Source organism: Zingiber officinale, chromosome 2B (genome assembly GCF_018446385.1).
Source record: "Zingiber officinale cultivar Zhangliang chromosome 2B, Zo_v1.1, whole genome shotgun sequence".
In the NCBI taxonomy this organism is placed as follows: Eukaryota; Viridiplantae; Streptophyta; class Magnoliopsida; order Zingiberales; family Zingiberaceae; genus Zingiber; species Zingiber officinale.
In genome coordinates this window covers 3062597-3205763 of record NC_055989.1, presented here as the reverse complement: position 1 = coordinate 3205763, position 143167 = coordinate 3062597, and the positions used below count along the sequence as shown (strand labels likewise).

The 143167-nt window shown below is 38.6% G+C and overlaps 8 protein-coding genes and 3 long non-coding RNA genes across 21 annotated transcripts; 5 read left to right on the top strand and 6 right to left on the bottom strand.

The window, feature by feature from the left end:
• Positions 1–28579: 28579 nt before the first annotated feature.
• On the bottom strand, positions 28580–31358 carry LOC122045100. The gene is made up of 2 exons (XR_006129894.1): positions 28978–31358; positions 28580–28888 (listed from the first exon to the last, which is right to left on the bottom strand). It is a non-coding gene; the product is annotated as an uncharacterized LOC122045100 (long non-coding RNA).
• A 9474-nt stretch (positions 31359–40832) lies between these two features.
• On the top strand, positions 40833–55504 carry LOC122045098 (microtubule-associated protein futsch-like). Of its 2 annotated transcripts, XM_042605170.1 has the most exons (8): positions 40833–41056; positions 41198–41330; positions 42426–42529; positions 51558–51729; positions 51929–52069; positions 52158–52293; positions 52463–53788; positions 53936–55504. In XM_042605170.1, exons 1-8 carry the CDS (start codon positions 40998–41000, stop codon positions 55282–55284), a joined length of 3420 nt encoding a protein of 1139 aa, XP_042461104.1. In that variant the 5' UTR covers positions 40833–40997; the 3' UTR covers positions 55285–55504. The 2 variants fall into 2 exon arrangements, with proteins under 2 accessions (XP_042461104.1, XP_042461103.1); XM_042605169.1 differs by having other exon boundaries at positions 52463–55504.
• A 767-nt stretch (positions 55505–56271) lies between these two features.
• LOC122045097 (ras-related protein RIC1-like) lies at positions 56272–61189 on the bottom strand. 2 transcript variants are annotated; one of them, XM_042605167.1, is made up of 8 exons: positions 61019–61189; positions 58698–58770; positions 57645–57692; positions 57520–57567; positions 57385–57456; positions 57154–57309; positions 56935–57038; positions 56272–56773 (listed from the first exon to the last, which is right to left on the bottom strand). In XM_042605167.1, exons 1-8 carry the CDS (start codon positions 61030–61032, stop codon positions 56680–56682), a joined length of 609 nt encoding a protein of 202 aa, XP_042461101.1. In that variant the 5' UTR covers positions 61033–61189; the 3' UTR covers positions 56272–56679. The 2 variants fall into 2 exon arrangements, with proteins under 2 accessions (XP_042461101.1, XP_042461102.1); XM_042605168.1 differs by having other exon boundaries at positions 57556–57567.
• Positions 61190–64611: 3422 nt separating this feature from the next.
• LOC122048936 (40S ribosomal protein S30) lies at positions 64612–65281 on the bottom strand. The gene is made up of 3 exons (XM_042610444.1): positions 65127–65281; positions 64909–65046; positions 64612–64825 (listed from the first exon to the last, which is right to left on the bottom strand). The coding sequence occupies exons 1-3, from the start codon at positions 65128–65130 to the stop codon at positions 64779–64781; spliced, it is 189 nt and encodes a 62-aa protein (XP_042466378.1). The 5' UTR covers positions 65131–65281; the 3' UTR covers positions 64612–64778.
• An 8330-nt stretch (positions 65282–73611) lies between these two features.
• On the bottom strand, positions 73612–77097 carry LOC122045096 (protein HEADING DATE 3B-like). 2 transcript variants are annotated; one of them, XM_042605165.1, is made up of 4 exons: positions 76866–77097; positions 76139–76778; positions 74717–75201; positions 73612–74623 (listed from the first exon to the last, which is right to left on the bottom strand). In XM_042605165.1, exons 2-4 carry the CDS (start codon positions 76358–76360, stop codon positions 73861–73863), a joined length of 1470 nt encoding a protein of 489 aa, XP_042461099.1. In that variant the 5' UTR covers positions 76361–76778; positions 76866–77097; the 3' UTR covers positions 73612–73860. The 2 variants fall into 2 exon arrangements, with proteins under 2 accessions (XP_042461099.1, XP_042461100.1); XM_042605166.1 differs by lacking the exon at positions 76866–77097 and having other exon boundaries at positions 76143–76275.
• A 1103-nt stretch (positions 77098–78200) lies between these two features.
• LOC122045095 (protein SODIUM POTASSIUM ROOT DEFECTIVE 2-like) lies at positions 78201–81762 on the top strand. Of its 2 annotated transcripts, XM_042605163.1 has the most exons (5): positions 78201–78599; positions 80154–80352; positions 81008–81217; positions 81318–81393; positions 81456–81762. In XM_042605163.1, the coding sequence occupies exons 3-5, from the start codon at positions 81026–81028 to the stop codon at positions 81587–81589; spliced, it is 402 nt and encodes a 133-aa protein (XP_042461097.1). In that variant the 5' UTR covers positions 78201–78599; positions 80154–80352; positions 81008–81025; the 3' UTR covers positions 81590–81762. The 2 variants fall into 2 exon arrangements, with proteins under 2 accessions (XP_042461097.1, XP_042461098.1); XM_042605164.1 differs by lacking the exons at positions 78201–78599; positions 80154–80352 and having other exon boundaries at positions 80374–81217.
• Positions 81763–82371: 609 nt separating this feature from the next.
• Positions 82372–85867, top strand: LOC122045093 (serine/threonine protein phosphatase 2A 57 kDa regulatory subunit B' kappa isoform-like). The gene is made up of 4 exons (XM_042605159.1): positions 82372–82525; positions 82655–82714; positions 82824–84001; positions 85303–85867. The coding sequence occupies exons 3-4, from the start codon at positions 82862–82864 to the stop codon at positions 85669–85671; spliced, it is 1509 nt and encodes a 502-aa protein (XP_042461093.1). The 5' UTR covers positions 82372–82525; positions 82655–82714; positions 82824–82861; the 3' UTR covers positions 85672–85867.
• LOC122045091 (probable arabinosyltransferase ARAD1) lies at positions 85305–108621 on the top strand. Of its 6 annotated transcripts, XM_042605157.1 has the most exons (18): positions 85305–87238; positions 87365–87915; positions 88830–89003; positions 89524–89681; positions 89766–89913; positions 90032–90147; positions 90223–90361; positions 91371–91481; positions 91612–91680; positions 91778–91887; positions 96003–96072; positions 96147–96277; positions 96355–96648; positions 96738–96839; positions 105762–106255; positions 106513–106625; positions 107962–108221; positions 108340–108621. In XM_042605157.1, exons 1-11 carry the CDS (start codon positions 87154–87156, stop codon positions 96055–96057), a joined length of 1716 nt encoding a protein of 571 aa, XP_042461091.1. In that variant the 5' UTR covers positions 85305–87153; the 3' UTR covers positions 96058–96072; positions 96147–96277; positions 96355–96648; positions 96738–96839; positions 105762–106255; positions 106513–106625; positions 107962–108221; positions 108340–108621. The 6 variants fall into 6 exon arrangements, with proteins under 6 accessions (XP_042461091.1, XP_042461088.1, XP_042461089.1 ...); XM_042605154.1 differs by having other exon boundaries at positions 105762–105904; positions 105997–108221; XM_042605155.1 differs by having other exon boundaries at positions 106513–108221.
• LOC122045094 (co-chaperone protein p23-1-like) lies at positions 86097–87234 on the bottom strand. 2 transcript variants are annotated; one of them, XM_042605160.1, is made up of 4 exons: positions 87095–87234; positions 86730–86910; positions 86506–86659; positions 86097–86422 (listed from the first exon to the last, which is right to left on the bottom strand). In XM_042605160.1, the coding sequence occupies exons 1-4, from the start codon at positions 87097–87099 to the stop codon at positions 86250–86252; spliced, it is 513 nt and encodes a 170-aa protein (XP_042461094.1). In that variant the 5' UTR covers positions 87100–87234; the 3' UTR covers positions 86097–86249. The 2 variants fall into 2 exon arrangements, with proteins under 2 accessions (XP_042461094.1, XP_042461095.1); XM_042605161.1 differs by having other exon boundaries at positions 86097–86419.
• Positions 108622–113023: 4402 nt separating the features above from the next.
• Positions 113024–114155, top strand: LOC122048935. The gene is made up of 3 exons (XR_006130744.1): positions 113024–113517; positions 113606–113673; positions 114100–114155. It is a non-coding gene; the product is annotated as an uncharacterized LOC122048935 (long non-coding RNA).
• A 25148-nt stretch (positions 114156–139303) lies between these two features.
• Positions 139304–140287, bottom strand: LOC122048934. Its single transcript, XR_006130743.1, has 3 exons — positions 139773–140287; positions 139550–139680; positions 139304–139378 (listed from the first exon to the last, which is right to left on the bottom strand). It is a non-coding gene; the product is annotated as an uncharacterized LOC122048934 (long non-coding RNA).
• Positions 140288–143167: the final 2880 nt, after the last annotated feature.

The window sequence follows — 143167 nt, the reverse complement described above, 5'->3', positions numbered from 1 at the left end:
CGTTCTCTTCTTCCGAGACCAATTTTTGGTCGGGCTACGCTTTCCACCCCATAAGTTTTTCGTGCAAGTCTGTAATTACTTCCGCATCCCGCTCGGCCAGATAGTTCTGAATTCCATAAGGCTGCTGAGCGGGGTGATAATTCTATTCAAGCTGAACGACATTCCCCTAGACCCCAAAGTTTTCCACTACTTCTACTACCCCAAACAAGCCGAGTGGGGTACTTTTATTTTCCAATCTAGAATATGTTTCGTCCTTTTTGATAACATGCCGAGTTCCAACAAACATTGGAAGGAGCACTTTTTTTACTTTTGTTTCCCCGAGCCGCCGACCTTCCGTATCAAATGGCAGACGGCGATGCCAGCGCAACCAGAGCTCGGCAAATTTAGAGGCGATGCGGCCTATCTTCATGCAGCCGATCGGCTGGTCGGCCAGCGCTATCACATCGACAAGCTGCTCCTTTCGGGAGTAATGTATATATTCGGCTTGTCTTCTACCCCAGCCGATCTGCCCTGCAGCATGAGTAAGTTCCCTTATCTTCCCGTTTGTTTTGTTCTAACTGATTTATTTTTTGCTTATGCAGCTGAAGTCATGTGGCGCGCCAAAGCTACCGAGCGGCTGAAACTGCGAGCCGCCGAGATCGAGGCGGCAAAGAATAGGGAGGTCGCCGAGCGGGGCTCGGCTTCAGCTGAGCCTGCCGGCGAAGAAGATGAGGGGACTCAGGGTGTCCTCGAAGCCTTAGACGCTCCTGCCTCTCACGACGAGGTCGCGGGCGACATAGAACCCTCTGCTCAAGTCGAGGTAGAGGGTCGTTCGGCCGACGACGTTCCTCTGGCCACTCGGAAGCGCAAATAGCCTGAGGCAACCTCTCAACCAACTCCATCTGATGAACCGCAATCCGAGCGGGGCGATGAAGCTCCGGTGTTATCCGGGACGGTCTCTATAGAGAGTACCCCTACGCCACTCGGCTCTCCAAGGGCTACCTCTGAGGTGTCGCCCTCCAGTCCTCCCCGAACCCTGCGACGTCTCAAGCGATTGGGTGACCATCTTTCTTCCTCCACCGGTGAGCCGTCTGGTAAGGCCGCTGCTTCGAAGGGTGATCCGAGCGGCCCAAAACTGATAAAAACCATCCTGCGCCTCCCGTCTGAAGAATACATGGCGGCCGCTGATCCCCGAATAGCAAATCACACTCACGGGTCCCCTCGCCAAAGCTTGGGAGGATGCTCGTCTCCGAATCGCCATGATGACTCCTGGTCAGCTCGGCGATAGCAATCTGCAACAGGCGACCGGGGTATGTTGCTTTGCTTTGTTGGTTTTTTTTTTTTGGATCGAGCCTCTAACTTGCTCATATTCGTTCGCAGAACTGGGTGGAGCAGATTGTCATCAGCAATCGCCTAGCCGAACTGGAGGACGAGTTGAAGAAGCTCAAGGCCGCGGGGGACAGCAGACAATCGACGGCCGCTCTGGAGAAGGCCAAAAGGTTTTTGGAAGCCGAACGGGGTAAATCCTCTGGCTTGACGAGCGAAGTGGCCCGCCTAGAAGCCTTGATCAAACAGCGGGATAAGGAAGTAAAGACCGCGACCACCCGGAAGCTTAAAGCCATCGAGGACATGGACCGGATGAAGGTGGAGAATCAGGGACTAGAGCATCACTCAGCAGCCTTATGGAATTCGGAACTATCTGGCCGAGCGGGATGCGGAAGTAATTACAGACTTGCATGAAAAACTTATGGGGTGGAAAGCGTAGCCCGACCAAAAATTGGTCTCGGAAGAAGAGAACGGTGCCGGGCGGCGGTTCATGAGGCCGATCGACCGATGTGGCTAATACTATGTGGTGGTCGGAAGGGATGTCGTAAGTCCGAATGAGACGCAGCGCATCCTCCTTGTTAAACCGGCTCTCCATGGTCGTGTACCATAGACCAGGAGCGCCGCCGGTCGATTGCGAGGTGCTAGTCATGGTCGAAAGATAAGAATGCGGGACCAAAAGGGAAGGTTCGAACAAGGAATGAAGGGGGCCTGACTGAATGAAAGGATTAACAGAAAGAAGAAAACGTAGGGAGCGAGGAAAAGGGTCTTACGAGCAAAAGGGATGATCGACTGGGGCCTGGGGGTTGCCGAAGAGTTGAGGAGCGAGGTCGTCGGAGAAGAAAGAGAGCAGAAGGGTGCTGGAGGAGGATGAAGCAACAATGCGGCGAAAAAGGAATCGCGGGCTTTATATCGCCACCCGAGAGCAGCCTCCACCGCCCGATTCAGGTCGTAAAAAACGAGGCCATCATCCGACCGTTCGTTTCAAATGGCGGATGTCCCATCGGAGGTGACGCCACCGCCATACCCTGACAAAAGCAGGATCGCCACGTGTCAGCAGGATACGGGTCACATTTAATGAGCACCCCTTACCGTGCGCAGCGCACGTGATTGGTGTTGGTGCGGTTAGCACTAACGATTTAACCCAGGTTTTGATGAATGACAAATAGGTTAAGTTAGTTTTGTTGTTGTCTGACACTTTGATCGAGTGTGCAGGAGAAGTCCAGACAGGTCGACGGGCTGACCGGATGTCTGGCACGAAGTCCAGCTAGGTCGACGGGCTGACCGGATAGCTGGCGAGAAGTCCAAGCGGGCCGGACGCTGGCAGAAAGTCCAACAGGTCGACGGGCGACCGGATAGCTGGCGTCGAGACGGTCGACGGGCTGACCGGACGCCCGGCAGGTAAGTGAGGTAAGTCACCGAAGGAGAGTGAGGACGATTCCCGGAAGGGAACATTAGGCGTCGATCCGCTTAGATCCATTTCGGATATCTAAGTCGAGATTGTGACTAGATTCCGGTCCGGAAAGACGGAGTCTAAGTCATACTCTTTTTATTTATCTCGCTGAACTTTAACTGTCGACAACTGCTTTACGGATATACATTTGCCTCGGACTAACTTTGTTTTGTAGGAAAAGGAGTCGAACAGGTCCGGCGCCCGAGGGGATCCGGCGCCAAGGCGAATTCTATCCAGCCGAGTCGTCGCCACGTGGAGCATCATGGTTTGTGCAACTACGTCACATTCCAGGCGCCTGGAACAGATCGAACAAGATATAAAAGAAGCCCTAGACAGAGCTTCGGGATCAATCAATCGTCGAGAACTCTTCTCACCGGGTCTTGCCGCCGACGCTCGCGACGCCAACAAAGCTCCGACACTACGCCCGTTCTTTTCCTTTTGTCGGTATTTGTTTTCATTAGCATTCCCTGTACGGTTCTTTTGTAATCATCATTTCGAATTGCTAGTGATTGCCCAACGGAAGTGGTCAAGGACCACGGGCCTTCGAGTAGGAGTCGTCACAAGCTCCGAACGAAGTAAAACCATTGTGTCTATTTTACTTTTCCGCTGCGTTTATACTCGTTATTTTCGAATCGATATTCACCCCCCCCCCCCCTCTATCGAATCTAACGGTCCTACAAGTGGTATCAGAGCGAGGTTCCGCTCTGATTTGGTGCAACCACCAATCAGACAGGGGGTGAATTTTTTTTCAATTAATTCTAAAACTGGTGTATCGTTAACTTAAATTAGTGCAACACGAATCTAGATTTTTTTTTATTTTTCTCTTCCCGCACTACTAATCCAAGACCAAGTCTTGGGATAGTTTTTGGTTATTTACCTGTGCACAGAATGTCCCAACAAGAAGGATTCAGCACAGTGCGACCTCCACTCTTCAACGGGGACGACTTTCCATACTGGAAGAAGAGCATGGAGGTCTACCTCAAAACAGACTTCGATCAGTGGATGAGCATTACGAGACCCTACAAAATTCCAGTGGACAACTCCGGCAATCTAGTAGATCCTGAAGACTGGACAGCAGATCTGAAGAAAAAAGCATCAATAGAAAATAAGGCGATCAACACTCTACAGTGCGGATTGACAAGAGAAGAACTTAACAGAGTCGGTCCACACAAAAACGCTAAAGAGCTGTGGGACAAGTTGATCGAGCTGCACGAGGGAACGAACGACGCTAAGGTAACAAAACGAGACCTGCTTTTAAATAAAATTTTTAATATAAAAATGCAGGAAGGAGAAACAGTGAATCAACTCCACGCGAGGATCAAGGACATCCTCAACGGGCTTCATGCGATAGGCCACCAGATGGAGAACAGAGATTTAATAAGGTACGCATTAAACGCCTTTCCACGTAATAGTTTGTGGGCATCAATAGTGGATGCCTACAAAATTTCTAAGAATCTTTCTGAATTAAAATTAGACGAGCTTTTCTGTGAATTGGAATTACACGAACAAACTAATGCTGGAGCCAAGAAAGGTATAGCCTTATTTGCAGGTTCCTCCAAAGAGAAGAAGAGCAAGCCTGAACTTGAAGAAGACTCCGATCAAGATTCTGAAGACGAAGAACACCTAGTGAATTTGGTAAGAAAAATGTTCACCAGAGAAAAAGGGCCTGCAAAAAGGACCTTCAAAAGATCAGCTCTCCTCGTAACAAAAGAACGTGACTTGCTACGTTGCAACAAAAGGGACATTACAAGAACAAATGCCCAAAACTGAAGTTCGACAAACCAAAGCCAACCAAAAGAAGGCACTCAAAGCAACGTGGGACGACTGGACGAATCGGAGGAAGAAGAGCAAAACATCGAGTCACCTCGCACCGATGGCCCAAGCCGAAACGAAAATGAGTCAAGATGAAGACGGTCTCAACTCAAACAAGCCACGAGTCCGCATCAAGCTTCCAAGGCTCGAATGAGGTATATTTTAATTTAAACAAAAAATTTTTTAGAATTATTTCCTGTTTAAATAGTAAATTAACTAAAGTAGAAAATGAAAACAAGTCACTTCTTGAGGAAAATCAAAACCTCAAGGAACAATTAAAATATTCGAATCCAACTCAAGATCCAACACTTGAGGAAGAGAATTTATCATTAAAAAATAAAATAAACAATTTAAAGGAGATGTTAGAAAAATTCACAACAAGATCAAAAAATTTAGACTTAATCCTAAATAATCAAAAAGCATGTTATAATAAAACCGGACTAGGATATAAGTCGAATTCAAATAAAACCTTCAAATCATTAATAACCCAATACAAGTCAACCAATCTAGCTTGGGTTCCGAAAGCGTGTCTGACCACGCAAGTAGGACTTAATCAATATTATATACCTAAAGAAAAAATACATCATATAAAAGTGAATAAACCAAACCAAAATCCAAAATACAAACCTAAATCAAATTCAAAATCTAAACAGTTTAAAAATCAACAAAATTATCACCAAGTTAACTATAACTATAAAAAGAATCGACACAAGCCTAAAACCAAAATCTAAATTAATGGCCAATAATTCATGGGGAGGCTCCAGAATAGCTGGCACCTCCAAAACTAACCTACCCGACAGGGTAACCCAAAACAAACTAACCCGGCAGGGTAATTAGGACTAGTTAAAAAGAGACCAAGTTTAACTTGACTCATGGTCCTGGTGAAGTTTTTGGATGATAGTACGTTAGGGAAGCTTGGGCATCGCATGTCTAGAAAGATATGGCTTCGATCTGGTGCATTTGGCCAAGTGGAACTGACCGAAGCTACCCTTAAACTAATCCTAACCAGTTAGACCAAGATTTAGTACTAAGTTCTGTGGATAGGACTATTCAGAAAACCTCGAAAGGTTGGTTACTTCTAATGATGTCCATGTGACTCACCAAGCTTAGAAGTTTATCCGAAAAATGCCTATTTGTGGAAACCAAAGCTAAGTCTGAATCTAACACAAGTTAAACCAAAACTCTGTAATTAAACCAATTTCATCTCACAAAATTATAGGATTCCCTGATTGATAATATAGATCGGGTGAGATGAATAAGGCTTAAATTTAAACTTAAAAATTAATTTAAAATTTTAATTTTAAAATTAATTTTAAAATTTTAATTTTTAAACTTAAAAATTAATTTCATAATTTTAATTTTAAAACTTAAAAATTAATTTCAAATTTTAATTTTAAACTTAAAAATTAATTTCAAAATTTAAATTTTAAAACTTAAAAATTAATTTCAAAATTTTAATTTTAAACTTAAAAATTAATTTCAAAATTTTAATTTTAAACTTAAAAATTAATTTCAAATTTCAATTTTAAACTTAAAAATTAATTTCAAAATTTTAATTTTAAACTTAAAAATTAATTTCAAAATTTTAATTTTAAACTTAAAAATTAATTTTAATTAATCTCAAAATTTTAAACTTAAATAATGCATGCTCAAAAGACTAACTTTAAATCCTACTTACTGTAGGAAATCAAGTGGATTTTGGACAGTGGTTGTTCCAAACATATGACTGGAGATCACACCAAATTCACTCAACTCACTTACAAAAGCCTAGGAACAGTTACCTTTGGAAACAACGACAAACTCAAGGTAATTGGTATAGGTAATATTGAATTAAAATTAGACTTTATAATTACAAATGTTTTACTTGTTGAAAATTTTAAATATAATCTTCTAAGTAAAAGTCAATTATGTGATACTCGGTATAAGGTCAAATTTCTATCTACAGAGAGTTTAATCAAACATCTAGATAATCCTACCATAAGCCTAAAAGGCTTTAGAAAAGACAACATCTATGCCATCAACTTAACCATTTCTTCCATTAAGTGTTATTTAACACAAAAAGAAGAAACTTGGTTATGGCATAGAAGGATGTCTCACACCAACTTTAGAAATATAAGTAAACTAAATGGACTTGTAAAAGGCTTACCAAAGTTACCTAACTTAGATTCAACCATATGTAATGCTTGTCAACAAGGCAAACAAACTAAATCAACCCACAAACAAACAAATCAACCACAAACTAACTCAATCTTAGAACGTCTACATTTAGACCTTTTTTACTCCCATGGAGTCAAATCTATAAATGGAAACTTATATTGCTTAGTAATTATAGACGATTATTCTAGGTTCACTTGGGTCAAATTCTTAAAACATAAAGATGAAACTTTTGAAATTTTTTCAAATTTTTGCAAACAGATTGAAAACGAAAAAGATATTAAAATTAAAAGAATTAGGAGTGACAACGGGGGAGAATTTAAAAATAACCACTTTAACAGTTTTTGTCTAGAAAACGGTTACCATCATGAGTTCTCATGCCCTAAAATCCCCCAATAAAATGGAATTGTAGAAAGAAAAAATAGAACCTTACTTGAAGCTTCTAGAACAATGTTAAATGAGTATAACCTACCTAAATACTTTTGGGCAGAAGCCGTTAGTACAGCCTGCTATGTACAGAACAGAACAACAATAAATAAAACTCATAACAAAACGTTCTTCGAATTGTTTTATAATAAACAACCAAATATAAAATATTTTAAGGTATTTGGGTGCCCAGTTTTCATCTTAAATACAAGAGAACACTTAGGAAAATTCACCTCTAAAATTGAAAATAGAATTTTTGTAGGATATTCCCTAAATAGTAGAGGCTACAGAATTTACAATAAAGTTACCTTAAAAATTGAAGAAACTACTAATGTAAAGTTTGAAGAAACTAAACAAGACATAGGATCTACACAAACACCTGAGTTTGTTCCAGAAACCAACCAAACTCTAAGTCATGAAGAAGAGGAACAAAATCAAGAGAATCAACCTCCTAGAACAATAAGGGTTAACCCAAATCATCCAATTGATCAAATAATCGGTGACCCAGACTTAAGAGTTCAAACCAGATCATCCTTTAGAAACCTAAGTCAAATTTCATTAATTTCAAAAATTGAACCCAAAACTGTGGATGAATCCCTACTAGACCCAGATTGGATAATAGCTATGCAAGAAGAACTAGCCTAATTTGAGCGTAATGAGGTCTGGGACCTAGTTCCACCACCTAAGAATAAGAAAATAATAGAAACCAAATGGGTATTCAGAAACAAACTAAGTGAAACTGGGGAAATTACTAGAAATAAGGCTAGGCTGGTTGCCAAAGGATTTAGTCAAGTTGAAGGACTTGACTATGATGAAACATATGCCCCAGTAGCCAGATTAGAATCCATTAGAATGTTACTAAGTTATGCAGCCCATAAAGGGTTCAAACTATACCAAATGGATGTTAAGTCTGCCTTTCTTAATGGACTAATAAAAGAAGAAGTTTATGTAGGTCAACCTCCTGGGTTTGAAAGTCTAGAACACCCTGATTATGTATTTAAGTTAAAGAAAGCATTATATGGACTTAAACAAGCACCCAGGGCATGGTATGAAAGGCTAACATCCTACTTAACATCTAAAGGATTCAAACAAGGTCAAATTGACCCAACCTTGTTTGTTAAATCATTGAATTCAAACATATTTATTGCACAAATTTATGTAGATGATATAATATTTGGTTCAACAAATTCAGATTTTTTAGAGGAATTTATTAATCTAATGGAAAAAAAATTTGAAATGAGCCTAGTAGGAAAATTAACTTATTTCTTAGGATTACAAATCAAACAAACAAATGAGGGAAATTACATTTATCAACACAAATACACTAAAGAATTACTTAAAAAATTCGGAATGGAAAATACAAAAGAAATAAAAACACCTATGGCAGTGAACACAATCTTAGATAATGACCCAAATGGAAAATCAGTTGACCTAAAATATTATAGGATGCACTACTGTACTTAACTGCAAGCCGACCTGATATTTTATTTGCAGTTAGTATGTGTGCTAGATACCAAACTTGTGCTATGGAATCCCACTTGACACAAGTTAAAAGAATTTTTAGATGTCTTAAAGGAACAATAAATGTAGGAATTTGGTATCCTAGAACCAATAATTTTGAACTAATAGGGTATTCTGACTCAGATTATGCTGGATGTAAATTAGACCGCAAGAGCACAAGTGGAGGATGTCAATTATTAGGTTCATCACTTGTTAGCTGGTTTAGTAGAAAGCAACATTGTGTTGCTCTATCTACAACTGAGTCAGAATACATAGCTATAGGTGAATGTGTTGTTGGTGCGGGAAGCATCCGACGATCGAACCTAAGTTTTGATAATGGCAAAGGATTCAAAGTTAAGGTGCTTTGTTATCTGACAGCTGTTGCTGAGTGTTTCAGGAAAGTCCTAACTGTGGTTAGGCAAGGTAAAACCCTAGGGGGTAGTAACCCTAGGTCATAGGGGGTGGTAACCCTATGCGGAAAGTCTTGGTAGGTCGATGGCTTCAGGCAAAAGTCCTAGGGGGTGGTCACCCTAGGTGGAAAGTCCTGGTGTCGCGAACCAGGTGAAAGTCTGATCGCCGTGAAGCGGATGTTCAGAAACTCCGAAGCATCGAAAGTCGAGCAAAAGTCCAATGATCCGGAGGATCGATCGGCAATGTAAATCTCCGAGTGGAGTAGGTGAGGACGCTCCTCGTAGAGGAACAAGAAGCGAAGTCGACCTAGGGTTTCCTGTAGGAAACCCGGTCAGACTTGACATCCGAGACCTGTCTACACTTTATTTATCATGTGTACTGCTAACTTTGTTTTGCAGGTATGTGTTTTGGACTAACACATTTTCAGAACAAAGGAGCAAGTTACAACTCGGATGAATATGTCCAGGCGCCTCCATGGAGCTTGAGGCGCCGGGTGCGAGCCAGAAAAGGCCAAGAAGATCGAGGCGCTTGAATGGAGCTCAGGCGCCTTGGACCGGAGAAGGCGCCTTGGATAGGCATGAAGGCGCCTTGAACCAGATAGAGTTCGACCAGTCGGCCGATCCACGCGAGTGACTGCTCAAGGCGCCTGATGAGCAAGATAAGGCGCCAACCTCTTTATAAGGGGTCTCGACCAGCAGCTCTCGACAACTTCTTCCAAGCGATCTTTCTGCTACAAGCTGCTCACGAGACGATCCCAAAGTGCTGCTACGAGACCGACCCGGAGCTTCGAAATCTTCGATTACGATATTGTCGTCGGTATAACTGTACTTTTTCATTATACTTAACCGTAATACTTGTACTCTTGTCGATCTTATAGTTGTTGCTCACGGAAAGCGATCAAGGATCGCGGGCTTCGAGTAGGAGTCGCCACAGCTCGAACCAAGTAAATTCCTTGTCTTTCTGTGTGTTTGTTTCTTTCCGCTGCGTTAATTACTCTACGAACATTTTACGATTCGATAATCGAACAAATAGCGCGAGCGCTATTCACCCCCTCTAGCGCCTCGATCCAACAATTGGTATCGAGGTCGACTTAATGTGCAACCACCTTTCAAAACAAATTTTTCGCAGTTTTTCGTTTCGAGTCGAATTAGAATTTAGCCTTATAGCTATATTCTAATTTCTGCTTCCCTCGAATCGACTTTTGCTCAAGTAGGTGCAACACCACTCGAGCTCGCTTTTATTATTCTTTATTCCAGGACTACTAATCCAAGACTTAGTCTTGGAACATATTCTGTTTTCTTTTGTTACATATTATAAATGACCCAACAAGAGGGTTTCAACATCGACCCCCGCTATTCTCCGGAGAGGATTTTGGCCACTGGAAGGGAAGAATGGAAACGTATCTAAAGATACAATTCGAAACGTGGATGATCATAAAGACGGATCAAACCGCCAATCGATGACGACAAAACAACACCCGCGAGAAGTGGGACGCTTTAATAAAAAGGTTGAAGCCGACGCCAAAGCTACCTGCACCCTCCAAGTGTGGTCTTACCAAAGAAGAACTCAACGAGTTGGCCCGTTCTCTTCTCGCAAAGGAGCTCGGGAAAAGCTAATCGAACTCCACGAAGGCACTGACGACACCAAGGTAAGTAAAAGAGATCTTTTACTTAATAAATTATATAATCTAAAAATGTAGGAAGGAGGCGAGTTCTCTTCACGCGAGAATACAAGACATGCTTAACTCTCTTCACGGAATTGGCCAGAAGATAGAAAATCGGGACGTAATAAGGTATGCCCTAAACTCGTTTCCAAGGAATACATTGTGGGCATCAATGGTAGATGCCTACAAAGTTTCCAAGGATTTATCTTCCTTAAAACTAGATGAACTTTTTAGTGAATTTGAACTTCATGAGCAGACTAATACACAGCCTACCGAGAAAGGTATTGCGTTGGTTGCAGGTACAAGCCGAACCCGGGAACCGAGACCACGACGGAGAACCGAACCAGCATCGGAAGCTGAACCAGACTCTGATGATGAAGAAGGTGACACTACAACCGAGCTGGTAAATCTCGTGAAGAAGCTCTACAAGACGAAAGGATTCGACAAAAGAGATCTAAAGAAGGCAGTGAAATCAAAGGAAGGCCCACAAAATACAAAGATGAAGTTTGAAGTTACATGCTACGGGTGTAACCAAAAAGGGCACATCAAAACCAACTGCCCTAACCTGAAGGAGGTCAAAAAGCAAAGAAGGAAAAAGGTCCTTAAGGCAACATGGGACGAATCTTCATCAGAGGACGACGACGACGAGCTCGAACAAACGAGTCTACTCGCATTAATGGCCCGGGACCAAGTCGTCGAATACGGATGCGAGAGCGAGTCTGAGGCAGAGTCCGAGCAAAGCCACGGATCCGTATCCGTTTCCGAAGGACCAGACCCCGCTGTAAGTATCTCCAGGTTGAACATTTTAGTTAGCTATTTATTGCGCAAATTAGCTAAGTCAAACCTGAAAGTTAAGTCACTTCTAACAGAAGTAAGTGTCCTTAAAGAAATGGCTAACACCAAACCTTTACCTGACCAGAGTCAGACTGAATTACTAACTCAAGTTCAAAAACTTGAGGAAGAAAATTCAAGTCTAACAAATCAGGTTAAAGATTTAGAAAATACCTTAGAACGGTTTACTTTGGGCTCCAAGAATTTGAACTTGATCCTTGGGACACAAAGAGCCGTCTACAACAGAACTGGGCTGGGATACAAAAGTAAATATAGATCTTATTTATCATTAATAAACAAACAAAGTGTTAAATCAGTCCAAGAATGGGTCTCCAAGTCTAACTTGGTCAATCAAGTTGGACTTGGCCAATACTGGGTTCCGAAGGATCAAATATACTACCTCGATAGACCATATCGTGGTCATGATCCAGGGGGAGCAAAAAGAAAAATAATCCTAAAAATTTAAAATTCTAAATTCAAAATTTAAATTAAAAATTAAAAATTAAATTCGAAATTGAAATTAAAGTTAAATTCAAGATTCGAAATTGAAATTAAATTATGAATTCAAAACTCAAAAATAAAATAAACTTCAAAATTAAGTTAAAATTCAAAATTCGAAATTGAAATTAAAAATTAAAATTCAAAATTTAAATTAAAAATTAAAAATTAAAAATTAAATTCGAAATTGAAATTAAAGTTAAATTCAAGATTCGAAATTGAAATTAAATTATGAAATAAAAACTCAAAAATAAAATACACTTCAAAATTAAGTTAAAATTCAAAATTCGAAATTGAAATTAAAAATTAAAATTCAAAATTTAAATTAAAAATTAAAAATTAAATTCGAAATTGAAATTAAAAGTTAAATTCAAAATTCGAAATTGAAATTAAAAATTAAAATTAAAATTCAAAATTCGAAATTGAAATTAAAAATTAAAATTAAAATTCAAAATTCGAAATTGAAAGTCAAAATAAAATCATAAATTAAAACTCAAAATAAAGATGGAGGTTCCAGACTCGCTGGCACCCCCAACTAAACTACCCGGCAGGGTAACTGAACCTAATCTACCCGAAATGGGTAAAACAAGAGTAGATTACCCGGCAGGGTAATTAAGGTTAGATTAAAACGGACTAAGGTTAACTTGAACCACAGTACTGGTGAAGTTTTTGGATGATAGTACGTTAGGGAAGCTTGGGCATCGCATGACTAGGAAGATATGGCTTCGACCTGGTGCATTTGGCCAAATGGAACTGACCGAAGCTACCCTTAAATGGATCCTGACTAGTTAGACCAAGGATTGGTATTAAGTTCAATGGGTAGGACTATTTGGAAAACCTCAAAGACATGGTTACTTTAATGAGCTCCTTGTGACTCACCATAGCCCAGAAGTTTATCCAAAGAATGCTTACTTGTTGAACCCAAAGCCAAATCTGAATCTAACACAAAGTTAAACCAAAACTCCTGAATTCAACAATAAATCATCTCACATCAATCATAGGATTCCCTGATTGAAAATTTAGATCGGGTGAGATGACTAAGTTTTAAAAAATATTTTAAAACTCAATTTCAAAAATATTTTAAAACTCAATTTCAAAATTATTTTAAAACTCAATTTCAAAATTATTTTTAAAACTCAATTATTTTAAAACTCAATTTCAAAATTATTTTAAAACTCAATTATTTTAAAACTCAATTTCAAAAATATTTTAAAACTCAATTTCAAAATTATTTTAAAACTCAATTTCAAAATTATTTTTAAAACTCAATTATTTTAAAACTCAATTTCAAAATTATTTTTAAAACTCAATTTCAAAATTATTTTAAAACTTAACTTCAAAATTATTTTAAAACTCAACTTCAAAATTATTTTAAAAACTCAATTTCAAAATTATTTTAAAACTCAACCACTTCCTATGTAGGAATTGGATCAATGGATGTTGGATAGTGGCTGCTCCAGACACATGACTGGAGATAAATTGAAGTTTACTAAACTCACGTACAAGAACTTAGGATCAGTTGCATTCGGTAACGAAGGTCAACTTAAGGTAATCGGAAGAGGTAATATCGAACTCAACTCCGATTTTATTATTCGAAAAGTCCTTTTAGTTGAAAATTTCAAGTTTAATCTACTAAGTATAAGTCAATTGTGTGATAGCGGATACTTAGTAACTTTTGACAAAACCAGGTGTTTAGTTAAAAACATTGAAAATCCTGAAATCTTACTTAAGGGACTTAGGATAAATAATATGTATTCAATTAATCTACCGACATCCTCAACAAAGTGTTTTCTAACACAAGAAGAGGAAACTGATTTGTGGCACAGAAGATTGTGTCACACTCACACTAGACTCATTTCAAAAATGAGTCATAATGGTCTAGTTAAAGGTTTACCAAAACTAAAATTCATTGAAAATTCTATCTGTAATGCTTGTCAACAGGGAAAATAAACTAAGTCAACACACAAATCAACAAATCTTGAAAGAACCAGCTCCTTACTTGAGCTCCTTCACCTTGACTTATTTGATTCACATGGAGCTAAGTCACTAAGCAAGAACCAGTATTGCTTAGTAATAATTGATGACTACTCTAGATTTTCATGGGTAAAATTCCTAAAAACTAAAGATGAAACCTATGAAATATTTAGTAACTTTTGTAAATTAATAGAAAATGAAAAAGATACTAAAATTAAAAGAATAAGAAATGATCATGGAGGGGAATTTGAAAATCATAAATTTACCCAATTTTGTAAAATAAATGGATATCAACATGAATTTTCATGTCCTAGAACCCCCCAACAAAATGGTCTGGTGGAACGTAAAAATAGAACTCTACAAAAAGCCGCTAGAACCATGTTAAATGAATATAATTTAAATCACCAATTCTGGGCAGAAGCAATAAATACTGCAAATCATATTCAAAACCGAATTTTGATCAACAAATTTCACAAGAAAACCCCTTATGAACTATATTATCATAAAATTCCTAACTTAAATTATTTAAAAGTATTTGGATGTAAAGTTCACATTTTAAATACTAAAGATTATTTAAGAAAATTCACACCCAAATCTAACAAAGGAATATTTTTAGGATACTCCTCAAACAGTCGAGCCTATAGAGTCTACAATCAAAACACCCTAAAAGTTGAAGAAACAACTAATATAATATTTGATGAAGAAAATAATCTACCAAATATAAATGAGAATGTTGATATTGATCCAAGAAATATAGAAGATGATGAAATTCAACCAAATCTTAATAAACCAGAGGAACCAGCCTCTGACCCACTTATAAGACCAACTAGGGCCAGCACCTCTCACCCATCTGATCAAATTTTGGGTGATCCAAATCTAGGAGTCAGAACTAGATCCTCCTATAGAATCCACAGTCAGATTGCCCTAATTTCTCAAATCGAACCAAAAACAATAGAAGAAGCACTACCTGACCCGGACTGGATCATAGCTATGCAGGAAGAGTTAGCCCAATTTGAGAGAAATCAAATCTGGGAACTTGTATCTAAACCCTCAAATAAATCAATAATCGATACAAAATGGGTATTTAGAAACAAGCTAGATGATCAAGGCGAAATAATTAGAAATAAGGCTAGGCTTGTAGCTAAAGGATTTAGCCAAGTTGAAGGTTTGGACTATGATGAAACCTATGCCCCAGTAGCTAGACTCGAATCCATTAGAATGTTGTTAGCCTATGCAGCAAACAAAGGATTTAAACTATACCAAATGGATGTCAAGTCAGCATTCTTAAATGGATTTATTAAGGAGGAAGTTTATGTAAGCCAACCCCCAGGATTTGAGGACTTAGGATATCCTAATCATGTATTTAAGTTAAAAAAGGCCTTGTACGGACTTAAACAAGCCCCTAGGGCATGGTATGAACGATTATCAAATCACTTAATATCCAAAGGTTTCAACCAAGGTCAAATAGATCCAACTCTATTTGTAAAAACTGTAGAAAAAGACATCTTCATAGCTCAAATCTATGTTGATGATATAATTTTTGGATCAAATAACTCTAAATTTTTAAAAGAATTTATTAGATTAATGGAAAATGAATTTGAAATGAGTATGGTTGGTGAACTTAATTTTTTCTTAGGTTTACAAATAAAACAAACTAAAGATGGAATATACATTTATCAAACTAAATATGCAAAGGAATTAATTAAAAAATTCTGCATGGAAAATTTAAAAATAATAAATACTCCAATGGCCACCAACATTAACATAGACTCTGACCCTGAAGGAAAATCAGTAGATCCAAAGTACTATAGGAGTGCCATAGGAAGCTTGCTTTACCTAACTGCAAGCCGACCCGACATATTATTTGCGGTTGGTATGTACGCAAGATACCAATCTTGTGCAAAAGAGTCACATTTAACCTATGTTAAAAGAATACTTAGGTACATTAAAGGTACTCTAAATATAGGACTCTGGTACCCTAGAACTTGCACCTTTGACCTTCTTGGCTATTCTGACTCGGATTACGCCGGATGCAAGTTAGATAGAAAAAGCACAAGTGGTAGTTGTCAATTTCTAGGACAATGCCTAGTAAGTTGGTCAAGTAGAAAGCAACATTGTGTTGCTTTATCTACCACTGAAGCTGAATATATAGCCTTAGGTGAATGCACATCTCAATTGCTTTGGATGATGCACACTCTTAAAGACTATCAACTGAACTATCATAACACAAAAATCTCAATTGATAATATAAGTTCCATAAATTTAACAAAAACCCCAATTCATCACTCAAGGACTAAACATATAGAAGTGAAGCACCATTTTGTAAGGGATCATGTAGCTAAGGGTGATATTATACTAAACTATGTTGAGTCAAAATCAAATCTAGCTGACATCTTCACAAAACCCTTACCTGAACTTGAGTTCAGCTCACTTAGAAGACAAATAGGAATGTGTTGGGTAGAATAGACAATGTTTTTTAAATTGGTTTATCATTTGCTTTTAAAATTCTAGGAAAACACTTATTTCAAAATTCCAATTTCTTAGAAGTTTCAAAAAAAATTCGGATTAAGCCTAGGTTTTCCCCCTAGAAAACATGTTCCTCTAGCTTTAAGCCAGAGCATCTCACAAACACCTAGGTCTACCTTGCTTGTGTTTTAAAAAACTTAGAATGCCGTGAGATGCATAAGGTATAGCCTGGACTCAGGAATGCTTATATTTGTGCATCAATATGAGTCTGGGCGTTAAACACATCATAAATAATAATCAAGTCAAGTCTTCCAGCTCTAGCCAACTCTAACTAGACCAAATGGACTTAATTTGACTAACCATGTGAAAACTACTGCCCTCTAGGCAATCAGCAAGTAGCTAAAGGTTAGACAATTGGGAAAAGTGTGTTTCAATTTTTTTTAAGCATAATTGTACTTTAAGGTTCTAATCAAATTACCTTACCTGATTATTTTAAGGCTCTGATACTTAATCAAATTAAACTCAATAACTTAATTTGACTCATGCTTGGACTAGAAAACAAACTACTGCTACTCCCTCTGTCCTAAAACTAAATATTTTTCTTTAATATCAAAGTTTCTTCAAAATGACTATTCAAATATTTTCAAATCTAGTCACCTTTTTATAACATTTTAAAGTTATTTTTAATGACCCTCATATTTTATAACTGCTAAGCAAATCCTTTTATTGAAAATTCAAGTACTCATATTTTCAAAGTTAGTTTTAAGACTATTTTAACTAGACTTAGTTAGATTGTACTCTAAACTTAGTTACTTGGCAAAATATTTTTTCAATACAAATCATTTCGAAGCTGAGTATATAGCTAAGTATTTTCAAATTTGGCAAATTCCAAAACTCAAAAAGCTAAGTCGTTTTTGCTAAGAAGAAAATTGTTCTTTTTCCCTCTTTTGAAAATTTTCCTTCCGAAAAATACAAATCTACTTTCAAACTGGTTTATTTTTGATATATGGCAAAGGGGGAGAGTAGGTAAATTAAAGTTAAAGGAAAATTCAAAGCAGAGAGTAGGTAAAGTAAAGTTAAATTCAAGTATTTAATAAAAGGAGGGATTTTATTAAGGGGGAGTCTTATATTACAAAGTTAAAAGTTTCCAGCTTAACTGTTATTGCATTTGAAGTTTATTTACTTAAGCTTGGTTAACTTTATACAGTTATTACATATGTTGTTTTTCTTAACTTTGAATTACGTGTTGCCATAATCAAAAAGGGGGAGATTGTTGGTGCGGGAAGCATCCGACGATCGAACCTAAGTTTTGATAATGGCAAAGGATTCAAAGTTAAGGTGCTTTGTTATCTGACAGCTGTTGCTGAGTGTTTCAGGAAAGTCCTAACTGCGGTTAGGCAAGGTAAAACCCTAGGGGGTAGTAACCCTAGGTCATAGGGGGTGGTAACCCTATGCGGAAAGTCTTGGTAGGTCGATGGCTTCAGGCAAAAGTCCTAGGGGGTGGTAACCCTAGGTGGAAAGTCCTGGTGTCGCGAACCAGGTGAAAGTCTGAACTGGCCGGTGAAGCGGATGTTCAGCAGAAAGTCCGGAAGCATCGAGTGCCGAGCAAAAGTCCAGTCGATCTGGAGGATCGTACTGGCAACAGGTAAATCTCCTGAGTGGAGTAGGTGAGGACGCGTTCCCCGTAGAGGGAACAGTAGGCGTCGGGTCGACCTAGGGTTTCCGGTAGGAAACCCGAAGTCAGACTCGGACAGTCCGGAGACTGTCTACACTTTATTTATCATGTGTACTGTGCTAACTTTGTTTTGCAGGGTATGTGTTTTGGACTAACACATTTTTCATGAACAAAGAAGCAAGTTACAACTCGGATGAACAGTGTCCGAGGCGCCTCCATGGAGCTTGGAGGCGCCTCGGGTGCAGACTGGAGGCGCCTTGAATGGAGCTCAAGGCGCCTTGGACCGGAGGTTGAAGGCGCCTTGGATAGGCATGAAGGCGCCTTGAACCAGATAGAGTTCGACCAGGTCAGTGCTGATCCACGCGGGTGACTCGGCTCGTTCAAGGCGCCTTGATGAACAGTATAAGGCGCCTTGAACCCTCTTTATAAGGGGTCTCGACCAGCAGCTCTCGACAACTTCTTCCAAGCGATCTTTCTGCTACAAGCTGCTCACGAGACGATCCCGAAGTGCTACTACGAGACACCGACGACCCGGAGCTCCGAAATCTTCAGATTACGATATTGTCGTCGGTATAACTGTACTTTTTCATTATACTTAACTGTAATACTTGTACTCTTGTCGAGCTTATAGTTGTTGCCCACGGAAAGCGATCAAGGATCGCGGGCCTTCGAGTAGGAGTCGTCACAGGCTCCGAACGAAGTAAATTTCCTTGTCTTTCTGTGTGTTTGTTTCTTTCCGCTGCGTTAATTACTCTACGAACATTTTACGATTCCGATAATCGAACAAATAGCCGCGAGCGCTATTCACCCCCCCTCTAGCGCGTCTCGATCCAACATGTGTTGCACAATTACTATGGATGATGCATACTCTAAAAGATTTCAACTTAAACATTACAAATGTAAAAGTATTAATTGACAATATAAGTTCAATTAACTTAACCAAGAACCCTGTGCATCATTCAAGAACCAAACATATTGAAGTTAGGCACCACTTTATCAGGGATCATGTTACTAAAGGTGATATTGAACTCAAATACATTGAGTCCAAATCAAATTTAGCTGACATTTTCACAAAACCACTCCCTGAAAGTGAGTTTAGCAACTTACGCCGAAAATTAGGAATGTGCTCAATAGACTAGGAATTTTAAATTTCAAAATTGTTTTAAAAAATCAATCTTTCAAATTATAAGTCAAATTTATTTGTTTTCAAAACCTTCCATTTTTAGACTTTCAAAAATAGTTTTGGCCTTAGACTAGCTTGGAATCCATAGAAAGCATGCACCCATAGGGCTAGTTTTTGAGCATCTCACCAACACTTTAGGTTTACCTTGCTTGTGTTTGACAAACATAGAAAGGGGTGAGATGCATAGGCCAACTGTCTGGACTTAAGATGCTTATCTCAGTGCATCAGCATAAGTCTGGACGTTAAATACAAATCAGACAGTAATCAGATTAAATTCATCAGTCAAGTCAAACACTGACTGGTTATAATCAACTTAATCTGACTAACCAAGTGAACGTTACTATCTTCTGATAGTTAGTTAGTACCTAATTGGTTAGACAGTTGGATAAAGATAAGTATCAAGTTCAGGGGGAGAAATTAACTTTTTATATTTAAAATGTGTTTTAAAACTAACTTATTTTAAAACACCAGTTTTCAAAAAGTTAAAATTAACTAAGTTTAATCCCACCTAATTTTTTTTAAAACCTGATTTTAAAAGTTGAGTGACAAATATGCTTGAATATTCAACCTTCCAAACTTACCTTTTATCAAATTATCCTTAAAAATTTATTCTGGCAAATATCTTACTTCTTGAAAAATTATTCTTACTTGTTTAAAATTTTTGCTTTGTTTTTAAAAATCGAAGTTGAAAATTTACCTTGTTGAAAAGTAAATGTTACTTAAACATGAAAAGTAAAATTAAAAAAAAAACCTGATTTGAAATTTTTTTTAAAAAAAACTTAAACTTGATTATTTTTAAACTTATACTTTTCAAAATTCAACTTGTCTCCCCCAAGTCACCTTGACTATTTTTTTAACTTGGTGTTAAAAATTGTACTTTTATCTTTCAATTTTGAACCAAACTTAGATATGTTTCAAAATTTGATTACTATGATTGTTTACCCTTACTTATTTTTGATGAATGCCAAAGGGGGAGGGTTATGTGGTTAAATTAGCTAAACCAATTTGAAAATACAGACTAACTTTAAAACCACATAAATGCATGTTTTGGTTAGGTGGTTAAGTTAGCTAAACCAATTTGAAAATACAGACTAACTTTAAAACCACATAAATGCATGTTGTTTCTTGCATATGTTTTCACTAACTTAACCAGGTTGTCATTCCATCAAAAAGGGGGAGATTGTTGATGCGGTTAGCACTAACGATTTAACCCAGGTTTTGATGAATGACAAATAGGTTAAGTTAGTTTTGTTGTTGTCTGACACTTTGATCGAGTGTGCAGGAGAAGTCCAGACAGGTCGACGGACTGACCGGATGTCTAGCACGAAGTCCAGCTAGGTCGACGGGTTGACCGGATAACTGACGAGAAGTCCAAGCGGGTCGACGGGCTGACCGGACGCTTGGCGAGAAGTCCAGCTAGGTCGACGGGTTGACCGGATAGCTGGCGAGAAGTCCAGACGGGTCGACGGACTGACCGGACGTCTGACAGGTAAGTGAGGTAAGTCACTGGAAGGGAGTGACTGTGAGGACGCGTTCCCGGGAAGGGAACATTAGGCGTCGATCTGGCTTAGATCCATTTCGGATATCTAAGTCGAGATCGTGACTAGATTCCGGTCTCGGAAAAACGGAGTCTAAGTCATACTCTTTTTATTTATTTGTTGAACTTTAACTGTGCTGACAATCTGTTTTACAGGATATACATTTGCCTCGGACTAACTTTGTTTTGCAGGAAAAGGGAGTTTTCTGGAACAAGGTGGTCCGGGCGCCCGGAGGGGATCCGGGCGCCCGGAAGGCGAATTCTATCCAGCCGAGTCGTCGCCACGTGGAGCATCATGGTTTGTGCAGCTACGTCACATTCCAGGCGCCCGGAAGGGATCCAGACGCCTGGAACAGCATATAAAAGAAGCCCTAGACAGGAGCTTCAGGATCAATCAATCAAGCTGAGAACTCTTCTACTACTGGTCTTGCTGCTCGACGTTCAGTGCGACGCCAACAAAGCTCCGACACTACGCTCCGTTCTTTTCCCTTTTTGTCGGTATTTGTTTTCAGTTTTCATTAGCATTCCCTGTACGGTTCTTTTGTAATCATCATTTCGAATTGTTAGTGATTGCCCAACGAAAGTGGTCAAGGACCACGGGCCTTCGAGTAGGAGTCGTCACAGGCTCCGAACGAAGTAAAACCATTGTGTCTATTTTACTTTTCCGTTGCGTTTATACTCGTTATTTTCGAATCGATATTCACTCCCCCCTCCTCTATCGAATCTAACGGTCCTACAATTGGCAGTAAAGGAAAGGATCTGGTAGGGATTTCAAGGGAATACAAGGCACGAGCAAGGCACCGCCAAACGGATGAACATCCCTGAGTCTGGCCGAGCGGACTAATGTATCGGTCGTTACTCAGTCAGATCGGCAGTCCAGTCAGTCGGACTTCGCCTCCTTCGACTAGACTTGAGGGGGAAGCAAGTGATCCGGCAGTTAGAACAGGGGGCCCCCATTCTGAGGGGTCAATGCCACGTGGCAGTCAAAAGGCCAGGTGGCCGATCGGAGAAGGATGGGCCGACCTCCCGGCAGGCCGACTGGTGAATAACGGACAGCAAGAGGCGCCCCGACAGAGGTCGGGGTTCCGACGCTCAATGAAACAATAACGAAGGGCCGATCGGACGCCATGATCGTCCGAAAACAATGTAACATACTGCTAGTAGTCCCTATATAATATCTTACCGAAGATCTCCCCAGCAGGCCGATGAAGAGGGAAGGCCGGACGTGATGTATGGCCCGTCCGGCCGGGCGTAAGAGGAATGCTGGCCCGACGGACGCCTCGTCTCGCCGGTCGGACGGACGCCCCGGCCTGTAGTCGGTAAAGAAGGACAAGAACATCTTATGACAGCTGTCAAGTCCTATGGCTAGGTTATACTCCAAGTCTGACAACAAGGTGCTCTGTTGTCCCATCGAAGACGTGCTTGGACTGTAGCAGTATGGCGTCAGGTAAGCTTTCTGACAGACACATACCGAGGTATGGGCTGCGGACACATATGCGCCTCGGTGGACGTGCAGGAGCTCTTTCACCGCTCTATATAAAGAGCCTTATACTTCGCCGGAGGTACGCGTTCAACACCTTTGGAACCACTTTTTTCTGTTGCTTGCTTACCTGACTTGAGCGTCGGAGGGTCGTCGCCGGGAACCCCTTCCCGGCCCGACTTCTGTGCAGGTCCGCCGGAGCGCCGTCCGACCGGCTGAGGATCTACGTCAGCTGCCAGGAGAGCGCCACGTGCCCAGCGTCCGTTGATTCAGCTTTCAGACAGGATCAAACGTCCTGCAAAATCACGTGATGTACAATTTAGCTAATTCCATAAACAACATCTAGTTAAACCCAAATCTAACTTAATTAGGGAAAACCCCTAATACACTATGAACCTCGATCCACCCATTATCAAAGATTAACGATCTTAACATCACATTCCTAACCACAACCTCTAGATCTAGTAGAAATAAAATAGGATCAAACCATCATTCAGAAACAAAATCAATATCAACGAACTTTTGCCTACCGAATCTGTCCCAGAAAAATCTAGTGCTAAAAGAAAACAAGAACACGACACAGGAAGGCTAGAGCATCACGACAAAAGATCCAATCGCAACTAAATCCACAAATTGGGCATCACCAACCAGCAATTAGTCTCCTAACAACCTAATCATCACCTCACAGATCCCATAACCGAAGCTACACAATGTAGAAGGTTAATGGCAAGTATGATACTTTGCATACCTCAGGTCCACAAGCTGCACTTACTAAAGCTTGGCGTCCACAGCTTCCTCTCCAACCGGAACCCACCTCCACGAAAACTAGCGACCAATGAAGGAGAAAATCGCCAAGGGATTCGGTATTAGGGCACGATAGCCAGTGATGGAGAGGCGTCGCGTTGGCCGTTGGCTCGTTGCGGCGTCTCTGGTGCTGGCGTGAGGAGGAGAGGTCGCCGGCTGCTGAGGTGCTCGTGTGCGAAAAAAGGTCCGGCGGTTTGAGTGAGGAAAATCGCGAGAGGGAGAGGGAGTTGTGGCTAGGGTGCTCGCACGCGAGGAAGAAGAGGTCGGCGGCCGCGTGGTGCTCGTGCACGGGACAGGGAAGAGGCCGACTGAGCTCGGCGAAGTGGGGGCTCGAGGAAGAAGCTCGGCGCCGCGTGGGTTCAAGGAAGAGGATTCGGCGCGGGTTTGGGAAGAGTGGGATCGGCGAGAGAAGAAGAGGAAAAAGGAATTAGGGAAATCAAAACTTAGGTATTGGTTTTATACCTTAGGTTAATAGAATTAATCAACTCTCAAATTTTGGGTATTCCGAACATACCTTTTCCAAAGCCTAAAATTTTATCCCCTCAAAATATGTCCTACGGACTCCGATTAAATCCTTGAAAATTTCTAAAATTTTCTAAAAATTCTGTTAAAATTATTTATCAAAAAATCTTATTATTTAATTATTATTTGGGTACCATATTTTACAAAAATACCCTGCAAATAAGTATTAGGATAATTTTAATAATAATATAGAGTAATAATTAGTTCCTGTCCTTCCGGACCAGGAACTTGTCAAGATCTCAGCTTAAGGATCCTAAATGGACCTAAACTGGACCGACGCCTATTGTCCCTTCAATCGGGATGCGTCCTCACTTGATCACTCTCCTCTAGTGACTTACCTTAACTTACAAGTTTCCCAAACATCCGGTCAGCTCGTCGACCTGTCTGGATTTCATGTCAGCTATCTGGTCAGCCCATTGGCCTAGCTGGACTTCTTGCCAGATATCCGGTCAGCCCGACGACCTATCTACACTTTGTACCAGCTATCCAGTCTGCCCGTCGAACCAGTTGGATTTCGTACTACCTATCCGATCGACCCGTTGACCTAGCTAGATTTCGTACTAGCTACCCGATCGACCCGTTGACCTAGTTGGATTTCATACTAGCTATCTGGTCGGCCCGTCGACCTAGATGAATTTCCTTCACACTTAATCAAGTGGTTAGATCATGATAGAACCTAATTTAACTTACTTGTCATTCATCAAAACTCGGATTAGACTATTAGTGTAAACCATACCAACAACTCTATCCCATGTCGTCCTTCTCGTTAACTGTATCTTTTGCTCAACTTCTTGTGCTCGTAAGTTCCTATACACTTAGATACAAGGCATCAAACCATAATAAGACCTAATTTGACTTGCATCCCAAGTATCAATTTTTTGTCAACTCGCATTATCATCATCTACTATGCGGGTTCACCACCATAGCTTTACATCATCAACAAGGTACTTGTTTGCAATTGTCACTTTTTCGATTTCCGACACTATCGCAGCCAAAAAATACTACTCCATATCCTACAAAAAAATTTTGAGATCCTTGGCATTCTCTGTGCCTCTAAAGAATTTGAGTTCAGGAACTCTTATCATTGAACAATCATGCCACATCTTTGAAAACATTGCTCTTCGTAGAACAACCACTTTAAAACGTAGATCTTCATTATCCTTGCGAATCTACACCAATTCCTCCATTGGAGACTCTTGAATTTGCTCCATATTAGCCTCCAATTTGAAAATTTTTGCAATCAAATTGCAAACATCTTCTCCCTCAGGGGCAACACCAACCAAGGCTTCAAGAGCGGCAATCCTTTCTCTAATTTCATGGTTGCGTCCGGCTATCTTCAAAGCTTTGATACCAATTGTCACAAGGGTAATTTCTACCTTAGAAATTTTCTGCTTGGCCACTAAGTCCAACACTTGATTCATCCTACAAACGCACCACCAAAGTGTAAGAGAATGCATAAGACAAAAGCACAAAACTAGCCACAAGCAAGAACGCCCAACGTACAGGAAGAACTCCTAACCTTTTTGTATTCACAATAAATGATTATAAAGTGGACTCTTAACAGATTGCTCACACATTCCTTTCTACTTAGTCATTGTCTGACATTGTCTATTTATAATGCATAGGCAAAAGTTGGCTTGGCGGTTGCAAGCGGTTGCAAGGCAGTTTCGTCAAACTACCATGCTACATATCCCAATTGTCTGTCCACATCACTTACTGCTTTGGCACCATGCCAAACATCAACTCGCACCCTTGTGCTTGGCCCAAGCCTGGCTCTAAAAATTAGCCTGGCTCTAAAAATTGATTGCATTAGCACCATGCCCAATGCTAACCGACACACCCAATGTATGGCCTAAGTCTTGCACCATGAACTTAGGCGAAAACATCCTTCCTGCTACTCCATCCCTCGTGCAGCATTGCATGCACTCGTCGCATGCCATGGCTAGCCTTTTCTGTAAGCCTTGCTTGGCTAAATACTCAAACTCTACACGTCCAATCTTCACATTTATTCGCCACCGTCAAGTTGACCTCCTGCTAGACTTGTTCTTGTATAGTCCTTGCGCGCTGCCGCAAATTCTGTCGTTGCTTAGCATGCCTTGCGCACATGCCCAATAAGCTGAATTAAAGGAGCAACGAGTCAATCCTTGTGCCCTGCCTTGGCAACAAGTTAAGGGGCTAATAGTAGTTCATTAGTGAGCTTGTCGCTTGTTCTGTTGTTCATTAGCTAACTACTATAATGTTACAAGGGCCACGAGTTCACCATTAATTATAAGATTATTGATTATTGTCATGAACCGAACTGTGAGCTGCCATCCTACTCACTAGCTCACCATGGTTGCTTAGCCACGAGTCTATTGACCTCCTCTACATGAGTTTATCAATCGCTTGATGATCACGAGTTCAAGTGCGTTGAACTCGTTGGCTTTCACATTTGGTGGTGTCTTTTTTTTGGACAAAAAATTCGAAAGAGTCAAATGGACGTCTCATTTAATATGAACTATCCAAAATAGTCTTACATTATTTGACCATTCGACCATATAGAAATTAGTTGTTGGTGCAATTAGCACCAATGATCAAACCTGAGTTTTAATGAATGACAAATAAATTAAAGTTAGATGTTATATTTATCTAACCTTGTTACCCAGTGCGCAAGATTGACTAACTTGATGGGTCTAGAGGATTGAAACACCAGCTGAAGTCCAATTAGGCACGAAGTCCAAATTGGTTGAGATCTGGCAGAACGAAGTCCAGTTAGGTTGACAACTGGCTAAAGTCCAGGTTGGCTGAGATCTGGTAGAGAAAGTCTAGTTAGATTGACAACTGGTTGAAGTCCAGATTGGTTGACATCTGGTAAGAAATCTTGGTCAGGGATCTGACATCAAGAAAGTTTGCGATTGGTAAGTAAGGTAAGCACTGGTGGAGAGTGATCCAGTGAGAACGAGTCCCACTTGGGAATGTTAGGCACAGGTCCAATTTAGATCCATTTTAGAAACAAAAATTGAGACCGTGACTAGATTTAGGACTCGAGGACACAGGATCAAATTAACACTGCTACCTTATTGTGATAACTTTGTTTTATTGGTTAAATATTTTGTTTCCTGGACTAACTCTTTTTTATAGAAAAGAAAAAGTAAAAAAATGATTCCGGCACCCGAAAGGGCTCCAGGCACCTGAAGTCTGGGTGCCTGGAGTTGCTCCAGGCACCAAATAAAGCTTAATGAGGAAGAACCTTGGGCGGGTGCCTGGCCTGATACTCGGGTGGTCCAGATGCTCGGAGTTGCTCCAAGCACCCGGACCCATGAAAATTCATCCAGAAGGTAAGTTGGAGCACAAGGAGTGGTCGACCCACGTCAATCGTCCAGGCACTCGAAGGGGGTTCAGGCGCCTGGACATGGAGAAACTTCAGGGATGAAATTTCGAGGATAGCTCACCACGTTAGCATAGTCCAGACACCTAGGAGGGGATCTAGGTACCCGGATGGGGCTATAAAAGCACTCTTCGACCAGCAATTTGAACACAACACTCACTACAACTTTCATAATCGCACGCTACTCTAACTACTTCGAAAAGGTCTCCGAGATATTGAAAAGCAACTCCGACAAGCTACGCACAAGTATGCAATCATGATGTATTGTAATATAATCTAAATTCCTACATACTTACTCTTGTAACGATTTTGTGATTATAGTGATTACCCAACAAAAACATTCAACGAGTATGGATCATAGAATTAGAGTCGTTGAAGACTTCGAGCCAAGTAAAACTACTTGTGTTAGCATTTGATTTTCATGATTCTTTTCTACTATGCATGTTTTTTTGAATTTTAAAAAAATGATGAATATTATTCACTCACTCCCCTCCTCTAACATATTTACGATCTAACACTAACAACTAACTTCTACAATTATAGAAGTACTAACTTCTACAACAATCACTTTATATATTTTAATTTTACTTTTCTAAGTGATAATCTAATTAAAATAACATTTAAGTAAAACAAAACAATGAAGACTCTTGACACTTACTATATTTCAAATGAACCAACAGTATAATTTAATATATAGATTTTAGGACGTATAGAAATTAGTCATTAACTTTTATAATGTGCAAAAACTAATCGTTAGTTTTTAGGACATAATTTAATCATGATTTTACATGTAATTTTATAACATATAGTAACTATTTACTAGTTCTATATGCTTTTACATTTTATAACATAGAGTAATTATTTACTAGTTCTATATGCCAACCGCATTGAATTTAGGATAGTTAATCATTTATGCCTGAAGAACAACTTACAACTGACTAGCCAATCCAATGGCTCGACTAAGTGCTCAAATTATTTAGCCTTACTGGTCCTCACTTCATTTTCAACCAGTTCAATTCAATATTATAGATCCACGAACACGAATCTTGATGGATTTGAACCACCAACCTCTCGAGCCAGTCACAGGACAATGGATGACCGAGTGCTCCACCATTTTGAGCTAAAGATTCAGTGTAAAACGATGGTGTGTTATGTGAAAAACAATCAGCCTAACACAAAGTTCTTTGGTAGGATGAAAATATAGATTCACTGTATACTCCTACCTTGAAATTCAGAGCCACGGATACTACATGCAAGGTTAAAGCAGTTTAAAAAACAATTTCCATAGAACTGTTAACATCTGAAAGGCGAAACGAAATAGATATATACATCTCTAGTCAAGGCCATAGATGCTGTACAAGGTTCACCAAATTCTTTTTAAAAATAGATTTGTAATTAATTGAAAATAGTATAAAATTTAGCAACTAAAAATATATTTAAACATTTTCACAGCAAATAAGATAAAAACGTCTAAGTCAATAAATCAAATATTACTACTCCCTAAAATAAAACGACAAAATAGGGTGCATAATCAGCAATTTAAAATGGTTCTCGAAGTCATCGGGTAAGGATATAGTTAAAGTTGCAATCACAAAAACTTGTAAGCGTTTGATGAATTTGACTTCTGCCAAATAGAAATCTAGAAGTGAATCCAAAAAAAGGCTTACAAATTCAAGTTTGTTCTTACAGGAGTCTTCAGAACTTGACTTCACATAAGAGTGCTCAAAACAATAGTCATAATACGCCCAAATTTTTGCTCCATGAATGTATCTCAATTTCGGACAGATGTGGCAACGAAATTTTAAGCTTCAGGTACCAACAAATCCAAGCCTACAAGGAAATATACCCATAGTTAAAGCTAGAAATCCAGCCAAAATGAGATATATACATGAGAAAAACTTTCAAATGTAAATCTCTACAAAAGTAGTCCGAATCTTGAACCGAGAATTGATTCCACCAAAATGCAGGGCGAGATGCTTCCAAGTCTTTTCCAGATATTTTACATGCGCCCCGAGTTCAATTGACAGAGCTACAGACAATCTTAGGCAGCAGCATGTTTAAAATTGAATACAATCGACAAACTTCTATAGAGCTTCAGCTGCAAAATCTTTACCCCCGTAGTCAGGAACTCTCAAGACTGTTGTAAGCCATGTAATGAGTAGAGCATAAGAGGCTTTTCTACTACATGATTTTACATTCACAATTACCCCAATTATGTTTACATATTTTTCCCAACAAACCCATCACCGAACCAGACCCGAATTTACAACTGTTCTACAGGATTAAATGGGAAACAGCACACAGAAAAATGTAGAAATGTACAGAAGATATGACAGTAAAATTTTCAACAATCACAACATCAATCATGAACTTGAGAATATATTTGAACCCATAAACGTAATTGTTTCAACATATTTAGCCTTGGTTAAGTTTTACCGACTGTATATGATGATATGGCAGTAATGGAGGGATATTAACTACAAAAATTTATTTTTAAGAAACAAAAACTTGATTGCCATTTGAAAAATTACTTCTTAAGATAATGATCCATATTAAACATTTCAAGCTAGTTATAACACCATTTGCTATCAATTATTAGTGACCATAAAAACTTTGCAATTTACTGTATTTGATAAACAATTTACAATGATTAAGTCGCACACCGTGGATTACGAAGAGGAACCACATCTATCAATACCAGTGATATGTGCGTTCAAAAAAAAAAGTATGCAAATTTGATAATCTTTAGTTCTTAAATGAATCAATCTGCAAAATAATGAACCAAAATTGTAATGTATGTACCCAAGTAATGAGTAAATTTAATAGAGTATAATTAAATGAAATATAATTAGAATAAAACTAAAGGAACGAAATGAAATTAAGAGGTATAATCAATTTATATTCATTATTTGGTTTTAATCATGCATAATCAATATTACTTGGTTTTGATAAGTTCAATGTGCCTGAGTTACTTGTCTTTCTGGCATGCCAAGCTTGGTTGATCCATCAGATCAAACCAACAAACATGTCGAATCCAAGGAACTGACCACCAAGCTCACTCAATTGAATTAGCCAGCCAGATTGTCTTACTAGATAGGATTGACCCAATATCAATGGTCAAATCAGTCCAAGTCACTCATATAATTTATCTACATTTAGTTTTGAAATGATAACTTGACATTGTGATATACTTGAATGTAGTGGAATAATGAATAAATCAGAGTAAATGAACCATTTCATTCCATTCTATCCAATGCACCCTAAACCAAATATAGATTCATAGAATTCTATTCTTCTTTCACTCACGTTGCTTTTTATCAAAAAACTTGCTCCTCTACAGTCAGATTGGGGCGAAATTAACATGTATACGTCTGTCTCATATCACTAAATCCACTAATCATGTTAAGCAAATACCAAACTGAGCTACTGAGTCTTTATAAGAATTGTACCTTATCATTTCAGAAAGATGGTTCAAATTGATGGGGACCCCATGATTTCACCACTTGGAATGGATGCGTAGGCGATGGACAATTGAATATGCAGCGGTTGAATCGGGATATTGCTGATATCGCCATGAAACCACATTTAACTGATAGCGAGATGGGACGATAGGGAAAATGAAATTCAAAGAGGTAGAGGCAGACACACACACACACAGGCGATGGAGAACCCGGGGAATAAAATCAAATGCCCCGTGCGATCTCCCCGCCAACACCCAAAAAATATTACTTTTTATTAAGCAGGGGTGACCTGCCATGCGAGCGCACCCAACATGGCAAAGGTCGATGCAACATGTTCAAATGCATATTACCTTCCCAGTCTATCATCAAGAACCCAGCCCATCCGTCTTGTTCTGATCCCCAAGAGGCATCCACTCCTTTACAACTGACAAGTTCTGAGCAAGAACTTAATCATTCAGGCAAACAACGTCTATTTTCCTGGCAACTGGAGTTAGTGGATCGAAGACGCCCGTCGATCCGAACTTCAAGCCGAAGATCTGCTTCCGCGCCTGCAATGCTTCCTCGGCAGCAAGAACAGAACGAACCAATCGGTGGAACAGCCGCAAGAAACTGATCGGAAGCCATAACCATCTTTTAATCCGCAAAGCAGCGAAGAACCACACCGCAGAGAACCGCTTGGATCGTGAAAAAGGCCTTCACCAAGATCTCTACATAAAAACAAAAACACTCGAAGACATGTGAGGGGAAAAAATCCAGATCACCTGCGATTTGCCTATCAAGGACGGGCAGGTTGAGGGCCAGATCCAGATCGCAAGAAACCCTATATCGGCTACTGCGTGTGGATATTATATAGCCAGCGCTTGCCCTTACGAGAAGGTTCTGGACGCCTAACACGCGGCGGATTCTAATTTGTCAGAGCAGGGAGACTAGGTCAATGGTTGCGTACGGCTCACGCCAAAACCGACTTGTTCGCGCAACCATGCAATAGCCGTGTGAGAATTTGATATTGCCGGTTCAACACCCAATTCCTTAACGAAAAAGCCCCTTATTTTTTTAATTAATTAATATCAGCCAGAAATACATATGCCGTTGTTTTGTTTTATATATATATAGCGCTGATATACTATGAAACGACCCAGTACGCGACTGTACGCATCGCGTAAAATTTCAGCGTTTTTTTTCTTTTTAATTTTTTTTAAATTTTTGAATTAAAAAAATAATTAAAATATTTTTAAAAAATTTAATTTTTAGGATTCAGGTTTTGGGTTATAGGGTTATAGTATCGAAGTTATTTTTTTTTATTTTACCTCTAGGGTTCAGGCTTTGGGTTATAGTATCAAAGCTATTTAGGGTTCAGGCTTTGGGTAATAGTATCAAAGCTATTTTTTTTAGATTTTACCTCTAGGGTTCAGGCTTTGGGTTATAGTATCAAAGTAATTTTGTTTTTTAGATTTTACCTCTAGGGTTCAGATTTCCCAATTAGATTATAGTGTTTGGTTTTAAAAAAAAATAAAATAAAATTAATTTAAGTATTTATCAAGTATTGTAATAAGTATTGTAATATGTTAAGGGGATATATTAATGTATTAGAAATTTATATAAGGAAATATTAATTTTTTTAATTGATTTTTTTTAGTTTAAAATATTTATATATATATATATATATATATATATATATATATATATATATATATATAAATCACGCTTCTAAATAATCGTAAAATATAATTTTCTAATCGCAATTAATTTTTAAGTTTTTTATACGAAATTATAGTCAAATTTACTAATATTTTCTATACTTAATATATATTTTATTTTTATACTCAGTTGTCTTTGTTAAGAATTCGCATAATGTTATTCTAATTTTTATACTCACTATAGAATTCTTTTATTTTAAATTACATCTTTCTAAAAATAATTTTTCGATTTTAGAACCCATTTTTTTATAAAAAAAATTGAAATTAAAAATAACTTAACTCTTCGTTTCTTTTCACTTGTTCTATTAAATTAGTAGAAGGATGAATTTATAATTATTATTTTTTCACATATTAGGTCTTCCTATTAATCTTAACTCTTTCATCTTGAATGTTTACCTTCCTCTTTTTTTTATAATATTACTAGTTATGACATGGATAATTTCTTAAAAAATTCCTACACTATCATCAAATCCAACACTTAATTTAGCCTACGAACATACTACCAAAGTAGAAGAGAATACACAAGACAAAGGCATTAAGCCACAAGTAAAAAACGACAAACGTATAGGAAAAACTCCCAACCTTTTATATTCACAATAAAGGGTTACAAAATGGGCTCTTAACAGATTGCTCACACATTCCTTTTTGCTTAGTCATTGCCTAACATGGCCTATTTATAATGCATAAGTAGAAGTTGTTGGAGCAATCTCAATGGTCCGTGTCACCATGTGTTTTGATGTTTGGGCAAAAGGTTTAAGTTAGGTTCACCCTTGTATTTGATATATGTATTTGAGTTGTGCAGGATTGCAAGATACACATGTGACTCAGATTGATGGCTTCGGGTCCGGTGAAGGATGGAGCATTTGAGGAACCGTGGGCAAGGCAGCGAGGACAAGGGCTGAGGGAAGCGACTTCGAGGTATACGCAAGGATGGCATTGGGGACGAGCCGCGGACTTAAATGCATTCGAGGGACGAGAGCCAAAGGAAATAGGTTTGAAGGCAAGAGGTCAAGGCTGCAAAGAAGCGTCAAATGAGTAGTAAGAGTGAGGGTTCGAGTGCTGAGTGAAGTGTACTCGGGTATCAGTCGACTGGTGGTTTCATCAGTCGACTGGTGTAGTCGACTGGTGTAGTCGACTGGGCAGTCAACTGGGAGCGAGCAGAATGCTTCTGTTCGCTCGGCCAGTGTAGAGCAATCGACTGGTACTTTTACCAGTCGACTGGTAAATAGTCGTTGGGATGCAACGATCGAATCTCCACAGAGGGCAGTCGACTGGTAGGCGGGGTTTTCAACCCGTGGCCTATATAACCAAGGCTTGAGAGCTTGGTTATAGTTGACAAAATTAGTGGTGGTAAACCCTAATTAGTAATATACTAGTTCTCAAGTGCTTGTGAGTATTGTGGTGAGGTTTCTCCACCCACAAGGAGCGATTTGAGATAGTCGGAGTTTGTCGGGGGCTAATCCACCGACGGATAAGGATCGTCCACCTTACGGACAGCCGTGGAGTAGGATCCCTAATCTTCGAACCACGTTAAACGACGTGTATTGGTTTGCTTATTCTCTTTCATTGTCTTTAGCTTTCGTATTCATATTAGTATTTGTATTTCCGCTTGCGCACTAACAAATACGTAGGAAGTGATTATTTGGGGGCGCCGTCTATCCAACCCTCCTTCAAGCCGACCATCGATCCCCAACAGAAGTTGGTTTGACGGTTATAAGCGGTTGCAAGGTAGTTTCGTCAAATTGTCATGCCACATGTTCCAATTGTTTACCCACATAATTTGTTGCTTTGACACCATGCCAAACATCAAGTCGCACCCTTGTGCCTCGCTCAGGCGTGGCTCTACGAACTGGTTGCTTTTGGCACCACGCCCAATGTTACCTGGCACACCCAATGCATGGCCCAAGTCCTGCACCACGGACTTAGGCTAAAATAGCCTTTCTGCTGCTCCATCCCTCGTGCTACCACTGCATGCACCTCGCCGCATGCCATGGCTCACTTTTTTGCAAACTTTGCTGGGCTAAATGCTCAAACTCCGCACATTCAATCTTTGTATATGTTCGCCACCGTCAAGTCGACCTCCTGCTCGACTTGTTCTTGGACAACCCCTGCACATTGCCACAAATCCTGTCATTGCTTAGCACGCGTTGCACGCATGCCTAATAAGCTAGATCAAAGGAGCAATGAGCCAATCTATGTGTCCAGCTTTGCCAACGAGTTAAGGGGCTAACAAACCACCTTCACCAAAAGAACTAGACGTCCTCGTTGAATGCTTTTACAAGTATGCCTCAAATTATTTTTCAAATTGCCAAAGTGTTAACATCCCTTTCCCAAGTAGCCTCTAAAGAACCATGAATTGCTTCCAAAGAACTATGAAGTCTATCCTTCTATTTTTCTTGCTCATTATGAAGGTTATGTGATCCAAGATCTCCTCAACATTATCGGTGAATTGCTTCCTCACAACTAGCAGAGCTCTCTTGATAATGTTTCTTGATGGATTTGTTTCATTTGCATGAAATTTCTTCAAGACACTTACATGAAATGTATGATGTACCTTTAGCTTTTCAAGTAAATTCAACCTATAAGTCACATTACCAACTTTCTCCATGATCTCGAAGAGGTCATCATAGTTAGCAATTAGTCCTCGATGAGTATTCTTACTACTAATTCTCTTCCATATTTGAGGAGTGAGTTTCAATAACATTTTATCTCTAACATAGTATTCTAAGGGGCTTCACCTCTGATCAACATACTTTTTCATTCTCTTTGCAGCTTTCCTCAAACTATCTTGGGCTTCCTTAAGCAACTCTTACTTTTCCCTTGCATATTTGTATGTTGTAGTACATTTTCCTCCAGATTTTTGCTTATCCATCTCCATAGGAGTTGTTGGTTGCTCTCCCAATACTATCTCAAAGGGACTCCTTTCTATGACCGAGGACTTGTATAAATTGTAGCAGAATTGTGCACTGTCTAGTAACCCTAGCCAGTGTTCTAAAAGGCGTCGTCTAGGACCATCTAGGCATCACCTAGGCACTAGGTGGTGGATGTTTGTCTGCCTACTACTTAGCACTTTTTAGATCACTATTTGCAAGCAATGTTCTAAAAGGCGTCACGTAGGACCGCTTAGGTGTCGCCTAGGAGCTAGGCCACAAGTGTGCGCCCGCCTACCGCCTAGCTCTTTTTAGAACACTAACCCTAGCCAATTTTTCTAACTTGCTGTAACATAATGTTGCAAGAACTCTTAAAGTACATGATTGATTCTTTCGATTTGTTCATCAGTTTACGGATGATTAGTGATAGAGAATTTGAGATCAATCCCCATCATATTAAATAAGGAAGTCCAAAATCTCCCAATAAACCATGTATCCCTATAATTCACAATATCATTAGGCAAACCGAAAAATTTATCATGTTGCAATAAAAGAGTTTAGCAGCAATATCAGAAGGACAAGCCGAATGAGCTGTAATAAATACTGCATATTTAGAGAATCTGTCCACCACCACCATGATGGAAGACATGTCATCAACCTTTGAGAACTCACTAATAAAGTCCATAGAAATCAAAACCCAAGGTTTTTTTTGGAATAAACAGCGGTTGGAGTAATCCCGCTTCCTTCTTCCACTTAGTCTTGTCTTGTTGACACATTAGATAAGTTTTCACATAAGTCTCCACGTCATTTTCCATCTTAGGTCAAATGTAAGAACGGGTCAAAAGAGCAAGCATCCTTTCAATACCGGTGTGACCCATCCATTGTAAGTCATGAGTTTCCTTTAGTAACTCTCTCCGCATACTGCCTACTACAGGTACAAAGATTCTCACCCCTTTATAAATCAGGAGATCATCCTCGCTCCAATACAATCGTATTGTCTAATCTCTTACTTGCTGCACCAACATTTCATAAGTTATATCATTTGTAGTAACAACCTTTATCCTTTCCAGCATATCTAATTCTACTCTTGTGATATAGTAAAAAGTGGCAAAAATTTCTTTTCGACTCAATGTATCTATAACTTGATTATGACTGCCAGGTTTGTGCTTCCATATAAAGCTATATTCTATCAAAAACTCTTGCCAACGATCCTGCTTAGGGGACAATTTCTTTTGAGTGACAAAGAAAATATTAGTAACATTATCAGTTCTCACAAGAAATTTTGTACCCAACAAGTAGACTCTCCAAACTTGTAAGCAATGAGCAATAAGAACCATCTCTTTCTCATGTTTAAATATTTTTATTCAACTGAATTAAGCTTTCCACTTTCAAAGGCCATTGGATGATCTTCTTGCACCAACACGCTAACAATTGCTTTATCTGAAGTATCAGTATGCACTTCCAAAGGCAACTCAAAGTTTGGTAAATGCAACACTGGCTCAGATGTTATAATCATCTTTAATGTCTCAAAGGCTTATTTGCATGCATCTAACCATTTCCATCGCATATTCTTTTTCAATAAGTCTGTCAATAGGGCAACCTTTTTTGAATAATTAGAAATGAATTTATGGTAGTAGTTTGGTAAACCCAAGATTGATCGTAGTTCAAAAACTGTTGAAAGAGATTTTCAATCAACAATAACATGCACCTTCTTTAAATTCATCCGAACATGCAATTGATAATCATATGTCCCAAGAACATGCAATTGCACCTTCTTTTGGAAGACTTATGGGAGACACAACACCAAGGATCAATTTGATTTTGTGGTCAACATTTCACCTTGGTGGCAAGTGCTTTAGTAACTCCGCTGGCATCACATCTTCAAATTTAGTCAAAATGTCTTTAACATCGACAAGTAACTTGACCTTCTTATCAGGTTTGACATCGATTAAGGCAACCAAGTAAGTTGTTTCACCCTGCTTCAAACATTTCTCTTATAACACTGCAGATATGATGTTTGTCTTCCTCTTGTTTTGACCCTTGCCATAAGGATGCACACAATGAACAAAGGAATGACTTGACTCCTGCATCACCATTACTCTATCCAAGTGAGACATAGATACTATTTTTGTCTTTCGCAAGAAATCAATACCCATGATTAATTAAAAATCCTCAAGTGAAATCATTATCATATTTGTTTTTCCAACCCAAATATCAACAATTAAAGAAACATTATAAGTCATATTGACAACTATCTGCGCCTTGGCATTCAAGATTTCATATAACTTGGGCATTTACTTACTGACAACCCATACTCTTCCACTAATTTGGCAGACACAAAGGTATGAATAGTCCTTATGCCAACCATAACATTCACACTTTTCCATTCATTTCCACATAAATGTGTAAGAGTAGAGAATGTGTCTGCACCATATCCTCTAACATATCGGTTAGTAGTTCAACTAGTTCAAAGTCAACAATTGGATTTAACAATTATAAGGGATTTATAAGAGTAGCAACTTTCTGTTATGGAACTTCCCCATCCTCTCCCACCAAGAGGGCATTTAGCTTCTCACGTTTGGGACATTTTTTAGAAAAATGAGAGTCATTGCACAAGAAACAATCAGAATTATTTGATTTATCCTTTCCTCAAGCGACATGATGTTCTGTCCTTCCTTTCTATTGGTTGTTCCCCGTATCCGTCTTGTTGTCACCCTTCTTGCAATTCTTCTTCCAATCTCCCTTCTTATCCTTTCAGATATAATTGGATTTGGAAGATGAATAAGTTTTCAGATTGTCTTTGTTTATACGAAGGTCCACCTAGGCATCAACAACCCAAGACAAATCCTTTACGTTTTACCTTCAAAGTTTAATCTGTGCCCAATGCTACAAACCATGCAAGCAATTATACAATTTATCCTACTCGGACATATTTTGAATATCCAATATCAAATAATTAAATTCTTTGACATAGTCCCTCACAGAACCATTCTGCTTGAGACATTTTAAATCATCTCGTGCAATCCACATGGTGTTACTCGGAAGGAATTGATCATTCATTTCCTTTTTCAACCGATCCTAAGTATCAATTTTCTGTCGTTCCGCATTAGCATTATCCGCTATGTATGTTCACCATTCGCATCACCAACAAGGTACATACTTGCAATTGTCACTTTTTTATTTCAGACACTTTAGCAACCAAAACATACTACTCCATATCTCATAAATTTTTTTTTAGTTCTTGGCACTTTGTGTGTCTCCAAAGAATTTGGGTTTAGGAACTCTTACCACTGAACAATCATACCCTATTTTTGAAAACATTGCTATTCGCAAAACAACCACTTCAAAGCATAGATCTTTATTATCTTTGCAAATCTACACCAATTCCTCCATTAAAGACTCTTGAATATGCTCCATATTGAAAATCTTTACAACAAAATTGCAAACATCTTCTCCCTTGGGGACAACACCAACCAAAGCTTCAAGAGCGGCAATCATTTCTCTAATTTTATGGTTGCCTTCGGCCATCTTCAAAGTTCTAATATTAATTGTCATAGGGGTAATTTCTACCTTAAAAATTTTCTGCATGACCACCAAGTCCAACACTTGATTCATCCTATAAACACACCACCAAAGTGCAAGAAAATGCACAAGACAAACACAAAATTAGCCACAAGTAAGAACACCCAACGTACAGGAAGAACTCCCAACCTTTTGTATTCACAATAAAGGATTACAAACTGGTCTCTTGATAGATTGCTCACACATTCTTAGCCCAACATTGTCTATTTATAATGCATAAGTAGAAGTTGGCTTAGCGGTTGCAAGGTAATTTTGTCAAACTGTCATGCCACATGTACCAATTGCCTGTCTGCATCACTTGATGCTTGGGCACCATGCCAAACATCAACTCGCACCCTTGTGCTTGGCCCAGTCCCAACTCCACAAATTGGTTACTTTGGCACCATGCTCAATGCTAGCCGACACACCTAATGCATGGCCCAAGTCCTGCACTATGGACTCAGGTGAAAAAAAACAACCTTCCTGTTGCTCCATCTCTCATGTTGCATTACATGTGCTTGCCACATGTCATGGCTAGCCCTTTTTGCAAGCCTTGCTTGGCTAAATGCTCAGACTCTGCACATCCAATCTTCACATGTTGGGGTTCAATCAAAGTCTCACATTGAAAAGATTTGGGAAAGATCATGAGTTTAAAAAAATGTAGGATATCTCCATTGGTATGAGACCTTTTGGGGAGAGCCCAAAAGAAAAGTCATGAGGACCTAGGCTTAAAGTGGATAATATCATGTCATTGTGGAGATATGTGAACATCCTTTGGTACCAACAAATGGTATCAGAGTCATAGTCCAGGCCAGATACCATGTGGGGTGGCCTTGAACGAAGGTGAGAGTGAGCCCGGAACAGGTTAGGGTGACCGGATGCTCGCGAGGAGGCCCGAACCATGAAAGTAATTGTGGTTCTTCGTTTGAGGGGAGGATTATTGATGTTCAATCAAAGTCCTATATTGGAAAGATTTAGGAAAGATCATTGGTTTAAAAGGATGTAGAATATCTCTATTGGCATGAGGTCTTTTGGGGAGAGTCTGAGAGTAAAGTTATGAGGGTCTAGGTCCAAAGTGGACAATATCATGTTCTTGTGAAGATATGTGAACATCCTTTAGTTGCTTAGCATGCTTTACGCACATGCTCAATAAGTTAGATCAAAGGAGCAATGAGTCAATCCTTGTGCCTAGCCTTACCAACGAGTTAATTGTTGCCATGAGCCCAATGGTGAGTTCACATCCTGCTCACAAGCTCACCATGGTTGATTAACCACAAGTCCATTGGTCTCCTTGCCATGAGTTGGTAAATTGCCTGATCATCACGAGTTTAAGTGTGCTAAACTTGTTGACTTGCACATTTGATGGTGGGTTTTTTTTTTGGAAAAAATTCGAAGGAGTCAAATGACCGCCTCATTTAATATTTAATATAAATTATCCAAAATACTCTTACATTATTTGATCATTCGATCATGTAGAAATTAGCAACTAACTTTTACAGTTATAGAAGTACTAGTTTCTACAATAGTCACTTTATATATTTTAATTTTATTTTGTTGCGTGATAATCTAATTAAAATAACACTTCAAAAAATAAAACAAAATAATGAAGATTCTATGGCACTTATCACACTTTAAATGAATCAATTATATAATTTAATATATAGTTTTTATCCTACTATAAAAATTAGTTACTAATTTTTACAATATGTACAAAATAATAATTCATTAAGCAAGACAAAATTTAATCATGATCGTATATGTAACTTTTATAACGTAGAGTAATTATATCCTTTTACAACCTAGAATATTTTTGAAATAAAATTAAATAAGGGATGTGCATTTAATTTTTTTTTAGAAAAAATGAGCGTTAATATAATATTTCTCTTAATCTGGGCCGTTTTTATTTTTGTGTTTTTTTTTTTCAACAAAGAGTCTCTTCTGGGCTTCATCCCCGTCAAATCCCGCAGTTCCTAGAATCTTACAATTTGATCACATAACGTTAAATCTCGATCTAACGGGTGGAACTACGAAACGCGGTAGCGAACCGTCGTGAGCTTTGATTTGCCGATTTTACCCCGCTCAATCCAATCCCAGAATTCATGCTACAATTATAAATGACGAGGGTAATTACGTCACTTTGCTATCCAATTTTCTATTTTTTGTTCCCATTTGATTGCTTCGTCGATGAGGTCGGCTGGGGAGGTTAATTGGATAGCCCGTCGATTTGGCGAAGCAAATTGCCGAATACTTCGATTGCGTGGGCTTTGATCTGAAAGTGGTCGTCTTCAATTGTCTTTGTTGTCTTCCACCTTCATCTTCTGGTTTGGGCATCCGATTTGGCTGCGGGGAGATGCAGAGCAGGTCGAGGGTCTCGGAGATGCTGACCAGGAGCTTCAAGCCCCAGAAATGGTGAGCAAATTTCCGTTTCCGTTGCTGTGGGGTCTTAATTTTTTTTCCCTTTGTCTGTGGTATTCTCGTTGGGGCTTCTCGATTTTCTTGCTCTTTCCCCCTTTATTTGCTTATCTCGTTGGTGATTGGATTTGGCGGCAGCAAGACGTCGCTGAAGCTGGCGGTGTCTCGTATAAAACTGCTCAAGAACAAGCGGGAGGTGTTAGTGAAGCAGATGCGGCGGGATTTGGCTCAGCTCCTGGAGACTGGACAGGAGCAAACCGCTAGGATTCGGGTCCGTCTCTATTTACTGAATGGTTAAGTTAATATTGATCGATGATCCAGGATGCAAAAGGGTGAATTTTGAGAATGATAGTTTCAATCAATTTATATGAGTTGACTCCTTGCATGTGTCTGTTTGATTTTTCATCATTGTTTGTGCATTTATTTTATCTGCGTTCATATATGCTTTTGAACGATAATCAACATGTCTTCTTTATTCTCCCTTACGGTCTCCATAGTAGTGACAATGGTATGGCCCTGATCATAGGGTCGCACCATAGGATCTCGGATATTATTGTTTAGCAGCCATTGATTCCTTTAGGATCATGACTGACTGACTAGCCTCGAGGATTGTAAACGAAAAATGTTTTCAAAGCATGACATCTATCCTGCTCCAACCTTAAAAGCGTGTTAGTCTTTTTTTGTTCCTTGCTCCTTGTATGTACAGTAGTTTAGTAGACTTAGCCACATAGGTAAACCAAATTAGCAGAAGTAGGTGTCATGGCTTAATAGACGTTGACTGGTTTTGTAGACCTTTGCAGAGGCATTCATACAAGATGTATTAACTAACTACATGTAGTCCTTGAATTGCACCCAAGGGAGTAGTGGCTGCAGTCCTTGATGAACTTTTTGTAGTAGCTCAGAGTCCAAGGAAAATCCACAACTCATTGTCGATCTCAGTTAAGTCCACTTTAAGATGTACAACAAAGATTGGTTGGTGGATATTGCATTCATCAATACGAAGTGCATTAGGAGGAACATGAAATTCTCATGATGAGTGTGGAAGCTAGCTATGATTTTGCATTAATTTCTTCTATTTGTGTTTAGTTCAGACATATATAATTTAACCATAGATAAAGTCTGCATCTGATTTCTTTTTTATGTCTATTTAGATTTTAGAGTAGTTTAATGCTTGTCAAGCGGCAATATCTTGAAAAAGGATATTCTAATAGGTGATTTTAGCGATATTGCCCTGAGGAAATTTAGAATGCATTCATTATTATGTCTTACTTTCCTTCCCTAGTGAGTTAGTGATATTGCCACTGAGAAAGTTCAGAATGCATACAAATATCTACTTTGTCTAAACCTTCTACATTGATGATTACAGGTTGAACATGTTATAAGAGAACAGAAGACTATGTCAGCATATGAGCTCATTGAGATATATTGTGAAATCATTGATTCACGTTTACCAATAATCGAGTCACAGAAGTATGTAACTTATTTTTTATATTTTGTTTGTTTGTTCATTCTCTAAATTACTTTGTCTATTCTTTCCTCTTAGCACTCAATTTTATGTCTGCCCATGCAAAATATTCAGTTGTTAGATGTGATACATATATAATATATATCTCAGACATAGATATCTTAATTGACAAAAGTGATTGCTCAATTTAAACTAAATGACTTGCCTTTTCTAGTGTCAACAAACTGTAGGAAAAGTAGAAACCCACTCTCTTAATGTGGGACACGTGTCACCAGTCAACCCATGCAGGCAGTAATATTTATTTCCATGTCATATTCTTCTGATGATTTATCTACATGTTGCACTTGAAAACATCTCTCCCTATTTAGATGCCTCTGGTGTGCATGTGAGAACAAATACCTTTATTTTTATGCCCAACTTCTGTAAGGTCATGGCAAATCAACCACCCAAACACCTTACATCCATCCCCCACTGAGATGGCCTTCTCTAAGATTTCTCTAAGATAAAGCAAGCAGAACTATTGTTTTTTAGTCTGTTTCATTATTCTATCAAATACTTCTTCCATTTTTACTTCGTTCTCTTGTGTGAAGCCTCTTAACACATAACATATTTAACAATGTTATCTCATCTTTCCTGGTAAACAGAATTTTAACTTATACAAAATAGATAACTGTTCGATTGTATCATTGATATAAAATCTGATAGTCGGGTTCTGGTTTTTATAATGTGTTTTGTTAAGACACTTTGGAGCTAGTAGATGATGTGTAGCGGAATAAAATTGGAAGCCAAGCTCTCCAATGCTAACAAATAAATTTACTTGGTATCCACCTCAAGAAGAGGTGACTAATCCAAGGATCCACACACGACACTCTCTCCACTATGAAAAATACTCCTCGATAACTACCGGAGATGGAGAAATCTCGTACAAGCTTTCAATACAATAGGAAGAAAGGAAAAGCAAATAAAATGAAATCTTACAAGATTTACAGTATAAACCCTAGCTAGCTTCTTTTTCCTGTTTGGGAATGCCTCTTGACCTTGGAAGTGCAACAACACTTTTACTCCAAGACGCTTCAAGAACTGGCGGAAGACTGGTGAGCTCGGTGAAGAAAACCGGGAGAGATATCTTGGAACAGTGCACGCGAAGTCTTTTATCACGACGCACAACAGCTAGTTTTCCATGCTGTTAGATTAATCGATTAAGCCTTCCTAATCAATTAGGAAGCTCTCTATTCGCGCGAGAATTCTAGCCCCAATCGATCGACCGATCAATTGGCGGTGCCCAATCGATCCGCTGATCGATTGGGGATGCTTCTGTGCTCGCGATTCAGACTCCCAATCGATCGACCGATCAATTGGGCTGATGTTTATCGCAGTACTCTCCCAATTGATCGGCTGATTGATTGGGCTTCGGTTCAATCGATCAGCTGATCGATTGACCTCCCTTGACTTGCTCAATTCAAGCTCAAGGGTTCGCAAATCTAACATCCGGTCAACCGTGATCTGTTGGAACTCCTCATGCCTAGCATCTGATCAACCTTGACCTGCTGGGACTTCTTCACCAAGTGTCCGGTCAATCCTTTGACCCACTTGGACTTTTCTCCTCGTGCCAAGTGATCAGTCAACCTTGACCCACTTGGACTTACCATCTCGTGCCAAGTGTCCGGTCCTCAATGACCCACTTGGACTTCCTTCCACCAGATGTCCGATCACCCTTGACCCGATTTCCTTGTGTCAAGTATCCAGTCACTCCTTTGACCTACTTGAATTTCCCAACACCGGGTGTCCGGTCAACCTTGATCCACCCGGATTTCCATATGTCTGGCTTCACTCACCAGGTCTTTCCATCTGCCTAGCTTCACTCACTAGGACTTTTACCTAGCTTCACTCATTAGGATTTTCACCTCGCTCCACTCATCAGGATTTTCCCACTGCCCGACTTCACTTAGGACTTTTCCTGCCTCGCTTCACTCACCAGGACTTTCACCTAGCTTCACTCACTAGGATTTTCACCTGGCTTCACTCACCAGGATTTTCACCTGCCCGACTTCACTCACCGGGACTTTCACCACCAAGTGTTCGGTCAACATCGACCCACTTGGATTTTCCTTTCTGCCAACTTGCCTTTGCCTAACCTCCAGTTAGGATTTTCCTAGTCAAGTAACCGGTTAGCCTTGACCTACTTGACTCTTCTTCACGTCAAACTGATCAAACCTTGATTAGAGTGGAATTGCACCAACAATCTCCCCAATCGGACGATTGCACCTGCAATCTCCATATATTGTCAAACATCGAAACCCATACATCAAGACTTAAGCTTGAGCCAACTTAAGCTTAGTCAACTTGGTCAACCTGATCGAGGAATATTGCACCAACAATCTCTCCCTTTTTGATGTTTGACAATACTTTTAAGTTAGGCTAATCCTAGCCTCAACTTCTTCTTTATGCCAAAGCATGAATGAAAGTTTCTTTCATTCTCTCCCTTTACTATAGGTCAAATTCCCTCTTTAGGTAATGAAGGCCTAACTTAAACCCTATATTCTCCCCCTTTGGTACACATCAAAAACTCTCCCCTTTAAGAGTTACTCATACATTGTTCACAACCTCACATGTTGTTCACAACACTACAATGAATGTCTTATACCCTTCATTGTATCTAATGCTTACCCTTGAGCATTGAACCACTTAACAATGCTCATCCTAGAGTATTTTCTCTAACGAAGGTTAACCACCTTCCGAGATGTTAAAAAAAAATTTCATGTCCTTAAAGAGTGGCTTCCCCTAAAGACATGCTCCAAACTTTTGTCGTTGCGCCAACAATGACTTGGAATCCCTAAACCTTTAGGAAACCCAAAACATAAAGTTTTGAGGTTTAAAATATTCAATATTGAAACCAACCTCATCCTAAACTTCAACCTAGTGTTCCTTAACCATTTCTCCTTGTTTTCATCCTGAAAACTACCTTTAAATATATATAAATATATTCCAAGAAGTTAGGAGTGGTTAAAGAGACTAAAAATGACTTAAAGTGCTGAAATCAGGCTTTCCCAACCAAAATCAGCCTTCTCAATCGATTGAGGTTGAGACTCAATCGATTGAATCCGTTTTAATCGATCCAGCGATTGATTCTGGGAGCTTCTATTCGCAGAGAAAACGCTTGAATCGATCGACCGATTGATTCAGCAGCGTTGAATACTTGAATCGATTGACGGATCGATTCCGCGAGCTTTTGTTCATGAGAAACCCCATCTCAATCGATCGCTCGATTGATTGAGACACTTCAATCAATCGACTGATCGATTGGAGCTCTGATTTCCTGAGATCCAATTTCAGCGAAATTCATACATGCCCTAAAAATTTTACAAAATTCTAAAATTATGAAAATTCTTATAGACATTATTTAGGGTATATACTATCATGGAAAAATAGTTTTTTAAGAAAATATATCTTATTTCCAAAGATTGACAGAAACTTGTAAAAATTTCAATGTTTCTTCCCAGTTTCGTGTCTAAACTTTTCAATGATGATTACTATCAAAAGATAGCTTTTACTAAGGTTTTCCAAAGTATATTTAAAATGATTTTTGAAACCAATTTCCAATCATGTTCTTTGGGTTCAATGCACATGACTTGTACATTAGCTTTTCTAATGATTGGAGTACACATAACTATGTGTTTTGATGAAATCAAAACTCAAATAGATGTACTAAATCAACATCTTGAGTTTTGTTCATCATTCTAACATCTCACTTGTATCTAATGTGCGCTAAAACACATACAAGTCAACTTATAGTCTTTGTGAGATGTAGATTTTGGTTTTGCCCTAAACTAGGGATCATGCATATCTATCTAGACATTTTAATTCATGAACATCCACCTAGGATGTCACTTGCTAGCAAATGTCATTGTCCTTAATTATAAGGAATTTAAAATTAATGCATGATGGTTTTATGAAATACATCAAGAATAAGTAATTTCCAAAAGAAAGCATACTATAGTTACATGATGTATATATGACATGACATGTAATTTTTGTTGTGTTTTTTCATAATAAGCATAAATACAAAATATGATGTCATGACATATAATGGACAAATAATCATGGCAAATTAACATAGATAAAATATACCTTGATAATCTAAGTATCCTTAATCCTTAGCTAAACTAAATAAAATAATCCTAGGTTGCCCTAATTTTCATAAGAAAATGTCAAATTCCCAATTTGACATTTCTATTGGTTTTTCTTTATTTGTGCCAATTTAAATTAAATCCAATTCCTCATATTTTGACACATTTTACTCTTCCAAAGAGTAAACAATTAATCATTTTCATTTTCAAAGGTTAACAAAAACCTTGAAAATGCCTCCAAGTGTCAACTTTGTCAAGGTTGGGTTAATCACCCTTACCTATTTAGAGTTGACACTCTCTAAACTCATCTAGGGTGTAGAGCTTCTCGGAACCCAAAACCTATTGATGCTCCTTAGATTCTCTAGGTATTCACTAGGGATGACTTCTCTAGATACCTTCCTAATGACCTTCTTAGGCTTCTTAGAAGCCTTGGTCATACTTGACTCACTTAAGTCAATTCTAGGGATAGCTTCCCTTGTGATCTTCTTGATGACTTTTTTTGACTTCTTAGAAGTCTTAGTCACATTGGTCTTGACAAAAATACTTCTAGGAATAGCTTCCCTTGTATCTTTGACTTGACCTCTAAACCTAGGGTTGGTTCCATAACTATATGGAACCCTATGATATGAAGCCACATTCTTCTTGGTCTTAGGTTTGTATCCCAAACCTCTATGTCCATTTGATGTCTTTTGTGTTCCTAAACCTAGGTTATGCTCATTTGCCTTTTTAGAATATTTTCTATTCTTTTTATGGTCTTTTCCAATTTGTCAAGCCTTGACCTCAAGGATTGATTTTCCATCTTTAAATCCTTAGTTTTGGATTTTTTATTTTTCCCTTGAGCATTTCTATTTCTAGGCTTATATCTAAAATCCTTAGAGTTATTGCCTAATTTGTTATCTATCTTTCTAGCCTTAGATTGAGTGATTTTAGCATGATAAGCTACATATTTTTCCTTAACTCTATCATGCTTTCTATTTTCATGATAAATAACATTAAAATGATATAAATTAGAACTAGCATGCTTTTTATCATGGGTCAAAGGAATTGGTTCAATAAATGATACCTTGAGTTTTCCTTTAGAAGCTCCCCCTTGATTTGAGCTTCCTCCTTTGACTTTGATTGGTTTCTTCCCCTTTGGACATTGGCTCTGATAATGTCCATTTTGATGGCAAGTGAAGCACACAATGTGCTCTTTGCCTTTTCAGACCGAGGGACAGATATCCTTGGGCCTCTCATTGCCCTTTGGTGCCACTTGACCCTTATTTTTGTAGCGCCCTTTTTCCCTACACTCAAAACAAATGATATGATCTTTATTATTGACAATTGAAATTGCTATACATTTGCTTATGGGGGTGGCACTTTCTTTATTTGATCCGGATGAGGAGGCTTCTTCTTGATCGGACAATAAAGGTCCACGCTCCCCCTCAATCCTAGAGGTGGAGGTCTCTTCATCATCATCCTCAGGCACATAAAATAATGAGTATCACTCCTTTGCCTTTATCTTTATGCTTTCTTGAAGATGATTTTTCTTGAATTTCTTCTTCCGATATTGAGCACCTCTTAACTTCGGATTCTTCTTTCTCTTGATTCAATGAATTGTCCTCTTTGGATTCTTCTTGATTTTGTACAGTGGAGGGTTCTTCATGAATCTTCACCAATTTGCTCCAAATTTCCTTGGTGTCTTGATAATCTCCAATTTGGCTCATGATTGTGTTTGGCAACAAACTAACCAATAATTTAATGACCTTGTTGTTTGCCACGCACCTTTGAATTTGCTCCTTGCTCCATTTGTCTTTCTTGATGAGCTTGCCTTTTGAATCCCTTGGAGCTTCAAAGCCCTCTATTAGAGCAAACCATTGCTCTATCTCCATCGTGGAGAAATTTTCAATTCTTGATTTCCAAGAATTGAAACTTATGGATACATATGGTGGAGGCACCCTTGTATCATATCCGAGTCCATCTTGGAAATCCATCTTAAAGTTGAGTTTTTGAAATCTTGTCTTGTTGACTTTGGAGCTTCAACTTCTTCAACCTCTAACTCGTTGCCCTCAATGGCAGTTAGTGTTGGACCCCGTGGTAGTTTTGATGTGATCAACCAAGTTGATTAGGTCCTGCTGTGTTTGATCCCTGTGTCTGAGTGTGCAGGAGCTTAGGAGCACAGGAAGTCGAGCGGAAGGAAGGCTGCTCGAGGAGAAGGCTGCTCCGGTGGGCGTGAAGAGTGTGCGCAGCGTTCGAGGGACTTTAAGCCGGGACGGAAGGCTGCTCGAGGAAAGGCCGGGAATTGGGTTCGGGTGAGCCCTATTCCGTTGGCCACAACCAAAGCGAAGAAGAAAAGGAGTCAAAAGAGGCTGGAAATTACTGTAGCAGAAGTTACTGTAGCTTTAAGGCGCCTTAAACAAGCTTGAAGGCGCCCTTGAAGGCGCCTTCAAGCCTGTTGAAGGCGCCTTCAACAGGTCAGTTTTGACCGTTTGCGTGCGGATAAAGTTTTATCCGCTGACCGAGCTGGAGGCGCCTTGAACCTTGTTGGAGGCGCTTTGGACCCTCGGGATAGACTTTCCAGGAGCTATAAAAAGGCCCCTGGAGCTAGGAATTCATTCATTCATTCAAGCTTTCAATTCCTAGCAACTTGTGAGTTCATTAAGTGTGTAAAAAGGCTTCTCCGCCTACGGTGAAGGAGACTCTGCTAGTGCGATCTTCGATTGTCCTGGATTAACAATCTCCTTGGTTGTAACCAGGTTAAACCTCGGTCTCCCGTTTTATTTCTGTCTTTAATTTTATATAGTTGCTAGTTATTTTTATTGCTGCACTTATTTCTGAGTTGAAATCCGAGGAGGGTATTTTTATTTTTTGTTTTCAGCAATTCACTCCCCTCTTGCCGGTCTCCGCTGCACCAACAGTTAGTCCAATGAAGAGTGGCCTGACTCTGATATCACTTGTTAGGACACTTCGCTTATTTCGTAGATGATGTGCAGCGGAATAAAACTCAAAGCCAAGCTCTCCAATGCTAACAAATAGATTTACTTGGTATCCATCTCAAGAAGAGGTGACTAATCCAAGGATCCACACATGGCACTTTCTCCACTATGAAAAATATTTCTCAGTAACTATCGGAGGTGAAGAAATCTCGTACAAGCTCTCAATATAACAGGAAGAAAGGAAAAACAAATACAAATGAAATCTTACAAGATTTACAGTAAAAACCCTAGCTAGCTTTTTTTTTTCCGGTTTGGGAATGCCTCTTGACCTTGGAAGTGCAGCAATACTTTTACTCCAAGACGCTTCAAGATCTGGCAGAAGATTGGTGAGCTCAGTGAAGAAGATCGGGAGAGATATCTTGGAACAGTGCACGTGAAGCCTTTTATCGCGACGCACAACGGCTAGTTTTCCAGGCTTAATCGACTAGACTAATCGATTAAGCGTTCCTAATCGATTAGGAAGCTCACTGTTCGTGCAAGAATTCCAGCCCCAATCGATCGACTATCGATCGACGATGCCCAATCGATCGGTTGATCGATTGGGGATGCTTCTGTGCTCGCGATTCAGGCTCCCAATTGATCGGCCGATCGATTAGGCTGCTGTTTATCTCATCACTCTCCCAATCGATCGGTTGATCGATTGGGCTTCGGTTCAATCGATCGGCTGATCGATTGACCTCCCTTGATTTGCTCAACTCAAGCTCAAGGGTTCCAAAATCCAACATCCGGTCAACCGTGACATGTTGGAACTCCTCATGCCTAGCATTTGGTCAACCTTGACCTGTTGGGACTTTTTCACCAAGTATCCGGTCAATCCTTTGACCCACTTGGACTTTTCTCCTCGTGCCAAGTGACCGGTCAACCTTGACCCACTTGGACTTACCATCTCGTGCTAAGTGTTCGGTCCTCCATGGCCCACTTGGACTTCCTTCCACCATATGCCCGATCACCTTGACCCATCTGGATTTCCTTGTGCTAAGTATCTGGTCACTCCTTGAACCTACTTGGACTTTCCAACACCAGGTGTCCGGTCAACCTTGACCCACCTGAATTTCTACGTGCCTGACTTCACTCACCAGGTCTTTCCATCTACCTAGCTTCACTCACTAGGACTTTCACTTAGCTTCACTCATTAGGATTTTCATCTGGTTCCACTCACTAGGATTTTCCCACTACTTGGCTTCACTTATCGGGACTTTCCTCTGCCTGACTTCATTCACCAAGACTTTCACCTAGCTTCACTCACTAGGATTTTCACCTGGCTTCACTCACTAGGATTTTCAACTGCCCGACTTCACTCACCGGGACTTTCACCACTAAGTGTCCGGTCAACGCGACCCACTTAGATTTTCCTTTCTGCCAACCTTTCCGTTGGACTTGCCTTTGCCTAACTTCTCCAGTTAGGACTTTCCCAGTCAAGTAACCGGTCAGCCTTGATCTACTTGACTCTTCTTCATATCAAATTGATCAAACCTTGACCATAGGGGAATTGTACCAACAATCTCCCCAATCGGACGATTGCATCTGCAATCTCTATATATTGTCAAACATCGAAACTCACACATCAAGACTCAAGCTTGAGCCAACTCAAGCTTAGTCAACTTGGTCAACCCTGATTGAGGAATATTACACCAACATGTTTTAGGTACCCTTTTGTAGAAATTCTAGTACTGGTTATTTCTCCTTTTTCTACTGGTTATTTCTCTCACTCTGAGGTTGTTTTCTCAAGCAAGTTTTTATTGTCTTCATTGTTGGCAATGCTAAAATGCATTCTTCATTTGTTACCCAAGATAACGGGAAATAACAACCTTCTCAAATTGAAATTCCAAATAACTCTACAAGATTGTTGATTGTATTTCTTTTAACTATTTTTGCACAAGATCTTTCCTGGCATTGAATTTTTTAAATCTTGAAAAATGCAAATTTTGTAGGACTTGCCCCATAGATCTGAAGGAAGCAATATCAAGTGTTATATTTGCATCCCCAAGATGTGCAGATATCCCAGAACTTATGGATATTCGCAAACATTTAACAGCAAAGTATGGTAAAGATTTTGCTAAGGCTGCTCTTGAACTTCGGCCAGAATCTGGAGTTAGCCGTATGGTAAGGTCCAATTTATTAAGCTACCTCTGTTTATAGGAAATATGATAAAAGTGGCAAAGCTTCTTCTCTTCTTGTCTTCCCCCTTTTTTTTTAATTGGAAATCAAAAGCCCTCCATTTTTTCCTAAATAGTCTTTTTTTAAAACGTTTAATTCACAAATTTTGCTTATTATTGTTTCCATTTAATTTAATGTTGTTTAGATGGTTGAAAAATTATCAGCAAATGCACCTGATATTCAGACAAAAGTTAATGTCATGACTGAAATTGCTAAAGAACATGACATCAAATGGGAATCAAAAGCATTTGAGGAGCAAGTTCAAAAGCCTAAGGATGACTTGCTGGTAAACTGCAACATTCCATCACTTTTTAGATTTATTGTAAGCTCCAAGATGCAGTTAATTCTAAACTTGTGAATCTGCATTTGAACAGAGTGGTCCATCCTCTTTCAGTAGTTTGGATAAGATGGAAATTAAATCCTTCAATGAGAAACCCTCATTTGTTCGTGGACAGAATAGTGAAACGACTACCTCAGTCTCTCCATATAATACTACAAGTCAACCACAAGGTATTGTCGACTATCCTAATGAACACGACCCATACTAGTACTTCAGTTCCTGTCTAAACGTTTGTTACACGTATGAAACAATTTAGTTTCCCATCCTTGGTTAATTCTGTTTACAAGCTATTTGTTCCATTCATTGTCTAAAATGAGATCTTTTCTGGTGTGGAAGCAGTCAAATCAACACTTGCTGAGGAAGAGAATGTGCATGATTCTAATTGGAAACTTGAATTTGAGGATGCAACTTCTGCTGCTGAGGCAGCTGCTGAATCTGCTGAAAGAGCTAGCATGGCAGCTAGAGCTGCCGCTGAATTAGTAAGGCGTGGGAATGTTTCTAGCCCATCTTCTGGTAATGCACCATCTGCTTATGTTTTGAAAAATGAAGGCTCTCAGTCAACAAAAAGCAAATATCAGGATAGGAATTACACTTCTCGTTTAGAAACATCTGAGGATACTAATCGAAAAGGTTCCAAGTTTGTGAAACCAAGGACACAAGATGTGCAGAAAGATGACTTGGTAAGGACCAACAAATTAACTGAAGATGAAACCTCAAATAATAATCTCGATGGTAGAGAACAACCGATGTCAGAGAAGACTCAGTTCATTGGTTCGGCAGTCCATCCAGTATCAGGAAATAATTTTCGCCAAGATGACACCAAACCACATCATTATGCTCAAGGAAGCCTTTCGGATATTAGATCTGCATCTAACTCTGATGCTGATGATAGTGATAATGCTGAAGGTAATGATGATAGTATTACAGACTATGATCAAGGACATGGCACATATCCTTTTTCAATTCATTCTAATATCTTCAAGGAAAATAAAACAACGGATTATGTTGAGGATCAAACTGAAGCCCATTCTTTCACTGTACATTTTGATGACTATGATGATCAATCAAGGCACAATGAAAGGAACTTGTTAGACTCATTTTTGCCGCAACAAAGAGGATCTCCTAGTCCCTCATTAAACACGGACTCTTGGAGAAATAAGGAGAGTGCAACTGGATTTCTAAATAATGAATTCATCTCCTCACATTCTTTCATAGAACCACAGCAAACAGATTATTCTGAGAAGATAGAAAAGGCTGATTTTCAGGAAGATTCAGATGGCAAACTGCCTCCAAAGTATGACTCGCCAAAATATGACTCTGGTTCAGAAAATGAAATCGAGATGGAGAAAGCAAATGCTGGAGTTCAAAACAACGAAATCAGATCCTCACATTCATTCTCAGAACAACACCAAAGTGATCATTCAGAGAATATCAGAAAGGCTGGCCCTCAGTCAGATTCTGATGACAATCTGCATCCGAAATATGACTCGCCAAGATATGATTCTCCTTCAGAGAGTGAAGACGAGATGGAGAAGGTGAATTTATTGGAGCGCAGGGGATCAAGCAATTTTGTAGATGCTGATAACAGTGCCGGGAGAGGCCCATTACCAGCACAACCTAGTCATAGAACCAGTTCCATGGATGATGCCATGATATTTGATGAAGGTAATCAAGTTTCACCTTCCTTTCATAATGAAAGAAACCTTGAAGTCGAAAAAGGTTCTAATAATAAGGATCGGAGATCTGGTCTTATTGTGCATAATGACCAACAAAGTCAAAGAATTGACATATCTTCTCACTCTGATGATACAGTGCGAGGATCAACAGAAGAAGAATCAGAAGATGTAACTGCATCAAATCAAGGGTATGAAAGTGGAGTCCTGAACTTTGGTAGATTGTCTGGTGGATTGAGGAATAAAGGATACACTGGTCCATCTCATTTACAAAAAAGCAATGCTGATGTTTTATCCAGGACAAAACTAAATTCTTATGATACTTCTCTTAACAACAATGAAGAGACAAATGTCAGTGCAGCAGTTTTTTCGGCAGACATTGAAGAGAAACAGAGTAAAGATTTGCATACAAATGCTTCCAGGATTAAGATAAGAGCTTCTACAGCTAATACGGATACTAGTCTTGGTAGTGATGGGCGATTGGCAGATGGTTCATCAAGATCAGTTTACTCTGAGTATGGAACTGAGGATTTGGGCAGTCCAGTTCATGAGTCAAATCTCCAGCAGCAAGAAGGAAAAGAGCTTAGCAAAGCATTTTTAAGAACCTCAGCAACAAACCCAAGCGTAGACAGCAACACAGAGCAAATTTATGCAACTGGGACTAGACAGTCAAGAGACAGTGTTCGGACCTTCCGAAACCAGAAGTTGAACATGCAAATTAAAACACCATCAGAATCTGAAGTCTCAGAAGAGGGGCTTGACAGTCAGAAAGCACATGTGAGACCATATAATGCCTTGAGCTCCAGAAAGCCAATCAGTAACTCTAATTTTGATGACAGTGAGACGGACAACCTTGGGTCGCAAACCGCTTCAGTAATAGGAGACAGAAATGCTATTAAGTTTTCTCGAAGAACAAGACCCGCAGCACAAGTTAAAGAAGACAAAGCCCCAACCATATTGAATCCTGCAAGGGAATCACAGGCTTTTCAATTAAAGTCTGCAACTGGATCTTCTTTTGCCAAAATCAAGCACTCTGAAGATTTCGAGGGCACCGAGAGGTCCCAGCATCGACAACCGTACTCATTGACCCAAGAAGCTCCGGTGAAACACTTGCTAACTGAACCATCCACGATTAGCGAAAGTCTGAAATTATCCCAGGATAAGTCAAGGCAGTCTTCTGTTAAAGAAAAAAACGAAAAATCAACTACGACCAATTCATATTCGAAAGCAACTTCACGTGAACCTTCAGCGAAACACTTGCCAACTGAGCCATCTGCAGTCAGGGAAAGTCCGAGGTTATCCCAAGATAAGTCTAGGCATCCTCCTGTTGAAGAAAATAATGAAAAATCTACTGCAACCAATTCAAGTTCAACATCAATTTCACGTGAAAACTCTTCAAAAAATTCATCTCATGTTCATCCCAACCTTCCTGATTACGACTCTATTGCTGCTCACTTTCAGTCACTTCGAGCAAATGTGCGTAAGTAGGCAAATTGCTTCTTCTTCTTCTTGGGGCAGTAATTTTGCACAGTAGAAGTTTGTTGGGTAAACATTGGCTTGTTCATTTTGTGGAGAATTATTTTGATTGTTCGATTCAAAGTTTGTGAAAGTAACTAGCGGTTCATCCTCCAGAAAACTTTTTTATGTTGTAAAGTTGAATAAAACTATGAGTGTACTGGAATGTAATAATACACGTCCTTATTCACTATGATGTGTGATTTGGCTCCAAACGATACTATTTTGATATAAAGATCATTCGTTATCTCTAGCAGTGGTACTCAAATGACTGGACTGAACTGGCATTTGATTTCCAATTCGACCAACCTGTTTCGATCCGGTTCTCAAAAGACTGCTGGTGACACGTGGTTTTTTTATGAATTCATCAGTCTGTTGTAAATAAGACAACTCAAGATGCTTAGGGTAGTAAATGAATCAAATATTTAGGAATAAATTTGATAGTTGACTTAGTAAAAAATTATTTATATTCGTTCAATATACATAAAATTAATTAAATAAATAAATTTGAACAACTTATTTAATTAAACAAACAAATTTAAAAATATAATTCAACTAAACAAACAAACTTAAAAACATATATGTTCAATTAATGTTTATGAACAATATTCATGAACAAAACTCTTATTAACTTGCTAAATAAATAAAGAAATCTTCAAAATAGAGAAACAAATTTATATTATTAAATTTAATAACTAATCAAATAAACTTAAAAGGTACAAGATTCAAATAATCAAATAAACTTGAATTGAGAATTCAATAATATCTAAATAAACCAAACTTAAACTAAGCTCAAATCAAACTCAAAATTATAATATCTAAATGAATCAAACTTAAGCTAAACTCAAATCAAACCAAGTTTGAACATTTATTTTAACAGCTTAATTCATTTTAAACTCAGCTCAAACAAATTTGAACACTATAAAGTATATAAAGTTTGGCTCAGCTTGTTCAAAGCCCTAATGGTGCTAAAGCAATGAGATGGCAGTTTTTGAATTCAAATCTCAAATTGGACAAATATTCTGAAGATCATGTGCATGATTATGTTGCAATCTGCGACAATTTGTCAACCTTATTTAAGCATTAGTTTGACAGGAAAATATTGGAACTGGTTGATAAAAACCCATATAAGTTCCCATAGGCATCGATGTGGTAATGGCCAAAAGACCGAAAAGACTGCTTTGGCACCAGACAAGTCATATCGATCTAGCAACAGTTAACAAGGTGTCTCACCCACAGTTAAGGCTTCTGAAGTAATCTGATTATTTACACAAGCAGTCATCCACAACCATGACAGATTTCCATCCCTTAAACGATCCATCCAAAGCACATTCGTTAGGATCAAAGACTACTTCGTGATCGCGCAAATCAGGAGCAGCAACTGCTCCTCTGTTCCACCGGTCGACCTTGTATCTTCACTGTAGCAGCTAAACCAGTGTTCATTGTTGGCTGACTTGCCATCCTGCATAGAAATGCACATTATAGTTTCTTGTACATGATTTAAGGAATCAATTTCATAAAAAAAAAAATGCCAAAAGGGAACATTTCTTTATTTCAGCAGCCATGTTTTGAATAAATACGTGCACCGACAATATAACAGGTATATATATATCAAAGGGAAACCTGTTCTTTATTTCAGCTGCCATTGTCATAAAAGCTTGTTCGACATTTGTTGCGTCCTTTGCACTAGTCTCCAGGAATGGTATCCCGATTTCATCGGCAAATGCCTTCAGTCATAAAACTAGATAGTCTTAATAAAGGTAACTGACCGAGTGACCTCAGCATAAAACTACATTGCTTGATCGTAAAAGAAGGTTCTGAGTTAAGATACTGAGTCCCTACCTTGCCAGTTTCGTAGGAAATCACTCGGTTTGCAGTCAGATCGCATTTATTTCCCACTAGTAGCTTGTTTACACTTTCACTAGCATACCTATCAATCTCACTAAACCATTGTTTCACATTGTTGAAACTTTCCTCATCAGTTACATCATAAACCACCTGGCAACGTGGACAATCATGTTAAACTGAAGAACTTAGCTTGAACACAAACAAAATAGGTGGACAGTTAGTTACAATAATCCCGTGAGCTCCACGGTAATAACTGCTTGTTATTGTCCTGAATCTTTCTTGACCAGCAGTATCCCACTACAGAGGAAAAAACAATTAGTCAAGATAGATAGGTGTTTATAACACAAGCATGACTCTTACAATTTGAAGCTTTATGGTTTTCCCATCTTGCTCAACTGTGCGGATTTTCTGATAAGAGAATAGCATGCATAAGCTAAAGACACCAATCCAGGAAGCAAAAGAGCAAACATTTCACAGATACTTACAAAGTCTACACCGATTGTACTAATGTAACTCTCCAAATATGAGTCATCCTATGCAAGATAGAAAAAATTTACATCAGATGAAAGTGCATGAAAACAGAAATCAAGAATAGGACTAGAAGTAGCTTGAATAAGTTACCATAAACATTGAGTGCTTCATATAAAACCATCAGTACTGACAATTTCTTATTAACACATGAAAATATAAATATATCAAGAGAAGAGTTCCAACTCTACCATGAAAGGAAAAGGTAAAGCTTCTAGAATTAATTTGATTGTTTGCAGTTTAAGCAACCCTTACAGCAACATCATTTTTTATTCCTGAGGGTACAAGTACACGACCATTTACATAGTAAACCTATTATTTGAATCTCAGATATTTTACCTTTTCTATATATTTTTTACTAGTTTATTTTTTATAGCTTTCATTTTCAAAAATTAACAAAGATTGTGCCAGCATGTTTACAAGTTACAACATCAAATAAAACCCAAGCAAACAGAAGTGAATTTTCAATTTTGTGAAATTATTATGTTCTCCTAATCTTAAGTGTAAATTAAATCATTCATTGCAAGTGGACTTGCAAGTAACAAGCCACTTGCATGTGATCCCACACTTCTGAATGATCTACTACCTGCAAACCCACCAGAAAGGAATCAGAAATACCTCTATAAGTCTCTACAAACTCAACTGAAAACAATCCCACGAGTCACCACTTCAACAATTCTTGGTTGAAACGTGACCTATGAACATAAAGGTCATCTTAGAAAATTCACCCACCATGAATAACATTTCTTAAGGTCCTTAATAGTTGACTCAACACTCATGTTCATCCTTAGTTTTGACATCTGTTTAACCCACCCTGTTTTTGTCACAACACTCAAAATGACAAAAAAAAAAAACCTTTTTGTCACAAATAGGAAACCAAGGATATTTTGGTCACAAAAGGACTCAAACATTTAGCAAAAATCTGGACGAAATACAGGCAGGAGAAATACTGAAGATTGATTATAAGTACTTGAAAACTCCAAAGCAGTTGATTTTAAATGAATCCTTACCGCAAACCTCAACAGAAGACATGATTTTCCAACACCTGAATCACCGATAAGCAGAAGCTTGAAGAGATAGTCACTGCAAATACTTACTTGTCAGATAGTTCTTTCTATAATGAGGCTAGATGGCACACATCTCACCAAAGATAACAGGGTTGCAAGTGATAGAACATGAATGAGAATGAAGATATCTTTCAACAAAATAACCAAGGTAGAAAAACACACAAATTCCAATTGGCACAAGTTTGACTCATGAAAGAATGGACCCAGTTTCCAAAATGATTACTTGTGTATCAAAGTCTCAAAGATACCATTTTCATGCATCAAATGAATTCCATATAGGCTATAGCTTTGGCAAATTACAAATATTAATGTTTTTGGGAGGTCGAATCAATCTTGAAGGTTATAGAGATGAATATGCCAATTAAAGAAAAGCTATTTCAGTATTCACATAAGTGTGTTGTCATATTGACAACTTAACCATAATATAAGCAGTAAGTGAAATTGATAAAATGTTGAGAATTGACATTTTGCAAGAATTGGATTTGAAACAGAAGAATAATAAAATTCTATCATAGTTAGAATGCATTCAATCTGTGCAAAAATTGTACATATCCCTCTTGGACCAAAGCACATTGATGTTCATTATCATTGGATCATGATGCAATCGAGAATAAATTGATATACTCATAATGATCCACATTGGCAAGGAACTCTTAGACATGCTAATCAAAGTTGTCAGTGGAGAACTTTGCGCAAAAGATAAGCTAGCATGGGTTCCATTGAGGAGTACAAGTCGCCCCTGCAGAGTTGGACAGTAAGTGACATCCATACGATCCACCCAAACTTATAGGTGGGCCAACTTAGCTTGAGGTTTAATTAAAGAAAAGGTTTTGAAATGTTACCTGTGTCAGGTGTGTGCAAGTGTATGAATAAACCAACAAAGTCCTGCGAGTTTAAGTGCAGCTTCAAATAAAAGGGAAAAAGAGTGCAAAAGAGAAGAGAAGAGAAGAGAGGAGAGGAAGGAAAAAAGAAAAGTTACGGAGATTTTTTTTTTTCTCTTGAAGATCTTTATATGCTTGTGGATTCCCCTCGAAGTTTACTCATGATTTTTCTCATTCATCTTCAATGATTTTCTACATAAATCTCAGTGTTCTTGGGTTGCTATTAGTTGCATTTGAACAATCCACACTTACCATTTATTGCTATTAGTGTAACTTAGAGTCGCCTGGTAAGAAGGGATCTTTTGTGAGTTCTTTTTGTTTTACCCAGACAAAGTTCTCCTTGCTATGTAAGAGAAAATAAAGTATAACCAATCAGTTGTTATAGCCAATTGATAGTTTAGAATGAGAAGAGGTCACACATAGACTAAAAATGAGGTTCATTTAGTTGCATAGACCTGGATGCTAATGAAATCTCTCATTTAAGAAAAGCTCCAGATTCCATTCTGCACAACAAATCAGTAATAACTAAAACTATTGAACCTCAATTTTGACTCAGACAAATTATGATTAGATCTTACAAGGTAAGTTTCTTGCTAAATAAATTTGCAAATAAATGTTTGAAACTTTTGCATAGATGATAACAGTCTTATTTATTCGGTTTGTGTTTGAAATATATTTTATTTAAAATTTACAAACTTGTGAATAGATAGTATTTAAGTTCTTAGAAATATTTTACACCACCATTTTATGAATGCTATGCAATTAATTATAAGTAGGATTTTAGTAAGCATCCTTCTTAGCACTTAAGGAGTCAATACCCCCAATAAGGTAAGATATTTTTCATATCAACTATGAATGTTATTACTCATATCAATTAAGTTCTTAAAAACAATTTTTCATATCAACTATGATATTTTAATGCTTGCACCTACCAACCGGAAGCTTAATATTTTCCAAATCTTGGAGATGGTGCCCTACCCTTCTTCCCACATAACTTCTGAAAAGACAATAAATCTTTGAAATCATCCATGAAAATCTCAAAGTGTCAGACTAAATATGGCCAGTAAGGAAAGATATTTTTCCCCATCGACTACGACCGTTCCTTATCTCCTTAGCAACGATCCAGAAACAAAGTCATATGGTAACTTCGTGCTCTTCCGAACTTAGCGACTCCATGCCGCGCCCCAAATTTAGCCATATTATAGACATCAAAAATAATATCGATTTCAAGCGAAAGATGGAAAACAGGGGAGACAAATCGACCGAATAAAAATTAAAATTCTTGAAAAAGGAAAAAAAGAAGATATGCCCTAGTTAGATCGAATCAGAAGGAAACTTTGCAGAATAAACGACTAGTAGGGTAGGGAAAGGTAAGCCGCTTACAATTCGGGGTTCATGGCGCAATCCCCGGGCCGATCGCTCCTCACAGGCGCCGCTAAAAGCAGGTGGCGACCGAGAAATAGGGCGATCGCTCTGGTCGGCAGGAGGTAAAGGCGATTCAGAGCTGATGCCTGGGGCAGTCTGCGGCAATAAATGGACTGTTCCAGTCCACCATGGATTTTTTTTTTCTTTTAAAAATATATTAATATATTAATCCAACATTATTTTTAAAAGTTTTTCTCAAATACGAAGAAACTTTTAAAATTCTTTTTAAAATACCTTTAAAACTTCTATATATATTTTCAAATGCCTTGATGCCTGACCTCCCTCGCCGTTAAGATGAGGACTTTTAACCTGTGGCTACGATATGGCGAAAAGATAAGTCACTCATTTCGACATTGTAGATCCCATGACAAAATGGGGAAAAAAACTAAAGGGAAAAATACCTTTAATTCGTTGTATTTTCTAGCAGTTTTTTACCTCTATATATTGAAAAAAAAACATTTTAAGTTAGATGAAAGACAATATTTTTTTATTTTTTTAACATTATTAATTACCTTAAAAGGGAAAAAAAATAACCTGACATAATTCTAAAATGAATAATTAGTCACAAACTCACTCAACACTCCTCACCAAACAAAAGAAATCAAACAATAGATAAACAATAATATAAATTTTTAATTAATTATCCCTTTCGTATAGTTGATTTTCTATTATTTATATTGTCTCGGACTATGGTGTAACGGTAGGATATTCAGATTGTAAATGCTTCCCGGTTTACCTGGGACTAAAGGATGTTGGGCTCCTGGACTGCCCGTTGCGAGTACTTTCCGATTTACCTGGTAGCCGATAGGAAACTTCCGTGGGTTTGGGGCGGTCACCCTAGGCTCGACGTTACTCAGCCTGGTTAATCAATTTTTTTTTATTATTTATATCGCCCCTGGGACTATGGTGCAGTGACAAGGTATTTAAGTTGTTATCAAGAATTTTTTTTCTAAATGGGGCACGCAACTAAAGGATGTTAGACTCCTGGACTGCTCGCTGGGAGCGCTTTCCGATTTACCCCTAGGTCTGGTTAATCATTTCTTTTTCTATTATTTATATCGTCCTCGAAGTTATGGTGCAGCGACAGGGTATCCAAATTATCACCTAAGTACCAACGGTTCGAGCCCCAGTTATGACGAATTTATAAAAAAAAAAAAATTCAAATAGAATACACAACTAAAGAATATTGAGCTCCCAAAAATTTAACTCATTAGCTATCCCATAGATGTAATATAAATTATTGTATTACACTAAAGTAAGTATCCGATTTGGTTTTTTGGTTTCTTCTTTGGATCATAACCAAATATTGAATTAGACTAAGTAAGTATCCGTTTTGGTTTTTTGTTTCTTCTTTGGATCATAACCAAATAAAAACTTCTCATATGATCAGAATCCACATTACAATCCTCGATTATTCAACTTAGATGAAATATTTATTATAATTCCATTCATTTTTATACTACGAAATTCGGATGAAATCAAATCTAATTTTGTAAAAAAAATTTCTCCAAATGGGACGCGTAACTAAAGGATACTGGGCTCCTGGACTGCCTGCTGTGAGCGCTTCCCGATTTATCCTGATGACCGATGAAAAATTTATATGAAACCGAACCGATCATCCCAAGTTCGATGTTACCCAACCTAGTTAATCATTTTTTTATTATTATTTATATTTGTGTATGAATGTATTTTATAAAACATTTTACTAAAGAATATAATAATTAATTTTAATATGTTTACCCTTTTATTATTATTAAAAATTATAAAAACAACTAAAAACATAACCATCTTTTACAATAATTTTCAAATTTTTAGTAAAAAGAGATTAAATATTATTTTTTAAATACAGAATACAACATACTGCTAAATAGAAAACGATATTTTATCCAAAAACAACTTCTTTAAGCCGTGAAGACAAATATAACAAGTCGACACAGAATTCATGGTGGCTATTTTTTTATTCACTTTTCTTTTTAAAAAAATGCTTAAGCTGGTTTTAATTTGCAAGATGTCTTAAAAAAAATTATTTCCATTTTCAAAACGTTTTTCACTGTCCTCACTGGAATTGAAATTGCCCGCTTGCATTTTACGATCAATATCATCACAAAAGCATCTTCACAGTCACAGCTTTACAATCACAACCATCATAATATACAATTGAACTCTGGCAAATTAATCACCAACTTAACAAACATATTAACTAATTCACAGAGATTCCATATTTATTATAATAAATACGCTTGAAATGATAAAATATGATTGACATAACATACAACTATTTGATGCAAGTCATTTATAATTTAGACAATTTTTAACAAATAAAATTACATCAGAGGAACACTAGCAGGTAAGATTGCAGGGATTTCAATTTTTAGTGAAAGGAGATTCAAATAGCACCAGTTTACATCAATAGGCAATTTTAGTTGAGTTTTTTTTCTTCTTATTCTTCCTATCTACAGATCACAATGTTTCAAATAAAAATAATGAGTAGGATTCGGCCAAGGTTTTAGTCGGTTTATCCAATCCAACAGGGAATTTTTAGGTCTTGAACAGAGTGTATACTCTTTCAAAACCTTGGCCTGGACCGATCATGTAGCCACCCAATCTACTACTGGACTCTCTCGGTTCGACACTTGATCTACTCAAACTGTCCTGACTCATCCGAATAGCTTGGCGAGTATGGTCCGACTGGATCAGCTTGATTTATTCAACCAACCATTCTGACTCATCTGTCTGCCCGACCCACTAGAGCTTGAAACTTCCTATACAACAAGGATTACCAGGTTTACTTATCGTGCCTAGACAACCGCTACCCGGATCGATAGTGTAGCCCCCCAATCTACAACTGGACTCTCTCGGTTCGATCCACTTGATCTACTCAAACTGTCCCAACTCATCCGAATAGCTTGGCGAGTGTGGTCCAACTAGATCAGCTTGATTCATTCAATCAACCACTCAAACTCGTCTGTCTACCCGAGCCACTAGAACTCGAAACTCCCTATCCAAAAGGGACTACAAGATTAAGGTTTACTTATCATGCCTAGAAAACCTCCTATCCTCTCTACATTCTCTTGTTAAACAAGGACTCAAACTAGGTTTACTTGGATGGAGTGGTATGAGTAATATAGCCTTGCATTTCAAAACCTATCTAATGTTTACGGAGTTGCAAGTAAACAGACTGAAGCAAAGTTTCTCTCCTCTCGCACTCTCCAGGTCGACAAATACCTGGACTGGATTTGGTTGGATGAAAATACAAGGGCGGAAGTCGACTAAACTGTCATTTTAACATCCTTAACCATGCAATGAGCAAACAATGTCTAAAGATGCTATCCATCTTCTTCCTAAACCAACTTTAATGATGGAACATTAAGGTGTTAGTGGAAAGTTTTAATACAAAGTGGAATCAAGTGTAATCTCATGATCAAGCAAATAGTAGATCTGTTTCCAGGTTAACTCTGAACATGAGTGAGATCCAAGACAAAAGAATCACACAGAGTGATTGCATTTATCATAAAATCAGGCATCAGAACAGCATAGCAATAACATCAATGTAAAGAAGAATTCCACGATTCAATTCATATCCCACTTAGTTACTGTAATCAAAGACAAAAAGGAAAAAAAAAACAAAGAAAGATCAAAAGGATAAAGTACGTAGACAGGAAATGGTACGCAAAATGATAAAGGAGGCAATTTGGTACCACCGTGACCACCAGAATCTTTACTTCTCCGACGAGTTTGGACCCCTCTTCTTCCCGAATCCAACAACTGCAAAGAAGAAGAAACGATCAGAGAATTGTCCGGTGCGAAAGGAGAGCTACGGGAAGAAAAAAATAAAAAAAAATCAATACCGGCGGTGACGAAACGACGATTGTACTGCATGCGTTTGTGGGCCCTTCCGCGGGGCTTCTTCTTCTTGTCCTGCTTCGCCACCTTCGGCGTCTGCCCTCGAACCTTCCCGGCGCGAGCCAAAGAACCGTGCACCTTACCTGACGCCGATCAGAACGAAGACGACGAATTGGATACCAATACAAAATTGTATCAGCAAAGGGAGATCTCGATTACTAACCCATGTCGACGTGTAGCGAACGAGGGCCGGAGAAGGAAGCGAGCTGTTTGTTCTCTCTCTGAGGGGCGGCTAGGGTTTTTCGAGGTTACGGCAATGGGTTCTTTAATAGGGACAGAACTCCACGTGTATCGTTTCTGAAAATTTAAAATTAAAACCGTGACGACGATCGAAATTTATTTCTCCTTCGAAAAAATTACAACTCACAATGAAAAAGATCACAAAAGTCAAAAGAGGAAATAAACATTTAAATCTCTACACTCAAAGGTATTTTAATAGACTCGATAAAATTATGATGATAAAAAGCAGGTATCTTTATTTGGCTCCATCGTCCTTTCTATTCAGTACCTTTATCATTCATTATGGAGTTTACAACTCATATTGACTCAGTATTTCTTCTTTATGTCACTTTACTGAGTCATAAAGTATTCTTTACAGTTATTCGAAAGGACGGTTCCCCGGGCTCAATCCCTTTCTTTTTACACGTGTTTGGATTTTGGGCTTACCACTTGCTTCCGAGTTACGGTGGAGTTTCTTATATGACACGATAGATGTCTCGTAAGGCATTGGATGACCTCCAGAGATCTTTTCTCATTTATTGAATTATTGAGAGTTTCTCGGTCCAATAATTATCTCTTATTCCTCCCAGATGCCTTCTTGGTTAAAATCATACTCCTTCATTTGCTGAATGAGTTCCAACTCATTAATAGCTAAAGATGCATTTCTAATAGCTTGATCTTCAATGTCTCTCATCCTTCATCGCTAATTGATGCGGAAATTTTTGTCGCAATGGAAACTATGAGTGCCTTAAAAATTCACTTCCTGGATAAGGAAGAAATTACACTGAGGACAGATTGCTAAGTCATCATTAGCTTTCATAATAAGTCTGTCAGAAACAAGCCTTCTAGAGTTAGATGGATTGCTTTTACAGACTTTATTACGGACACCGGAGTAAAGGTAAATTTTGAACATTTTGATGGTAAATTAAATGTTTTCGCTGACGATCTATCCAGGCTGGTGGAAGATTCAGAGACATTGACAGTACTAACAAAAGAAGAGGTAGGAGGATCTGCTCAATTTCTGTTACTAACTGAATACGAAGACTTAATACATGAGGCTGCCAAAAATATACTCCTTCCCGAAGAACATCATAAGTGGCGAAGGATGAGAGACATTGAAGATCAAGCTATTAGAAATGCATCCTTAGCTATTAATGAGTTGGAACTCATTCAGCAAATGGAGTATGGTTTTAACCACAGAAGATATCTGGGAGGAACAAGAGACAATTATTGGATCGAGAAACTCCCAATAATTCAAGAAATGAGAAAAGATCTCTGGAGGTTATCCAATACCTTACGAGACATCTATCGTGTCATACAAGAAACTCCACCATAACTCGGAAGCAAGTGGTAAGCCTGAAATCCAAACACATGTAAAAAGAATGGATTGAGCCCCGAGGAGTCGTCCTTTCAAATAGCTGTAAAGAATGCTTTATGACTCAGCAAAGTGACATAAAGAAGAAATGCTAAGTCAGTATGCGTTGTAAAGTCCATAATGGGCGACAAAGGTGCTGAATAGGAGGGACGATGGGGTCAAATAAGGGTACCCACTTCTTATCATCATAACTTTGTCGAGTCTATTAAAGGACTTTGAGTGTAGAGGTTTAAACACACTTGAGCAACACCAAGGTGTTTATTTCCTCTTTTGTGATCTTTTTCAGTTGTGAGCTGTAATTTTCTGAAGGAGAAATAAATTTCGAGCGTCGTCTCGAGTTTAATTTCAAACTCTCATAAACGATACTAGAACTCTTGAGTTTAATTTCAAATTCTCATAAACGATTCTTTTCTAGTATCAGAGCTTGAGTGCAAAGTAACTTAAGCTCATGGTCGACTAGAAATATAAATTCAAGGTGAAGGTAAGGGTTGTATATCATTCATTTATGTGTTCATTATCTCTCTTATGATTCAAGGAGTTAATCGCTAGGCTGAAAGGTGGAGACTCGATAAGCATCCTTGGTCTGGATTTTCGCAAGGCTAGTAAGTGCGTAAGACGGTAAGCCAGAAAGCCTTATTTGACGATACTCCTTGCTAAAGAATGACGATATATCAGATAGCATATGATAAGACAACTGAATTCATTAACTGATTGCAAAAGACTGCGGTGTGCGTAAGTCTTATAGTAAGAAGTCATTACCCGTCACGTGAGCAAGAAAGTTTTATGAATTCCTAAGCTGTAATTGTGTTCATTTGATGTATCATGTCTGAAAAATATGAACGAAGCATAAATGAGTGGTACAACAAATCCTGAACCGTAAACCTTGAATATTTAGACCTTGCTGAATTACCAAAACCCAAAACCTCATAACTAGTACATAATATTGGAGTAGTTTATGATAGGATTTCATTACTATCAAAAGTTTCCTTAAAACACTTTTATGCTCTAGAGGAAGAAAACCAAGCTTTGCGAAAGGAGGTAGTTCAATTACAAGTCTCTGCTTGTAATCTTGAGAAGGAATTAGTAGATCATAGGTCACTAACTAGAGCGGAAGTCCGAAACCTGATCATAGAAGTGTTTAAGCAACCAAAACCAATTGAAGAAGAAGTTATTAGGCAAATTAAGGAGCTAAATATTAGCATCAAAAGGGTTGAAAGGTTGGTAGAAAAGATCAAAACCCTTATAGGTTAATGAGTGAAGATTGAGCAAAACAATCAGAAGACCCGAACTATTTAAAAGAGTAAAGGCTACAGAATTACTAGAAGCCCCATCCGTTGGATTTGCAAAACCTACAGATTTTAAAACAACATTTGACACTCACAGAACCCTGATAAAGCAAAACAATACGATCACTTCCCTTCTTATTGTGTTAAGTAATCAAGTTATGAAAGTACATGAGCAGGTGCAGGATTTAGAAAGTAATATTTCAACATTTACAAGGCAGGACAACACTAAGGAACTTGAAGCTTCAATTGAAGAGCTTACAAAGAAGCTCAGCGGATTATCCTTGGGAATAGAATATGTAATTCCTAAGAAGCAAGGCTCAATTCTAGTCCATCGCAATCCATCAGATATTCTCGAACAAGAGAAAAAGAAATGAGTACTACAAGGCCTCTAGCAGTATCTCAAATAACAACTCAAGTACCCAACGCGGAAGATCAAATCAGAGATTATCGAACCAATCGAAGAAGGCTTTATAATATGCAAATAAGATTAATGCCCAGCCAAAGGCATTTCAGACGAACTATAGAGAGCCAAATAAGTCCTGAAGAGCAGTTGGACATATCGAGATCCAGAAGAGCTAGAATGGTGCCAGCGGAGATATTATACTCAGTAGGATCTAGACCTACTCAACACAGAGTTTACCAGCACTATTCTGAAGAAGATGTTCTTTGTATTGAAGAAAATCAAGTGGATTTACCACTTGTTACAAATCAAAGCCATCAAGCATTACAAGAGGCTGGATTTCACCATATTCATATGGGTCACGTAATGATAAAGGTCTATGCTTTACATAGACGAGACACAGGAGCAATGGTATTAATTGTCCTTCAAGACACCAGATAGCGAGGGGATAGATCCATTATTGCTACTATGAAAATGGACCTTACCCGAGGAACCCAAATGATATATGTGATACCAGACTTAATGATGAATATACAGGACTTCTTGAATTATGTGGAAATTTCTATTCAGACCCATGGATATACTGAATGACAAAGGGGTTCAAGCAATTTATTAATTACACGAATGATGCTTGGACGGTTAACTAACACTAGCTTTACAAATTTTGCCTATAATGTCCAAAATGTTGCAGACTATCTGGCCAGCAGAGGTGTCATCGCCATACTAGGAACAAGATTTAATATTGAAGAGCTACGACAACAAAGATGGATCCTTCGACCATCAACAGGGCAAAGCCTGGTAGCGCCAACAAGGGTATTAAGTAGGACACTACTTGATGGAAGTGTCTCAATGGAGTTTCAAGGTTACACTCCTATGTCAGAAAACACCAGGGAGAGTAATGTTGTAAGAGAAGATCAAGATGATATGGATGTCACCTCTCCCGATGGTGAAATATTGGCAATGATGACGGAAGAACTCCAGACAACGCTTTATGTTATGAAGCTGGACCAAAATGCAATACTCCTGGAGCGAAACCTGTAGGAGTCGCGGGGTATGATTTATCACCAATTCATACATATATTATTGAAACAGGAGAACGAGAATTAATCTCAAACAGGACTAGCAATCGCAATACCAGAAGGGTATTATGGAAGGATAGCCCCACTCTCAGGAGTTGCATGGCAGAAAGACATACAAATTGGGACAGGAGTTATTGATAACGACTTCCGAGGCGGAGTAAAAATTCTTATTTTTAATATGACTTATGGAAATATAGTCTTGAATAAAGGGGAAGCAATAGCACAACTAATCTTGGAGAAGATAGCAACCCCTGAAGTCATACAAATGGTGGAATTACCACAAACTGTACGAGGAGCTAGAAGTTTTGGTTCCACCATAGAACAGAATATGAACCAAAGGACCATGGTAAATAATCCAATTGATACTTCACAGGTTCAAATAGGAACCCCAGAATGGGAAAACTTAATGAATAAACTTGTGTCTCTAAATAGTACTTCCTCAACAAGTCAGTAACAATTACATGTTTTGACCACTGATGAGCCAGATGAATGGATTAATCCATTCTATACGGAAGGTGGTGGGTATGACTCATCTAACTCTTCCTTTAATTCTGATGAATCCGATGATAATGCACAGATGATAGCTCATATTGACTTGGAAGAAGGACTAGAACTGGATTATCCTATTCAGAAGCAGAGTGAAGGTATCTTTGCCTCATCATCTGCAATTTCCAAATATAATCCACCAGAAGATACAATGATGAGACCACCACAATATGCACCAACAACAGAACAACCATCTACTAAAAATCCCTATCAAAATCCAGGGTTTATTAGTGCAAAGATTGGGAAGATAAAGAGAGAATATAGCGAGCCATGGACTCTCCCGTCTGCCCAACAACAAACTGATGCGTTACTTGTACTTCCCGATAACATTGGGCTTTATAATGACGTTATATCCAGGTGGGAATCTATAACAACAAACGTGGTCGACTCAAAGTTATGGTCAGATAAGCGAACTAAAGTCCATTTCATTGAAAATCTATTGGGTGAAATTGAGAAGAAAACATTTATCCAGTGGCGAATGATGTATCCGGATCAGTATGATAAATTGATCAACTCGGCAGATGAGACCCAGAATGTTTTGTCTCAAATAAGACGCATCATTACACTGGAAGATCCCGCCTCAGGCTCGACGGCTGAGCAAAACCAGACCTACCTGGACCTAGAGCGTCTAGTATGCCACAATACAACGGATCTTATAACTTATATGAACCAATATAAAGATCTTGCAGCCAGAATAGGGAGGATGTTCATCAATGAAGAACTCTCGAGCAAATTTTATAGAAAGATGCCGCCACTAATTGGGAGTTACCTGGAAGGAAAGTTCCAGGAGAAATTCAAGGGAAATACCATTGGTGTATTACCCCAAATCCACCATGCCTATCAAGAGCTTACCGAGATGTGCAAGTAGACATCCTTGCGACGAAGACTGAAGGACTTACAATTTTGTTCCCAAATACCTATGCCAGGTTATTACCAAAGCAGAAAAAGGTATGGCCTAAGGAAAGCTCAAAACTATAAAGGAAAACCTCATAAATCTCATGTGAGGGTAATAAAGAAAAGACATCAAAATGACATAGCCAAAGTTAAAAAATGCAAGTGTTTTATATACAGAGAAGAGGGACACTTTGCAAGAGAATGCATAAACAAGATAGGAAACAAAGAAAGAATTGTAATGCTTAAAGAGTTAGATCTCCCAGAAGATTATGACGTTCTCTCTATGGATCAAGAGGAAAGTGACAACGAAGCAATATGTAGTATTTCAGAGGGAGAATACAATACAGAGCAACATTGTAATGCAGCTACAAGCATTTTGCCAGAAAGTGTGTTTGTACTAACAGGAGAATCGCAAGGGTGGCAGGTGCAAAGTGATATTCCCGAAGAGCAATACCTTTGTGGGCACAATTGGGAAATAAATAAAGAAGTCAGCACCAATAAAATCAAATGTCAAGGCTGTGGGTGAAATACGAGTATAAGGTCAAGAGTTCATTGTTTATTATGCTCACTAACAACTTGCTCAATGTGTGCAGATTATTATTGGGGAATCGAAGTAGTCATTGCACCCCCACTGCTCATGCCTTATGAAGAAAAGAGCCTAGTAACTGAGTTACTTAGCTATATTGATTATCTTCTCGCAGAAAACAGAAGGTTAACAGCTGAAATAAACAGGCTAACGAAGAGGTATTCAGAGTAGGAAGAAGAATTAACCCAGGAGTTACTTGAAGACTTACAGCAGTTATCTTTAGAAAAGGGGAAAGAATTGGTCTTATCTCCCACAAAATGTAAAATCGCAGTACCTAGAATCGAGTTTCTAGGAGTAGAAATTGGTGAAGGAAAGCTACGACTTCAGCCACACATTATAAAGAAGATTACTGAAGTCAAGAATGATCAACTAATGGAAAAGAAAGGGTCGAGGTCCTGGTTGGGCGTCTTAAATTACGCCAGGACTTATATAACAAACCTTAGCTCTAAGCTCTGGCCGCTATATGAAAAGACATCACCCCATGGAGATAAAAGGATGAAGGAATCAGACTGGGCTCTTGTCAAACAGATCAAAACCCATGTACAACAACTACTTGACCTCGAAATCCCTCCTGAAAATGCCTATATTATTCTTGAAACAGATGGGTCAATGACGGGGTGGGGAGGCGTTTGTAAATGGAAGCCCAAAAGGAATGATCCACGAGTAATGGAAAAAGTATGCGCATATGTTCATGGTAAGTTTCCAACAGTCAAATCTGTAACTGATGCGGAAATTTTTGCCGCAATGGAAACTCTGAGCGCCTTAAAAATTCACTTCCTGGATAAGGAGGAAATTACACTGAGGAGAGATTGCCAAGCCATCATTAGCTTTCATAATAAGTCTGTCAGAAACAAGCCTTCCAGAGTTAGATGGATTGCTTTTACAGACTTTATTACGAGCACCGGAGTAAAGGTAAATTTTGAGCATATTGATAGTAAATTAAATGTTTTCGCTGACAATCTATCCAGGCTGGTGGAAGATTCAGAGACATTGGCAGTACTAACAGAAGAAGGGGTAGGAGGATCAGTTCAATTTCCGTTACTAACTGAATACGAAGACTTAATACATGAGACTGCCAAAAATATACTCCTTCCCGAAGAACATCAGAAGCGACGAAGGATGAGAGACATTGAAGATCAAACTATTAGAAATGTATCCTTAGTTATTAATGAGTTGGAACTCATTCAGCAAATGAAGGAATATGATTTTAACCAAGAAGGCATCTGGGAGGAACAAGAGATAATTATTGGACCGAGAAACTCTCAATAATTCAAGAAACGAGAAAAGATCTCTGGAGGTCATCCAATGCCTTACGAGACATCTATCGTGTCATACAGGAAACTCCACCATAACTCGGAAGCAAGTGGTAAGCCCGAAATCCAAACATGTATAAAAAGAAGGGATTGAGCTTCGGAGAGCTGTCCTTTCAAATAGCTATAAAGAATGCTTTATGACTCAGCAAAGTGACATAAAGAAGAAATGCTGAGTCAGTATGCGTTGTAAAGTCCATAATGACTAACAAAGGTGCTGAATAGGAAGGACGATGAGACCAAATAAGTGTACCCGCTTCTTATCATCACAACTTTGCCGAGTCTATTAAAGGACCTTGAGTGTAGAGGTTTAAATACACTGGAGCAATACCAAGGCGTTTATTTCTTCTTTTGTGATCTTTTTCGGTTATGAGCTGTAATTTTCTGAAGGAGAAATAAATTTCGAACGTCGTCTCGGGTTTAATTTCAAATTCTCAGAAACGATCCTTTTCTGGTATCATCACAACGACGACGCCGAAGCTCTATTTTATTCCTTTTAGTTATAATATTTACTTAAATATCTCAAAAATATATATTATTATTTTATATAATTGAAATAAAAGTGCAAGAAATTACATAATTTTTATTAAATTAATTATGAGTTTAGCCAATTTATGTCTAAGCTTAACTAGGTAGAGATGGGAAGGCTTATAAGATCAAAATTCATAAATAGTTTTTTTTTCCTAAATTTAGAGAAATCTGTTTACTAAATATTAAAATATCATTCAATTTAAAAATTAGAAAGGGAATAAAGGAAATAAATTAGATAATAAAAATTTGAAGATAATTGATATAGTATATAAAATAATTTTTCTATGGCAAAAGATGAAGCGCAAAATAACTTAAAGAAGTACCAAACAGTTATCCGAATCCAAAGATGCAAACATAAAGCAATCTTTCAATGGCAGTAGCAAATGATGAAATACTCATCTAAGAATCAACACAGAAAGAGGTAAATTATGAACCCAGTGGATGGAATGGGATGAGTTAAAAAAAATATTGAACAAAATAACTTGGGGCAACAGGTCTGTCCCCCGAAAAATAAGGAATTCCATTTTCTCTTCGCTGAGATTGCAAAAAACATAATGGACTATTGCACTGCCTCAACCTAAAATGTTGAGAATGCAAGTATTTTTATCGCACATGTACATGTTGCTAACACCACAAATTTTTCTCTGGATCAATAATCAAAAGTAAATCTCTCACAAGTTGTGTTTTTGCCTTTTGGCTTGTGTAGCTTGGAAAATGCTAGCAGCCGCGTCCAAAACAGAGCTGGCTTTGTAAGGCACAGGCTTTATGGGGCGAGTTGGACACTCATGACCACTTGATTCTGATGAACAAGAAAGAGGTCCTTCAAATGCAGCCACTGGAAATAAGGTCATTGTTTGTTGCGCTTCAATTAGCGTTTCTTTATGTGGATTGCTTGCTGAACTACCTTGTAGCTCGGTGACTTTAGATGCTTGCAACTCCTTGGAACAACTTGTGATCACGCCACTTCTTGAAAGGGACGTGTTGCATGAGCTCTGAGTGTAGCTTTTGATGCTTGCAACTGCTGGAACACTAAATGTGGTATTTACAAAACCTCTTGCTACTGGAGGAACACCTACATTAGTACAACATCCATAAACTGAAGGAAAGATGCCACCTGGTGGTGTGCAAAGCTTGTAAACAAGCCCCTCGGAAGGCGACACAACAGGAACTAGCCACCGATTCGGCTGAGGATGGAAATACCAAGGATTTTGATGACTCTCAGTCTTGCTGTATGGTTTTCGTTGATCATCTTTCTGTTTCATTGCATTCTGTTGAGCAATGTCAAGCAATGGAATCTTCAAGGGTGCTTTTACTGAAGATTTCCTCAAACATGGATTTTCTTCAAGAAGCAGATGAGCTGATCCAGCAAACCACTTCTGTACCTTTGTCAGTCTATGCAGTTCAGCCACTTGAAATGCAAAAACCCTCTGTTGACTGAGAAAAGGCACAATCAGAAGGAAGGTTACAATATTAGTCAGTGGAACACAAAACAGAAAAAGAAAAAAAGAAAAGGAAAATGTTTCTTACTTGATAATAACTCTTTGGATTTTCCAGAATTGCTGCTCACCAATTAGACAAGGAAGCTTATCAGGACCTATCTCCAGACCATATTTGGCATCTTCTGCTGAGACCTGAGAAGTCTCATTATTTCTATCTAAATCTCCAATTCCCAAGGATCTATTTTCCTTTACACTCTCATCTGAATTGCTGTTGTATAAAGTAATTGGTTCGAGTCTCCACTGTGAATGATCCCCATTTCGAATAAATGTAGGAGCTCTAAAATAGCTTGCTTGATTCAGCTTTTTTTCATAAGAACAGTTGAAACTTTGTTGTTGTAGCAAGTCCATTATACTTGAATTCCCATAATTCAAACCCTTTAATGGTCTATCTCCTTTCCTTGAGTGGTGATTTATCATGCTAGATGATCGAGAGTCAACTATCTCTGATGGAAGACCAGGTGTTGAAAGAGGCATGCGAAAAAGAGAAAGAAAATCTCTCTCGTGTAATCCTACCTATTGAAAATAACAATTTTAGTGCCATCTAGTCAGCTATCTTTGATGGAAGAAAAGATGTTGAAAGAGGCATGCGAAAAAGAGAGAAAATCTCTCTCATGTAATCCTGATTATTGAAAATAACAATTTTAGTGCCATCTAATGTAGAGCAAGCTGATGTAAAATGATCATGTGTGCGCGACACAGTGGCTATTCATGAAGGAATTTGGCTGGAGAATCTTATGGTTGAATTGAAAGTTAATCAAACTACATCCATAAAATGATGATAAAACCAAATGATTTTAGTGCATTGCTTATAATTCATTTTTGCATGAATTCATCGAACCTTTAGAAACTAGATCTCTCGGTGAGAGCAAAGATGAATTCCAAGGCATGTTTGTATTACTTGAACACTCAATACATCAACTTTTCGATCCACATGTAGATAGCTACTCAACATTCTAACCATGCTTGTAAAAACCTGTATTACTTGAAAATCGGATGGTCAAAATCTAAGTATGAGATTGCAAACTTTATATATGTGCTTGCAAGGTGAAAATGGAATCAACAAAATAAATAAATAAAATAAAATAATTTTATACATGAGCTTGCAAACAATGTTTGATGATAATCAAGATAATAACACAGTATAAATAATAAATAGTAAAATAATAGAATTTGATTAATAAAAAAATAAGATCACAACTTCTTCTTTCTACATTCAACTTCAAAAATATCTTGACTTATTGTCCATGAAATCCATCATCTAATTGTTGAAAAATAAAGACGGAAGTTTTTGCTTACAATTTCTATGGCATACATGTAAAGAACTAGTCAGTATCATATGCTAATTAAGCATTCAAAGTTCGAGATCCTTTGTCAAAGCTCATTAGTCATAAATCATTCATCTTTAAAAAAAAAATACAAAAAGTTAAACTCAGAAGCATAGTGAACAAACCTGCCTAGAAGAATTAGAAGGGATTGGCAACGGAGCATTGTGATGAGGCAGTGGCATAGCAGAAGACGGCTGACCCAACCTTCGGGAAGCAACATTGTGCCGCTCATAGAGCACCATCTTGTTCCTGGGAGGTGCCCTCGGACCACGTTTATCAGCATTATTCAAATGAAGCCTCGGGAACAGAGGCATCATGCTCTTATCCTCCTCCCGCCCTACCTCCATGGTCTCAACTTCAGAGCAACAGCAAAATCCAAACCCCAAAAAGGTATCTCGCACACCGATCACCGGCTTAAAACGAAGAAAAGACAAAAAGAAAGGAGGCGGAATCAAACTGTTCACTGGAATCACAAAGGACCAAAAATAGATCTTCTAACAGAAGGAAGGTGATAGCCTACCCCTGTAGCGTAAAAAAAAAGAAGGAAGAACTCTATACTCGAAAGTAAAATGTCACTTCCAACTGAGGAACAGAGGCGGAAGAATCCTTCAAAATCGAAAGATGCGCACCAAAGGAGATCCTCGGAAAGAATAAAAAAAACGAAAACGAAATCGAAAAGAAGAAAAACGCACAGAAAGACGCGGTTTGTCGTGGAGATTTCTAGGGTTCTTCTGACCGAGTTAACGTACAGAAGATTTAGAACATCTGCGATAACAATTTATCAGTTGCGAATTGTAATGGTGTCGTCGATCGTATCGTCCAGCCTTTGGAAATATCTCGATATACACGTACCGTATCTGGACAGTATCGTGGGTGGGATACGGGCCGAGATATTCTCCGTTGCTGTCGCTCGGCTTGCGCGAGCGGAGTGATAGAAGGCGAAAAATGCGCAGGCAATTTATTCGAGATGCGAATTGTAACGGTGTCGGCGATCGTGTCGTCCAGCCTCCGGATATGGAAGACGAATCAGATGTGGGATTGGGAATTACCTAGCGGCGGAGAATAGTATGGATCTTATTGCGAGCTGCAGGAATTAGCTTGTTTTTATTTGTCCCGTGAATTATCATGCGCCAGAGATAAATCAAATTAGTTTTTTTTATTTAGTTTAATTTAGAAAAGTAGTCAATCGTTTAAATTAAGCCAATTATGAATTTTATAAAGTTTAGCTGCATTAATCAGAAATAGAATTTTTCATGAGACTGATAAAATTATTTGTTTCTATTCCCTAATTAAAATTAATTTATTTAATTGTCCTGATATTTTTAAATATAAAAAACTTTAAAATAAATATATTTTTTTAAAATTCAGTCATATTAAATTAAATTAGAATTTACTATTTTTTTTTACTTTAATTTGATAAAAAATATATTATATTTTCTTTAAATGATGCTCGATAGAAAATATATTAAATTTTCTTTAATGGTACTAAATTTTGGAGGAATTATATTAAGTATGGAAAAAATCATGTTCAATTTGATAGAAAATATACACTATTCTAGTTTAAAATACTAAATTTAACAGGAATTATATCAATTTTAAAACTTTTTATATCCAAAAAATATTAGGGATAATTTTGATAGAATATATATTCGATTCTAGTTTAAAGTACTGAATTTACGAGGAATTATACTAATTTTTAAACTTTTTATACTTAAAAAATTTGAAGAGCAATTAGAGAGTCGTACTAAATTTGATAGAAAATATACTCAATTATAATTTAAAGTACTTAACATGAATTATACCTATTTTTGAACTTTTTGTATCAAAAAAAATATGAGGGACAATTTTGATAAAAAATATACTACATTCTAATTTAAAGTGCTAAATTTAAAAGAAATATATTCATTTTTAGACTTTTTGTACCTAAAATTTTTTAAAAATAATTAGATAATAATATTTATACGAGAGAATTAAAATAAATAAAACAAAGAGAAACAAAATTTGTTAGATATAGAGATTGCATGTAAAATTTTTAATATACCGTTTTATAAATACAAAAAAAAATACTTTAACCTTCCCTAATTCTAATAATTAACAATGAAAATGGGAAAAATAAAAATCGAATTGCAATTTTTTAAAAATAAAAAATAATTTAAGTTTAATATTATTAAAGACAATTTTGCAGAGTTGAGGGTTCGTCGGACTCTCAGTGTCGGAAAAGAGACGGCGATTTCGAAAGCCCACGGAAGAGTTGATGTCGTCTCCATCATCGTTGCCGCCGTCCGCAAGACAGCAGCCACCGTCAGTGCCGCAGGAAATCTTCCCTATGGTGTCGACGAGAGACAGTGTGAGGGAGGATGAGTCTCATGGACTCCCACAAGACGGGGAGCGTGTCTTGGGAAGCTCAGATCCTTCCTTTAGGATGCTGGCCGAGTCGATTAAGAAGTTCGGGGAGATCTGTGAGAAGATGGAAGATAGGAAGAGGCAGCAGATGCCGGAGATAGAAAGGACGAAGAGGGAATTTCAAAGGGATTTATGCAATAAAATCCAGATTTCAGTGGTGATAATGATGAAGAGCTTGAGTCGGTAATCTATTGCCACTTCAACTGACTTAATCTTCTTTTCCTGATCTCTTCAATAATTTCTTTCTGGTCATTGTTTAGGTCATAGATAATCATAACAACTTGTCCCGTAAATTTAAATTTTGCATGATACAGGTTTGGTTAGTGTTTGTAGTTTACTTACATTTGTACAGTATCATTAATTGTGTTGCTAAACTTACTGGTTCTCATCTATTTGATACAACTCTATAAGGACAATTAATTTTTTCTGTAGTTTTGATTGTTTGTTTTAATTAAATTTTCATCAATTAGCAAATTAACAACTGTAAACCACAGAGCTAGATTCTGATAGATGTCTTCACATCCATTGGCTATTTGGGTTGGCTCTATTCTATGTACTTAAAAGAAGAGATTTACAAACAGAATCTTGTGCTTGGAAATTGTAGTGTAAATTGTATTCACGTTTGGAAATAATTTAATTTAGTACCAAGAATGAAGAACCACAAGCGTATGGTCTATTTTAAAACTACATATATATTTGATGACTGAGATTAGAAAGATCCATTTTAAAACTACATATACATTTAACAACTCGGCTGATGCAAATATTTATTGTCTCCTAGACATGATTAGAAAGGTCCAAAAACAATCGATTTAAAAGCAACAATCATGTGCATTAAGACAATGCTGAAATGACTAGATTTTCCTTTTCCATTTTCCATTAAAGTCTTTGTTACTACTTCTACATCTTTTTCATCTTGTCAATACCTCGAAGTTAACAGAGCAGTACGAGGCGACCTTACATTTCTACATCAAAGTCTTTGTTAGTATTCATTGAAAACATCATCTTTTTCCCCTTGTCAATGTCTCAGAAAGTCAGAAGTCAACAAAATAGTGCAGATGACTTCATTTTACTACAGGGAACGACTTATTCATTTATATGCAAGAGACAAACTTACCATCACGCGGCCTCTTAAAGCTGCTTCGTAACATCTTGAAGACTTCAAATGCCATTGCCATTGTTATCACTAATTAGTCTTCTCTCAACTATCAGATGTTTAAATGCCCCTTTTTTAATATTTTATGACCGTGGTGAGACTACAAATCAAGATTTACTCAGATGCTATTGTAAATTGTAGAAGTTCATCATTGTTTATTTTTGTGTCTCAAAAGACTCCATTTTCTCGTGAGTCAGGTTGGTTAGGAAAATGTTGTGTTTGAGTAGGCACCCATAACTTTTTTTATTCATTTACTTAATGTGGTTGATGTCTCTCTTTCTCTTGTACTCAAAATTGGTGACTTGTGTTTAGCCGATTAGTACATGCTTTAGAAAAATAAAACAGAAGAACAGACATACAAATCCTAGCAAATACATTTAGCTCGCATCTATTCTGATTCAGCTCTATCTGCTGGCCACAGTGCTCTAGTGGAAACACATTCTCGTTCAATTCTTTGCTTATGACTACATCCAGAGGAATCCCGCAGTTGGATATTAAGCTAAAGATTCATCATAGAAATTAACTGCTATACTGGTAGTGCAAACTAATCAACTCAATCCCTATTCTTTGTTATGTTGCAGGTAAGAATCTTTGTGATGTAAGTGGCTAAAACTGAGGATGAACAAGGTCATTCTTCCTCAAAGCTTAGGCATCGCAACTGAAGATATCTCCCCCATCAATTATCCTTCATCCTAATGCATGATCACGTAAGCAAACTGGGCACTTTTTTGTCCAGTTGGATTGGACGGCATAACCAACCAAGGATAGAGTTTTTTAATGGTAATCATAAGCAACTGGGTTCCTATCTTTACTTGCATTATTTTTCCTAGATGTCATGTCATTGATATACAATGTTCACATGCACTCTCTGTTGCATTGTGTAATTGATCTGGCTTACACTCTCCACCTATTATCAAACTCTCCTTGTACATATTTGTTCCCTTAGGCCAACATCCACATGCTCTCCGGTAATTAGATTCGCTACATTAATTCATGCACAAGAGTTTGGTCTACTTTTTTGGAGTCACCATTAGAACATATGAGTTGTACCAACATTATAGACATTAAAGGAGTTGCTTTCAACTGTTCTCATCCGCTGTTATTCTCTTATCATGATATCAACATGTTATTAGCTTTGTTTTAAGGACCCGATCACATGGAGGGGCTACAGCTCGACTTGACTTCTTCCTACCTAGGCTTTGACTATTGCAGGCCCTGCTATATTTAGTTAGTCAACCCAAATTGACCAACCAGAAGCAGTGTTTCGTGATCAGAAACCATTTATTAATGTTGATACTCTTCCATCAAGGAAGTATTATGCGCATTAAAAGCTTTGAGTAAAAGTAACAATACTTGATATCAAATTGATATAATAGACATTGGCTAGCTACCTTGCTTATAAGTGGGGGGCTGAATACTTCTTGTTCTAACTCAGGAGCAACAAGAGTAGCTGATGGGGAGATCCGGTCTGGGAAGGGCGTTCCGCTGTTTTTCTCTCGCAATCTCAACAAACTCCTGCATTTGCATGAACACTTGCGACGAAGATGATGAGCCTGAGAGGAGGGCTTTAATCGAGAGCCAGGTGCTGAAGATTAAGGATGCTTTTGATGGTGCCAAGACACTGGCTTTCCATTTGGAACCCAAGGTAATCCTTTGAAACTTCCTTAATTTTTTATTCCCTAAACTATGGCAAATAATCTGTAGCATAAGAACTAAAAGTCATCCTGCCTCCTGATGCTATCCAGACAGTGGTGCTGAGGGTCTCCATGCACTGCAATGGCTGTGCAAGAAAAGTTCAGAAGCACATCTCAAAGATGGAAGGTAAAAAATTCTTCTCGACTCTAAATGAACTTTTACAGTTAATCACTCGGCCGTGTCTGCAGGAGTGTCCTCATACGAAGTGGACTTGGGCAGCAAGAAGGTGGTGGTGGTTGGCGACATCACTCCATTCGAAGTCTTGGAGAGCGTATCGAAAGTCAAGTTTGCAGAGCTGTGGTTGACTCCTCAGCCATCCTGAGCTGTGGAGATCTGTGGACAGAGACGTCCAAATCTAGGAGTGCGTTCAGTGCGTGCGTCTCCGTGTATAATTATTGCCTGTTCACTTCATTCTGAGTTTGTGTCTGTATCATATATAGCCATTGGAGATGGAGATGAAGCATTTCGGGATCTGTGTTCTGATCCTTTCTCTCATTTTGATTTCTTCTATTCCTCTTTTGTCAGTTTTTCCATGGGAAAGGAACTGTTGACCGACGATGTGTTAAAAGGGCGTACCCGAGCCGTAGTCCAGGGGCCTGATGTTTATAAGAAGGTGCAGCTAATTTTTTTATGGAAAATTTAATATGTTTTTTTCACCTTCTCGATGTTTGGTATATTATTTACAATTTATTTTATATTTTACAAAAGATTAGTCAAGATGATAATAATTTCACGATGCGTAACAATTTAACTGAATTAAAATTAGATTATGTCAAGCATAACTTAACTTATCACCGGTTGAGTCAAACCATAAGTGATCCAGTAGTTTGATATATTTAATAATAATAATAATATATTGTTGTTGTTTTTTAAAATTAATCTGAAAAATTACTGACCCAAACTTTCTGGCGTGCTGACGTGGATCTCGTGGTCACCTGATGCGCTAGCTACCCGCCCACCGTCTAATCACGTCACTGTCACCTCTGGCATTTTGCTATTTATTATTTTAATTGGAAAAGGAGTCTGACGGTCGAGATTTTTCTTCCGTGCCCTGAGTTGGAATCGTCACCGTTCGTTGGTTGCCCATTTTACAAGCGGCGTATTTCTTTCTCCCCTTTCAACTCATTCACCCCTGTCACTTCCGCTTCCACCTCGCTCTCTGCTCGGAGCCACTGATCCAGTCCGATCTCGGAATGAGCGCGGGGAAGAACGAGGGAAGCTCTGATCTATGGCGTCCCATCTGGAACTCCCGATCGAGGTTCTTCTCGCCAGATCCGTGATCTCGGACCTGGAGAACCCCTCATCCGTTCATTATTTTCCAACAGCTTGGAGTTTTTTTTTTTTTGATTTTGTTTTTGTTTTCCACTTGATGATTTCCTTCTTGCAGTCGCTTTCCAGGTTGACATCTTGATTGGGCTCGCTTCAGATTTCTGGGCATTGACATCAGGTGGCGGGGCATTTTTGTGGTTGCTCTTTGATTGATCTTATTTGAATGCCTCGAGTTCGCTTGATTTCTACTTTTTTGTCCATTTTGTTCTTGCCGTGAAATTTCGCAGCATGGGCTCGATCTGATTCCATCCCCAACTTGGGCGCCATGTGGAAGCAATTCCTCTGCAAATTACCTCGAAAGTCTTCCAAATCTGATTCTTCCGGCAGCAATGTGACGACCTCTTCGAACGGGAAGCCAATCCATCGGACCAGCAGTGGCAGTTTAGTTCCCTCCCGATCAACCACTGTCAAGCGGACTGCTTCTTCCATCTTCCCGTCAAGTGTTGTCACAAGCATCGAACCTCTACTTCTATTCAAGGATGTCCCCAACACGGAAAAGCAGAACCTTTTGATCAATAAATTGAATCTCTGTTACGTTATCTTCGATTTCTCGGATCCCAACAGGAACTCTGCTGAGAAGGATATGAAACGGCAGGCATTATTAGACATCATCGATTATGTTGATACTGGGGGTTCTCGCTTCACGGAACCCACCATTGCTGCTATCTGTAAGATGTTCGCCAGCAACTTGTTTAGGGTCTTCCCACCAAATACTCGATCCAGTACTGGCGGCGCGGAGACTGAAGAAGAAGAACCCGTGTTTGAACCAGCTTGGTCCCATCTGCAACTTGTCTATGATTTGCTCCTTAAGTTCATAGAGTCATCCTCACTTGATGCCAAAATTGCGAAGAAGTATGTGGATCATACATTCATTGTGAGACTGCTACACCTCTTTGATTCCGAGGATCCTAGGGAGAGGGATTGCTTGAAAGCAATCTTGCACAGGGTCTATGGAAAATTCATGGCACATCGGCCTTTCATCCGGAAAATGATAAGCAATGTATTTTACCAGTTTATGTTTGAGACAAACCGACATAACGGTATTGCTGAATTGTTAGAAGTTTTTGGTAGTATCATCAGTGGGTTTGCATTACCTCTAAAAGAGGAGCATAAACTGTTCTTGTGTAAGGTCCTAATTCCACTGCACAAGCCAAAAACACTAGGTATCTATCATCAACAACTGACTTATTGTGTGATACAATTCGTCGAGAAAGAGCCTAAGCTGGTAACATCAGTTCTAAATGGGTTATTGAGATATTGGCCTGTGATTAACAGTCAGAAGGAAGTTATGTTTTTAAGTGAGTTGGAAGAAATTTTGGAGACTACAAATGATGTGGATATCCAAAAGTGTGTGCTTCCGCTGTTCCGTAGGGTTGGATGCTGCATTAATAGTTCTCATTTCCAGGTGATGTGAACCCTTTTACTATTTATGCTCAAATTATCCCGTTTTTGTGAACTTCCTTTGACACTGCAATTGAGATATATTCTGCATCTTGATGTTATGAGTGTAAGATAGATCTTTATGGCCTGCTGATAGGTGCTTTTGGAAATAATATTAACGTTGTCTGTGAGTATGTTAATATCCTTAAATTTCTGTTTTCTTGTTTAAAAAGACAGTCCTAAAGGTATTATTTCATGTTCCATTTATTTATCTCTGAATTATGATCTTAACAATTTAGAGATGACATTATTATATGTTATTGGTTAGCATTCAAAACCTTTGTGACAAATATAGGATTTGATTCCATCACCATCTGCAAGACCACCAACATCCTTACTGGTCAAGCTATTTAACACCTTTAAACATCAAAAACTTTTTGACTTACCTTCCACATTTCATATATTCCTCATGATTCTAGCTCAAATGAAGTTGAACTAGTTGAGCATGAAAAACTTGAATGTGAAATTGCTTTGAACAATTTGTATTGTGTATTGTAAAAACACAGGGTGAATGTGCATGCATCAGTTATTCATGTCAACTCTATGCTGAACTTTTGGTTGTTCTCGGTTATGCATGATATCTCATGCTCCTGCAATTAACTAAATGCGCTATGTTATTATAGTTTTGTAAAATTGATTTATGTTTGGAGTTAATTTTTTAACCAATCATTTAGTATCAAATAGACAATTGGATTGCTACTACTTTGTGAAGTTCTTTACTTCAGCCACTCCATAGTATAGCTATGTCCTCGAGATTCAAATGTGAATACAACCTTGTTCATCCAACACCTGACAAATGAGGATTTAATGAATCTTTCAAATGCATCAATAAAGAATTACATGTCAATAATGACCAATAACCTGGTTTAGGGTTCTTAGCATTTGTATGGCCTACGAAACAACAACCTGGTACTGGGAGTTGTCATGAAGAACAGTGATCCCTAGCGTCTAGACCACATTCTGTAAGTCTGATTCTCCTTTTGTATCTAACTAGCCTACAAGTGGAGGATTCTAAAATTCATCACTAGTTTGATTGTAAATTTTAATAGTCGTCAGGAAGAGATAATTAGTGAACTAAAAACTAGAGTTGTGGTTATTACCTTTTTGAAGTATGTTTGGTTTTAAGCAGTTGTTTCTATCCCCTCTATTCGGTACATTGGTTCTTAGAATGATAAGCACATTTGTGGATGATAATCACTGGATACTAGATTTTGTGCCTTTCTTTTTACAAAAATGGTTTAATTGGCTTGTTTAATTGGCTTTCAGGTTGCAGAGAGGGCCTTACTCATGTGCAACAATGACCGAGTGATTAATCTGGTGTCGCACAATCGACAAGTAGTAATGCCGCTAATCTTGCCGGCTTTAGAGAGGAACATTCTCACTCATTGGAATCAAGGTGTTTTGAACTTGACACAAAACGTTAACAAGGTATTATGTGAGATGGATGAAGAGCTATTTCTGGCCTGCAAAAGGAACTTCGAGGAGGAGGAAACGAAGCAAGAATTAACGGAGCAGAACCGAAGGATGGCCTGGGAGTACTTGGAGACTGCCGCGGCTTTCCAACCAGTAACTAGAAATGTAGCCGTCCTGGTTAAACCTGTTATTTCTCCACCAGTCGTTGCCGCACTCTCTTAAAGTTGCTGGAGGTTATGAAGATGCCCATCCCTTTGCTAATTGTTGCATCCTCTTAAGCACTATCCTCCAAGTTGCTTCTGTGCCGATGAAAAACAGCTCAGCTCAGCGTACATTGTAGCGACGATACTTGTTAGAAACATAAGCAGATATCCTTATTCCCTGTTTTTCTACTGTCTTTTCATCAGAATATTGCCAAGATCTATCTGTTCTCGTGCTTTGCAAGTTGAAACATCCAGTGACAGTTTGTCAAGATACTGGAGCATAGTTAGTAGGATCGTGTTCCTATGCAGGATCACGATCCGCATAGGATCGACTTGAGGTCAAGATTGAATCGATCCTATGCAATCCCATCAAGCATATTCTGCAGACTATGTATTGGAGTATATGTTATATAATGCAATGCAGAAAGTTAGAAGCCCCCAGGGTGCTCGAAGAAGTTTCTATAAGGATTAAACCATCTGAACAATACAAATCCAATTCGCAACAAACCTCATCTTTACTATATACAATTCAACAGCATCAGACCATACTCTACAAGAACAAGCCATCCAGACCTTGCCAAGCTGAGTTCTTCAACCTCACTCCTTGCTTATACAAGCAAACCTCAGTTTTTGTGCTATTAGCTGAAGCAGACCCTTCTTCTTCTTCTTCTTCTTCTTCTTCTTTGATTTCTTCCTCCTTTTGCGATTCTTCCGCAACGAAATGTTGTCGTCTGTTTGGTCATCGCGATCCTTGTCTCCAGCTTCCTCTGCTAAATTGGCAAAGGATCGATCAGCAAAGAGCAGAAGACAAAGTCAGTAAAAAGAACTCAATTTCAGTTCTAATCGATCTCACCATTCTCGTCATCTTCATCGATCCACTTATCCCAGTCCACCTTAAGGAAAGCTGGTGGCTTTGCATCTTCTTTTAGCAGCCTACTCCACCATTTCTTATCGAGTTTCTTTACAACATACACGATGCTCCTTGCGCTGATGTTGAGTTTGCTCTCCTGAAACGAAGCCACTCGTCAGAGACGATGAGATCCGCACCTGCAGTAGTGACTTTGACAGTGTGTGTACCTTGACATTGATCCTGTCAAACAACTTGAGATCAACTTCATAGGGGACGCCTTCTTTTGTGGCGAAGAAACTGAATTCTCCTTCAGGCTCCAGATTCACTTTCACATCCTTGGCGTCCGCTAGGTCAACCGTGAGGTAGACCTTGTCGGATCTCTGAGCCCATTTCACAGTGGGATGGCGGCTGCAACAAGAAATCATGGAACCAAGTAAATCGAGCGATAGACTGAAGAAAACAGTCAGTTGATCAGACTAACTTGACAATTTCCCCAAACAACTCAGGAATCAAATACCGCAGAGATTGACGCGTTGATCGGATGAAACAAGAGAGATAAGAATGGCAGGAGATCGGAGAAGTAGGGTAGTACCTCATGGTTGAGCTGACGGAGAGGTGGCGGACTTCTTCGATTTCGGAGTCTCGTCGGAGATGGCAACTTGTCCGGCGCAGTTCGAGTCCCTGCTATTTGTCGACGAGGTAGGAGCAGGAGCAACTTTCCGGAAAGCCCCCGAAGGTTCTGGAGAACTGTTTTTTTTTTTAATTTTTTAATTTGTCAGAATTGGTTTTAAATGTATATTAATTCCGATAATTATAGAAATAATAATATTATATTAAAACCCTTGCGATTTTCCATTCGCAGTGGTGCAGCGAACCTCATCGATGGCGGGGGCGAGCAAGGCCTTCGCTACTGTTGCGAGATCCACCTCCTTCGTGGCTGCCTTCCTCTCTCTGGTCGCCCTCTTCTCCGCCTTCCTTCTCTTATACTACGCGAGGTACTCTTCGTCCTCGCGCTGGCTCTTGATCTCCGACTCCCTGGACGCCCCTCTCCACCTCTCCAAGGGGAGCCCTAATCCTGCTCCTCCTCCCGAGTACTCCTTTCTCGCGTCGCTCGAGAAGTTCCTGACCTCGCGCGCGCCCGCTGCTGGATCCCCGGGCGTCGCTTCTGCTGCTGATGGCGGATCTCCCTCTGCCGCGGTCAAGGCGCTCGACGACTCGATCTGGAAGGAAGAGACGGAGAGGCTTTACGGAGATGCGGTGGATCCGTGGTCGGCTTCCTCGGTGGTGCGCGTCTACGTATACGAGATGCCGGCTAAGTTTACCTACGATCTGCTGTGGCTGTTTAGGAACACGTATAGAGAGACGTCGAACCTGACCTCCAATGGCAGTCCTGTGCACCGGCTGATCGAACAGGTGACTCGTGATTTTTTTTCCCCCTGTTTGTCGATTGTTTTCAGTTCTAGTTTCAAGGCTGTGGCCGTTTTATGTTAATCATGTTAGGAAAAATTTGATCTTTAACGCAAAGCAAAGTGAATTGATTTAGATTGGAATGCTAAAGATTAGGTGACTACAATCGGATTCTGATTTTTGCAGGCATAAATCACTCAAATCCTTATATGGGAGTTGATAAACAATGCAATTTGGTCATGCCTACTAATTTACGTAAAAAATAATCCTCTATCATATTGTTGATTCTGAAAAAGGAGTCATCAAATGCATATCTACAAGCTGTCATATTTGACTTAGGCCAAACAGAAATCTGGAATCAGGAAAATTATTATTGATTACAAAGTCAATATGGATTGAGACCCTGAATTAACACACAAATGTTCACTTATTCAGTTATGCTCCTCTGTGTCATTTTCCAATTGTTGTCTATGAACCTTGATTACATATGTTAATCCCTTTTTAGAGCCTAGTGGATGAAAGACCAACTGCAGACATTGTTAGAAGTGCAAGATGAATGGAATGTTTTCGCATAGACTTCAATTGCTATTATGTATCTCTTACTGCCATTTTTCACTTGGTTATGTAAACTCAATCAGAAACTCTCGTTACTGGTTATGAATAACCTAAGATTTTTATAGTTTTTTTTCATTGGTTACTCTCCAGTTGGTATAGGTTTGACCTTCTTTTTTTGTTCCTAAATAGTTCCTTGTTTGCTGCAGTCGAGATCTATGTCTGATGGAGTATAGTAATTCAATATTTTTGATATATTGTCATCTAGAAGCAAACTACAATTCTTCTCTGACTTCTCAAATTAATTATTGTAACAAGATGTTAGATAATTTTGAGCATGACTTATTCTGTTTGTAATCTTTGTGCAGCATTCTGTTGATTACTGGCTCTGGGCAGATTTGATTGCACCGGAGTCTGAGAGGCTTCTGAAGAATGTCATTAGGGTTAATAGGCAAGAGGAGGCAGACTTCTTCTACATCCCATTTTTCACAACAATTAGCTATTTCTTGCTTGAGAGACAGCAATGCAAGGCACTTTACAGGGTCTGATGAATGGCCCAAGGTTTATTTTTTATGAGCTGTCATATTTGAATAGTATGCTAGCTTGTAGATTATGCAGCGTTTAAATCCAACAAATTTTAAACATATAGGTTTGAGATAATGCATCTACTCTCGAAGCATTAAGTAGTTGGTACTTACCACAACCTCTTTTTCTTTTTTCTACACTAGATGAATGGAAGCCATCGAACATTAGGAATATAGACATGTGCTCTGTTGTTTGGCCTAGGCTTTTCTTCCTATTTAATAATACGAAGGCAACTTAATTGATATGTACCACAACCTTATTAAAATTTGGAAGTAAGAACCACAAACTTTACCGTCTTTATATAGGGATCTTTGACAACTCATATAAGTTGGTATGATAGTTGAATACACACTCATCCCTTGTAATAGAAGTAACATGGCGGATCTTTAGCTCTTGCACTGAAAATTGCTTCTAGTTGTTGTTAGTATTCAGGTTCCTGTATCAGGTGATTCAAGTTTCAGTTGCCTGTGATACTAGGAAGCTCTAAAGTGGGTGACTGATCAGCCAGCTTGGCAACGATCTGGAGGAAGAGATCATATACTTCCAGTCCATCATCCTTGGTCTTTTAAATCCGTCCGCCGATTCATGAAAAAGGCAATCTGGCTTCTACCAGATATGGATTCCACAGGAAATTGGTAATTGTGACCTTTATCCTTTTTTTTATCAACTTGTGTATCTCTCTTATTAGAGTGGTGAACTGACCTAATTGCCTTGTATAGGTACAAACCGGGGGAAGTCTGGCTTGAAAAGGACCTTATTCTTCCGTACGTTCCTAATGTTGATCTATGTGATGCACAATGCTTACATGATTCTCAGTCAAAAAGAAGCACATTGTTATTTTTTCGTGGAAGGCTGAAGAGAAATGCTGTATGAGTTGGTCTCCCCTTTTGATGCAACTTATTGCCTTCTTGACGATATCTTTTTTAGGGCCCAAGTATATCTGGGTTTCCGCATGCTATGTCACGAGTGTATTTTCTTTATATAGGGAGGTAAAATTCGTAGTAAACTTGCAGCAGTGCTACATGACAGTGAGGGTGTTGTTATGTTAGAGGGAAGTGCTGGTGAAGCTGGGAAGGCAGCAGCTCAGACTGGGATGCGCAGGTAAGATGTTTGTGATTCTAGATGTTTAATTTCTTATGGAAACTTAATATCATGTCATCTGTTGCATCCTTTTAGATCTCTCTTTTGCCTAAGCCCAGCTGGTGATACCCCATCCTCAGCTAGGTTGTTTGATGCAATAGTTAGCGGTTGTATTCCAGTTATTGTCAGCGCTGAATTAGAGCTTCCATTTGAAGGAATACTTGATTATCGTAAGGTAAGTTCAGATATTATGTTTTTGATTCAGTTTGAAGGAATACTTGATTATTGTACTATGCAAAATTTATATTTTTGTTCTTCCTACCACGGAAATGCATAATGTTTGTGTTGATTAACTTCTCTATTGGTGAAGTTATTCAATCATCATTAAAGTTACAAGTTTACTCAGTTCTGGTAATTGAAGGTGATGGTCATGTTGTTCAGTGATTAAGAACTATCTAAAGTCTTAAAGCTAATTCTTCTTGAAGATGCTTCAATGTGTTTTGCTAAAAAATTTCTAGAATTTTTTTTCTGTGGGGGACCCGAAGGTCATCTGCTTCTATGATAACTAGAAATTAATTATGGAGAAAATCATAATAGATACTGAAATCTGCTAGTCTCTTGATGTATCTCCTATCTTGGTTGAGTAACTTGACTAGATAAGACCAAACTGGAAGTCAGTGCAACTAGGATATTGGCGAGGCTGAACACTGAAAAACTACAGAGACCGTGGTTGAAGTCGTTGAAGATGCAAGTAGCTTGTTCCAGAGGAGTTAGTGTGGGGATTGATTAAACTCAGGGCTCTTGAATTGATCTCTATTAACACTGCTGATATGACACATTTTAGCAAAAGGTGATTACGCTCACCGCACCTCTCACAGCCCGTCCTCAAGTTATATGAAGAGAGATAATTACGGGATCAGCTTATAGTTTATAGCCGGTCGTCAAGTTGGCTAGGTGCTGCTGATATAACACATGTACACATATCAAGTGGCTCCTGAATTAGTGGGTGACTTTATCTGCATTAGTTACTTCCTCATGCCAAATTTTACAAAAGTGTTTTCTGAATCCAATACAAAATGTTTCTTTATTTTTAGAAAATTCGATCATCCATAATTTAACTACTCGAGTTGCATGTCCACTTAATCTCTCCTCGCTCACACCCTTTATAGGTAGTGATTTATCTGTGCATTAGTTACTCCCTCATGTCAAATTTTGTGAAATGTTTTGCCCTTTTCTTTCTGCAGATAGCACTTTTTGTTTCTTCTAACGATGCTGTACAACCCGGGTGGTTGATTAATTTCCTTAAGAATATGGATTCTAAGCAAATCAGGGAAATGCAAACCAACCTGGCTAAGGTTCTTTTTTCGATTTCTATCAACTTTTCTAAGATACTCTGTCTATTTAGAAGCTAGTCAAAGCTAATTGACTGAGAGAACTGGCACAAGCCCCTTGTCCACCTTATTGTTCTATTGTTGGCATTTGCAGTATGCGAGGCATTTCTTATTCTCGAGTCCAGCTCAGCCTCTCGGCGCAGAGGACTTAGCATGGAGAATGGTCTGCCCTTAATCTTGGATGATCTATTGATGCAACACTTTTCTCACCATCTATTTACATGGTAACTTCAGTATCTTCTCTCTTGTTGATGCAACAGATTGCTGGCAAGTTGGTGAACATCAAGCTGCATACAAGGAGGTCGCAACGCGTGGTAGAAGGTTCCAGAAACTTGTGCACCTGTGAATGCAGAGCAGGAAACATCACCAGGTCACCATGAATTCCATCTTCTTTAGCCATATTCTTCCACATTTTGTTTCGTTATCATTATCATAACCCAGTTCTAGTAGCTGTATAGAAAACTCTGCTTCTTTTTCCATGACTCTGTTAATCTTGTAATTGTGAATGCCATGTGGTCTTTTTTCTATTCTTCTGCCTAAACATGTTTGCAACTCTGAATTTCTTAGGTTTTTTTTTCTTGACTAATGGTTAGTAATGCATTCCTTTCAATTTAACCATGTCACTCATTTTCTATTTGCTTGATTTTGAATTCCTTCTCCAAATCTATTTTCGAAAAGCTTCCCTTGTGCATGAGAACTCGCAGGACGGCATACCTGGGCATCATCCTCTTCTCCAGGCTCAACAACAGAACTGTTGGATACTTGACAGTGTGCTCCGGTGTCCATCCCAGCTTCTCTTCCATGAACTTCATAATCTTCCCTGTCTCCTCAGTCGACACCCACGAATGTGAGGTTGCATTGCGAAGGCCCCACGGACATGATCCTGCGACCATCCCAATCCCCTCAAGTTCTCCACTTTCTCCCCCCACTTCTTCGCGGGCAACCCAGCAAGCACCCCAATCCCCTCAAGTTCTCCACTTTCTCCCCCCACTTCTTCGCGGGCAACCCAGCAAGCACCCCGAGGGCACGGGCGAACGTGGTTATCCTTGGACAGATTCTCATCTTCTTTATCTCATCAAAGACTTCATTGAACAGAACTGTATCTGTCAGCAAGGCGTAGCCGTAACAGATCAAAAGAACTAAGATTACCTCATCGGGCACATCGTATGCGTGCAGAGCATCGACCTTGGGAAGAATGGTAGTTCTGGTGTCGAAGATGATAAACCAAGGCGGGTGCTTTAGGGCATCCACGAGGTTCTCATTCGTTTTCAAAATCGATTTGAGGAATTCGGCATTGGGGAGCAATTGCTTCTCCACGCTGTACGTGAGCAGAATGGGCTTAGCTGACAGGAACATCGGGAGAGCGGTTCCGACGAAGCCGATCCCGCGAAAGAGCTCCAGCTTGGGCTTCAATGTTTGCTTGACGTCCATCAGGAGGACACAAGGACAGCGGTCGACGAGGCGGACGAGATGAGCTTAGTCGAAGCCGTAGTCCTTGAGGAGGGAGGGCACCGGGAGGGCTTTGTCGAGGACGTTGAACTGGACTTTCTTGGAGATGGAGAGGGCTTCATGGTCGGAGATCCCGCACGATCTCATGAGCAAGGAGGCGGTCAGGGATGAGGAGTCGTCGACGCCGAAGGAGGAGATAGAATAGGGTTTGACAAAACCCAGAAAGTGTGGCCTGGATGCGGCGGCGGCTCGACGATGGTCGAGAGTGTCAGTCGCCTGAGGTTGACGGTGGATGGCAACGCAAAGATACTGAAACACGTTGATATCTCCGTAATGATATTCTTCACTATCGGAGTAAGTAAAGCCGCCGTGACTTCATTAGCTATACTCCCTTTCACATCCATAACAATTTTCATTTCTTTTCAATTATATCCTAATAATCCTTTCCTTAATAATCCTTTCCTGGTCCAACAAATCCAAAAGAGAAGATAGATGTTTTCTTGCAACCTCTGATTGCCGAGTTGAATGAATTATTGAATGTAGGGTCAGTGACTTACGATGTTGCAAATAAACTAATTTTAGATTGTATGTTGCATTATTATGGACAATCAGTGATTTTCTATCATTCTCAATGTTGTCGGGATGGAGCACGGCTGGTAAATTAGCTTGTCCACACTGTATGACAGATTCTGATGCATTTTCATTACCTTACAGTGGGAAAGTATCTTGGTTTGATAATCACCGTAAATTTTTACCAATTGATCACTCTTTTAGGCGAAATAAGAAATTCTTTTTAAAAAATGTTGTAGTGAGAAAATCTCCTCCAGCCCATGTTTCAGGTGAAGAAATCATTGAGCAAATAGATAGTTATGGATTTCTACTAGTATCTCAAACTAGTTCCGATGAGTTAAATAAATACATTGTTAGGATGTGCAAGTGTGGTTGGAAGAAAAGAAGTATTTTTTGGGAGCTGCCATATTGGAGGCATCTACTTATTAGACATAATTTGGATGTCATGCATATTGAGAAAAATTTCTTCGATAATATTTTCGACACTGTGATGAACGTGGCTGGAAGAACTAAAGACACTGCAAAATCACGTGAAAAATTAAAGGAACTAGTTAATAGACCAGAGTTGCATCAGGATGAAACAACCAACAGATTTTCGAAAGTTTGTTATACATTAGACAAAGATGGTAAATAAGCTTTATGCAATTGGTTGAAAGAAATCAAATTTCCAAATGTGTATGCCTCAAATATGGCTAGATGCGTGGATGTGAATAGATTAAAGATGTTTAGAATGAAAAGTCATGACTGTCATGTATTCATGCAAAGACTTATTCCAGTAGCCTTCCATGACTTACTTCCTCAACATGTTTGGCAAACACTCACTGAATTGAGTCTATTTTTTAGAGATTTGACAGCGAGATGTATTATGATGGATGATATGCTTCGGCTAGAAACAGACATTCCTCTTATATTATGTCAGCTGGAGCGCATATTTCCACCTAGTTTTTTTGATTCAATGGAACATCTACCAGTGCATTTACCATACGAGGCACAAATAGGATGGCTTGTGCAGTACAGATGGATGTATCCATTTGAACGGTTTTTGAGGAAATTAAAAAATAATGTTCGTAACAAAGCAAGAGTTGAGGGTTCAATCTGTAATGCTTATCTGGTTGAATAAGCATCTTTTTTCTGTTCATATTATTTTGCTGATAGTGTGCAAACAAGACACCGTAAATGTCGTAGAAATTCTGATGATGTTCAGCCGATAGACCTATCGATGCTTTTTATTTTCAAATTTCCTGGTAAATCAATGGGTGCATCACGTTCTAGATGGTTAACTGAAGATGAATACCATGCTACAAGAACATACATACTATTAAACTGTGAAGAGGTCAAGCCATACATAAAGTAAGTTAACTACTCTAAGTAAATAATTATTCATTCTTAAATATCTTTCTTGATATCCCAATATTTATATAATTACATTCTTTCCTAGCTTATACGAACAACAACTATATATACAAAATTCATCAATTGCTGCAAGTGAGATAGCTGAAAAGTTAGAGACCAAATTTGCACTATGGTTTCAAATATATGTAAGTTACAAAATTTATAATTTTTTTTTCCTTTAATCCTATTAATAGGTGTCCTAATTTATATGTGGACTATATTTTATAGGTGAAAGACCGTAGAATATCAAATGTGCAAGATGATAGGATAATGAATATTGCATCAGACCCGCTTCGTAAAATTAAGGTGTACTCTGGTTACTATGTTAATGACCTTAAATTTCACGTGGCACAAAGAGATTCACAGAGATTAACTTGTAATTCTGGTGTTTGTGTCAAAGGATCTATGGACAACAACAATACTGAGTTTGATTACTATGGTAGACTTGAGGAGATCATAAAGATTGAATATCCTGCATTATTAATAAAGAGGTGTGTGTTATTCAAGTGTTCATGGTATGATCCGACACCAAGAATAGGTACTAGAATTCATCCAAATTATAATTTAGTTGAGGTTAATGCAAACAAAAGATTCAACAAATTTGAGCATTTCATTTTTGGTATACAAGTGGGTCAGATTTTCTACCTTGAATACCCTACGAAGAGAAGAAGATATAGTGAATGGTTGTCTGTTTGTCGAATCAAGTCTCGCTCAACCATAGAGATGTCGAACACAGTCACTCCTCAAAATCATGATGCATTTCAGAATGATGAAGTGGAGAGACATTTAGTTGATTTACAACTACTCCAATCTACTTCTCAATTATTTGTAGATGTTAATGTCACTTACGAAGAGATTGATGATGGAGAGATGTCGAACAGTGAGTATGAAGTTGAACTAAGCTCATCTAGCGAAGAGGACATAGAAACTGTACAGAGTTGATTAGTCAGATGGTAACGATGATTAAGTATTATAATTAGTAATCATCAAGTAAGTTATGCTTTCGTATTAAATTGTAATTTATTATCATGTTTTCATCACCTTATTATTATGTGTTCCAATGTTGTTTTACAGATATCATTATGGCAGAGCAACAACCTGTAGCACCACGTGGCTACAAGGTCCTTAAAGTCGTCAGGGACTCGTACGTATTTTTCATTATATTAATTCAAGTTAATATATAATTGATTTCTCTTAACTTAATATTATTTTGTGCAGGTTCACTCCAGATGACCACCGAGTTGCCACATATATCACGGGAAAAATTCAAAGAACGAGTTAGCGCGTCTAGTACTACATGGAGGCATGTAGACCAGGAGATGAAACTATTTTACTATAATGAATTTGTGGTAAGTAAATTTAATATATTTGGTATTATAGTTAATATAGTTATCACTTAACTTAAATGCTTAACTTATAATTGCAGAAAATGTATACATGGAAGGACGGACATAAAGAAGAATTTAAATCTACATGGAATACATACTGTGTCAAACTATACAGAGACCATATGTATTACATGAGAAAGAAGGGTGTTAGACCTGCGTATGTTTCCGAGGCGATATAGAGTGCATGGACGGCCACTTGGGCTGCAGAAAGATGGCAGGCAAATGCTGAAAAGACAAAAGCAAATAGAAATACAGAACCAGGTGGCCCGAGCACCGGAACCGCTCGGCATATGTCAGGATCCAGATCTATTGTAGAGCATACCATGGATCTGGTGAGTAAAATTTAAAGTTATACATTGTAACAAATTATGTATTTATTAGCAAACTTGTATAATTTTATCCAAATTTTTTTTGTATGTAGGAACACGAGCTTGTCCGACAACCCACATATATGGAGGTCTTTCTCAAGACCCATAAGAAGAAGGATGAATCATTTGTTGATTCTCGATCTCAGACTCTCCATGTAAGATTATTAACTTTATTACATTTGTTCATTTCTATCTTAATTAGTAGTCAACAATACTGATTAAATTGGATATTATTTATTTATTTACAGTAACAAATGATAGAAAGGGTGGCTCAGACATCTCAGCCATTAGTAGAGGGGGGAGATTCACAGTCTCTATCCACCGACGCTCTAAATGAGATTTATTATGATGTTGTCGGTGAAAGGACAAAAAACTCTACCCTCTACGACCTGGGCTTTCAAGCAAAAGTTGCATTTGATTGTCTGAGAAATCCGGCTGTGCTAGAAATCCAGGGATTTTCATCGGACGATGCGCCCATTCGGGATGTAAGGAAAGGCGCCGAGGGACGACGATTCGCCCAAGAGGATCAATCAACAATTTTTGCAAGGGATTCTGAATAATCCCCTGCCCCGACACTACACTCCATTGACAATCGGAGAATATAACAGAACTACCGATCCGGATGACCATTTGGCCAAATTTGACAATGCGACCATACTTTACCAGTACACTGATGGGGTGAAGTGTCGGGTCTTCCTCACCACCCTCTCTGGATCAGCGCAATATTGGTCCAAGAGGTTGTCGATCGACTCCATCTATAACTTCAAGGACTTCCAAGCGACATTCCTACACCATTTTGCTAGCAGCCGTCGCCACCAGAAGATGAGCATAAACTTGTTCTCACTGAAGCAAGGGCCTAGGGAAGCATTGAGGGCCTACATCCAGCGCTTCAATCAGGTGGCAATGGACATCCCCGCGATCTCCTCAGATGTATTGGTGAACACTTTCACCCAAAGGCTCGCCGAAGGGGAGTTCTTCCGATCGCTCGTTCGGAAACCACCGAGGGACTTCGACCACTTGCAAAGGAAGGTCACAGAGTATATAAACGTAGAAGAATCTCAAGCGGCCAGAAGAAGGGAGGTGCTAGCCGAACTCGTAGCAACACCTGAGCTGAGTTTGTCGAGCAACCATCAACCTCCTAAGGGGTCTCGATTGGGGGGAGCGCAACCACACTAGCCCAAGACGCATGCCGTGCAGCACGTGACGGTCGGTCGCCCAAAGGTTGCAAAAGGCAAAGTGTGGATGCCAATGTTCTGTTCCTTCCACCAGTCAGCGACGCACAACACACGAGACTGCTACGACCTGACGCCAGTTGCTAGCAGGTCGGCTTCGCAGGGATATCGTTGTTGATCCCCATCTCCTGATCGACGACACATGCGCCGATCAATCGGGCGTGTTGGTGTAGCGAGGCCGGCAAGAGGGGGTGAATTGTCTGCAAAAATAAGATTATATCCTCCTCAAGGCTTTCAACTCAAAAATGCAATACTAATAATATAACAACTAAATAACAGAAAAAGAGGAGGAGACAAGGATTTAACTTGGTTACAACCAAGACGGTTGTTAATCCAAGGCGGTTGAACAGCTCCACTAGAGTATCTCCTTTACTGTAGGCAGAGAAGCCTTGTTACACACTTAGAATACTCAGAGGTTACTAGGAATGAACATAGAGTTGAATGCTTGAATGAATGAATATTTCCTAGTTCTAGAGGCCTTTAAATAGCTCCTGGAAATCCTATCTCGAAGGTTCAAGGCATCTCTAACAAGGTCCAAGGCGCCTCTAACCAAGTCAAGCGGATAAAGACGGCTGTTAATCCAAGGTGGTTGAACAACTCCACTAGAGTATCTCCTTCACTGTAGACGGAGAAGCCTTTTTACACACTTAGAATACTCAGAGGTCGCTAGGAATGAACACGGAGTTGAATGCTTGAATGAATGAATATTTCCTAGTTCTAGGGGCCTTTAAATAGCTCCTGGAAATTTTATCTCGAAGGTCCAAGGCGCTTCCAACCAAGTCAAGCGGATAAAGTTATATCCGCGCACAAACGGTCGAGTTGACCCGGGCTGAGACGCCTCAAACAAGCTTGAAGGCGCCTCAAAGGTTTGAGGTGCCTCTAATGCTTGATTGAGGCGCCTCAAAGGTGGAGGCGTCTCCAATCTTGATGAAGGCACCTTGAGCTGCATTTCCAGCTCGCTTTCTCCTTTACTTTGACTTCCGAAGCGCCGTTTGCTTGGGTGATTTCGGCCAATTGAAATAGGGCTCACCCGAACCCAATTTCCGGTCTTCTCCTCGAGCAATCTTCCGTCCCGGCTTTACATCTCTCGAATGTCATGCACATTATTCTCGCCCACCGGTGTACTCTTTCGCAGCTCTCTCGTCTTTCGGATGCACCGAGCCCGTCAGCTCCCCTCCCATGTCGTCCTTCTCGCTAGCTGCGTCTTCTGCTCGACTTCCTGTGCTCCTAAGCTCCTGCACACTTAGACACAGGGATCAACAACAAACATGACCTAACTAACTTGGTTGATCACATCAAAACAACCACGGGGTCCAACAATCTCCTCCTTTTTTATGTGAATCAACCCAAATTCAGGTTAGGGTAGAAATAAATAAATAGTAATTTTAAGAAAATTACTAAACTAACATTTTAAGCACATAAATTGCAATAATAGAATTTTTATAAGTTAAAATAAAAAAAACTTTAAAATTTAATTTTCTTAACTCTCTAACTCCCCCTAAACTTGTTACCTAAACTCTCCCCCTTTGATCACAGCAAAAATGAGGAAAAAGTTCCTAAATCATGTAAAACAACTTTCTGAGAATTTTGAAAGAATTTTCTATATTAAAACTTAGGCAAGAAAAAGAAATTTCTAATTTAGTTTTAATTTCAGAAGAAATTTTTACTTAGGCAAAAAAAAAATATTATAGAGAATTTTCCCAAGTAAAAAAAATTTTATGCAAGAAATATTTTTGTTGAATTAAAAAGATGCTAAAGAAAAACATTCTAAAGCATTATTTAATTTTAATTTTAATATTTTACCAAAAATTTAATTAAATATTTTATTTCAATATTTTAGTTTCCAGGTCGTGGTGAGACACTAGGCCTTCTTGGTTATTGGAGAAACAATCAATTCCTTAGACAAAATCTCATAAAGAAATTGTAATGTTTAATTTTCTCGCTGTAAGCCCTAACTTTAAAATAATTTAAACTAGTAAAGATTTTGGAATCTAGTATAGGTTCCTTCCTACAGGATTGTTTAAGAACTTAGGGGGTATATAATTTCTTGGAATTCGTCTAAGTTGTCCCTGATGCTTTCTTATATACCAGTTTAATTTTTCATAAACTTTAATTTTTGATTTTTGAAAAATATTAGTGTTTAAACATGCATCAGATTTTAAACTTTCAATTTGAAGTTTCAATTTATCATTTTCGAATTTCAAACTATCTAACATTTTATTTAAGTTAGCAATTTCTTTTTATGATTCAGCTAAGTCTTTAGAAAGAACTTTAATAAATTGAAACGACTGTTTAGGGTTTAGAGCACGTACCTTACTTACCTTATTTTGTGATTCTCCCCCTTCATCATAGCTTTCCTCTTCTGCTGTTCCTCCCCCTTTATCTATGCTCATTTCTGAACTTGACTCTTCATCTAGTTGGTGGTTTGCCATCAGTGCTAGTCTTGAGAAGGCTTCGACTTCAGATTTGGAGGATGTTGAATCGTCCCACATGGCCTTCAGGATTTTGTGCTTGGAGGTGTTTGAGTTGTGTTTTACCTTCTCCTTGTCTTTTGTCTTTTGTCTTTTCCTTTATTTTTGGGCAGTCATCCTTGATGTGCCCTTTTTTTCGTTATAATTGTAGCACCGGACCGTCCTTTTGTTGCGCTGATGCTTTCTCGACTGTGACCGAAATTTATTAGTTTTAAGAAATTTATTGAAACGTCTTACCAGTAGCGCTGCTTTGGTTTCATCGATTGAAGCTTCGGAGTCGGGATCGTCTAACTTGGATTGTAAGGCAATGTTGAGGGTTGACCTCACTATTTCTTTAGGCTTTGTAATTCGAGACTCGTGAAGTTCGAAGGTAGAGAATAAACTTTCTAAACTACTTACCTCAAAGTCCTTAGAGATGTAGTAAATATTTACTAAGGAAGCCCATTCCGGAGTTTTGGGGAAGACGTTTAGTGCATACTGGATGGAATCTCGGTTTGTTACCGTTTCATCGAGATTTGTCAGTTGCGTTATCAGCTCCTTGATCCTCGCTTGAAGTTGTGCAACCTTCTCCTCGTTGTTCATCCGGAGATTTGTTAATTGTGTCCGGAGGATGTCGCGCCTTGCTAACTTCGCTTCTGAGGTGCCCTCATGGAGCTCCAGGAATTTATCCCCGAGGTCTTTGGCGGAGTCGTAACTTTCGATCCGACTTACCTCCTGGGGCGGCAGAACACTGAGCAAGTGAAATTCTGTCTTTCCGTTGGCCACGCAATCGGCCTGCTCCTTCTTCGTCTAGTTGCATTCTTCTTTGTCTTTTGGCATTGTATATTCATATTTCATTATTAAAAGAATATCGAATTCGGTCTTAAAAAATACCTCCATTTTACGTTTCCAGGTAGCGAAGTCTCCATCGAACTTTGGGGGATGAATGATCGCTCCGGCCATCATCTTGATCTTTGTGCTTCAGTTGGCGGTTAGTCTTTCTGTGACAGTCGGGCTCTGATACCACTTGTTGATGCAGCGGGGCCGACAAGAGGGGAGTGAATTGCCTGCAAAAATAAGATTATACCCTCCTCAAGGCTTTCAACTAAAAAATGCAACACTAATAATATAAAAACTAAATAACAGAAAAAGAGGAGGAGACAAGGATTTAACTTGGTTACAACCAAGACGGTTGTTAATCCAAGGCGGTTGAACAGCTCCACTAGAGTATCTCCTTCACTATAGGCGGAGAAGCCTTTTTACACACTTAGAATGCTCAGAGGTTGCTAGGAATGAACATAGAGTTGAATGCTTGAATGAATGAATATTTCCTAGCTCTAGAGGCCTTTAAATAGCTCCTGGAAATCCTATCTCGAAGGTTCAAGGCACCTCCAACAAGGTCCAAGGCGCCTCTAACCAAGTCAAGCGGATAAAGTTCTATCCGCGCACAAACGGTCGAGTTGACCCGGGCTGAGGCGCCTCAAACAAGCTTGAAGGCGCCTCTAATGCTTGATTGAGGCGCCTCAAAGGTGGAGGCGCCTCCAATCTTGATGAAGGTGCCTTGAGCTGCATTTCTAGCTCGCTTTCTCCTTTACTTTGACTTCCGAAGCTCCGTTTGCTTGGGTGATTTCGGCCAACCGAAATAGGGCTCACCCGAATCCAATTTCCGACCTTCTCCTTGAGCAATCTTCCGTCCCGGCTTTACGTCCCTCGAACGTCGCGCACGTTCTTCTCGCCCACCGGTGTACTCTTCCGCAGCTCTCTCGTCCTTTGGATGCACCGAGCCCGTCGGCTCCCTTCCCGTGCCGTTCTTCTCACTAGCTGCGTCTTCTGCTCGACTTCCTGTGCTCCTAAGCTCCTGCACACTTAGACACAGGGATCAATAATAAACAGGACCTAACTAACTTGGTTGATCACATCAAAACAATCATGGGGTCCAACATAGCGAAGGGAGGAGGAAAGGGCGACGACCGAACTGCGCCCTCATCAATCTCAGAGGAGGAACAACCAGAGTCTAGCTTGAGCCTCTGTCGAGCGGAGGAGACCTTTATCTCAAGAGGAGGAGAACAGGAGTAACGCCGTTCGGGGAGAAATAGGAATGATCGCTGGTGGGCCGACCGACGGTGATTCCAATCGGGCAAGAAAGTCACATGCTTGGCGGCTCGAGATCCATGTTGTGAGCTACAACAAGGAAAGGGCCAAAGGACCTGAGATCAGTTTCAGCCCGAAAGATTTAGAGGGAGTGGAGATCCCTCATAATGATGTGTTTATCATCCGAGCGGTAATCACTAACTATGTTATTCACCGAACCTTTGTTGACATAGGAAGCTCGGTAATATCATATTCAAGAAGACATTCGGTCAGTTGCAAATCTACCGAAGCGTTTTGCTACCCATGACGACTCCACTCTACGGATTCACAGGCAATGAAGTGTTGCCGATCGACCAAGTCCGTCTGGCCGTCTCGCTCGAGGAGGAGCCGCTAAAGAGGACAAGAACCACAAATTTCATTGTGGTGGACGCACCATCGACCTACAGCGGATGAGGCAGAATTACAAACGGTGGGTGATCCCGAGGCCCTTTCAGGTCGGCGATATGGTGTGGAAAAAAATAAAACCGGTCAGCGACGCCACCAAACTCGAAGCCCCATGTGTGAGACTTTACAAGGTCGGTCAGCTCGCTCGGTCTCTACGTCCGCTTGCCCAGTCAATCTCCTCGTCCACCCGATCGATCTCTTCGTCTGCTCGATCAGCCTCTCCGCTCACCCGCTCGGCATCTTTGCCCGGCCGACACCAATTCGCCTGACTGGCACCAGCTCGCTCGGCCTGTCTGCTTCCCCCGACCGACCACTCGCTCGGCCTATTTCTTAGCCCGACTGGCCACTCACTCAGCCTGTCTATTCCCCGACCAGCCTCTCGCTCAGTTTGTCTGTTTGCTCGACCAGCCTCTTGCTTCGGCCTAACTGCCTGCTCGATTTGTCTGCCCGGTCGACCAAACTACTGCTTGCCCGCTTGATCCTTCAGTCCGCTCGAACTTTGTTGCTCAGACTCGGAGCTTGGACTGCACTCGGCTATTAGCAGAAATCAGCATCTGCTGACAGCCTAAGATTATCAGCTCATCTTGACAGATAAGTGAATTTAATTCAGTATAATTTAAATTCAGCTAATACTCCGTAAATCTCCGACAGCAGATTATTTCTCAACAACTCGGTCACAAATTGCATCATGAATCCTCGTTCGAAACCAGGAAATGATTCCCTTTGAAGCCTAACTTGATTAATCCTTTCTACATGAGAATGTGCAGGCAGCATACCTAGGCATCAACCTTTTCTCCAGGCTCATCGACAGAACAGCTCGATTCTTCATTGTGTGATCCGGTGTCAATGCCAGCTTCTCTTCCACAGACTTGACAACCTTCCTTGCCTTCTCAGTTGATACCCGCGCAATGTGAGGTTGCTTTGTGAAGTCCTCCGAGACATGATCCTGCGACCATCCCAATCCCAATCCCCTCAAGTTCTCCACTTTCTCTTCCCACTTCTTCTTGGGCAATACAGCGAGCACCCCGAGGGCACGGACGAACGTGGTTTTCTTCGGACAAATTCCCATCTTCTTTATCTCGTCAAAGGCCTCATTGAATCGATCTGTATCTGTCACCAAAGCGTAGCCGAACGGGTCAAAAGCAGTAAGATTACCTCATCCGGCACGCCGTATGGGCGCAGAGCATCGACCTTGGTTCGTGCTTAATGGCATTCACAAGGTTTCCATTCGTTATCGAAATTGATTTGAGAAGCTTAGCGTTGGGGAGCAATTACTTCTCCATGTTGTACATGAGCAAGATGAGGCTAGCTGATAGGATCTCCGGGAGGGCGGTTTTGACGAGGCCGATCTCGTAAAATAGCTCCAGCTTCGTCGAAGTTGTAGTCCTTGAGGAGGGTGAGCCCCCAGAACACTTTGGCCCACAGCTGACAGGTTGTCGAACTGTGCTCCAAATTTGGTCGATGAGAACATTGTTTACTTATTATAAAAAAAAACAAACATCAAGGGGAATAACCAAAATGACATCCCATTTTATTAGAATCGTCAAAGACGCTTTTCTATATATATATATATATATATATATATATATATATATATATATATATATATTTTTGATATGCTAAGTGACACTTTAAACGCGACCATGAGCGAAATTCGACGTGGGCTATCTGACGCGGTCAAAACCTAATTTTTTTTAATCTCTCTCTCATCTACATGCAACAACTTTTCTCTCTCATTTGCATGCAACTATAAAGATTTTTAATTTCTCTTTCATGTGATTGTACGCAACAATCACCGTGCTGCTAATTTTTAAAGGTGATGTAGCTGCTACAACGTTATAGCAGCTACTACACAATAGCTGCTATACGTTGTAGTAACTTTTGTATAGTAGCTGCTATAACGTGTAACAATGTTATTGTGTAACTATTATGTTGTAGCAGCTACTGCACCGTTGTAGCAGGTACTGCAGGTGTAGCAGCTACTGCAACATTGTAGCAGCTACTGCACCATTGTAGTAGCTATTTCACCGTTATAGCAGTTTTTGCACCGTTATAGCAGCTACTGCATCATTGTAGCAGCTACTGCACCGTTGTAGCAGCTATTACACCATTGTAATAATTACTGTACCATTGTAGCAGCTTCTGCACCTTTATAGCAGCTTCTGCACATTTATAGCAGCTTCTACACCGTTGTAGCAACTACTGCATCGTTATAGCAGCTATTGCACCGTTGTAGCAGATATTGCATTGTAACTGCTACAAGTTGTAGCAGCTACTGCATAATAACTGTTACAAGTTGTAGCAGTTATTGCGTAGTAATTGCTACAAGTTATATCATCACTATCACAATAATTTTTTACATGTAATAATAAAAAAGAGAAGATAAAATATCATTTTAATTTAAAAAGAAAGAGAGAAAAGTTATTGCATGCAGATGAGAGAACGATTAAAAAATTTTATAATTGTTATCATACAGATGAGAGAAAAATTAAAAAAAATTAAATTTTGACCGTTTCATATAACCCATATCAAATTTGATCGTACACAAAATATCATTCAGCATATTAAATCTTTTAAGTATAGAAAATACTAATAAATTTGACTATAATTTCGTATAAAAAACTTAAAAAGTAATTGCGATGTGAAAAATATATTTTATGTTTCTTTTAAAACAACAGCATACCTATTTCTGGCTGATATTAATTAATTAAAAAACACAAGGGACTTTTTGGTTAAGGAATTGGGTGTTGAACCGGCAATATCAAATTATCAAACGGCTATTGCATGGTCGCGCGAACAGGTCGGTTTTGGCGTGATCCGTACGCAACCATTGACCGATCTTCCTGCTCTGACAAATTAGGATCCGCCGCGTGTTAGGCGTCCAGAACCTTCTCGTAGGGGCAAGCGCTGGCTATATAATATCCACACGCAGTAGCCGATCTAGGGTTTCTTGCGATCTGGATCTGGCCCTCAACCTTCCCTTCCTTGATCGGCAAATCGCAGGTGATCTGGATTTTTTTCCCCTCACATGTGTTCTCTGCGGTGTGGTTCTTCGGTGCTTTGCGGATTAAAAGATGGTTATGGCTTCCGATCAGTTTCTTGCGGCTGTTCCACCGATTGGTTCGTTCTGTTCTTGCTGCCGAGGAAGCACTGCAGGCGCGGAAGCAGATCTGCGGCTTGAAGTTCGGATCGACGGGCGTCTTCGATGCACAAACTCCAGTTGCCAGGAAAATAGACGTTGTTTGCCTGAATGATTAAGTTCTTGCTCAGAACTTATCAGTTGTAAAGGAGTGGATGCCTCTTGGGGATCAGAGCAAGACGGATGGGCTGGGTTCTTGATGATAGACTGGGAAGGTAATATGCATTTGAACATGTTGCATCGACCTTTGCCATGTTGGGTGCGCTCGCATGGCAGGTCACCCCTGCTTAATAAAAAGTAATATTTTTTGGGTGCTGGCGGGGGGAGATCGCATGGGGCATTTGATTTTATTCTCCGGGTTCTCCATCGCCTCTCTGTGTGTGTGTGTGTGTCTGCCTCTATTTCTTTGAATTTCATGTTCCCTATCGTCCCATCTCGCTATCAGTTAAATGTGGTTTCATGGCGATATCAGCAATATCCCAATTCAACTGCTGCATATTCAATTGTCCATCACCTACGCATCCATTCCAAGTGGTGAAATCATGGGGTCCCCATCAATTTGAACCATCTTTCTGAAATGATAAGGTACAATTCTTATAAAGACTCAGTAGCTCAGTTTGGTATTTGCTTAACATGATTAGTGGATTAATTCTTTAGTGATATGAGACAGACGTATACATGTTAATTTCGCCGCAATCTGACTGAAGAGGGGCAAGTTTTTTGATAAAAAGCAACGTGAGTGAAAGAAAAATAGAATTCTATGAATCTTTATTCGTTTTAGGTTGCATTGTATAGAATGGAATGAAATGGTTCATTTCCTCTGATTTATTCATTATTCCACTACATTCAAGTATATCACAATGTCAAGTTATCATTTCAAAACTAAATGTTGATAAATTATATGAGTGACTTGGACTGATTTGACCATCGATATTGGGTCAATCCTATCTAGTAAGACAATCTGGCTGGCTAATTCAATTGAGTGAGCTTGATGGTCAGTTCCTTGGATTCGACATGTTGGTTGGTTTGATCTGATGGATCAACCAAGCTTGGCATGCCAGAAAGACAAGTAACTCAGGCACATTGAACTTATCAAAACCAAGTAATATTGATTACGCATGATTAAAACAAAATAATGAATATAAATTGATTATTCCTCTTAATTTCATTCCGTTCCTTTAGTTTTATTCTAATTATATTTCATTCGATAATACTCTATTAAATTTACTCATTATATGGGTACATTCATTACAATTTTGGTTCATTATTTTGCAGACTGATTCATTTAAGAACTAAAGATTATCAAATTTGCATAATTTTTTTTGTCGAACTTACAAATCACTGGTATTGTTAGATGTGGTTCCTCTTCGTAATCCACGGTGTGTGACTTAACCATTGTAAATAGTTTGTCAAATACAGTAAATTGCAAGGTTTTTATGTTGACTAATACTTGATAGCAAATGGTACCTTACATCAAATTATTATAACTAGTTTGAAATGTTTTAATATGGATCAATGTCTTAAGAAGTAATTTTTCAAATGACGATCAATTTCTTGTTTCTTAAAAAGTAATTTTTGTAGTTAATATACCTCCATTAGTTCCATATCATCATATACAGTTGGTAAAACTTAACCAAAGCCAAATATGTTGAATCAATTCCATTGAAGGGTTCAAATATATTTGCAAGTTCATGATCGAAGTTGAGATTGCTTAAAATTTTACTGTCATCTCTGCTGTTTATTTCTACATTTTTCTGTGGGCTGTTTCCTATTTAATCTTATATAACAGTTGTAAAGTCGGGTCTGATTGGGTGACGGGTTTGTTGGGAAAAAAGTGTAATCATGATTGGGGTAATTGTTAATGTAAAATCATGTAGTAGAAAAGGCACTTATGCTCTACTAATTACATGCATTACAAGAGGCTTGGGAGTTCCTGAGGCTTGGGAGTTCCTGACAACCGGGGTAAAGATTTTGCAGCTGAAGCTCTCTAGAAGTTTGTCAATTGTATTCAATGTTACAGATATTGCTGCCAAAGATTGTCTGTAGTTCTGTCAATTTTGTTTGAGATTGAAGATTTTGCTGCTTTCTAAAGCTGTCAATTGAACTCGAGGCGCATGTAAAATAACTGGAAAAGACTTGGAAGTCATCTCACCGTTAATTTTGGTGGAAATTCAATTCGCGGTACAAGATTCTGACTACTTTTGTAGAGATTTAATACATTTGAAAGTTTTTCTCATGTATATATCTCATTTTGGCTGGATTTCTTGCTCTAACTAACTATGGGTATATTTCCTTGTAGCTTTGGATTTGTTGGTACCTGAAGCTTACAATTTCGTTGCCACATCTCAGCGAAATTGAGATACATTCATGGGGCAAAAATTGGGGCGTATTATGACTATTGTTTTGAGCACTCTTATTTGATGTCAAGTTCTGAAGACTCCGGTAAGAACAAATTTGAATTTGGAAGCCTGCTTTTGGACTCAGTTCTTGATTCCTATTTGGCAGAAGTCAAATTCATCAAACGCTTACAAGTTTTTGTGATTGCAACTTTAACTATATCATTACCCGATGACTTCGACAACCATTTTGAATTGCTGATTATGCACCCTATTTGGTCGTTTTATTTTAGGGAGTAGTAATATTTGATTTGTTGACTTAGACGTTTTTATTTTATTTGCTATTAAAAATAGTTTTTTAATTGCTAAATTTTATACTATTTTCAATTAATTACAAATCTATTTTAAATAAGAATTGGGTGAACCTTGTACAGCATCTGTGGCCTTGCCTAGAGAGATATATATATATATATCTATTTCGTTTCGCCTTTTAGATGTTAACAGTTCTATGGAAATTGTTTTTTAAACTGCTTAACCTTGCACATTAGTATCCGTGGCTCTGAATTTCAAGGTTGGGAGTATACAGTGATTCTATATTTTCATCCTACCAAAGAACTTTGTGTAAGGATGACTTTTTCACATAACACACCATCGTTTTGCACCGAATCTTTAGCTCAAAATGGTAGAGCACTCGGTCATCCATTGTCCTGTGACTGGCTCGAGAGGTTGGTGGTTCAAATCCATCAAGATTCGTGTTCGTGGATCTATATATATATTTAAACATTTTATCATATTGAATTGAACTGGTTGAAAATGAAGAGAGGACCCGTAAGGATAAATGATTTGAGCACTTAGTCGAGCCATTGGAATGGCTAGTCAGTTGTAAGTTGTTCTTCAGGCATAAATGATTTACTATCCTAAATTCAATGCGGTTGTAAAAGCATGTAGAACTAGTAAATACTATGTTATAAAATGTAAAAGCATATAGAACTAGTAAATAATTACTCTAAGCTATAAAATTAGTAAAATCATGATTAAATTATGTCCATTTCAAAATCATGATTAAATTATGTCCATTTGAAATGTAATGAATGTCCATAAAATTTACACGTTTATTTTAATTGTTGAAATATTATTTTAATTAAATCATCCTTGATAGAAACAAAATTAAAATTATTTAAAATCATTGCTGTATAAACTAACAATTAGTTTTTACACATTATAAAAGTTAGCGACTAATTTCTATACTGTTGGTTCATTTGAAATATAGTAAGTGTAGGAGTCTTCATTATTTTGTTTTACTTCTTGAAATGTTATTCTAAAATTAAAATATATAAAGTGATTGTTGTAGAAGTTAGTGCTTCTATAACAGTACAAGCTAGTTGCTAGTGTTAGATCATAAAGACGCTAGAGGAGGAGAGTGGGTGAATAATATTCATCGTTTTTTCAAAATTCAAAAAAATACACAGTAGAAAAGAATCATGAAAATACAAACGTTAAAATAAGTAGTTTTACTTAGTTCGGAGCCTTCAACGACTCTAATTCTATAGTCAATACTCGTTGAATGCTTTCGTTGGACAATCACTATAATCACGGAATTGTTACAAGAGTAAGGTGGCGTTTGGTTCTCTCCCAGGAATCGGAATGAGAATGAGTATCATAATATTATGAAATGAGAATGAATATGAGCATGAATATCATTCTTAAAAATAATGTTTGGTTAGTTGAATATTTTCAATCGGAATGAATTTAAATTTTCTTTTTTACCCTTAGAGTAAAATAAGAGAAAAAATTAGATGGAAGAGAAAGTTGAATGTGAGAGAAACATATGATGAGAGAGAAAGTGTGATGGGAAAAATGAAGAGAGGGAAAGTGTAATGAGAGAAAGTGAGGAGAGAGAGCGTTATAGGAGAGATTGAGAAGAGAAAAAGTATGATGAGAGAGAAAGTGTGCTGAGAGAGAAAGAGTGATGGGAAAAATGAAGAGAGAGAAAGTTTGATGAAAGAAATGAGAAATTGAGGAGAGAAAGCATGATGAGAAAATGTGATGAGAGAGAAAGTGTGATGGGAAAAAAGGAAGAGAGGGAAAGTGTGATGAGAGAAAATGAGGAGAGAGAGTGTGATGGAAGAGAATAAAGAGAGAAAGTATGATGAGAGAAAATATATATAGAGAGAGAGAGTATGGTAAGAGAGATTGAGGAGAGAGAAAATAATGAGAGAGAGTGTGTGATGAAAGAGAATATAAGGAGAAAATGGTAGAAAATGTGTGATGAAAGAGAATGAGGAGAGAGAAAGTGTGATGATAGAATGAGAAGAGAGAAAGTATGATAAGAGATAACAAGGAGTGTGAGTGAAATGAAAAAAAAATTGAACAAATATACTAAGGGTATTTTCGTCCAAAACTTAATTCTCATTCCCATTCTATCAAAATCCAAGGGAGAGGGTGAATTTCATCCATACCCAAGTTTTTGGATTTCATTCTAAAATCTTGTTCCATTCCTATCAATCAAATACAAGGTTTGGGAATGAATCCATTCCCTTATTCTCAAACTTCTAAATCAAACGCCACCCAAGTACAATGTAGGCATTTAGATTATATTGACAATACAAAATTGCATACTTGAGCGTAGCTTGTCGGAGCTGCTTTTCAATATCTCGGAGACCTTTTCGAAGTAGTTAGGGTAGCGCGCGAGTATGAAAGTTATAGTGAGTGTTGTGTTCAAATTGCTGGTCGAAGAGTGCTTTTATAGCCCCATCCAGGCACCTAGATCCCCTCTTGGGCGCCTAGACTATGCTAATGTGGCGAGCTATCGTCGAAACTTCATCCCTGAAGTTTCTCCACGTCCAGGCGCCTGGACCCCCTTCGGGTGCCTGAACGGTTGATGTGGGTTGACCACTCCTCATGCTCCAACGTACCTTCTGGATGAATTTTCATTTGTCCGGGCGCTTGGAGCAACTCCGGACATCTGGACCACCAGGGTACCAGGCCAAGCACCCGCCCAAGGTTCTTCCTCATCAAGCTTTACTTGGGTGCCTGGAGCAACTCCGGGCACCCAGACTCCGGGTGCCCGGAGCCCTTTCGGGTGCCCGAACCACTTTTTTACTTTTTCTTTTCTGTAAAAAAGAGTTAGTTTAGGAAATAAAATATTTAACAAACAAAATAAAGTTATCACAATAAGATAGCAGTGTTAATTAGATCTCGTGTCCTCGAGACCTAAATCTAGTCATGATCTCAATTTTGGTTTCTGAAATGGATCTAAATTGGACCTGCGCCTAACGTTCCCAAGTGGGACTCGTCCTCACTGAATCACTCTCCACCAGTGCTTACCTAACTTACCAATCGTAAACTTTCTTGATGTCAGGTCCCTTGACTGACCAGGATTTCTTGTCAGATCTCAACCAATCTGAACTTCAACCAGTTGTCAATCCAACTAGATTTCCTCTGCCAGATCTCAACTAACCTGGACTTCAGTCAGTTGTCAACCTAACTGGATTTTGTTCTACCAGATCTCAACTAATTTGAACTTCGTGCCAGCTATCAACTTAGTTGGACTTCAGTTGGTGTTTCGATCCTTTAGACCCATCAAGTTTGTCAACCCTGCGCACTGGGTAACAAGGTTAGACAAATATACCATCTAACTTTAATCTATTTGTCATTCATCAAAACTCAGGTTTGATCATTGGTGCTAATTGCACCAACAGCTAGTTTCTATATGGTTCAATGGTCAAATAATGTAATACTATTTTGGATAGTTTATATTAAATGAGGCGTCCATTTGACTCTTTTGAATTTTTGTCCCAAAAAAAGACACCACCAAATGTGCAAGCTAATGAGTTCAACACACTTGAACTCGTGATGATCAAGCGATTGATAAACTCATGTCAAGGAGGCCAATAGACTCGTGGCTAAGCAACCATGGTGAGCTAGTGAGTAGCATGGCAATTCACAGTTCGGTTCGTAGCAATAATCAATAATCTTATAATTAATGGTGAACTCGTGGCTCTTGTAACATTGTAGTAGTTAGCTAATGAACAACAGAACAAGCGACAAACTCATTAATGGACTACTGTTAGCCCCTTAACTCGTTGCCAAGGCTAGGCACGAGGATTGACTCGTTGCTCCTTTAATCCAGCTTATTGGGCATGTGCGCAAGGCATGCTAAGCAACGACAGAATTTGCGACAGTGCGCAAGGGCTATACAAGAACAAGTCTAGCAGGAGGTCAACTTGACGGTGGCGAATAAATGTGAAGATTGGACGTGTAGAGTTTGAGTATTTAGCCAAGCAAGGCTTACAGAAAAGGCTAGCCATGGCATGCGGTGAGTGCATGCAATGCTGTATGAGGGATGGAGTAGCAGGAAGGATGTTTCGCCTAAGTTCATGGTGCAGGACTTAGGCCATACATTCGGTGTGTCGGCTAGCATTGTAAAATACCGAAAATAGACGAATATTAATAAGGGAATTTTCCGGAATTTTTGGACATTTTTCGGGAATTTTTCGGAGCTTGTACGGACGAGTTCACGGGGATAAAAATGGGGCCCCGAGAAAGCCTGTTTGGGCTACCCATTTAAGAGAGGAAAAGATTTATTTATTTATCTCTTTTTCCTTTTCTTATTTATTATCTTATTTTCTTTTATTTCCTCTCATTCTCGCCGTTCCCTCTTTTCTCCCCGACGCCGCCGAGCCTTCTCCTCCTCTCGGCCCTAACCGCCGGCTGGCGGTTGCTTCTTCCCGAACGTCGGCAGCCGATCCCTTGCCGAAGCCCTAGCCGCCGGCGACGCAATCGGCCACTTTCTTCTTCTCCTTTTCTTCCTCCCGAGCAGCACCCCTCGGTGCCCTAGCCACCCGGCGCCGCCCGACCGCCTGCCCGAGCCGAACCCCTCTCTTCCTCTGCCCTAGACAAACTCCAGCGCGAGCCACCGTCGGTTAAGCCCTTCGCCCTCTTCTGATTTGTTGTGCACTGTCGCCACTGTGTGCCGCTCACCGCCGATGTCTTCTCGCCGTCACTCTAGCACCGCCGACATCTACTGATGCCGACCTTTCCTCTGCCCTAGTTCCTCAGCCGCCGTCTGTGTGGGGTCTCCAGCCGATTGTCTTCTGCCATGCCAAAGGATTCTAGACTTTCACCAAATCCAGAGAAGGGTAAGGGAAAAACATTTCTTTTTGTGGCTGGATTGAAGTTGTGAATGGATTTTTAGGTTGATTTATGATATTCTTTTGATCCGGGCAGTGAGGAGGGTCTTCCAACAGTACTTTGTCCAACAGCAACCCTTGAGTTCCAACAGCGGCAGAATTAAGGTAAGGATTAGGTGTATTTGAATATTTATTGTAGATCATGTTCCGAATTGGAGGATTTGGTTAGATGATCATGTGAATCTAGGTAAGGAACATGATTATGATACATGTTGATTTAGGAAGGAATTGGTACATACATAATTGTTTATGTATTTGAATTAGGTGTGATGTAGTTTTCATGATTTGTATAAATGGAATTAGGTGATTGATTATATAGATGATTAATCATGTGTAAATGGAATTAAGTTTGGATTCTTGATCTAATGGTGGATTAGGGATTATGTAATTAACCCTAATTTATCGTTAGACTTTGTTTAGGTAGGTTGAGGTTTATAGTTTAGGGTTTTGTCCTAAATTGTTATTAAGGATTTTATTTAGCTATTCATTTAAATTTTTAGCTAAATAAAAATGTATACATTGGTGACACAGGACTTTGACGCGAGACGAGTATCTCGGAGTCAGATTTGGACCATTTCGATTGGAGGCGGGTACTTTTGACTTTTTGTCTTTGATATGCTTAGTAATGAAATTAACATATTGCATCAATTGTGTTTCTTATCTGTTTCGGTTAATCACTACCCAAATCTTGATACATGTTTGATTGATTGATTTGTTTTGCATCCCATGTATATTTTACCTGTCTATACATGCTTATAGGGGTAGTGATATACCATGTTTCACCATGTTCAGGACCTAGGTTTTTATACCTTCTGTGTACCTTTGATTCGATATGATTCGTTGACCTAGGGTGCACTTTTCTATATATATGGATTAGGTCAGGATGTTTATATGGTTATTGCCATGCATCATTTGCATGATTGCATGCTGTGTGATAGTCCGCTCCATTATTGTTGAGCACATCGCCAGTTATATGGATCTACACACACCACCACTCATGGGTTAGTGGTCGATTTAGGCAGAGTGTGTTGCAGCAGGGACTCTGTTAGGCACCGTTGGTCCGCTCATGGGTAGTGTGACACAACGTGTTATCCGGCAGGGATTCCTCCCCGTCATCGTGTACCGGGAGTTGAGAGCATTGCGCTCCCCCATCTATGATTTGGGGTAGGAGGATAGGTGTACTCCGACAGCATCCCGTCCACTCGGTCACTTATCAGGAGTAGTGACGACAGAGTGCACGGTTGTCACAGCCCTACCCACTCGGCCTCACTTTTGTATGAGATGATCGACTTGCGTCAGGGGTGACCAGGACGCATCATTGACATCATATGTATGATGCATTTATTGCTTGTGTTTGTGGTTGCTGCATTTATATGCTGCATATTGTTTGGATACCTATGTTTGACATGCATACAGGATCCCTATACCACTCGGACTGTTTGACCTTATACTCAGGACCTGGTTAGTACAGTATTCTCCTGTTTACTTCAGATGCATTTTTTTATCTTTCTTATCAGGAGACTGTACGCATGATTAGTGTTAGGTGTTGTTTCTTTACTTTGCATATCAATTGTACCTGCTGAGTGTTGGACTCACCCCGCCTCCATTGTTGTTATTTTCAGGTTGATGCTGTTAGGAGGGAGTTCCAGTCGCTAGTCCCCACAGCACGTAGTGCTAGATCTCTGCAGACCTCGATGGTTTATATATCGTTTAGTTTTGTTTTGCATTTATTGATTATGTGTGGACTTGGTTTGTTTGGATACTTGGTTGTTGTATGGATTTTTGTGATGATGATGATGGATTTTTATTCGATATGTTTTTACTACATGCCTGCCTGGACGGCAGAAGAGGTAAGTTTCGTCGGATTTGAGTTTTACGAGTGTAGTGGAGTAGGGTGGATTTTGAGTCAGTGTAGTATTGTGATGTTACTATTATAAACTGCGTGGTGAATGATTTTATTTATTGTTATTATTCCAGCCGCCTGTGGCTGAGGTATGGGAGGATGTAGAAAAGTTTCAGATTGTCCACCGTACAGGGGAGATGCTGCCGAAATTTTCTCGGACATGGACTCCTCTGGGGGCGTGACAAGCATTGGGCATGGTGCCAAAGCAACCAATTTCTAGAGTCAGGTTTGGGCCAATCACAAGGGTGCGAGTTGATGTTTGGCATGGTGCCAAAGCAGCAAGTGATGTGGACAGACAGTTGGGATATGTGGCATGATAGTTTGACGAAACTACCTTGCAACCGCCAAGCCAACTTTTGCCTATGCATTATAAATAGACAATGTTAGGCAATGGCTAAGCAGAGAGGAATGTGTGAGCAATCTGTTAAGAGTCCACTTTATAATCATTTATTGTGAATACAAAAAGGTTAGGAGTTCTTCTTGTACGTTGGCGTTCTTGCTTGTGACTAGTTTTGTGCTTTTGTCTTGTGCATTCTCTTACACTTTGGTGGTGCGTTTGTAGGATGAATCAAGTGTTGGACTTGGTGGCCAAACAAAAAATTTCTAAGGTAGAAATTACCCTTGTGACAATTGGTATCAAAGCTTTGAAGATAGCTGGACGCAACCATGAAATTAGAGAAAGTATTGCCGCTCTTGAAGCCTTGGTTGGTGTTGTCCCCGAGGGAGAAGATGTTTGCAATTTGATTGCAAAGATTTTCAAATTGGAGGCTAATATGGAGCAAATTCAAGAGTCTCCAATGGAGGAATTGGTGTAGATTCACAAGGATAATGAAGATCTACATTTTAAAGTGGTTGTTCTACGAAGAGCAATGCTTTCAGAAATGTGGCAGGATTGTTCAGTGGTAAGAGTTCCTGAACCCAAATTCTTTGGAGGCACAGATAGTGCCAAGGAGCTCAAATTTTTTTTGTAGGATATGGAGCAGTATTTTTTGGCTGCGAAAGTGTCTGAAATCGAAAAAGTGACAATTGCAAACATGTACCTTGTTGTTATGTAAAGCTATGGTGGTGAACACGCATAGTAGATGATGATTATGCGAGTTGACAAAAAATTAATACTTGGGATGCAAGTCAAATTAGGTCTTATTATGGTTTCATGCCTTGTATATAAGTGTACAGGAACTTACGAGCACAAGAAGTTGAGCAAAGGATGCAACTAACGAGAAGGACAACATAGGAGAGAGTTGTTGGTGCGGTTTGCACTAACAGTCTAATTTGAGTTTTGACGAATAACATTAAGTTAAGTTAGGTTTTATCATGATCTAACCACTTAATTAAGTGTAAAGGAAATCCAGCTAGGTCGACGGGCCGACCAGATAGCTGGTATGAAATCCAGCTAGGTCTACGGGCCGATCGGATAGCTAGTATGAAATCCAGCTAGGTCGATGGGTCGACCGGATAGCTAGTACGAAATCCAACTAGGTCGACGGGCCGATTGGATAGCTGGTACGAAGTGCAGATAGGTCGTCAGGCTGACTGGATATCTAGCAAGAAGTCCAGCTAGGTCAATGGACCGACTGAATAGCTGACATGAAGTCCATACAGGTCGACGGGTTGACCGGATATTTGGGAAACTGGTAAGTTAAGGTAATTCACTAGAGGAGAGTGACCAAGTAAGAACGCATCCCGGTTGAAGGGACAATAAGCGTCGGTTCAGTTTAGGTCCATTTAGGATCCCTAAGCTGAGATCTTGACTAGTTCTTGGTCTTGGGAGGACAGGAACTAATTACTACTATGTATTATTATTAAAATTATCCTAATACTTGTTTTGTAGGGTATTTTGGACTAATATTATTTTGCAGAGCAAAGAGAAAAAAAATTACCTTCAGATGAGTAGTGTCCGAAGGCGCCTTCCATTAAGCTTGAAGGCGCCTTCAAGTTTGATGGAAGACGCCTTTGTACTATCCATAGAAGACGTCTTCCATGGCTATAGAAGACGCCTTCCATGGTATAAAGTTTAGCTGAAGTCGTGGATAAACACCGGGCTGTTCGGGATCGACCTTGCCTCATTGGAGGCGCCTTCCATGCCTTTTATAAGGCTGTTCGAGAAGACATTAAGGCACAATACATATTTGAGCTACTATGTGTTCTTTTGAAGTTCTGATTGCTCCGGTCTCCTGCTACGACTTTGCTGCAAAGCTGCTGCGCCTGACGACTGCTCCAAGGACTTTCGATCGTGGCCGGCAGACCGACATCAACACAAGCGCTCCCACTTTAATTTCTAAGGGTCGGTAATTTACTTTTGTAATTAATTACTACAAAAGGATAAGTGCAATGTGTTGCACTGGTTCAACTTACTTTGTACTCAATTTTTTCTTCTGGAAGTACTAGAAGAGACCTTTAGTGGATTACCCGTTGATAGGTCCGCGGGACTTGGGTTTTGGAGTAGGAGTCGCCAAAGGCTCTGAATCAAGTAAATCGTTCGTGTCTTCTTGTGTTCTAGTTCTTTTTAGTTTTTTCATTGCATTCGTATACTTTGATTTCAAAACGAGAAAATAAGTTTTTGAAAACCACGTGATTCCCCTCCTCCTCACGTGCGATTGATCCAACAAGTGGTATCAGAGCAGGTTCTGCTCTAAATTGGTGCAACCACTAATCAAGCGGGGGGGGGGGGGATTGTTTTTAGATTTCTTTGTTTTTCGCATTCTATTTGAATTGGTAAAACTGTACCTATTCAGATAATTTCTCTCGTTCGATTTTAATTTGAGATTGGTGCAACACATTTAAAAATTTTCTACATTTTTAAATATATCTCAAACACTACTAATCCAAGATCAAGTCTTGGTACCTCGTTTTAGGTTTTTTTTCTATAGCTATGAAATGACACAACTTGAAGGGTACAACATGTTTATCCTTCCCTATTCAACGGTGACGACTTCCCATACTGGAAGAAGTGGATGGAGGTGTACTTGAAGACCGATTTCGACTAGTGGTTCAGCATCACTAGAGGTTACAAAGCTCCCATCGACAACGTCGGAATTCCAATGAATTTGAAACATTAGAATTCAGAAATGAAGAAAAGGTGCGGATCGATTTCAAATCTCTCAACACAATTCAGTGTGGACTAACAAAATAAGAGCTGAACCGCGTTGACCTATACAAAAACGTAAAGGAACTTTGGGACAAGCTCATAGAATTGCACGAGGGAACCAACGAAGCTAAGGTAACAAAAAGAAATTTATTTTTAAATAAATTATTTAATATCAAAATGTAGGAAGGTGAGACTGCCAGTCAGTTGCACGCGAGGATAAAAGACATCCTTAACGGACTCCACATAATCGACCGCCAATTAGAGAACCGGGATCTGATAAGGTATGCCAAATCCAAACCGAAACCTAAAGTCAAGTCTGACCCAGACTTAGATGATGAAGAACACTTGGTGAATCTGGTAAGAAAAATGTTCACCAGAAGAAAGAAGAGCATCACCAACAAGGACTTGTAGAAGATCAACTCCACCTCAAACTCTAACAACAAGAATGTGACCTGTTTTGGATGCAACAAGAAGGGGCACTACAAGATAGACTGCTCGAATTTAAAGAAGAAGAAGACCTTCAAAGCAACGTAGGATGAATCATCCTTAGAAGATTTAGACAGCAAAGAAACGAATCACTCCAACTACCTCGCACTGATGACATACAGACCAGAATCGGAAAGTGAATTGGAAGATGAGTTCGAACTCGAATCAAGCCACAAGTCCGCACTCGTTTCTGAAGGTTCCGATGAGGTATATTTTAGTTTAAATAAAAAGTTCTTTAAAATTATTACATGCTTAAATAGGAAATTAACTACTTATGAAAATCAAATAAATGAACTAACAAAAGAAAATGATAAACTTAATGAACAATTAAAATTGAACTCAACAACTGAACCAGTTCAAACTGAAATCCCAACTCAAGTTGCAAGACTTGAGGAGGATAATTCCAGATTAAAAAATGAAATAGTTAAACTAAAGGAATTACTTGGAAAATTCACAACTAGATTCAAGTACCTTGACATAATACTTGGATCACAAAGAGCTGTGTACATCAAGTCCGGACTCGGATATAAGTCCAGCTCAACCAGCAAATCTTTTATATCTTTAGTTAGCCAAAATAAAAATCAAAGTAAAGCTTGGGTTCCGAAAGTATATCTAACCACACAAGTATGACTCATTCAATATTATATATCTAAAGATAAAATTTATTATATAAATCAAAACAAATCAAAAGATTCTCCCTTAAATTCTAAAGTTAGATCTTCAAAAATAAATGCAAAACAAAAGAAAAACCCTAAGTTATTTAAACCTAACTTAAATAAAAATAGTATAAACAAAAACTATAGCCAAGTATACTGCAACTATAAAACTAATCGACGTAAATCCAAAACTTAACCCAAAAGATTCAATAATTCAGGGGGAGAATCCAAATTAGTTGGCACCTCCAAAATAATAATTTATCCGGCAGGGTAATTAGGACTAGTTAAAATAGGGACAACAGTTTAACTTGACAAAAGTACTGGTGAAGTTTTGGATGATAGTAGGTTAAGGGAAACTTTGTCTATGCATGTCTAGGAAGATATGACTTTGACCACTACAAGAAAATCCTCATTCAACAACACTCAAACGGTAACGATTTTATACCAAATTATTGTTTTTTTACCTTTTAACAACGGTTTTAACAAAAATCGTTATCTTTTAGCAATTTTTTTTGACCTACGACAACGGTTTTTAAAAACTATTGTCTATTTATGCTTTTTTGGGGCTATGACAATGGTTTTTAAAGACTACGACAACAGTTTTTGAAAACTGTTGTCTATGTGTGCTTTTTTTGGGGGTTACGACAATGGTTTTTAAAAACTGTTGTCTATTAAGTGTTGTTGAATACCATTATTTTTTCCCTCGCCATTTTTTCCCTTCATCATTTTTTACCACCGAGTTTTTCTTTCCCTCTCCCCGAAATTTTTGTTGGATCGAGAAGCGCTAGAGGGGGGTGAATATCGCTCGTGGCTATTTCGTTCGATTTAAAACAGAGTCGAAAATACGCAGCGAAATTAAGTAAAGAAAAGAGCACACGTAAACACAAGTAGTTACTTGGTTTGGAGCCTGTGTTGACTCATACTCCAAGGCCCACACTCGTTGAGCGTTTACGTTGGACAACAACTATAATCTCGTAAACATAGTTACAAATTTCAAGTACAATTAATAATGAAATATACCAACAACAAGATTAATAGTAGATTCTGAGCTCTGGGGTCGTCGGCGTCAAGTTACAGCTTTGTCGGAACTTCTCGCTGGCAGCTGGTTGCGTAAGGATTGCTTTTCTTATGTTGTTTCAAGCTGCTGCTCGAGTCCCTCTTTTAAACAGTGCTGGAGGCGCCTCCAAGCCTGTCCGAGGCGCCTCCAGGCCACCGAGTCGCATGCGTGGATCAGCTCTGATATGGTCGCGCCTTATCCCATTGAAGGCACCTCTAAGCTGCTCCAAGGCGTCTCCAATGCTTAGTCCAAGGCGCCTCCAGCTTCCTCCGAGGTGCCTCCAGCTCCTCTGGACAGCTGGCTTCGGCTTGCACCTGAGGCGCCTCCAAGCCCCATGGAGGCGCCTCGGACACTGTTCATCCGAGGTCAAATGTGCTCTTTTGTTTCTACAAAATGTGTTAGTCCCAAACACAAACCCTGCAAAACAAAGTTAGCACAGAAATATGATAAATGATATCGACAGTCATTGGACTGTCCGGGTCTGACTTAGAATTTCCAACCGGAAACCCTTGGTCGACCCGACGCCTACTGTTCCCTCTACGGGGAACGTGTCATCACCTACTCCACTCAGGAGATTTACCTGTTGCTAGTGCGATCCTCCAGATCGACTAGACTTTTGCTCAGCATTCAAAGCTTCCGGATTTTCTGCTGGACTTCCGCTTCCCGGCTGGTCCAGTCTTCCACCTGGTTTGCGACACCAGGACTTTCCACCTAGGGTTACCCCCCTAGGACTTTTGTCTAAAGCTCTCGACCCGCCAAGACTTTCCGCATAGGGTTACCACTCCCTATGACCTAGGGTTACCACCCCCTAGAGTTTTCCACCTGCCTAACCGCAGCTAGGACTTTTGCCTAAGTACACTTAGGACTTTTCTACAAACTTGTTCAACATATTAGAAACCAAAACACCTTAACTTTGAACCCATTGACATAATCAAAACATAGGTTCGATCGTCGGATGCTTACCACACCAACAATCTCCCCCTTTTTGATTATGGCAATACGGTTCAAAGTTAAGTAAAAAGGTATGACAGTAAGTATAGAAACTTAAACATGAGCATAAATAAAAAACTTATGACAGTAAGTACAGAAACTTAAACATGAGCATAAATAAAAAACTTTATGCTTCCTCTTTGATTATATTTAAGTTTACTCTTTACTTAACTTTTCTCTCTCCCACTTTGACGTAAATCAAAAAGAAAACTAGGAAAAGAGAAAAATAAATATTCGATTTTAAACTCCCCCTGACGGGTAGCACATATTTTTCGAAAAGAAATCAACTTAGCTATATTTTTAGCTTTTAAAATGATTGCATTGAAAAAGTACTTTGCCAGATAGCTAAGTTTGGAACATAATTTTAGTTTAAAGAAACCTTGATTAAGCTTGAGAAATACTTCACTTAAGGATATATAACATAGTCAAAATAAAAAGTATTTTAACTTGATTTTTTAAAGGAAACTTAGTCAAATTTGAAGTAGTTTTGAAGAAGACTTAGTTAAAGTTGTTCGAAAGATAATTAAATTTGAAAAGTTTTCGAAAAAATATTTAGTTAACTTTTAAAAAACTTTTTGAAAGAAATATTTAGTTAACTTTTTAAATTAGAAAACGATTTTAATAAGGATTTTTTTTAAATACTTAGTTAAATTCTTAGTTTGAAAAGTAGGGAGTTTGATTGGGGATAATAAAAAAAAATATAGCCAAATTAGAGATAATTTTGAAAAACCATTTAATACTGAGTTAAATTTGAAAAGTTTTTCGAAAGATATTTAATTAAATTTGAAAAGCTTTTCAAAAGTTACTTGATAATTAGCTTGACTCTGCTCACTCCCCTTTAATTAATGCAAACATGAATCCCTAGGGTCATAGAGTCCAAGCATGTATAAAATATAATAGGTCTTTTATATTTTGCCTAATTTTTCATCTCACCCATTCTAGGTTTTCAGGCATGTTTAGCTTATGAGTAAGTGTGAGATAAAGTTAACTTTGTCAATAAAACTATTGAAAATATAAGTTTGAATTTCAAATGAGTAAATATTAAACTTTCGAGAATATATTAAAAATTAACTGGAATTAACATTTGCAATCATAATGACAGATATTTTAAACCCCTTTAAACTAATTGAAATTAATTGAATAATATTTTGAAATTAATTAACCGATTTAAGTAATTTTGAAATTAATTTTTCAAAGGTTTTGAAATTAAATGGTTTTCAAATAATTTTTTCAACGAATTTTGAATTTTTAAAATATTTTTAAAAAGATTTTTCAAATAATTTTGAAATTAAGTTTTAAAAGATTTTTAAAATATTTTTTTAAATATTTTTCAAATAATTTTTAAAGAATTTTTAAACTGATTTTAAAAATGATTTTTAAAATAAAGGTTGATTGGGTTTAGTTGATTTTAATTAAATTTACTTAAATTTTGAACAATTTGAGCTTATTTGAACCTAGATCTATCTCACCCGATTCTAAATTATCAATCAGGTAATCTTAAGTAATTTTGTGAGATGATTATCTTAAATTTAGGTTATTTCTAAGGATTAATTTACATTTGAGTTAAACTTAAGTTTTCCAATTAGTCAATTAAATATATCTTTCCATGATTGATTCCCAGGTCAGGGCGAGGCTCTAGGCCTTCTTGGGTATGAGATCATCCACCCCTTCCTAGACAGAATCACTCAAAGAAATATATATTTAATTTTCTTTTTGAAACTCCTAGATTTAACTAGAAAGTGTAAATTACGCCTAGATCCTTAAGCTATCCTAGTCTAAGCATGTATATTGCAAGGAAAATAAATAAACAAGCATCAATCAGTTCTATCTATTGTTAAAGATGGTCTTTCTATTGGCTCCCCCTGGATCATAACCTCAATATGGTCTATCAAGGTAATGGATCTGATCCTTGGGGACCCAATATTGTCCAAGTCTAACTTGATTAACCAAGTTTGACTTGGGGACCCATGCTTGAATTATGTTTCTATTATTTCTATTTACTAACGACAAATATGATTTATACTTTGTTTTGGTCTTAAATCCAAGTCCGGATTTGTTATAAATGACTCGCTGTTTTCCAAGAATCAGATCCAGATTCTTGGAACCCAAGGTGAACCGTTCCAACGTGTCCTTGAGTTCTTTAATTTGAGTTTTCAAATTGGAATTTTCTTCCTCAAGTTGTTGGACTTGAGTTGAACTTCCAATTTGAACTGGCTCAATTAAAGAACTCAAGTCAGTCGCTTCCTTAAGGGCTATTACCTCCTTTTGGAGCGACTTGACCCGGATATTGGACTTAGCCAATTTCTTTAGCAAGTAAGGTACTAGGTTTTGTAAATTTTCTAGATTATCTATATTAATACCAGAAATTAAAGAGCTTACAGTGGGTTTTGGTCATTCAGAAACGGATGCAGATCCGTGGCTTCGCTCGGACTCAGTGTCTGACTCACTCTTGATCTCGGATTCGGACTCGGTCTCGGTTTCGACAATATTTGCTTGTATCGGTAGAGCTAGGAAGCTTGTTTGTTCAAGCTCTTCATCGGAATCTTCGGAGGAGGACTCATCCCACGTCGCCTGCAACACCTTCTTCTTTCTAGCTTCCTTAGTCTTGATTGTACCTGCAACTAATACAACATCTTCCTCGGCGAGAGTAGTATTAGTCTGTTCAAATGATTCATCTATTAAATTGTGCTTACTTACTTTCGCATTGGAGTTATCCTTGTGTAGCTCAATCATCTTTTGCCACAACTCTTTTGCACTTGCGAAGGGGTCGATGCGCTTCAGTTCTTCATTGGTTAGGCCGCCTTGTAGTATGCAGGTTGCTTTGGCATCGACTTCCACCTTCTTCTTTATGCTAGCATCCCTGTTGATGCATGAGACAAGTTTTCCGGTGCCGTCGCGTGGAAGCTCAAGACCGGTCTGGATAATGATCCACATCTCAACTTGCGTCTTGAGGTGGTATTCCATCTGGTTCTTCCAATATCCAAAGTCCTCGCCAGAAAAGAGTGGTGGGCGGACGGTACAAAATCCTTCTTGGAATGCCATTTAAGATCTAACACACAAATAAATAAATAAAAACTTGTCCCAGGATTTAATCCTGGATTAGTAGTGCGAGAGAAAGATAAAAATAATAATTCACTAAATTTTATAAAAAATAATAAAATATTAAAAAAAATTAAAAAATATATCATTTTAATTTTTTGATAATGCGATATTTCGCTAATGCCGACCAATGGTGAAAAGATGAGAATGAGTTTTTGGAAAACGGTTTTGGAGGGAAAAAATGAAAGGCGTATAAGCGACGTGGCTATTTTACCCTATATGAATGAGAAAGCGACGAAAAAAAATACTCGAACGGTAGTTATACCAATTCAGAGCAACCCCGCTCTAGAGGGGGGGGGGGGGTGAATAGCACTCGTGGCTATTTCGTTCGATTTAAAATAGAGTCGAAAATACGCAGCGGAATTAAGTAAAGAAAAGAGCACACCCAAACACAAGTAGTTACTTGGTTCGGAGCTTATGTCGACTCCTACTCCAAGGCCCACGCTCGTTGAGCGTTTACGTTGGGCAGCAACTATAATCTCGTAAAGATAGTTACAAATTTCAAGTACAATTAATAATGAAATATACCAACAACAAGATTAATAGTAGATTCTGAGTTCTGGGGTCGTCGGCGTCAAGTTACAGCTTTGTCGGAACTTATCGCTGGCAGCTGGTTGCGTAAGGATTGCTTTTCTTGTGTTGTTTCAAGCGGTTGCTCGAGTCCCTCTTTTAAACAGTGCTAGAGGCGCCTCCAAGCTTGTCCGAGGCGCCTCCAGGCCGTCGAGTCGCACGCGTGGATCAGCTCTGATCTGGTCGCGCCTTATCCCATTGAAGGCGCCTCCAAGCTGCTCCAAGGCGCCTCCAACGCCTGGTCCAAGGCGCCTCCAGCTTCCTCCGAGGCACCTCCAGCTCCTCTGGACGGCTGGCTTCAGCTTGCACCCGAGGCGCCTCCAAGCCCCATGGAGGCGCCTCAGACACTGTTCATCCGAGGTCAAATGTGCTCATTTGTTCCTACAAAATGTGTTAGTCCCAAACACAAACCCTGCAAAACAAAGTTAGCACAGAAATATGATAAATGATATCGACAGTCATTGGACTGTCCGGGTCTGACTTAGAATTTCCAACCGGAAACCCTTGGTCGACCCGACGCCTACTGTTCCCTCTACGGGGAACGCGTCCTCACCTACTCCACTCAGGAGATTTACCTGTTGCTAGTGCGATCCTCCAGATCGACCAAACTTTTGTTCAGCGTTCGAAGCTTCCGGACTTTCTGCTGGACTTCCGCTTCCCGGCTGGTCTAGTCTTCCACCTGGTTCGCGACACCAGGATTTTCCACCTAGGGTTACCCCCCTAGGACTTTTGTCTGAAACTCTCGACCCGCCAAGACTTTCCGCATAGGGTTACCACCCCCTATGACCTAGGGTTACCACCCCCTAGGGTTTTCCACCTGCCTAACCGCAGCTAGGACTTTTGCCTAAGTACACTTAGGACTTTTCTGCAAACTTGTTCAACAGATTAGGAACCAAAACACCTTAACTTTGAACCCTTTGACATAATCAAAACATAGGTTCGATCGTCGGATGCTTCCCGCACCAATAATTTTTTGCCGTCGATTCCGCCCCTTTACCTTCTTGATCCCTAAGCATTTCCGTCCAACCTACGATCTCTTCATCTACTTCGTGTTTTTCTTTCTTGATCTCTTCTCGATCCCAACTCGCTGCCACCAAAATCTCCTCGACGAGCTCTTCTTCATCTTGTAAGAGGAAGGCAGAATGAATCTGCGCTTCTTTTGTTGTCTCCTCTTTTTCATCCTGGAAGAGGATGCGAAGGGTTTAGGGTGTCTCAGATCTCAGCGGCGACTCCTCTCCTTGCTTGTGCTCGGTCCCTCTTCGCCAAAACCTCTTCCCTCTTCGTTGGTCTTCTTCCTCGTCCGAAGGGTGTCGTGATCGGTGTGTGATAACGACAGGTGAGGTGGCGGCATCTCCGAAGGTGGGCGTCGCGTTCTCCAACCACCTCCGACACGTCGAATCCATGCCCCTGCACCCCTCGGGCGCGGGTCGAATCTCACACCTTAACGCCATCATCCTCGGTGAGTCCCTAGAATCAAAGGAGAACGACCTCGTCTTCCCTGTTGGGACCTTTGTGCACGCTAGAAGGGGGGTGAATAGCGGCTCGTCGCATGCTCGTCGGTTGCTCGTCGGTTTCATCTTGATGATGTGTAGTGGAATACAAAGACAAAAACAACTACAACGCTAATACTCGGATTTACTTGGTATCCACCTAAAGATGAGGTGACTAATCCAAGGATCCACACACTCAAGCACTCTCCACTAGTAAACAACTCCTTCTCGGTCGCAGTCGGAGGCGGAGAAGCCTCGTACAAACACACACAACACTACAACACTCACACAAGAAGAAAATACACTAATACAACTGAAATACAACTTCTTCTTGCTTACTTGTTGCTTGTTGTTGCCTCTTGAACCTTGGGAATGCACCCCAAGAGCCTTCAAGAACTGGCGGAGAAGCTCGAAGAAGATCGCTGAAAAATCGTTGTGAGCTCGCTGGAAAAGATCGCAAAGATCTACGGAGAAAACGCTTCGCCAAGGCTTTAAACGGTGCTCTCAATTGATCCAATCCAACCTCAATCGATTGCCACGTCAGCACCGCTCTATCCCAGCCGTCCATCGCTCATTTCCTGCGCAACGGTCACTTCCCAATCAATCGACCAATCGATTGGGACTGCCTGAATCGATCGCCTGATCGATTCAGAGCCTTTATGTGCTCTTGCGTCCGTGCGAGAGCTTCTGTTGCCCAATCGATCGACCGATCGATTGGCAGCTTCCAATCGATCGCTTGATCGATTGGGAAAGCCTCTGTGCTCGCGATTTCGCCTCCCAATCAATCGACCGATCGATTAGGCATTCCCACAATCGCAGCACACTCCAATCGATCGACTGGTCGATTGGACCGTGGTTCAATCGATCGCCCGATCGATTGAACAACTTGGACTTAACTCAAACTCAAGTCCAAAGTCTCCAACCCAACTCCTGGTCAACTATGACCTATTGGGTCTCCATGCCTAGCATTTGGCCATACCCGACCAACCTCGACCTGGCCTTCTAGCCTCCATCAGCCTTGCGTCCCTTGGATATATCCCCATCCTTCACGCCTTACCTTCAAGAGCTTCCTTCGACCTCATCCTAGTTGTCAAGTTCTCCTTACCAAGTCACACTAGGACTTACCTTGCCAAGACCACATACTTTGACTTACAACCTTTGCAAGATCACACTTAGACTTTCCAATTGCCTGGCTCCTCACCAGGACTTTCTCCTTTGCCAAGATCACACTTGGACTTTCCAAATGCCTGGCTCCTCACCAGGACTTTCTCCCTTGCCAAGATCACACTTGGACTTTCCAAATGCCTGGCTCCTCACCAGGGCTTTCTCCCTTGCCAAGATCACACTTGGACTTTCCAAATGCCTGGCTCCTTACCAGAACTTTCTCCCTTGCCAAGATCACACTTGGACTTTCCAAATGCCTATCTTCTCACCAGGACTTTCTCCCTTGCCTAACATTCAGTTAGGACTTCACCACTGCCTAACCTCCAGTTAGGACTTCCAGACGCCTAACCTCCAGTTAGGACTTACAGACGCCTAACTGATAGATCGTTTGAAGCGATAGAGGGGGGGGGGTGAATATCGCGCGCTTTAAAACTTATCTTTTTCGTATTTTGAAACTAAAGTCGTGCAGCGGAAATAAGAAAACAAGACAAGGTATTTTACTTCGTTCGGAGCCTAGTTCGACTCCTACTCGAAGGCCCGCGGTCCTTGACCGCACCGATGGGAAAATCACTATAACCCTTCTTTCCGAAGTCCTTCGGAAAGAAGCAGTTCGTACAAATGAGTAAGATAGTAACACCCTACTATCTTACTAAATAATAAGTACAATACAATATGAAAATATACCGACAGTAATAGAATATGAAGCGCAGTCGGTACTTCTGGACGGAGTGGCTTATTGAGCTAATGAAGACGTGTAGCACGATCCGTATGCAAAGAAGAGCTTTCGAGATGATCAGAAGAGTTATCCTTGCCTCAGACTTCGAACCTCATTTTATAGGTGCCTTGGGCGTTCGGTCGACCGATCCCTCTGTTCGGTCGACCGAACCCGCTCCTTTCCTTCCTGGCTAGAGTTTGACGCGAGCTCGATCTTTGACAATAACTGAACTTTAATGGTTCGGTCGACCGATCACATTTTTCGGTCGACCGATAAGCTTCCTTTCCTTCTCGCCGAGATTCGCACTTAATGCTCCATTAATGCTTTTATTTGTTCGGTCGACCGAACCTCATTTTCGGTCGACCGATCATGCTGTGATACCATATTTCTGAGTCTGATCTGTTTTGCCAAAATTGCCTTTTCGGTCGACCGAACCTTTGTTCGGTCGACTGATAAAATGCCTTTTTCGGTCGACTGAACCTCCTGTTCAGTCGACTGAACCCTTGGTAAATTGAAGGTTTCTGAGTGTTGGACGCGTGGCCGCTGACAGAGCTTGATTCTGAGTTCTGAGTCAAAAGTTATGACCATTTGAAGTCCAAAGGGTCATATGATTCTGCAACACAAAGTTAGTTCGATATAACAATAATATTCCTGCAAAACAAAGTTAGCACAGTTATAATACATGAGTAGTAATATGCATGAGTAATATAAGACAGTAGAACTGTCTTGATCTCAACTTGGAAACCTTCCCGGTTTCTTCAGTTGGATCAGGGACCTTAGGTTGTTCCCTTCAGGAACCGACCTCATCGTCTCTCCTCCAGTTATTTACCTCACCCTACCTGCAAAACGTTGGGTCCTCCAGACCTGTTTGGACTTTACTGTCTGGCAGTGATTAGGACTTTCCCGATAGCTTGCACACTTAGCCAAATCATCATATCATTACAAGACTTAACTTGAACCTTTGACAACATCAAAACTTAGGTTTGATTCTGGTGCAATTTGCACCAACAATTTCTCTCTTTTTGATGTTTGGCAACCAAGGTTCAAAGTTAAGTTAAAAATATGCAACAACTAAATAAACAAGCAATATAACTTTTAATTCTCCCCCTGAGTTAAGCAACTCCCCCTGAATTCACTATCTCTCCCCCTTTGACATACATCAAAAATAGGGGAAGACTAAAAAACCAAGCATAAGTAAGAATACATAAAAGTGAAAAGGTTTAACACTCTAAAAAATTTAGCTATGTTTAAAAAGAGAGTTAACCTTTTGTTTGTAAAAGAAAAACTAACACCTCAGTATAATTAAACTTCTCAAGGTATAGTAATAATTTACCAAATCAAAATAAAATTATTATTTTTGAAAAGAATAATATTTTGATAAAAATATTACTAAGGCAAAAAATAATTTTGAATATACATTCTAAGTTAAAAAGAATTTAGAAAAAGATAGAATTTTGAAAAATTTCGCTAAAACATACTAAGGCAAAAAGAAATAAAAATTTAAAAAGATTTGCTAAGTAAAATAATGTTGAAAGGAATACAAGTTTGAGAAATATTACTAAGAAAATAATTTACTAAATTTAAAATTAATATTGAATAGAAAAATAATTTAAAAAATTTACTAAGTAAAATAAATTTGAAAGAACTAAGTAAAATTGAGTTTGAAGCTCCCCCTAGAATTGATAAAATCCTAAAAGTCCAAGTATGGTTAGAAAAACTAAGAAAAATTTGTCCTTATGATGAAATGTCCAACCCTTGTCCAACCGTTGATCTTAAAAGTTTTAGTGAATATTTCAAAAATAAAGAAATTAATTTTGAACATTTATTAAAGTTCTAAAAATATGGAAGAATTATACTAAGTGAAAAATTTTTGAAAAGATTTTCAAGAATAATTTTGAACGCTTTAAGAAATTTAGAAATCCAAGAATTTTACGAAGTGTATAAAGATAATTTTTTTTTTTGAAAAAGTAGATAAATTAAGTTTTAAAATAATTTTAATTAAGTTTTATTTTAAAAAAAAATAAGTTATGTTTCGAAATAATTTTAATAATAATTTTAATTTAAGTTTTAAAATACTTTTAATTAAGTTTAAAATAATTTTAATTAGGTTTTAAAATAATTTTAATTAAGTTTTTAAAATTAAGTTTTAAAATAATTTTAATTAATATTTTAAAATAATTTTAAATTAAGTTTTAAAATAATTTTTTAATTAAGTTTTAAAATAATTTTAATTAAGTATTAAAATAATTAAGTATTAAAATAATTTTAATTAAGTATTAAAATAATTTTAATTAAGTATTAAAATAAATTTAATTAAAATTTTTAATTAAGTTTTACAATAAAAAAATAATTTTTAATTAAGTTTTAAAATAATTTTGATTAGGTTTTTAAAATAATTTTAATAAATTTTTGAGTTTAATTAGGTTTGAAATTAATTGAGTTTGAATTAAGTTTGAATTAAGTTTAGATTAAGTTTGAATTAAGTTTAGATCAAGTTTGAATTTAATTAGGTTTGAATTAAGTTTAGATTTAATTTAGTTTGAATTATGTTTGAATTAAGTTTAGATTAAGTTTGAATTAAGTTTGAATTTAATTTGAATTAATTAAGTTTGATTTTTATTTGAATTAAATTAAGTTTGAATTTAATTTGAATTAATTAAGTTTGATTTTTATTTGAATTAAATTAAGTTTGAATTTAATTTGAATTAATTAAGTTTGAATTAAGTTTAGATTTAATTAAGTTTAGATTAAGTTTGAATTAAGTTTAGATTAAGTTTGAATTATGTTTGAATTAAGTTTAGATTTAATTAAGTTTGAATTAAGTTTAGATTAAATTTGAATTTTAATTAAGTTTAAATTAAGTTTAGATTTAATTAGGTTTGAATTAAGTTTAGATTAAATTTGAATTTTAATTAAGTTTAAATTAAGTTTAGATTTAATTAAGTTTGAATTAAGTTTAGATTAAGTTTGAATTAAGTTTAGATTTAATTAAGGTTAGATTAAGTTTGAATTATGTTTGAATTATATTTGTAAAGTTAACTTCTAATTAATTAATGATTTATTTAGTTTCTAATTTATTGTATAATTTAAAATAGAATTAATTAATTAAGGATTGATTTAAAGTTGATTTTTATGTTAACTATTTAAAACAATTTAATAAGTATTGATTAACTTAAACATAATTAATTTAGGGTTAGTAATTATTTTATTAATTAAGAATAATTGATTCATTTATTTATTAAATTAGATTAATTGAGCAAGTTGATTAACTTAATTTAACTTTAATTATTAATTTCAGTTTTAAATAATTTGATTAATTAAGAGTTAATTAATTGAATTAAATTAGTTTTGAGTTAGATTGATTTGGTTTACATTATTATAATTGTTAGATTAGTTATTACTTATTTCAATAAAAATGATTATCATTTTAAGATAAAGTGTAATTTTGAGATGATTAAGTGTTAATTTAATTTAAATGTGAATTAAGCTTTAACCTTTAGTATTGAGTTTAGGTCTAGATTAGTTAAATTTTATGTTGTGTAAGTTTTTTTTTATTTTTTTTTTTTTACTTTAAGTTTTAATTTTATATTTTTAAATTTTAGTTTAAGTTTTAATTAATTTTAAGTTTATTATTATTATAAATTTATTTTGTTTATTTATTAATTTATGTTTTTGTTTAGAAATTTCAAGATTAATTGTTACAGAAAATTAACTAATTAATTAATTGATTAATCATTTAGTTTTCCTTTAAGTTTACAATTTTAAGTTTGAATTAGGTTTGATAATTAATTTTGAATTTAAGTTTGAATTTGGTTTGATAATTAATTATTCGAGAAAGGTTATTGAACTCATGTTAGATTCAAACTTAGCTTTGGGTTAATCAAGCAGACGTCCTAAGGATAAGCTTTCAGTTCAGTGGCGAGACATACGGCCTACTTGGATATCATTAGACCACTTGCTGAAGGCTTTCCAAACTGTTCCCGCCCAAAAAACTTAATACTAAATTTTGGTCTAACTAGCCCATGTTTGACTAGGGTAGTTTCGGTCAGATCCACTAAGTCTAGTGCACCAGGTAGAATTCCATATTCAGCCTAGACATGCCTTTGACAAAGCTTCCTTAACGTACTATCATCCCAATCCATTCCGATGCTATGTTATAGGGTTTGGTAAACCTTTTTCATCTAACCGTTCTAAGCAGAAATAAACCTAGTCCTAAGTATTGAGTTTGGTTAATCAAGTTGGTTGAATTATTTTTCTAGTTGCTCCCCCTGAGTCATAGCTTAGATAAGGTCTATTTAAGTAATGAATTTGACTCTTAGGGATTAAATAGATGTTTGGTTTAATTGGTTTGATTAAATGTTTTGTTTGGACCCATGCTTGGACTTGACTTCTAACTTTTTGACTAATTAGAGACAAGTATAATTTGTTTGTTTGTTTGGGTTTGTAACCGAGTCCTGATTTGTTGTACACGGCTCGTTGTGATCCGAGTACCATATTTAGACACTTGGATCCCACATCGAACTTTTCAAACGTTTTCTTGAGTAGCTCGACTTGACCCTTCAAGTCAGAATTTTCTTCATCAAGTTTTTCAACTTGAGTTGAAGTTCCGACTTGAACTTTGTTAGTCGAATCACTCAAGTTAACTTGTTGCTTAAGGTGTTCTATTTCCTTAAGTAACAAGTTATTTTGTTTTTCTGATTTTGATAACTTTTTAAACAAACACTTAACTACTTTGAGCATATTAGACTTAGAATAAATCGTTACCATATTTGGATCTTCCGATTCGTGGCTTTTGTTGGACTCGATGTCGATCTCGGACTCGTCGTCAGACTCTGACTCGTACTCATCTTCAGACTCGGATTCGGACTCTTCTGTCTTTGCCATAAATGCTATATGACTCAAGTGCTTTGGTTCTGGTTTTGTTCGGGGCTTAGCTTCCTTGTTTGGTCCTACATACAAAGCTAACCCTTTCTTGGTTTGACTCAAGTTAGTCTGCTCATGTAATATTAATTCACAAAATAGTTCATCTAATTTAATAATGGAAAGATCCTTCGCAACTTTATAGGCATCTATAATAGATGCCTATAAGGAGTTTCGAGGGAATGAATTAAGTGCATACCTGATGATATCGCGATTCTCAAGTTGATGGCCGATGATATGTAGTCCATTGAGGATGTCCTTAATCCTCATGTGTAGTTGGCTTGCCGACTCACCATCTAGCATTTTAATATTTAGTAATGAATTTAATAAAAGATCACGCTTTATTACCTTTGTATCATTTGTCCCTTCATGTAGTTTGACTAACTTTTCCCACAAATCTTTTGCATTGTCGAAGGGACCGACTCGTTTTAATTCTTCTTTATTTGTAAAGTGTTGAGTGCCTTTGAATCGATTTGTACTTTCTTCTTTATTTCTTCTGTCCATTCCTCTGGATTGTTGACTGGTGATGTGTAGCCGCATCGGATAATAAGCCATTGATCAATGTCTGTTTTGAGAAAAACTTCCATCCTCTTTTTCTAGTATGGGAAATCACTTCCATCGAATAGTGGAGGACGCACGGTCGAATATCCCTCGGATTGTGACATTTGTTCTTGCACCAAAAATTGAGAAACAAAAAGAATTTCCAAGACTCTTGTCTTGGGATTAACAGTGCGAGATAAAGAAAAAAAAATCTTAAGAATTAAGGAAAACACTTTTAAAGAAAAAGAAAAAGTTTTTAAAGTTGCTCGAAAAACGGTTAAGTAATTTCAGAGCTACCAGGCTCTGATACCAATTGATAGATCGTTTGAAGCGATAGAGGGGGGGGGTGCATATCGCGCGCTTTAAAACTTATCTTTTTCGTATTTTGAAACTAAAGTCGTGCAGCGGAAATAAGAAAACAAGACAAGGTATTTTACTTCGTTCAGAGCCTAGTTCGACTCCTACTCGAAGGCCCGCGGTCCTTGACCGCACCGATGGGCAAATCACTATAACCCTTCTTTCCGAAGTCCTTCGGAAAGAAGCAGATCGTACAAATGAGTAAGATAGTAACACCCTACTATCTTACTAAATAATAAGTACAATGCAATATGAAAATATACCGACAGTAATAGAATATGAAGCGCAGTCGGTACTTCTGGACGGAGTGGCTTGTTGAGCTAATGAAGACGTGTAGCACGATCCGTACGCAAAGAAGAGCTTTCAAGATGATTAGAAGAGTTATCCTTGCCTCAGACTTCGAACCTCATTTTATAGGTGCCTTGGGCGTTCGGTCGACCGATCCCTCTGTTCGGTCGACCGAACCCGCTCCTTTCCTTCCTGGCTAGAGTCTGACGTGAGCTCGATCTCTGACAATAACTGAACTTTAATGGTTCGGTCGACCGATCACATTTTTCGGTCGACCGATAAGCTTCCTTTCCTTCTCGCCGAGATTCGCACTTAATGCTCCATTAATGCTTTTATTTGTTCGGTCGACCGAACCTCATTTTCGGTCGACTGATCATGCTGTGATACCATATTTCTGAGCCTGATCTGTTTTGCCAAAATTGCCTTTTCGGTCGACCGAACCTTTATTCGGTCGACTGATAAAATACCTTTTTCGGTCGACTGAACCTCCTGTTCAGTCGACTGAACCCTTGGTAAATTGAAGGTTTCTGAGTGCTGGACGCGTGGCCACTGACAGAGCCTGATTCTGAGTTCTGAGTCAAAAGTTATGACCATTTGAAGTCCAAAGGGTCATATGATTCTGCAACACAAAGTTAGTTCGATATAACAATAATATTCCTGCAAAACAAAGTTAGCACAGTTATAATACATGAGTAGTAATATGCATGAGTAATATAAGACAGTAGAACTGTCTTGATCTCAACTTGGAAACCTTCCTGGTTTCTTCAGTTGGATCAGCGACCTTAGGTTGTTCCCTTCAGGAATTGACCTCACCGTCGCTCCTCCAGTTATTTACCTCACCCTACCTGCCAAACGTTGGGTCCTCCGGACCTGTTTGGACTTTACTGTCTGGCAGTGATTAGGACTTTCCCGATAGCCTGCACACTTAGCCAAATCATCAGATCATTACAAGACTTAACTTGAACCTTTGACAACATCAAAACTTAGGTTTGATTCTGGTGCAACTTGCACCAACACTAACCTCCAGTTAGGACTTACCCAGTCAAGTCTTCTATCATCCCTGACCTACTTGACTTGTATTCTCATCAACCTGGTGAACCCTTTGACCATCTCCACAACCGGACGATTGCCCTAGCAATCTCCATATATTGTCAATCTCCTTATATTGTCAAAGACCAAAATTCAAATCCTAACTCAAGCTTGACTCAACTCAAACTTAGTCAAACTGGTCAAACATGACCTAGGGAAATTGCCCCAACAATCTTCTCCTTTTTGATGTTTGACAATACCACTAAGTTAGGCTAAATCCCATAGCCTTAACTTCTTCTTTACACTAAGGCTAAATCCCATAGTCTTAACTTCTTCTTTATCACAAGGCTAAATCTCATAGCCTTACCTCTTCTTTACACCAAGGCTAAATCCCATAGCCTTAACCTCTTCTTGGGATGAAGGCCTAACTTAACCTTCCATTCTCCCCCTCTGTCACACATTAAAACTAGAAAACAAACTCTTCTCAATAAGAGTTAACTCTTCGTTATTTTCAACCTCATATGTTGTTAACAACTCCACAATGAAGATCTCATAGCCTCCATTGTCTCCAAAGCTCCCCCTTGAGCTCTACTTCACTTCACAATGCTCATCCTAGAGCATGCATCAACTTCCCAATGAAACTCCTATTCATTGGATTCAATGCTCCCTTTGAGTAGTAATCTTCTTCTCAATGCTCATCCAAGAGCATTTTTCACTTTACCAATGAAGGTCTGATCCCCTTCATTAATCCAATGCTCCCCCTTGAGCAGTAATCTACTCCACAATGCTCATCCAAGAGTATTTTTCACTTTACCAATGAAGGTCCAATCCCCATCATTAACCTAATGCTCCCCCTTGAGCAGTAATCTACTTCACAATGCTCATCTGAGAGCATTTATCATCCTAGCAATGAAGATAACTAATCTTCCATTGCTCCCCAATACTCGACCCTGAGTATTACTTCATCACGAAGGTTTAACCCCCTTCCAAGGTCTTTGAAAAGATTTTTATGTTTTCAAAGAGTAACTCCCCCTACAAACATGGTCAAACTTCTATCATTGTACCAACAATGACTTGGGGTTTCCTAAAGAATTAGGAAAATCAAAACTCAAAGTTTTGAGGTTCAAAATTCAATAATGAAACTAAACCTCAACTTAAACTTCACCTAAGTCTACATTAACCAAATCATGCTTGTTTTCATCATAAAAACTCCCCCTAAATGTATACAAGAGTATTTTAAAGGGTTAGAAATGATTAATGACCCTTGAAAACAAAAAACTTGAAGTTTTGAGGTTCCAAAATTTAAAATTGAAACTAAACCCCATCCTAAACTTCACTTTGATTTATCTTAACCAATCCATACTTGTTTTCATCAAAAAAACTACCCCTAAATGTATACAAATATATTCCAAGGGGTTTGGAATGGTTAACGGGACTCGAAGTGACTTGAAGTACTGAAATCAGGCTTTTCCAACCAAAATCAGACTTCTCAATCGATTGAAGTTGGGACTCAATCGATTGAAATCACTTCAATCGATCCATTGATCGATTCCGCAAGCTACTGCTTACAGAAATTCCCTCTGAATCGATCCACTGATCGATCCATCCTGAGTCAATCGATCGGCTGATCGATTCACTACCCTTCTGTTCACGGAAATTGGCTTCCCAATCGATCGGCTGATCGATCGAAACCATCCCAATCGATCGGCTGATCGATTGGGTTTCTGATTTCCTGAAATTCAATTTCAGCGAAATTCAGAAATTCCTTAAAAATTCTATAAAATTGAAAAAATCACGAAAATTCATGTTGTCACGTCCCGGAGGAGTCCCTGTCCGAAGAAATTTCGGCAGCATCTCCCCTGTACGGCGGACAATCTGAAACTTTACTACATCACCATATACCTCAGCCACATGCGGTTGTAATAATAACAATAATAATAAGCAAACAAGCACACCATCCACGTAGTTTATATAAATTTTCAGTCTCTGGCTGACACAACCACGCAGTTTAGTAGTAAACAAACGGAATGGAAATACGATGACTCGAAAACAACCCTACTCCACTACACCCATAAAGCACAAATTCGACGGAATAAATCCACTCACCTCTTCTGCCGTCTAGGCAGGCATGTAGTAAAACAAATCCGAATGAAAGTCCTCGACTAAATAAAGCAATCCATACAGGATCTAAAGTATTCAAAATATAACAAGTTCAAAACATAGTCTAGTACATAAAACCAAAAGATAAATAAACAGCCTCGTGGTTGCAGGGGACTAGCGACTAAAGCATCAACACGAAATAGCAACGGAGGAGGGTGTGAGTCCAACACTCAAGTACAACCGATATGCATAATAAAGAATATAACAACTAAGACTAATCACGCGATACCTCGACACAAGAAAGGTAAATCAATCGAGGAATGCAGGAGAAAAGTCAGACTAACCCTACCAAGGTATAAGGGTAGGTCGATCGAGGGTGTCATAATCTGTATGCACGTCAATCATACGCATCCATATAAACGCAGCAAGTAAACGCAAAGAACACAGCAATAAACGATCACGATATGATGCCAACGACACGGTCACCCCCGACGCCACCACCATCTCACACACAATGGTGAGTCCGAGGGTGGGTCGACAACCGCACTCGACATCACCGCCTCGATGAGTGATCGAATGGACGGATCTTGAGTACACACATACTCCTATCCCAAATCATAAATGGGAGTGCAATGCTCTCATTTTCCCGGTACACGATGTCGGGGAGGAATCTCTACAATCACACTACCCACGAGCGGACCAACGAGCCAAACAGAGTCCAACCGTCTACCGGCAACACTGCTACACTAAACCAGCGGAGCCAAACAGAGCAGAACTGTCTGCCGGCTACCACGCTGAGTCACCAGACCAACGGAGCCAAACAACAGAACTGTCACACACCTGTCTGATCTACCACTAACCCATGAGTGGTGGTGTGTACGGATACATGTAACTGACGATGTGCTCGACAATAATGGAGCACTATCGCACAGCATGCAATCATGCAAAATGATGCATGGCACTAAACATGGCAATATCATGAATAGCATAGCAAGATTCATATATAAATATAAAATGTGTACCACAGGACAATGTATCAAATGAAAGGTACACATATCAGATAGGGTATTAAATAAACCCTAGGTCCTGAACATAATGTATAGTATGGTTGTGTCACTACCTCTAAAAGCATGTATGATCAGGTAAGTACTAACATGCAGTGCATAATAAGTAAACAAGTAAGCATGAATCAGATCATGTAGTGACCAACCGAAATAAATGGAAAACACAATCATTGCTATATGTTAAACACATTATTATACATATCAAAAGACATAAGTCAAAGTACCCGCCTCCAAATCGAAAAGGCCAATCCGATAATCGAGATACTCATCGATATACTGTCTCAAATCAAAGTCCTGTAATAGCCACATTTAATTTAGCTACATATATATCACATAGCTAAAGAAATTCCTTATTTACCAAAACCCTAATTCATTCCACTATACAATTTGATTTAGGTCTAAACCTAAATCAACTTGAACTCTTCCAAATACGAACCTAATACCAACACAAATTATACACCTTACCTCTACCTCTCCTTCAGCCGTCTATGATGGCAACAAACCCGATCCACAATGGAAAGGTCGGAACTGAGGAAAGCCACAACTTGCAATGCGATTAGATCCACCAGAAAAGCGAATAGATGGCCCAGCAGAACCTGCGAATCAACTAGCTCAATAAATTCCTTCGTCCACAGGGTTCACAGACCCAAGAAGATTACCTCCGATGATGACCGGTTGAAGGCAGTACCTGGTGAACAACAACCGGCGCTGGCTTAATCAGTGGTCGTGTAGAAATAGAAGACTCGCCAGTGGAAATCTAGGGCACGGTTATACCTCAGACACTGGCAACGATCCAGGCAAAGGAAGGGTGGCGACTGCTCTAGGGCAGAGGAAACGATCGGCGCTAGGGTTCTTTGGACCGGCGGCGCTGGGTCGCCACTGTTTCGTGCGGTGCCAGCTGTGGTAGTGGCACGAAAAGAGAAGACTAGGGCACGGTGAGGAGTGGCTAGCGATCGGCGGTGGCAGATCGTCGTCGGCGCTTGGGAAAGAGGAGGGGGTCTCGGCGAAGAGGAGGAGACGACCGGTGAAGAAAGGAAATCGCGGGTCAGCCGGGGCTAGGGCTCAGTGTTGACTGTGATCGGAGGTCGGTGCGGCAGAGAAGAAATCCAATGAGAGGAGAAGAAGAAACCGCCCGGTGCCGGTTAGGGCAAGGGGAGAGGGCTTCGGGCGCGCGGCACACGGGAAGGAAAGGAATGAAGGAAAACGGCGAAAGAAAATAAGAAAAAGAATAAAAGAAAAAGGAAGAAAATCAAACATTTCCTCTTTAAAACGGGGTAGCCTAAACAGACTTTTCTGGGCCCCATTTTCATCCCCGTTAACTCGTCCATACGAGCTCCGAAAAATTCCCGAAAAATTTCCAAAAATTCCGAAAAATTCCCTTATTAATATTCGCCTATTTTCGATATTTTACACATGTAGACACTACTTAGGGTATATGCTATCAAGGAAAAATAGTTTTCTATGAAAATACTTCCTATTGTCAAAGCTTGACACAAACTTGAAAACTCTCGAAAATTTCAATGTTTTTTCTAGTTTGTGACTAACTTTCCAATGATGATTTCTATCAAAAGATAGTCTTCACCAAGATTTTCCAAAAGTATTTTAAAATCATTTTCAAAACCAATATCCAACCATGTTCTTTGGGCTCAATGCACATGACTTGTACATTAGTTTTCCCAATGATTGGAAATCACATGACTATATGCTTTGATGAACCTAAAACTTAACAAGATGCACTAAATCAACATCTTGAATTTTGTTCACCATTCTAACATCTCACTTATATCTAACGTGTATTAAAACACATTCAAGTCATCTTATAGTTCTTGTGAGATGTATATTTGGTTTTTCCCTAAACTAAGGGATCATGCATATCTATCTAGGCATTATGAAATTTATGATCATCCACCTAGGATGTTATTTGGTATAATCTCACTTGTTGGGATATTTGTCATTCTTAATAAATGTCTTTTGTCCTCAATTATAAGGAAATTGACATAATACATGATGATTAATGACATACATCAAAATAAGTAATTTTCAAAAGAAAAGCATGCTATAGCTACATAATATATGTATACATGACATGGTATTTTTGTGTTTTTCATAAAAATGAGTGCAACGCATGATGTCATGACATATGATAGGCAATCAAACATGACATTTTAGCATAAATAAAATATGTCTAGATAGGCTATCTAAGCATCCTTAATCCTATGCTAAACCTTAAAATTTAATCCTAAATTGCCCATTTCTTGAAGAAATGCTAAAACCCAACTTGACATTTCTTTTACCTTTTTTTTTATTTGTGCCAATTGAGATTAAAAATTCAATCCTTAAATTTTTGTTTGACGCAAATTACTCCTCTTAAGGATTAAACGTTGAGATTTAAGATTTAGATTTGCTCTTAGTTCTTTAAGAACATACTAATATCTCAACTAGACATTTCTTATCCTTTCTCCAAGTGTGTCAACTTACCTTTGATGTGATTCCTCAAGGTTTGACACAACTTACTCTTCCAAAGAGTACTTAATTTGATTAAGGTTTAAATTTTCCCTTAACTCCGCAATAGAATACCAAATTTCCAACTTGGTATTTCTTTTTACATTTGTGCCAATTTAAATTTAAGTCCAATTCCTCAAGATTTGACACATTTTACTCCTCCAAAGAGTAAATGAAATCAAATTAAGGTTTAGATTCACCTTTAACCTTCTAAGAAAATGCCAACACCCCAACTTGGCATTTCTTATCCTTTTCTAAATGTGTCAATTTAAATTAAGTTCAAATCCTCAAGGTTTGACACATTTTACTCTTCCAAAGAGTAAACATCTTACATTAGGACTTAGATTTTCCTTTAATTATCCTAAGAAAATACAAAAATCCCAATTTGATATTTCTTATGTTTTCCCAATTGTGCCAAGTTAAATTAAATCCAATTTTCTTAGGTTTTGGCACATGTTACTCTTTCCAAGAGTAACAATTTGGATTAAGGTTTATATTTTCCTTAATTCCATAAGAAAATGCTGAATTCCCAATTTGACATTTCTTTTAGCTTCTTTCAAGTGTGCCAATTTAAATTAGATTCAACTCCTCAACTTTTGACACATTTTACTCTTTCAAAGAGTAACCCAATAATCCTTTTCATTTTCAAAGGTTAACAATAACCTTGAAAATGCTCTCAAGTGTCAACTTTAACAAGGTTGGGTTAACTGCCCTTCCAATTGGAGTTGACACTCTCTAAACCCATCTAGGGTGTAGAGAATATGTTCCTAGGAACCCAAAACCTATTGGTGTTCCTTGAGTGCTCTAGGTACTCACTAGGGATGACTTCCCTAGATACCTTCCTAAGGACATTTCTTGGCTTCTTAGAAGCCTTGGTCACTTCCACTAGGTCACTTCTAGGGCTAACTTCCCTTGTGACCTTCTTTATGACTTTGTTAGACTTCTTAGAAGTCTTAGTCACATTGGTCTTGTCAAAAGTACTTTTAGGAATTCCTTCCCTAGTATCTTTGACTTGACCTCTAATCCTAGGGTTGGTTCCATAACTATATGGAACCCTATGAAAAGAAGTCACATCCTTCTTGGCTTTAGGCTTGTATCCCAAACATTTATAGCCATTGGATGGCTCTTGTCTAGCTTTTCCTAGGTTGTGCTCATTTTGACCCCTAAGCATATTTTCCATTCTTGCTAGGGTCCTTTCTAAATTATCAAGTCTTGACCTCAAGACTTGGTTCTCCGTCATTAAATCCATAGATTTGAATTTTTCTTGACCACTATGAGTATTTCTATATCTAGGCATATATCTATAGTCCTTAGAGTTATTGACTAACTTGTTATTTACCTTCCTAACCTTAGGTGTGGTAGTTCTAGCATGAGGAGGAATGTATTTTCCCTTAATGCTATCATGCTATCTATTTTCATGATAATTTGCATTAAAATGATAAGAATTATTTGTAACATGCGTTTTATCATGACTAAAAGGAATTGTACTATTAAAGGTTACCTTGAGTTTGCTCTTAAAAGCTCCCCCTTGACTTGTGCTTCCTCCTTTGACTTTGGTTGTCTTCTTCCCTTTAGGACATT

Bases quoted from the DNA above. Each gene is read 5' to 3' on its own strand.
- LOC122045094 (XM_042605160.1), bottom strand. The intron at 86,660-86,729 runs GTACACACACTG...GCTTCGTTTCAG, and splicing joins TTGACAGGATCAATGTCAAG to GAGAGCAAACTCAACATCAG. The intron at 86,423-86,505 runs GTGAGATCGATT...TTGCCAATTTAG, and splicing joins CGATGAAGATGACGAGAATG to CAGAGGAAGCTGGAGACAAG.
- LOC122045098 (XM_042605169.1), top strand. From the start codon at position 40,998: ATGCAGAGCAGGTCGAGGGTCTCGGAGATGCTGACCAGGAGCTTCAAG. The intron at 41,331-42,425 runs GTCCGTCTCTAT...TGATGATTACAG, and splicing joins AGCAAACCGCTAGGATTCGG to GTTGAACATGTTATAAGAGA. The intron at 52,294-52,462 runs GTATTGTCGACT...GTGTGGAAGCAG, and splicing joins TACTACAAGTCAACCACAAG to TCAAATCAACACTTGCTGAG.
- LOC122045093 (XM_042605159.1), top strand. From the start codon at position 82,862: ATGTGGAAGCAATTCCTCTGCAAATTACCTCGAAAGTCTTCCAAATCT. The intron at 84,002-85,302 runs GTGATGTGAACC...ATTGGCTTTCAG, and splicing joins TTAATAGTTCTCATTTCCAG to GTTGCAGAGAGGGCCTTACT.
- LOC122045095 (XM_042605163.1), top strand. From the start codon at position 81,026: ATGGGGAGATCCGGTCTGGGAAGGGCGTTCCGCTGTTTTTCTCTCGCA. The intron at 81,218-81,317 runs GTAATCCTTTGA...GATGCTATCCAG, and splicing joins CTTTCCATTTGGAACCCAAG to ACAGTGGTGCTGAGGGTCTC. The intron at 81,394-81,455 runs GTAAAAAATTCT...CCGTGTCTGCAG, and splicing joins GCACATCTCAAAGATGGAAG to GAGTGTCCTCATACGAAGTG.
- LOC122048936 (XM_042610444.1), bottom strand. The intron at 64,826-64,908 runs GTATTGATTTTT...TCTTCTTTGCAG, and splicing joins TCGTCGTTTCGTCACCGCCG to TTGTTGGATTCGGGAAGAAG.
- LOC122045096 (XM_042605165.1), bottom strand. From the start codon at position 76,360: ATGGAGGTAGGGCGGGAGGAGGATAAGAGCATGATGCCTCTGTTCCCG. The intron at 75,202-76,138 runs GTTTGTTCACTA...TATTTTCAATAG, and splicing joins CTTCTAATTCTTCTAGGCAG to GTAGGATTACACGAGAGAGA. The intron at 74,624-74,716 runs GTAAGAAACATT...GCCTTTTCTCAG, and splicing joins ATCCAAAGAGTTATTATCAA to TCAACAGAGGGTTTTTGCAT.
- LOC122045091 (XM_042605154.1), top strand. From the start codon at position 87,154: ATGGCAACTTGTCCGGCGCAGTTCGAGTCCCTGCTATTTGTCGACGAG. The intron at 89,004-89,523 runs GTCTGATGAATG...CTGTGATACTAG, and splicing joins AATGCAAGGCACTTTACAGG to GAAGCTCTAAAGTGGGTGAC. The intron at 90,362-91,370 runs GTAAGTTCAGAT...TTCTTTCTGCAG, and splicing joins GAATACTTGATTATCGTAAG to ATAGCACTTTTTGTTTCTTC.
- LOC122045097 (XM_042605167.1), bottom strand. The intron at 57,310-57,384 runs GTAACTAACTGT...CCACGTTGCCAG, and splicing joins GTGGAGCTCACGGGATTATT to GTGGTTTATGATGTAACTGA. The intron at 57,039-57,153 runs GTAGGGACTCAG...TTATGACTGAAG, and splicing joins TTTCCTACGAAACTGGCAAG to GCATTTGCCGATGAAATCGG.